The 144,179-nt window shown below is 41.7% G+C and overlaps 2 protein-coding genes across 4 annotated transcripts; one reads left to right on the top strand and one right to left on the bottom strand.

Moving 5' to 3' along the window:
* Window positions 1-35,945: 35,945 nt before the first annotated feature.
* slc12a5a (solute carrier family 12 member 5a) lies at window positions 35,946-124,958 on the top strand (the record flags this gene model as incomplete). The annotated part of the gene is made up of 26 exons (XM_079217841.1): window positions 35,946-36,000; window positions 83,095-83,195; window positions 83,646-83,783; window positions 99,450-99,596; window positions 108,088-108,142; window positions 109,372-109,502; window positions 112,816-113,063; window positions 113,767-113,978; window positions 115,017-115,184; window positions 115,292-115,390; window positions 116,677-116,734; window positions 116,871-117,045; window positions 117,170-117,288; window positions 117,811-117,909; window positions 118,007-118,126; window positions 119,037-119,141; window positions 119,464-119,632; window positions 119,895-120,090; window positions 120,502-120,671; window positions 121,061-121,192; window positions 121,544-121,651; window positions 122,107-122,232; window positions 122,880-123,073; window positions 123,300-123,314; window positions 123,526-123,659; window positions 124,867-124,958. The coding sequence occupies 26 exons, from the start codon at window positions 35,946-35,948 to the stop codon at window positions 124,956-124,958; spliced, it is 3,366 nt and encodes a 1,121-aa protein (XP_079073967.1).
* Window positions 124,959-130,797: 5,839 nt separating this feature from the next.
* On the bottom strand, window positions 130,798-137,985 carry ncoa5 (nuclear receptor coactivator 5). Of its 3 annotated transcripts, none has more exons than XM_079218115.1 (10): window positions 137,557-137,985; window positions 137,239-137,346; window positions 135,966-136,029; window positions 134,406-134,678; window positions 134,181-134,320; window positions 133,657-133,813; window positions 133,271-133,473; window positions 132,975-133,179; window positions 132,718-132,809; window positions 130,798-132,063 (listed from the first exon to the last, which is right to left on the bottom strand). In XM_079218115.1, exons 1-10 carry the CDS (start codon window positions 137,723-137,725, stop codon window positions 131,504-131,506), a joined length of 1,971 nt encoding a protein of 656 aa, XP_079074241.1. In that variant the 5' UTR covers window positions 137,726-137,985; the 3' UTR covers window positions 130,798-131,503. The 3 variants fall into 3 exon arrangements, with proteins under 3 accessions (XP_079074241.1, XP_079074242.1, XP_079074243.1); XM_079218116.1 differs by having other exon boundaries at window positions 133,271-133,470; XM_079218117.1 differs by having other exon boundaries at window positions 134,181-134,317.
* Window positions 137,986-144,179: the final 6,194 nt, after the last annotated feature.

Raw genomic sequence — 144,179 nt, 5'->3', positions numbered from 1 at the left:
CTCTCTCTCTCACACACACTCACACACACATACACACTTTCTACTTTCTATTCTCTTGTTTTAGCCCCAATTTCCCATTTCTTTCACTTTCGTATACTCTCTCAAGGCTTATCGAGAGCGAGAGACAAAGCCTGGAGAATGAGCGGAACAGTAACCTCAACCATTTCCATATCAAAAAGCTGCACAAGATTTGAAATAAAAGCCACAAACCCAATCCTTTGCCCTCATTCTTGCGAGGGAAAGACTTGCAGATTTCTATATGCACACACCACAGCCTTCAGAAGCCCCGTGCTTCTCAAACAGTTGCAAGGCAACCACCTCTTCAGTTTTCACATAATGGATTGCTCTGTTCTAGGGAATAAAGACACTTCTTAGATCTTGAGCGGACAAAGACTTTGTAAGATTCTCTGTTTGTGTCATCTATCACACCTGAATAGACTACTAGGCGAGGGGCACCGCACTGTAGGAGGTGACTGTCAAAGCATCAATCATATCGTTCCCGATCCGCCAGCACTGATTAAACATACATTTGATGAGGGATTCTTCTCTTCTTCATGTATCCTCAGCTGGATATACCAACAAACTCACAAAAGGATTCCAATATCACACTCGCAGTATAATAATCTCACATCTTTCAACGCCTCTGTGTTATTTCATATGTTTCTACTAAGGCGTCAGTGAAAGAAAAAGAAAGAAGAAAATCAGTAAAAACACCTTCAGATGATGCTGCAACAGGTCTTCATGTGTCTTTTCTTTACCAGCCGTGACAGCAACTCCGGTATTGTTTTCACCTTGGGAGTCTGTGTGCGAGTCTTCATGCCAAGATGTGGTCCTGGAGACACCTACTGCTGCGGGAGCTACCGCAGAGGCGGTTTTCAGTATTTTGCCAGGGGTTTCTGTCTGCGGACGCGATAGTGTTGCAACCGTGCAAGATACAGTAATTACACTTTTCAGATGTGCAGTTGAGATCTAAATGAAGGTTGAGTTTGAAGATGGCCATAGTGTGAAAACCACATGTGTGCAAATATGTGCTTGTGTTACTTATTTGTAAGTGACTTCTGTTGTTTAAAATAATTTGTTTTGATTGAATTATCTGCTTCCCAATTAAGTCCTGTCTTTTTCATGTTGTGTCTTTGAAACGCAAAGTTATATCACTATATCAGGTAAAACACGTTTTCACTGTAAAGCAAACATTTTGTATTTTTCCTCCTATGTGGAAGCTCAAAACAGAGAAACATAGATTTTCCTTGCACATCATTTTCTTGATGGGAGGTTTCCAAAATAACCAAATAGTTTAAAGGTGAGAATATAATCTAGTGATTTCTTCGACATATTGTAGTTTATGATATGAAGAAATTTGGTTTTCTGTTTTCCACCAAGTTTGTGTCACTGAAGCACTAAATAGTGCCCTCCTACTGGACTGCCACACTTTTCTATTAACAAATCCTTTTTAGTCCCAGTTTGTATATAGGGATGATGACTGTGAAGAAAGAGATACTTATTATTTGATGCAAACCTAACTTTCAGATCCCTTTAACTTCATCTTATTTCTTTAACAAAATAAACTTGCAACCAAGATTTGAACGTGGCATGTGCAAGTCTACTGATCAAGACGAGCAGTGAATGTATAATATATTACAGACGCATGATGCTGGATAGTAGTAATTATTCAGTACACTACTGTATCGTTGTTGTCATGTACTGCATTTTGGTGTAAGCATTTCCTGTATTAATTAGACTTTTAAAGTCTTTACAAACCACACCGGAAGAAATGTAAATTCAGGAAACTGTCAAAGTCAAACAGGAGTGAATCGTGTATTTGTTGAGGATTATTTTCAGCCGCGGATTAATACACATTTGGTGCTCTGGTGATTATTTACAGCAGCAGGACGGTGTATTTGGGATCAGCTGAGAATGAACTACAGGGGTTGTGTTCATTCATCACAATGAACGGACACGCCAGACGGCGGTGTAGCTCACTGACATAATGGAGGTCTATTACACAGAGGAATAAGTTATATTGGGCTCTGGCTTCACAAGCACTACATTTTGGCAGGATCAAGCCATTGTTGGTTTCAATCTATATATAAATATAACATACTGCCAGCCCTACCCTATAAAGGTGCAGTGTGTACAATTTGGCGACATCCAGTGGCGAGGATGCACATTGAAACCAACTGAAACTTGCCAAGCGTGTGAAGGAACGACGACGTGAAAATGCGAAGGGTCCGATCTGGAGCTGGTGTTTGGTTTGTCTCTTCTGGGCTACTGTAGAAAATGGCGGCTGGCTCCATGAAGACGATCCCCTATAAACGATACACACCGCACCTTTTAAGAACAGACGAGAAACAGGCTCATGATGTTTTTTCTGATCTGGAATCACTTCATCAGTCACGTTCTTAAGGCAGTTAGCGCCACATTTGCCCATCTCTGCCACACAGGCGTGCAGGACTGGATGGGGCAAACCCTGTGAAGCATCCCTCGTTATAATCCGAGCTATTTAAGGATATCACTCCCACTTGTGAAAACCCAAAGCCGAGCTTGTGATTTAGAATTCCATGCATGCGTTATGTAATGCTTTTGTCTTTCATGCTTGAACTCCTCTCCAGGCACAGGCATAGTTTATTAATGAAAGGGATTGCATGATTGGGGGGTTGGTTGTCTGTGTGTTCGTGTATTTGCATCAGCGAACAATAGTTTGTCGTATCTGCGTGTGCATGCCTGTGTGGGCAGCAAGTGTACTGTATGCGTCTGCTCACGTGTGTGAGAGAGTGTGTGTGTGTGAGTGGGAGGAGATTGTGGGGATTCCTGTGCACTTGACATGAGAAGCATGACAACATGGCCACCCACGGCGATGATAGGTCAGGGTTTGTCCTCCCTGAAGACCGTATAATGGCCTGTCACAGTTTGCACGGATTACCCACTTATGCCAGTTGACGTATGTGACATGTTGCGTGCGCGGACTGAAAAGCTCACAAACCAAGTTAAGACTAATAACAAAGAGTTGTTGCTCACTGTTGTAGATGACAGAGTAGAACTGTGCTGCTGTACACTAAGTGTTGTTGTCCTGTTTCTTCTCGTGAATTATTCAGACATCCTGTCTTGTTGAAGCCGTCTTCTGGGTTACACTTGGTATCTTTTTAGCCAGTCGCCAAGCAGGATACAGATATAGTTTTTCCTCAGACCCGGAAAAATGTGGGGTTACTCAAGTTTGACAAATGCCATGTATGTGTAGACACACATGGCCAATAAAGCTGATTCTGATCCGATTCTGAAAATGATCACGAAAAAAACAGGACATTTGCTTGTCTTTTGTCGGAAAGAGGTGAAACTGTACCTTCCCCCAGTGATTACATCTCTTCTAAAGATCTCATCAAGCTACCCACTCTTGCTCGTCTTGTTGCCTCTATGGACTCTGTGTGCATTCACTGACTTGGGTCAAAACCAATGAAAAATGACGTAATTAAAAGAAAGAAAAAAAAAGACAGACCTCAAAAGGGCAGCCATGAGGAAATGGATTATGTAAGCTTTGATCAATGGCTCGTCGAAGCTTTTACGCCGTGGAGCAGGTCCAAGTGCTCATCACGCTTCCAACTCCTCGGTCAAATTAATACATGCCCCGCGCGCTCGTCAGCAGCTCATGTTGAAGCTGTCGCGATCTCCGCCCGTCTCTCAGCCCCGAAGTGGAGGGCCTGTCTTGGCAGGGGTTGGGTTTTAATTGAAATTGATTTTGGCTCAAGCGAAGGAAGCTGATGTAATAGATAGGCAATGTCTCGTAGCTGCCTGAAAATCTCCCATTGGGCCTTAATGGGTTTTGAAGGCTCATAAGTCTAGAATTGTACAAAACAAAGCCTCCCTTGTTAACCTGCTCTTATGACAGAAGCCTCGGCAGAAAAATACACACAGATGCATGTTAGAGCGCCAAATACATCCTTCAGGAAGCGACGACTGTTGCATTTTATGTTCATTGCCACTCATTTATGGCAATTTGTCTGCCTCACTTGCTGTGTAAACATCTAATGAAGCCATTATTTCAGCTTTAGCTGTTCCCTTCAATGCTCTCGTTTTATTACCTTTCTCGCCTGTCTCTCCATATCCCTCGCTCTCTCTTTATAGTGTGACTATTCACCGTCTGTGTAGGTGTGTATCAGTGGAAAATTGCTTCTTCTTTTTCTCTCTCTTCAAGTGGGAAAGTAGTGACGAGGCGTTGAAGTGCGTGGAGGCTTGTCCTTCGGCATTATACTCAGATTGGCCGAGTGCAATTGTCCGGGCTCTTTGTGTACACCTCTAATTGAATTGAATCAGACCAATTGAACCCCCAATCTGCTTTCTATTGAGTCAGATGCGGAGGTGAGTGTATTCATCACTTTTCCCGCCGCGCTGAAAGGAAAAGCTACTTGCTCTTCCTCATACCAGGTGTTCGCCAGGTCAACGGAGAATCGGTACCACGGGTTCTGCCGCTTCGAGCTTTGTCGTGATTGATGGCTTTACACCCCCCGACACCTCAGCGGGCTCAACACAAAACCTCTCTTTCTTCACGGCTAAAGGTCTTGTCCGTCCTAATCTACGACACAGCCCCGTGTTCTGGATTGGACAGTTGAATCCCAATAGTGGTCAAACATTTTGTTTCCTCGTTCCTGTGAGAGAGAAAAGAATTCCCTGTAACGAGATGTTCACATTTTCTGCCTCTCTGCTTTTCTCACCCATTATTCAGAGAAGGAAAACCAGCGTCAACGTCACAGTGTGCTATAAATGGATGTGCCTAGGATGCCGTGTAGTCAAGGAAACCATTTAAAATAGATGTTTATTTCTTTTTCTTTTGACAGAGGAACACTACGGTGTGCTCGAAGCGGGGCTGAGCTGAGCGATGCATGTAAAAGATTAATCTAATAAACGGTGTTCTCTTGGTATTTAAAACGGTCGTATAAACAAAAATGACTTCACGAGGTCTCCCGAAGATTTCATTAGCGCCCAATTCAGTGGAGTTCCTCTTGCCTCTGACTTTTGCTGGTCTGATTTGGCTTCTCCGTGGCAACGCATGCGGTGTGGGAGATTTACAGAGTGATTCATCTCACTACTGTGGTATTTGGCTCAGTCATCGAACAGCAGTACACAAACTAGCCTACTCTCATCCTGTGTGTAGGATCCCGGCTCCAACGTCACTCGGAGAGCTGCGTCTTCAGAACTAATCCGATATATTTAGTTCTTCTGTCTGTGTAAAGCTAGTGGAGTAATAATGTCAAGCGTTTGCAGTGGAAAACTAAAACGGGCACATTTAAAACATTTTTTTTAATGTCTTTGGAGGTTGCAACTTTATATCAGATAATATTTTATTTTTATTTTTTTATTGATATTAAAGATGCTGTTTATCCATCAAAAAAAAGTTTTTTTGCCAGTCCTCATTATCTTTTCCCTACTGCCTACTAATTCTCTGCCCTCAGCTGCTGCTCAAGATTATTGCATGTTGCAATTAGTACTCGTTTTTTGGTGCCCCACTGTACACACTCAGTACAGTAGATTTCATGCCTCAGACCTTCCACCAGCCCCCTTCTTTAGGCTGTGTTTATCACCCCCGAACAAACGCACGTTAATTAATGAAAGAATAATTAGCCGCGCTAATTAGTGAGCTGTTAAAATCTCTGAAAGTGCAACCGTCTGAATCGGACACTAGTCCTCACACCTTCAAAATCATTTGGTTTCTGCTTCCCCCTTGTGAATGTATAAGCGGCTTATGCATTTGCCAAACATTGATTTGATCTTCTCCGCTGACACGTGCACACTGTGATGGTCATGCTTGTAATCCTGTTGGCTAAATATGCTTAGCTGTGAAAGCAGATTAAGACATGGCTCTGTTTTCTTGGCCAGATATTCCCAGTGGCCCGGGTGATCTAAGCAGGAGCTCTGAAACATCTGTCCGGTGTTGTTGTGTTTAAGCATGACCTAAGGCTGATGTTCGATCAAGTGGAGTATAAAAGAATATAAGCATTGCCCATGTTACTGCTATTATTCATATTCATTTCAGGGGAAAATGCATTCCTTTATAACTTTAGATATTGACTCGGTATATTTTATTCGGTATCAAAGTAATCCATCTGATATTGTTTGTCCATGGTTACAATGCAAAGGCAGTGCATGCATATGATTGACGTGTGTGCTGAGTGCGTAGGAAAGAGGCCATTACAAGCAGATGACATGTACAATTATACCTTTTTAGAAATCAAAGAGTGCACCTATTTTAAATATGCTCACTTTTCCAACTACACTTTTTTTTCTCCATTTTACAAGTATTTTTCATTTAGGTTTTTGTGCCATCAATAGTTGTTGTTGTTGAGAACAGCTATGACTCAGATTTAAGCATGAGAAGGAACACTGCGTGCCGTGCAGGATGTCTTTCACCCTCGAGTCCGAGACGTTCCGCAAAGGTAAATGAACCTGTCTCGGGTTACTGCGTTTCTGTAAACATGACGTGCTTCGCAGCTAATTAAAAATCGTTTTGCAGTCGTACTGTAGTCGGGGAAGGCCTGCACATAAATCAGCTGAAAGTTAACCAAGTTGTTGTTCAAATCGTTTCAGCTCTATAGCATGATGCATCTGTAGCAGACTGATAGGTATACGACTTTTACAACGAGCTAGTGTTGCACCATATATACCAATACTAGAGGTATCGCAGTACCCTGCTGGGGTTTCTGTATCAGCAGCTGTTTTACCAAAAGTGTTTGACATTGGATTACTGCATAACATGCACATTTTATTAATTCATACATTTTTAATTATTAGACGTTTCGTGACGTTTTAGAATATTGCCATGGTATCATTTCAGTATCCGTACCGAGATATTTATTGTACCAAAGTCACATTTTTGCTACTGTGACAGCCAACAAAGACTAACAGGTGCCTCTATCTTTTCCACTCGGCTATATCCGACCTTTTCTTGTGAGCAGCTTTCTCATAGAGTAGACTGCCAGAGGCCTGACTGTCAGCCGGGCAAGGTGAGAGCAGCATGCCTGGTGAAGGCTGCATACGGCTGAGGAGGGGTAGCGGAATGGAAGAGGGCAAAGCTCTGGCAGTGGGCACCAAAGTCGGCAGCCCGGCACATGAGCAGCCAAGTGGAAAAGGGCAGTCTGGTGAATCGGGTACTGGACAGTGATGTATAGTGGAAGGCACCAACACAAATGGTGAATATCATGTAACAAAGGAGGATTTCAGGATTCTGAAGAGAAACGTCTCCTTTCCTTCTGTGTGTAAATAGATAAAGCAGTTGGATCGTATTTGGTCAATGATCCCTAAACATTTTTCTAAAATCACCAGTGACTATTTTATACCAAAAAGCGTAAGTGAAGCTGAACCCGCGTTGCCCCCCAGAATAAAAGGGGATCATACTTTGGTGTAAAGGACTGTGAATAGATATCCGATTACTCACAAATCTAGTCTCGCAAATTAGGATTGAAAGTCAAATGCGAACGTTTCATCTTGTCGGATCACATCAAACATGATCGCTGGTGTCTGAAAAGAAAAATCCCTCACCCCCTACTTAAAGACACGGACCATAAATAAAGGCTATCAGCATGAGGGCAATCGTACAACACACACACACACACACACACACACACACACACACACACACACACACACACACACAAAAAAAGCCAACATTGCAGCAAATCCATGCTGTGGTATTTACACGAAGATAAAACGGTGAGAAAGATGAGACGGCGAGAGAAACGAAAAAAAGAAGGAAGGAGCGATACAGAGAGAGAGAGAGAGAGAGAGTGAGGGAGAGAGAATGGCAGACCCACTGCTTGCTATATTGGACAGGAGTGCCGTTGCCATGGCAACCGGCAGCCCTGGATTGGTATTTGGAGCAGCGAGGGGAATTACTGCAGAGGATTTGATGTTCAGTACACATCTGGGGTCAGCTAATGTGGCGCTACAATCAGCTACTCCTTTGCTCGCCCTGCACCTCGCTCGCAATCCATCGTTTGGGACCCGGCGGCTGGCACCCGAAGCCACCGGCGTCAAAAATGCCAGATTATCCGACGGTCGTCTTCATCCTGACAGATGTTTGTGCTGCCAAGTACAATGTCGGATTGGCAGATGTAAACAGAGCATGTGTTAGTTTCAGGGTAGCACTCATGATTGGCTCTGTGAAAATGAACATAAAGTCTTTTCTTTTTCTTCATTTTTTTAAAGCTGCAGAGTTCAAGGTCAGACTGTATATGAATGATAAGAAACGGCAGAAATACAGTTGGATGTTACATAATTATCGATGTACGGCTTTCACTGTCATGAGACCTTGGGTTTATGCTGTTTTATCGTCAGCTTTGAGAGACGCCGTTGCCTCTTGTTTAGTGTTTCAGTAATAAAATATGCCACAGAGGGACATTCTGAGACAAGATGAGGTGCAGGGAAGCTTGCCCTTCAATTCTACAACAGGAAAACAGAGGAACTTATGTGTAGATGTTGCAGCGTTGAATAGAACAAGTTTTATCACAATCCATTTAAGGGCAAGAAAAGAAATGTAGTTTGTGTCTTTCTGGTTAAAAACTGTTTTTATGTGTGTGTGTGTGTACCTGGGCTGCCGTGCGAGTGAAAGAAGAGATGTTTACTTCGACAATGAACAGATGGAGGAGAGACGCCATCGCTACATGTTGTGATTGGATGTATTCACCAGAGTGATTCCAGATGCAGAAGCCGAAGCCCTCTGAGCTGTAGAAGCTCTGTTTCTGAAGCTTCTTGATGCTTGGGTTGGAGAGTCTTCACCTGAAAGTTCACTCTCCAAATACAATGCCTCGAATAGCTTAAATTTAGGGACGCTGATTCTAATCACTTAAATGTCATTAGAATTGGCTCGTCCACTATTGATCACAGATTGACTTCTGCTCTTTCACATTATCCATCCATTATCTGTTGTCCTCAGAGGGTCGCGCCGTGGCTGATGGCGATTCCAGATGACATTCTGCGGGAGACGGTGGAGGGAACTCCGGTCAGCAGTTAATCATAGGGCTGACACATTGATGCTCACATTTACGCTTTCGGGCAATTTAGAGTCGCCAATTAACCCAACACGCATGTTTCCTTGGACCGTGGGAGGAAGACGGAGAAAACCCAAACAGACGGGGGGGGGGGGGGGGGGGGGGGGGGGGAGAGAACGTGCAAACATGCTAACCTCTGCACCACATGCTACATGCATGATGTGGCACATTAAACCCTGCAAAATCTTTGCTACATGAATGTAGCGCTGTACTAGGCAACCCTGCAAAGTAGAGGATAAGGCTGGTGATAGTCCATGTTTCTCTTTTTTTTTATCAATTAATAACTAAATCCAATAATTTTCCTCTGTGCCTCTGGGCCACACTGATGCTGGGTAACATGCTCCTTCATTACCATGAACATGGGCACTGTGGTTTATTCAGTGTGACTTGCACAGTATACATACAGTACACCACGAATACTCTGTTTTAATCGTATTAATCCACAGTTGAAAATAGTCCCCAGAAAAGACGCCATGTACTCCTGTTTGGTTACGTGGTGAAAACTATATGGTGCCCAGCTGTTTTAGGAAATTTCGTTGTGTATTTAATAAACTGTCAGTAGATTGACTCAGGACCGAATGGCACATACAGGACAGGGTATCAAAGTGTTAACGGACTGACCCATTATTGTGTTTGGTCTCTCTCTTTTTCAAATGAGAAAAATATAATTTAGTAACACCAGTCTTATGCTTTACTATAGTGCAAGATATTGACAATATCGTTTTTATTTTGTTGCACCCAACTGAATGGGCTGCCTTCTGCCATCTGTTCTCCCTCCTCCACGCGCCTCTCTGAGTGATTACAAAGCAGACAGAAAAATCAGATTGAAAACAGATATTTCATGGTTAGGGTACGTCACGTAGGTTTTCGTTAAGTCACAAATAAACCCAAACACACATTTAGAAAAGGAAAGAAAAGAAAAGTATTTTGAAACCACTTCCCGCTGTGCCCACAAAAGCAACTGCAGAGCTTTTCGGCATCGTCTTGTCGCCTTTGCGATTTGATAAACAAGCTTCATATATTTGTGTAATGATGTTTTTCTGTGCATGGCATGCTCCGCTAAACATAACTTCAAATAAATAGCTTTTTAAATTTCAAAGCAAATACTCTTCTATCTCTCTCTCGCCCCCCTTTATTCATGGGTTTCAACTTTTCACTTCGGATCCTGTCATTTTTTCTACTTGAGTTGATAAATCTGCTAAAAGGGTTCAATGTCACACCAGCATTGTCATTTAAATATTTGAATGTCGGTATTACTTCCAGCGGGAAAAGAGGATGGCGAGCACTTTGAGTCCATTTTTAGCCTCTGGTTGTAGATCAGCACCACTTTCACATCCTTCACCACACACTTTTCTTTCCCCCTTACTCACGTGTGTATACTGTACACTAGGGCGCACACACACATACCCAGACTCTCACACATGCAGCCACACACAGACACACAGACACACACACATGTTTATACTATAGACCTGCAGAAAATATTTTATCCAAGTCTTTGAAGTCTATAAGCCACAAAATGTTCCTGAACATAATTAGGAATAAGGAAGAAGAAGAAGAATATGATGATTTAGCAACAACCGGGTGCGGATTAAAGCAGCCAAAGTAACCATAAATAGATTCAGTCAAGACGCTGTATTCAAAGACCCATTCACTCAAAAGCACCACAAGAGAGCCACATACAAAGACAATCGTTTTATTTAAAACATTACGATTACCGTGTGCCATTTTCATGGATATGTACCGATGCTTTGTGGTTGTTAAAGCTATATTGACAATTAGCAAGGAATTATGGTCAATTTGTGAGATTGTCAAACAACGGGCAGCATGATTTCTCTACCTTTTTTCACTGAGACAAACCCATCATTGTTTTGTTGTCTTTATCAAGAGACAGGGTGATTAGTTTAGAACTGAGTGGCTGCAACATCTCCCCCATCATTTTTTGTAAACTGAGCAGGGTAAACAAACTCATTCAGCAACATAATGCTCGTGGCAATCAATTTTCCACAAGTAAAACTCAAACAATGCGCCGCTGCTGCTAGCATTCAATAAAGAACTCTGGCTTGAAACACACTGTCATTGTTGAAATTGACATGGATTAGGTTTCCCATTTTTTTTTCCGGAGTGATACTTTCTGCTGTGCGGTGAAGTGAGTGGAGTGTGACCAGACACACTCATTCACTGAGCAAAGGTTGTCGGAAGTCTAACCCTGGGCCGGAGTTTTATGGAGGAAATGATTGAAACGAAAAGGGGGTTCTACATCAAACACAAGTGCCCGCCAGAAAAGTAGTTTGGCCCGGTGGCGAGTATCTGTTGTTAGGGGCCCAGCGGCAGACTGACGGCAGCATTAAGGGAGGGCCCCACAGTACCTGTGATAACAGAACCTTGGACAGAATTGTGGAAATTGAAGCTTTGCTAAGCCCCGCCCCCACTGGTACTGGAATCATTCATAAGCAGAAGAAGCATGTGTACACATTCAGTAGCTTGTGTAGCATAGAAGTGCAAACGATAGTTAATAATGTGCTAATGCACTCTGGCAATGTTGGCTCCACTGGTTATTACATAGAAACAAAATGTTTTAGAAACTATATCTCCTTCCAACCTCTGAGTATCACTATTATTTGTGCCCCAAGAACAATGTATGACCTTACCTAGTTGGAAATCCACAAAAAACAAAAATATGAAACAATTGAATGTGAGTCAATAAAGAATGGAGAGCTAGCCGATGCAACGCTATGATTGGCCAGTCTGTGTTTGAGGGGTGTGACTTAATGTAGGGCCAATCAAGACTTTTAAAAGCTATAGACCATTTCACAGTTGAAAAAACATTCCAAATGTGTACCAGTTTATTCCCTGTTGCAGATTATATGAATGACATGAGCTGACAGGAAGTAAACATGGACCCAAGCTGTTGCCTCACCCTGCAATTCTGTTGAAACGGTAAAACTACAACACAGATACCTTAAGGTGTGTCAGATACTGTCAGTTTGGTTCGCTCTCTCAGCTTGTTTGCGGTGGGGTAAAGAACATTGATTTGTAGATTATAAAATCATGATCATGGCAGCTCCGAAAAAGTGAAGCCTTTCTCCTGATCGCCCCCTGGTGGCTGGCTGTTGTATAGGTCATAAAGCTCACCCCATCCACAATAGTGGACGGGACAAGGGCCAGACTACAAAAAAAAAGTCAAATACATTTTTCCCAAAGAGTGTTCCTGTCATTTTAAGTCATTCTCATCTTGCTGTGATGTGTGTTCAACTGCAGATTGTTTGGATCAGTTGGGTTAAGAAAAACATTCACTTATAAATAATAATTCATTCAAATCTTCCCCGATGCTTTGACCCTGCGGGCGGTCAACTTGGGCCCGGCGGGTCGCCAGGCTTCCAATACTCTGGCGAAAACCCTGCAGTGTTATGTTTGTTCATCTAACTCCGGACCAGAAATCGTGTTTTGTTCATGGCTGTGTAGCTAACAGATTGACGCTTTATTTGTTGATATTTTCTTGTCTGGAGCATCCTGTCTGTATTCTGACCGCTTGGTAATGTTGGGTGATGCACACAGAGCCGCTGAAAGCTTTTCATTGACCGGAAAACTAAATTAATGCGGTTGCCCCCTGTTGAACTTATAGAACCAAATGTACCTGTATTGATGCACAGTACAAAGTGTCTCAGACGGATCTGTGGGGATCTGTGTTATACAATGCATTTCTCCCCTGTGTAAATATTTGATAGAGAGAAAGAGCTTACTGCAAACCCTGTGTCTCTGTGGATATAGTGGGGATAAAAGCCCCACGTTTCTCCTCTCCCTCCTCTTAAGACCCAAATGGTTTTGTAATGCTCTCTGTTCTCTGGTCTCAAAAGAGTTATGGCATGTTTTGGACTCATCCTCAACCTTCAGATATTGACTTTTTAGTCATTTTATAGTCAGTTTATATTTAAAAAAAAAAAGACTAGATCGGAAATGAGAAAGCAGAATTCCTGTAATTAATTAAATGATTATCTAAGTGGACCAGAACCCCTTCCCCTCTACACCCCACTCCTCCTATGTGTATTATTCATCATAGAGGACTCCTTCCCTGCTTCCCCGGGCTATTTTTACCCGGCATGTCCGTCACATTAACTGAGAGCCCCAATCCCCTGCTGCTCCCAGCAGCAAGCCTCCCTCCATCTGGATCATGGATTACATCCCTCATTTTCTACCCTTTCTCCTATGCTCTTGGTACCTCTGAGTTCACCCCCTCCTTCTGTCTCTTAACATCCCTCCATCTCTCGTTTCATCCCCACTCTTGTTTCTTCAGCACTCCACTAACCCTCCCGCTCTGCTTTCCTCTTACTTATGTCTTTCAATCATTCATATTAGTGTTCCCAGCCCCCTGGGGATACTCACTACACATCTCTTCAGAGCGCAGTCATCGCCTGATGAGCTACTGTAACGGCATGGCTGACATACCCGGCCAAAGGACGCACATCAGTCACACAGCTTCATTTTTTACAGTGACATCAGGTTTAAAATGACTTCAAGCCATGACTTGATCGCAATAGTATGAAAATAGAACTTTGGAAACTTATATTGAGTTTTTAGTTGTGAGCTCAATATGTAGATAACATAGATATGTAGATGTCTGAATTCATTGAAGTTGTTCATCCCCCATCAAAGAGGAGAGTTGTAGAAGGCGCATGGCTGTGTTGGCTCAGATATGATGGGAAAGTTTAGTTACGTTTATTCTGCACTATAATAAACCAACGCATTGACCCATGAATGACAATATACTAAAGACAAGGAAATGAAGAGGTGGAAATGCATCTCTTAATAAAAGGTAGTTTTCCATTTCTGTAACGGCAATAGCGCCTCTCTCTCTCTCCCAAACATGCTGCGCACCCAAGCAGGAGTTGAAGTCGAGCTTTCGGCTTCACTGACTATTTTTTTTCTTTCTTTCGTTTTAAAAGAACAATAACCAGGTTTCCGACAGGGAATTGCGGAGGCACAAACTGTCAAAAACAAATGGTCCTTGTTCGGCTCTCTCCTTGTGAGTCGTGCACAGGCTACAAAACCAAAGTGAACTCAGCCAGTTTGTGAAATATGTTTATTTGCTATATTCACAGTCCGATTAGAACATTAATATCACTTTCATTGGTCTGGGATGTGTTTGACTCGCTTGGCTTTAGAGACTTGCAGCTCGGGAAACAAAATGGGGCCTCAAAATATTAATAATTCATGATAATATTTTCATTTTTTGAGGTGGCTCCTTCAAACGAGGGCATGCATGTCCTCACGCCTCCTCCTCTGCCTCCTCTTGTTTACTCGGTGACTAATGAACACACCGTACTTCATTTGTTTACAATTCGAGTTCAGAGAGTCCCTTGTTTTGGTACAGGATGCTGCATGTCTGCATAAAGGTCTGCATAAAGGCTATTTACCGTCAAGCAAACGACACAGATTGTCCAAGTTCACTGCGGTTAGATTGGATCAAAGTTATTTGATACATGCAAATGTACACACTAGTACTGCAAAATACCCAATTTTATTTCGTAATATTTATTTAGAATATTATTATTAATATTTAGTTCAAACAATCTGAGGAAACGGAGGGACATTCCTGAAATACAGTTATGCAGCCCGAGTAATAGAGCTTCAGGACATTTTTACATAAAAGCAATCCTAGAGCACGATGTCATTTCATTTCCAATGAGTTCCCTCTATCCAGATCCCTCATCAAATAAACAGGGCCAGTGCCTGCTCATTACTGGTTATGCTTCAGCCTCAGAAAACACTTTCTGTCTGCAGAGTTCCAGGCTATAGTAACGCTTTTCTTTATTTCCCATTTAAGTCCATTTCCCCTCAAGGTAGCAACGTTAATATTTGATGAGACCCACGAGCTGACATCATCTAGAGGTTGTGCACCTCCATAAGAGCTCGAAACAATCTCTGCTATTTCGGAGCCTCTGCAGAACACAACCTGTTGTCATCTTGTTTTTCTCTACTTTGTGAATGTGTTCAGTTAGATGCCAGGTGCACTCCAGCACTAAAGACTCACGGAGGTATGATGTCGTGCACACTGAGCTGCTTAAAAGCTGGTTTTGTAAAACAGAGAAAGAGGAAGCATCTTGCAAATTTAAGACTAAGACTGATAGAACGTGCAGAATTGTCACCGTAGTCTTTGTCGGCCTTGAATTACAACATATATTCTCGAGACGCGAAAGAATACATGTTGAATATATGTCTCTAGAGTCTCGAGAACAAGTACCACCCTAAAAACTGACCCTTGATCCATTGTGCTTCCAACCAAATAACATTGATTGACAAAAACGTCCACCGAATTCCCCACCTGCAAACTAGTTTGCGCTATTTTCTCTTTTATATGGTTCCTTACACTTCTGGATATGACAACATATCCATACTAGAATTATAGTTTCAGAAAAAGTAATTGCTTTGGGGAGGAGAGATGTGCGCAAAGCATCAGAAACTCTCAGAACAAATATCTGCTCTGCAAATCATAAATCCTTTGTAAGCCACTGGGAAAAAATGGGACAACAAAAAATATGAATTTTATGTTTAATATTTTCTTATTTTGATGCCACCTAAGTTTGTAACCTAACACCCTCATAGCTCTGCCAGATCGTTGCTCCAGGATCCATCCATCTTTCCTATGGTTGCACAGCGTACATATTTAAACCATGTTAAATAATCTGCTGGTCATCCAGAATTCATAGAACTGCAGTTGTTTCGTCATTCTTGTTTTAATGTCTTCTGCGGGCACATAATGGACTGCATTTCATTTGCATGACCTGCAGCGTCTCCCGGAGCGTCTCGCCTCCAGGGATGGCCGAGATGGTGGTTCATAACCAGACTGGTTGGAACGTCTATCGAGGGAGGCAGCTCCAGCCGAGGCAATGGAGAGCAACTAATATGACGTAAAATGAGTCTCAAAACGGTCACAAATGTGTGTAACATGTTCTACAAACTAAACAGGATGATTTGTGCCTATGGGTACTCACAAATGTGTTCTACAAACTGCACACAAATACCAAGCAATTGAGTGTAAAACTGTTTCACAAATGCACACATCAAAATCTTAATAAGAATGAATATTTTACGTACATATTTCTAACTTCAGCTAGAAAAAAATGACATTATTTTGTACTTAGTGACAGATTGTTAAATGTGTGCGCTTGGATTGCCTGATGAAGACGGATCCGGTAACATTTTAAGACTATTTCAATGTCTCCAGCTCCACACAGATCCACATGCTTCGTTTAAGTGCTGCTTGAAATTATATGCAATATTTCTCGAAAGCGCAGCTGTCCCAGTTTTCAAAGCGGGAAAGACTTTTATTTCCAAACAGACTCATCACTCCTCAATTCAAACACATAACACTCCCTGAAATATAGAGATGGGAATGTGTCCCATACCCTGTTGAGTGTATATATACTCACTATAGTTTAATACTGTAAACCACTGCCGCATTTCCACTGCATGGAACCGCTAGACTCTCCTGGAACCGTTGTCTTTTGGTTTTCCATTTGCAAAAGGTGAGAATAGTAGCTGGCAGCCTCGACTGATTGGTCACGACACTTCATTTTAAATCAAGCTATTATCAGTAGCAGCCGCAATTTTTGTGATGTTAGCTGTTAGCCTGTCGACGCTTAAGGAACTGCAGAGGTCCGGTAAGCTCACTGCTTTCTGACTTCACGCCTCCACATTTTCCCATTTGAAGTTTTCAGCCCCAAACAACACTGACTCAAGTGACATCACTTGAGTACATTTATCTGACTTCACAGCTGTCTGTTGTGTCACAAATCGCTTTATACAACTTTTTCACATATGCAGTAGTATTGCCCAAGACCTATAAACAGACTTTGATGTGTAAAATGAATACTGATCTTACCTTTTGGACATTGAAATAGATCAAGATCAAACTTATGCTTGTACTATCTGTGGATGCATGTAGAAGATACAACAATGAGATGCATGAGAAGAGTCTAACTTAATATTTAAATTCTTAGCTGTTTTTGTGATGTCAGCTGGTGTAAATTAGAAAGTGAAGACACAATCCAAGTACATTTTGATAAGTGCCAGCTTTGAACTTCCTGTTTCACTTGGGGAACGAACGCTTTTTGTTGGACCCATTTATGCTTTGTGGGTGGAGACGACGATTTTCTTTTGCAGATTTCTTCTGCTTTACTAGCTAAAATTACAATGAATGCTATAAACTGGGACCAGAATTAGAAGTGACGGTACATGTATGTATTGTTTTATGTTCCATCAAAAAACGGGGATTCACTGTTAACGGTAGGAGTGAGGAAGAAGCTTAGGATCCGGGTCTGCAAAGGAGGCAGGATCAGTGCACGGTGCACAGAGAAGGAGGTCTGCCCAGGAGGCTCAACTCGCCGACAAAGATACCCCTGAGCTTAATTTGGACTTACATTTTTAATTACATCACACCTTTGCATGGTTCTTAGTACGAACACCTTCCTATATGTGACAGACACAACAAGGTAAAGGCTCTCGGGGCTGATGATTTCCTATTAACGCTTACTTGATTACGTCATCCTCTTTTCCTCGATGCTCTTTTTCTGTCTTCTTCCCCTGCCCTCTCAGCCTCTGTTATCCTATCCTGTCCGCTTGACATTAACGTCACTGGTAACACTTTATTTTAAGGGGAGTGCATAGGACTGACATGGCACCTGTCATGAACATGAAGGAGTCTTTATGAATGTTCATGACTGCTGCACTGCACGCCAAAACAGCGAGACAGCCCTTCAAACAAAGTGTTACCACTTCTCTTTAGCATCCGTCATTGAGCTGCTCCATCCACTCCTCTGTCTGGCCCCCGCTCTCCTTCTTCCTTCCTCCCCAGTGCCCTTTCTACCAAACACACATCACATTAACTTACCTTCTCTTCGTTTGGCTCAGTCACTCTTGCTGTCGCCTCTGCCCGCTCCGTCGAAACCTCGCTGCTGAGTCAGCAGCTGGTTTCTGAGGTTGTACCAGTTTGTGTGTGTGTGCGTGTGTCAGGTGGGAACAGGTGACGCCGCAGGGTGCAGGCTGACCTCACTGTGTCACTTTCACTCCAACTCACTTCAAGTTTGGTTGAGATGCCGCCCTCTGTCCTTGAGGCTTCCTCAAGCTTGTTCGGGCTGCATGGGACTGAGGGGAAAAGATGGCTTGAGGCAGGAAATGCTGGCACTCACTGTAAGACTTACTGTATATCAGTTTTCTTCAATTCATGTGTAATCCTTAGGTAGTATAATCCTCAGATTATACCGGCGCTTTTATAGTCCACCGTTTAGTATCTCAAGAACATTATTGTCTTATAGCAAATAAGACTACAAATGTGACGTGTCTTCCTGGGCTGCAGTGGCTAGCACTGTCACCTCGGGGGCCCCTGGTTTGATCCCCCCCTCCCGGGCGGTCCTTCTGTGTGGAGTTTGCACGTTCTCCCCGTGGGTTCCCTCCGGGTTCTCCGGCTTCCTCCCACAGTCCAAGGACATGCGACGTAGGTTAATTGGAGTCTCTAAAATGCCCCGTAGGTGTGAATGTGAGCATGAATGGTTTTCAGTCTCTATGTGTGCCCTGCGATAAACGGGCTACATGTCCAGAGTGAACCCTGCCTTCACCCAATGTCAGCTGGGATTGGCTCCAGCGCCCCCGCGACCCTTAATAGGATAAGCGGTTTGGATAATGGAGTGGAATGGGTATTCCTGTTGTACACTCTGTTATCAAAAGCAACAGCGATTTAGACAAAAAACGGTCCAGCAGCGTTATTAACAACTTCTCTCAATGAGAGGATTTGGAATTTATAAACTAATAGAAGCTGGAGAAGAGTATTTTTGCTCTTTCTGTCTGCCTTGTCTTGACCTCTCCCTTTTATCTGCCGAACCCTTTGAAATGTAGCAGCTATTCACAGTGCTATTTGGACAAATAGCAAGAATACTCACACACACACACACACACACACACACACACACACACACACACACACACACACGTAGATAATGCAGTGTGACAGAGTAAGTGCTAACAAGCAAAGCGAGGCAGGGAGTGTTCAATCTTCCCCGAGTATCAGAGTCAAATGTAAAACAGAATGCCATAACATTCACATTAGCATTACATTATATTCACCTGCTCTCATGAAACTTTCAGCCTCTTTAAATATTGCATATGTTGTGAGATTTTGTTGATACATCAACCTCCTAGGATAACTGAGCAGGGATCAATTATTCATGTTATCAGACAGCAGCCAAGAAAGCCAAAAGCTGTGTTTATAATTAAACATTGTGAAAAAGTTTTAATCTGTATCTGACCCTAATACGCACAGTGATAAACAATACTGGGATTCATGTGCCAGGTTTTTCTTTAATCTATTATTTAAGTAATTGCAATAGAAAATGGCAAACAAATTTAGAGGAAAATGTAATTGTCTCGCAATTTTAAGAAAACAAATCCTCAATCTGCACCATGGTTTTTTTTTAGTCTTTTTTCTTGGCACAAGGCCTTAAAGCTTTAAACAAAATGTCACTGAAATGTATAATATTTTAATGTGTAATTACAGATGGACAAGCTGGTCTGATAGATGGACAAGCTGTAAAATGAATACTGATCTTACCTTTTGGACATTGAAATAGATCAAGATCAAACTTGTGTTTGTACTATCAGTGGATGCATGTGGAAGATACAACAATGAAATGCATGAGAAGAGTCTAACTTCCCTCCATATTTTAATTCTTAGCTGTTCTTGTGATGTCAGCTGGTGTAAATTAGAAAGTGAAGACACAATCCAAGTACATTTTAAGTAAGTGCCAGCTTTGAACACGGCCAGTTAAGTTGTCAAGCCAGCCAGTTAAACAATCTTTTCAGGCAGATGATAGCTTCCCAAGATCACTGTCTTTCTTTTCTTTTTTTATATCTTGTAATCTTCACTCTAAATTACAAAGTCAGAGGAGTAGAACCAGAGAAAGTCCTTAGTTCTGGATGTCCAATATGTGTGTGTGTGTGTGTGTGTGTGTGTGTGTGTGTGTGTGTGTGTGTGTGTGTGTGTGTGTGTGTGTGTGTGTGTGTGTGTGTGTGTGTGTGCCAGTGAGGCTCTTCCAAAGATGCCAGAGCCAATCACCACAAGGGAATTTAGTGCCTCTCTGCTTCCCGCACCAGTGGGCAGATAAGATTATAGCATTTAGATTCAGAAGACATTCTATCACTTCAAGCTGACTAGATCCTCACTTCACCCGTTAAAACCTGAGCAGCACTATATCAACAATGTCCTGCTGCCTTTTTTCTTTTATTTGTGATTTCTTCATTGTCGGCTTGTAGTTCCACCTCAGTGTGTGTGTGCGTGTGTGTGTGTGTGTGTGTGTGTGTGTGTGTGTGTGTGTGTGTGTGTGTGTGTGTGTGTGTGTTACTATAGTTGCTGCTTACGTAGCAACTGTATTGACTGAGCTTCTTTGGCTACAGAACATTTAACAAAAACCCAATTGTGCATGTCCAGCCCAATGGAAAAATTCTGGTGCTGAAAAATGAAGTTAACAGAGAAGTGCCAAATCTGCAGTTCCTCAAATGGCCACTTGAGACTGGCAAAGGAAAAAAAGGAAGTCAATCCCTATATGTTAAAATATCCAACTTTACAGGAGAAATGAACATGTTTACAGCCTGGTACGCTCATGTTCTCTATAGAACAAGACACACGCTGTGGGGAGAGGCGAGGACGCAGGGTGTTAACTTTCTTTTTATTTCATAACGTAAATTAGTCCAAAACTGGGATTCTATCTTAAAATTGGCCTTTTATGATTAGGGCTATTTTAAAACAGTTGATGTGGTTTTGAGCCATTTTCAGCCTGTTTCATCCCAATACACTTGTAGTTCATATCATAAAAAAAAAACATGTTTTAGTGTGCAGTTACTCTTTGATGAAAAACGTTAAATGATATTAACACAATATCACGATCCAGGATACATGTCCGTTACTGACATGGTAAGGCGACGCACTGTCAATGTGTGACTCAAGATTGAAATGATCTACCTCCCTGATATAGTCTTAATTCTATCAGCCACGCGCCGAGCTGTAATCTTATTATCTGTTGTTAACAGAGTTGGGGTTGGGTGGGGGCTCGGCAGCGATGGGGATCTCCACAGGGCAGATTACCTCTGCATTATCCACTCAGAATAGGACATTATCACCTATCACAAGCCAGAGGTGTCAATTGATCCAATCAGATTGTCCCTCCAGTGATGCGGGCCACTCCCATCGCCAGTTAATTATAGAGAAGATGAGACAATTGACCTCCGTGGGACGAGCTAGTGCCGCCTGCTGGTCTGTGGCTGTACTGCACGTTGATCCACAGCTCAACAACATGCTTCATGTCTGACCCCTCTGAAGGTTGAGTCATTTTACTTTTGTGCCCAGTGACTTTCAGATGTAGGCAGCAGCTGCTACTCAGATACTGCAACTAGCAGGGAATCCACAAGTGTATTTATTAATAGATTATAAAGCTCAGCCTTGTTCCAAAGTCTTTCAGTGTTTTACTTGAACAGATAAAAAGGAAATGGCTTCTCCTCATTTAAAATATTGGACTGGGCCATGAGATACTGAACCTCTGTGATCTTATATAATATGTTCCTTTTGCAAAAGCCTTAAAGAGCCATTTCAGCGTTTTTCAACCTGGGTCTTATTTTTGTATTATCATGGCCCTTCTGACTAATAGATCATGCACTAAGTATATCCCTGTACATTTAACAACAATAGCAAATTTGAATGGAATAATGTAAAATAATAGTTTTTCTGGGGGGCTCATGTTGGTTTCCAGGATATTTGTTGTTTTGTCAAAGTCACATTTTTGAATCGTCACAACAGAGGGGGCCAGTCACATGACCCAAAATCAAAATGGCCACAATTATGAACATTGACATGAAGTTGCTACGGTAAAAACAGTTGCTTATTTACACATCCAGCAGTTATAGAGCTGCATTACCATTCATTTTGTTTGTTTAGGTCCAACATCCACTCTTTTACTTCTGTTTTGGTCTCAACTAACTCTTGTGGCTCTTAAGCAGCTAAATGCTCCGCTATGTTCACCAGCCAGTGGTTGACTGAGTCTGTCTGCTGTTTAGTGCTGAGCAAGTAGTGTACAGTGGGGGGTTCTATTAAAACAGCTGCCTGCTGTGGCAGTGAAAGTGACCCAAAACAGTTAAGTTGCTCCTGAACAACTAATCGATGATCTGGATCTATATGAAGTGCAGTAAAGCTGAGGAAGAACTTCAGATTCAAGTGACCATCTTTTATATTGACAAATTGTTTTCACAATGTCATTTGATACATTGTAATTAAATATTGAGCCACTGTAAGGGTTGGGTGTGATGGAAGGACAAATGATGAAGGAATCCCACAAGATATTGTGGTGAGCTTTAAATAGTGTGCATTATCCTTTCCTTATTGATCAGTCATCTCTTGCCAATTGGCTTTGTTTGGTTTTGACCACAACAAATCACTATTGATGCTGGTTTTGCCAACAGAAAGAATAAAGGACAAAACATCCACGTGCAAAACAAGAGCATTTGCTTTCCTGCATACTGAGATATTGTCCAAGTGGAAGACAAAGAAACCTGAAAACAAAATGTGCAGACGCACTCTTTGTTTCTGCAACTGTTGCTCAGGGGGTTTAAATGCTTTGGCTGCTTTTCTTTTGCAGCAGCCAACATATCCACAAACAAACCAGCCGTTAGCCGGCACTCCCTTTATCTTGGAGGGGATCTTTTCATTATGTAATCATTTTCCCTTCCATCATGGTGTAAAAATAAGAAATACATTAAGCAAAGTAGCCCAAAAATAATAGGAAAAGGGGGATATAACTGTGATATGAAAGGGAAGAAAGCTTACTGAATGTCACCTGCTCTGAGTGGCCATCTTCAATAATACTTGTTAACTTGCTCTGTACTTGAATCCACACTGAGAAAGATATGAATGCTGGATAAAAGTACCACAATTCAAAGGGATATTTCAGTCTCGCATTGAAGTGCTTATTTTGGGAACACACAGACACAACACAGTGTTGGCCTGACTATTTCTTTTTCTTTGTCAGCCTCACCTCATACCGTGAATAAGGGTCGTTGGGGGGGGGGTTAAATAGTTGCTGTCCGTCAATGCTGCAGCGGTGTTAAGCCATTCAGCAGCCATTCAGCCGCAGATGATTTAATGGAAGCAGCCTGAACAGTTGCCGAGTACCAGTGGAGCAATCAGCATCATGTGGGGACGTGGTCTGGTGGGGAAATAGCCTGTGTGATCGTAACGGACTGAAATGCATAACATGGTGTACTCTACTAACTACCCCATCGATGCCCGAGTGCCCCTCCCCAACCCAGTGAGTGCAGTGCGTAGTATTTTTGGTGGAAATGTCAGCTTAGTGAGGGCTCGCCTATAGGTACACTGTTGCAGAGCGGACAGAAATAGAAACAAAGGTCAATGTGGCATAAAATTAAATCGGATCGCTTAATGTGAGAGCAGTAATGAGGTGACCTTTCATGATGATCACATACCTTGTGATCTTATAGAACAAAACACACATGGATGAAGGAAGGGGTTCTCAGATAGGTAAAATACTAATAAGTTAGACCTTTTTAAGGTCACACAAGTGAGGCGTTATTTCATCTATCATTTTTAAGAATTATTACATGTTTCAGTTTTGCTCACAATAAAAGAGGTTGAATAGTATTTTTGATCTGTAGTGTGTTGCTTCTGCCACTTTTCTGTAGTTCTGGTCACAAAACATTTCCTCTCGTAATCGCGGACCCGTCCATGCCTCGTACGTTTGTACAGCTGCGCAGGAGCAGAGCAGATAAATGATTGCCTTTTCTTTCTTTTTCTTTTTTTAAAGCACACCAGGTCTGGACCTCATATCCTGTGGCCCTTTTATGAGAAATAGTGCGTTGCAAAGCAGGCAGAGATCACACTTGGCTGCTAAATATGTATGGTTGGATACCCTCGCAGTTATATATTCCGTTTGTAGCACTTTTTGATGTTGTGTTCGCCAACATATAAATGCTCTGATACTAAAACAACTCCCATGAAGAAAATATGTCTTTTATTCATGGTGGATTCACCCATCATTTTGTTTAGATTATTATTACCAAATAAAAACTAAAACAACCTGGGCAAGTAGCGTGAACATCAGGGCTGCGCAATTCAGATAAGGACTTTGAATCAAACAAAACAAACACTGCTGTTGTTGGCCAGATGGGAATATTTCTTTCGATATGACTCCGATATGTTACATAAAAATAATTGTGTGTGTGTGTGTGTGTGTGTGTGTGAGTGGCATTATTTTCTCCCGTCTTCCGCGCCCGAAGAACACAAAACGAGTCTTTCGCCATGTTTTACATTTTACATTTTCAAAAAACCATTGGATTTGTTGTCTGCATCTGCCAGTAGGCATAATTATATGGTAATTCCACCACAGTGGAATTACCACTATAATATTCCACGGTGGAAAAAGATATGAGAGTGTATCGGCATTGGCATCGGCAATCGGCCAAAATGAGTTGGAAAAATATCAGCAAGAATCCAATATTGTGCTTCCCTGGTACAGCCATTTTTAGAGCCTTATTGCTGGAAAGGCTGACTACAGGATTCATGAGAGCAGCTCAGACTAAAGACTTGTACAACTAAAAGAAGAAAAAAGCTGCAGAATTGGGTGTTAATTCACGATACTTTTTGCATAATTAGTAGCTTCATATGACAGTAATTTTAATTTTAATCAATATTAATATCAATATATTGATTCTAGTTCCCACCATTTTTTTAAAAACTGGAGTTAAAAATAAACTTAATTTCAGACTAGTCTTAATTTATGAAAAATGGTGTCAAAAATATGTTTCTCATTTAGTTATAAATATGTATTGCCTATTAATGCAGAGATATCATCTTCTTCCTTGTCAAAACCCGTCGCCTACCTTACCCACAATGCAGCTGTACCAACGATTGTTGGGTCAGAGATTCAGTCTTACCACAGACAAATTAAGCTGTTCTTTAGAAACTCACCTAAATTGCTAATTTTCGTTGCAGATGTTTGACTTGTTTAAGATGTAAAAACAGGTGTAACCCAACATCGAGGCCTCTGGCTTCATTCCATGTAGGTGTGCCAGTAAGCCAGCATGCACTTTAGCAGGGACCTGGCCCTGGCACATCTAAATGGAACACAGGTATTATTAAGTTACACTTGTTTGACTATCTCTGCCAAAGTACATTGGAAGTAATTAATCTTTTATGAATAGACATTTAACATTGTTGCCAATGTTTACCAAATGAAGACGGACCACTTGGTGACTACTGCATTAAAGCGAAAAGGAGTAAATATTCAAGAGAATAACTGGACTCTCCTTGTTTTTTTTAGACTATGGCATGCCTGTCCTGTCTTAGTCTGGACATATCAAAATACGAAGCATCAGGACCATAACATTAGAACATTAAAGCAGTGTTAATCCCAAACACAGCCAAAAAATGGCCTTCTGCTCAGGAGAGGTTTCGTGTTTGTAGGTGTGTGTACAAAATTAGCGTCAGCAACCGCAGAAAGTCTATAAAAATCTTCCAGCCCACACATTTTTACAATAACCTCATACAACCTTCTCGCTTTAGTACTGCAGGCAGAATATTGTTAAATGTTATACAACAGAACCAAATTCAAACAAACAGAAAAAATAAACTTTGTTATTTTTTGAACACAACATCCACTGCATTTCATTTCAACAAAATTGACCAAATATGGCTGCCAGCTCCTTCCTAAGATAATCCCTCTGATCATGTTTCTATGAAGCCTGAACCAAACATTGATTTGTGTTACACTGGATAAATCGCCCCCTTTCCATCTCAGTCAAGTGTCTCCTTTCTGACGTAAACAGATGTTCTGTGCTCTAAAGCAGCTTACATGAGCAGCCTACAAAAACCTTCAGTATGTTGCTCCAAGGAAGGAACTGCCTACAGTACTTTGGTGTTCTTCACACCGTGTACCAGCTCATTGATGCACTGTTTGAGGGATGTCGGAGTGCTTCTTATTATAAAACCATCATGAGGCCATTTCATTAGGCTTCTGTATACATGTATGCTCTTGTATGATTAGGTCTACGAAGTGGGATTTCTATGAGATCCCTGAGCTCCACGGAAATGAATGATAACGAAATCTTCACAATGGCCAGAATTGGAGAATTTGAAGTTTAGTTACAGTCTGTAGTGATTTTCCATAAATTTACAAACCTCAACGTTCTTCTGCTATTTTTTTGTGTTTTCAGAAATGTTGTTCAATAATTAGAATTATTAACACTTTTTGTTTCTAATGGCGTGCTCTGAGCAAAATGCGTCGCATCTCCATAGAAAACAAGGCGCAAAGGCCTCAGTAAATCTTGCCCCTATGGTCTTGTGTGCACACAGTTTTCAGAGGAGATTGCCTTGATATTGTTCTGTTTGACCAAAGCGGGGTGATGATCATTGCGAGTGAGCCAAAAGATGTAGGTCCATGTATGGAAATGAGCCCTCATTACTTTCTGTTCTCATTCAGGGCGATGCTCCCCGCTCCTCTTCTTCTCTCACTTCATTTTCTCTCTCTCTGTTGCTCCGTCTGTTTTCTTTGGAGGAAATAAAACTGGGTCATATCTTCCCTCCTTCCTCCTCTCAGTGGCTTAAATGGAAAACAGAAAAAAAAAACGGGAGAATTAATGCAATGCTGGGGGATGGAGATGTTTGGATGGGAAGCAGTATAGGAATGGCCATACACACACACACACACACACACACACACACCTGCTGTACACACACACAGACTCACACATTGCAACACTCGATCCAAAAGTACTTGAAACATATCTCTCCCCTCTCAGTGCATCTTATCCACCAGTGTGAGTCTTCTCTCTCATACTAGGTGCATCACGCTGGTGCTTTTCTTCCTGCTACGTCTTTATCTAACATTTCTGGGGTTTGAGCGTGGACTGCCTGCCGCCACAGCTCAATAGTTCTGTCAGGTTCACCTTTTTAATGTGGGAAGATGTCAGAGTCTCCCTCCCCTTACACACACACACACACACACACACACACACACACACACACACACACACACACACACACACACACACACACACTCCGATAAGGTGCACACATATGCTACTACAGGATCAAGGAAGATAACCAACAATACAATACCACACGATCCCGATACTGTATGTGCTGCACATGATGACAATGATGGTACAATACATTATAGTCCAACTAATACTGGATTTGTTTGGCGCATACTGATATTGATATATCATCACCAGACTTTATACACTCTTAAATTACATATAGTAACCATAACATATAATACAGACATTTTTGATGATAAATTCTTTGCTTCTTTTTTTAATTGTGACTAAAATACTAAGCGGGACACTGCACCTGAAAAATCAAATCTCTCCGGTGAACAAACAATATAACGGTTTCTGTTTCTAAAGCAGTCACATACTGCAATTTGGCATTTCTGTAGCACAATGTATTATTGCTTATGGGCCAACGTTTTCAGCATTCAATATGTATTTTCAAAAATCAGCGCCGTTGATTTGTCTTTCTTCATAGTACTACACAACAGTTCTCCAATGCATGCAGTTTTGTGAAATGCATTATATTTCAAATACAGCATCTGTGACACTCTTTTACTAATTTAAGTTTGTCAAAAGAATCAGCATAACACATTACTACCAAGTATTGAAAGCTAAAAAAAGATATATGTATATTTTAACTTACATTTGTAACTTTTTTTTTTTTACTTTTTGTATGTAATCTAATGGTGGATTTGTAATTTTTTTTTAAAGATTGTTCCAGTATTGAGGGCTGCAAAGTAGTACCTCACTGCCAATGTAATAGACTGGGTCCAATTGTTATTATAAGTCTCTGACAACATTATGCAAAGGACCTAACAGAGAGATTGAATGTTTTTCTTACCTTTTACTTGAAGTCTGTTTTTGTGTCTCACTAAAGTAGAAGTCTCGTCCTGAAATGTTTTACGAGAGGTGATTTGTTGCTGGAAAACAACGGTGGAGACGTGATAAGTTAGAGAGAGGAGTGCCATAAATAGTTTGTTGTGTTGGAGTACAGAAAACTAGCTTAATGTTATCTAAAAGATTTTCAATGTCATGACTAGATATTTAGCTCATTTTGACAATGGAGATGTCCCCTTTAGTCATCACGGGTACAAAAACATGTTGAGAATTGTCAAAGTGTCCGTTTAATATAGCATATAATGAATTTCGACAAATGTAATGATTTTACATTTGTAATTAAAGTCTCTTATGCATAAGGATACTAGAGTGATTGAATAATCCACTTTGGAAATGAAAAAAAAACCTCAACGAGCCAAAATTAAAGTTAAAGGAGAGTCGTGGACATTTCTTGAACTCAAGTCTACGCTCTGCGCTTCAGGTTGATTGATTTGTCTGCGGCTGCAAAATTTTATGTCTCGATGATCATAATATTGACTTTGATTTAGAAGGTCATTTCACCAAATTATCGTCAGGAATGTATTGTGTGACATTCAAATGACAGGACAAGGATAAACATGATATGGGAATACTGTAGAAATGTAGCAGTGTTTTCTCTGAATACATCAGATGATTGATTAAACACAAATACTATAAAGTAGCAATACCTAAAACAATCCATCACTAGCAAAGCACTGTAGCCCACTCTGTCCCTTGAATAGCAAGTTTAGCTTTGTGCTGCTTTGACTTCTTTGGGATTACATGCAACTGTCCTCGGCATACACATGAAAACATCTGTCTGTGCTCACAGTCTACATACACAGTACACTACTTTTTACACACTCAGCATGTAGTGAGAGTAGATGACCTCAGTATTCATCTGGGTTTTTGTTTCTTTCTGAGAGGCAGCGGCTGCTGTGGAAAGATTAGGCGATTAGGAAGACAACACTCTGAGATTGGCCAGCAGGCCTCATCAGATAAAACATGTTTAGAGCAAACAAAAGCCCGGTTCTGCTGTGTCGGAACAGGGCCAGACCACTTTGAAGATGCGAGGCAGATTCTTGAAGCCTCTGCAGCAAGGAGCGAGGAGATCAGATGCCTGTCTCGCAATCAAAGCCCCGTCAGTCGAGGGGGGCTCGTTTCTCTGGACTGCCCCGGCTATTCTCAGATTAATTACTCAACAACTCCTCTGAGGGCCAAGCGGTTCTGCCAGCCGTGCAGGTTTTTATCACTTAACACATCTCTGACACCACACACGTAGCAGACGTTCTGCTCTGGTGAACAACATATGATGTTGCTGTATCGGTATCCCATCAGCCCGGACTAACCGGGTCTGAGGACAGATTTTGCGCTTTCAAGCAAGAAGTTTAACACCATTGTGCTGAACTGATTTCTACCCGTCTCTTTCCCTTCGTCCCTCCGCCACGTTTCCCACTCACGTGTGTTAATAATGTACAGTTAACGTTCTTTCATATTGCAAAATCAGCCTCTCCCAACGGACAAAGGCTGCGTGATTAGATTTGTTTTCTGAAGGATACATTTTGAGAAAAACGGGTCGATTCAATAAAGAGAATTTACACACTGGGTGTAAACTTGTTATTTATTTAGCAGCGTCGGGCTCACTGATGGACAGCGGTAGATGGAATCCACTCGGCCTCTCCTGAATGACATCCATTATCGTCCACAGCCTACTGTAAATTACCCCTCAGGGAGACCAGGGCTACATTCATACATGTAGTTGCCATGTCATTTTCTTGAGCCCAGCCCAACACAATTTCGTGTTCGTCCTCAGACTTGCCGTAGGAGGATATTAGGCAGATCTTCGAGCAGAGCCAGATCAGATGTACAGTTGAGAGAACGAGAGAATAAGACACATGGGAAATACAATCGAGCTGGACTGCTCGGGTATCGTGCTAACAAACTGCATCTTCAAATTGTTTCACTATGGCTCTGCAATAACACTCCCTTGCACATCAACCTCGCTTTATGTTTATGGAAGTCATTTTCATGTTTGCATATTTCATTCTCGAAATGGCTGAGACAGGAAACCAAAATGCATTATTTATCACAATGCAGCTTCAATTAGATTCATCGCAGCCGAATAAAGATTTGACTTACGAGGGATATTTTGAGCAGATTAACTATATGAAATATACACGTATAGCATGATTGTTTGAATGTCTAAGTCAACCCGGTGCTGTGTTTGTGTGAAGCGAACACAAACCTGTTGTGAGCGTCGTCGTTTTTGGGATCAAATTTGTGGCTTAGATGTGTCTTATGCTGACTGAGCCTTTTCTGGCTGTGATTATTTTTTCTCTCTTTTTTGACAGATCAAGAAAGCCGGTGTGTTGCATTATTTAAGTGTAAGTCAAAAATATTTTTGGATTTCAAACACTGAGGGAATTCACACAGAATATTACAGATGCCGTTTCATTTACAAAACTTTGCGACGCTCCTTTTGCCGTACACTCGGAGATGAGTCGCAATTAACCACCTTTTTTTAAACTTCCTGAGAGTTTTTGTTTGATTTTTTTGTTCGTCTTTGCATCGTTTGTGTGGCTGCTGGATGCTGTAAAAATGCTGCATGCCCTTGTCAACGTTTGGAGGTGCTCAGACAGACCATAATGATCTGGCGACAGTCCAAAACACCGCAACACATGAGGAGACGTACTGTAGGTTGGAAGGGGTTGTCCTCTTCATCTATCTCATCCTATAACAGCCCAGGCTCCTTTAGCCGCTCACTGTTGCGCAGTGAGAAAATGTGTATCAATATCACCTCTATATGTCCTACACAGTCGAGTCCTGGAGAAAACCTGGACCTGGTCCAAAATTGATAAGATCTGGGGATTTATTAAGAGACAGTTTTTTAATAACCATGAAGCGAAGTTTGGACCTATGCGTTTCCACTTACATCCTGTCAGCATAGATAATTTACAGTTTTTGCTGAAAATCCTACGTGAGTTCTGTCATCTTTTCTTTTTTTTTTATGACTGAGCTCACATTCAATTCAATGTATTTTGTACAGCCCACAATCACAAATTACAAATGTGCCTCAGAGGGCTTTACAATTTGTACACATATGACATCCTCTGTCCCGGGACCCTCATATGGGGATATCAGGAAAAACTCCCAACAAAAAAAAAAATACTTTAACACGGAGAAAAAGGAGAGCAACAGAGGAGGATCCCTCTGTCAGGATGGACAGAATATCCATTTCTCTTGAAGGTCAGCACCCCTGCGTCATCTCTCTCCCACGCCCTGCTCCTTTGATGACGCAAGGTCACAAGAGGTCAGCAAGCCCTGCTCAGGCCCATAATGAAATCTTTTTTGTTAACCATGGCCTGTCATCATTAAAAGTATTTGGAGTGCTTGAGTTTCCATACTTCATTAGTAGTCTCCTGAGGAGAGTGGACCAGGTCAGTATGACCTTAGCATGGTTCCATTTAGTAAAACACAGTTCACAACATTTTAAATGAGCCCGCAATCGAACCCCTTCGAAAATGTAAATGTAGCCTTTCTGTTTCGGGAAAAATGTAATCATGCACAGATTTTACAACTTCAGATAACATCTGCATTTAGTCATAATATTCTCTTATTTGTAAATACCCACCTCCACTTCTGTCTCTCTGACAGGCTCTCTTTCTGTCTGTGCCTCCTTATCTTATCGCGCACACAATGCCAAACCCATAACCTTGTAGCATTTTTTTCTTTCCTTTTGACAACGCTCCTAGGCTCAAATGCATGTATTTTTACACTTTCTCCCAAACACACAGGCAGTCAGAAGAAAGGTCCCAATTTGAGTATCCTTATAAAAATGACATGCATCTACTATGCTTGTAGTTTTCACTGCCTCAACCTTGCATCCTGTGGAAGAGTTGCTTTTGGCAGCGTGTGAGTGTTGTAAGGGTTTGTGCTAATCCAATAACGGGGCCCTGTTTGGAGACAAGACACTGTTAAGTTGTCAGCAAGCCGTGCTGCTTCGGAAATAAGAAAGCCTTCAGATGCCTGAGTGAGTCACAAGTACATGCACAGAATAATGCTTTCATAAACATTTGAATGGCATTCATTAAACTCTCTGGTGCTTTGAATTGAACCAAATAAGGAAAAAACTAAAATGAACATTAGTATTTTAATTTGTCTTTGTATATGACTTGTGAGTGAAACAGACTCTCACAGCCCTATACAGCACGATAACATCGTCGTGGACCTCTGACCAATGAATTTCCTTCTTTAGATAATAAAGTTAAACAGGATTTTATTTGAAGCACTGTTTAAGCTATAGCCACCTCACTGCTAGTTGATTAACTATGTTTCTATTTGTACATCCAAGATGGAAAACATTTTGAATCGCATTGTGTAACGGGGTTTTAGCTACTGTAGCTCGAAGTAACTTTTTGATAACTTTCTCTAACATCATATTTAAGAAATGCATTCTAACATCGACTTGTATAAGTGTTATTACTCCGTCCAGTCTTATCAATGCATTTCCTTTGATTTCTGTTTGTTCTGACTCTTTCTGATGAAAAACAGCTGCTGTGCCAACAGGTCCCTCTGCTCCAATGCACTCGATGCTCGTAACGTTCCTCCTTGTCACTGCCTTGAAGCTCAATATATTCTCGTTACCCAACATATGAAGACATGAATGGCGCAAAGACAAAGCTATTTCGATGTCAAATCATCCCATTTTGGTTCCAAACCGCTGCTCCGTTTCATTTAACGTGCAGATGCCATTATGTATTCTGTTGCAGTTTTGTATTGGGTGTTTCTGAAAATCCAGCGAACAGGTGTAAAGGCTGGCAGATGAATGCAATACACCATTTTCTCGAAATGGTTAGCAGACATTGTGTGAATTGAATGCGTGTCGTTGCCACCATCTGCCTGATAGGTACATGTTCTCACCTGTCCCTTGTTCTATTTAGGTGATACATCGACCACCTTGTCCTTGTCCTTCTCCCTTCTTCTTCTTCTCCTCCTCCATAAAGCTCAGCTTAGGGACCATTTCAACAACTGATCACACGAAAGATCGTTTTATACAATGCTCATAAGTGAATCAGCAGAGCAAGTATTTAGTTACATGAGTGTTATGCATCAGCCTCTCAAGTATTATTGATTCAGAAAATCCTAATTCACACACTACGTTATAAACGGAGTCCTATTTCAAGGTCAGTGTTGTCAAACAAAACATTACATTCCTCAACAATGTAAAACAAGAATTACTCCAATTTGCAGTTGGCTTTTTGCCGGCCCCATTAATAAAAAATATTGCAGAGATTTGGCAGTGCGTTGGCTAACGTCGGCTGGTTCGCATGTGAGAAAAAATAAGTTTTCATTTCATTCAGCCGCCTCACATGGAACAGCCATACCAACATGTGAGTTCAGAGTCTGCACAGTTGATGTTTGGTGTCCAGGCTGTGACATTTCAGCTAAACCCGCTCAGAGAGGGAGAGATTGGTTGTGATGCTAACCTCGCTACACCACTCTTTGGGGGACGTTTGAGTCAGAGGCGGACCAGTGGAGTGACCTGTGCATCGAAAAGCTTGAATACATCACCTGCTTTTAAAAAGGGTGTGTTGGATATGTGTAGCACACGAGTGTATCGCCGGTACTTGAGTCGTTTTTTGTTGTCAGATTAAATTGCCTTTTCATTGTTTGCTCATCGAGTTTAACACAGACGATGAGTGGCGCTGGGAATTGTACAGCTATCTGGAACATGGAAGACATGAACTGGGCTGCACAGGCCCACACGTTTACTAAAAGAAATATAGAACAATTCACGGTACATTCATTTCAAGAGGGTTAATGTCAATAAACCTCTTGGGCATAAACCTGTTTCAAGACCTAAATATTGTCCCTGACAACATTAGCCAACCATGTTACCAATTAAAAGTGGGACTGCCAGCTCCAAATGTAATTTTAGGGAAACATGATGTTGAAAATCTACTTCGCCCAAACGTATTTTATGTTTATTTTTTATACAGCATTGACCAACATACCACAACATTCATCCCCAAAGCTAGTTTGCAATGCTCATTACCTGGATCGTGGGTCCATTACCATGGGAGCTCAGTGTGTGAGGCACATTCACATTCATGTGGTACACCCACATCAGCAAAGTACATAATGCACTTGTGTTGTTGTTAATGATACACATCTTAAACCAGGAGGCTTTACCAGCATGATTTCATGTTATGCTCGTGCACATTTAACAAATCAGATTGCTTAATTGAAACTGTCCTTCGTATAATGCACATAGAGCAGCGTTAAGCAGGCGATTCAGGACACCAACTGAATGTAAAGGCTCGCCCCTCGTGGATGATTTAATTTGTGCTTGTGTGTTGTTGTTGTTACAAACCAACTGCTGGCTCTGATGTGAGTACTAATGAACAAAGAGAGAGAAACGCATCTGTACACACAGCTCAGTGGAGAAATATATCGCCATGCTTCAAGGTATTGGTTCTTCTCTGTCAAGGCAATTGTACCTTGACAAAACCAGTTTTGTTTGAGACATCGGTAATACATTTATTCACCGGAGCCGAGCGTGCACTTATATTTTTCCTCCTTCCCTTTTTGTTGAAATCTATTCTGTGCATCAGCGCTACCATGACTAAAACCAAGATTAATTGCTTTCATATCTCTGGTGTGGGATCACAACCGCCGGGACACACATAGAAACACACGCACGCAGAGTGTCTTCATACCAAACACGTTTCTTTGCACACGGTACACCGTGTACCAGATCAAAATGAATCTGCGTGCATCAAAATGAGAACGGCCTAATTGACAGCGAGGCTTCAATGCTGTGCCGACGCTGTACAGCATCTCGGTTGGAGCCGACCATCTCCACACTCTATAGGGCGGATTCAAAGGGGAATGTAAGAAGAAAAAGAGGAAGAACCGTGCTCTTGTTTTGCATTTTGCATTTGTGCATATACAAAACCAATCTGATGGCTGTATTGCTGATACAGTGTGTCTTTCACAAGTGTGTCTGAGTACATGGCTCTCCATGTTTATCATAACTGCATACAGATGATGTCGATAGTGCTTGTTCACCCCTTGAAGGGAACAGAGGCTCCGTTTGCATCTGACATTAAAGTAGGGAGTGAGCGCGGCGGCTTATTACAAAGCTGACAGGAGAAAAAGCCGATGCATAATGCACCTGTGTGGACAGAAGGCATCAGAGCGGCGAGGCTAACGCCTGCTCTCTCATTTAACAGCATCAATTCCACTTCCCCAATCACCTCTGTCTCTGACAGCCGCGATGAAGAGAGGGAGCGAGGCAGGGAGGGGAGGGCAGAAATAGATATAGAAGTAATCACACTACTGCTTGAATGTGCAATCACTTTGGCAGCTACAGTGACTGAGCAACATTATCTGACCAGGGGAGAGTGAGTGTGTTTTTTGTGTGTGTGTATGAGTGGGAGAGATCGAGATCAGGAGTGAAAAATAAAAAAAGAGACATAGAGAAGGAAAAGAGGGAAGGAGGGAGAGAGCAAGTGTGCAGCTTTGAGGCGTTCCATCATCACCAAACTCCTGCAGCTTCCCTCTTCCCTCCTCCTCCTCCTCCTCTTCCTCCTCCTCCTCCTCCTCCTCCTCCTCATGTAGAGAGACAGAGCAACAGAGAAAGAGAGAGGGGGGGGGGCAGCAACAGAGAGAGAGAGAGAGAGTCACGCTTACAAGCCAGCGGAGAAGAGACGTCAAGAGGAGGATCTACAGAGGGAGGAAAAAAAAAATCCTTCTCTCTCTTCTGCTGCCTCTCTTCGTGCATCCTACGGGCAGCGCGGAGCGAGGAGGATCCGGCTGGCATATTTTCTACGCTGCTTCCCCGCGATTTCTGCGGCTCTATCACAGTGGGTGGAGCGCAGGGAGAGCCGCCGAGAGCTCGATCGGTGACACCGCTCCGCAGCAGAAGAAGAGTACCGGAGAGGAGTCGGGATGCTTAACAACCTGACCGACACAGAGGAGGGAGATGGGGGAGCGCAAAGCCAGGGTGAGTGATGGGATGTGTCCCGCAGTCACATGCACGCAAAGAGCAGATCTGCAGAAAGGGGGGGTGGGGGGGGGGGGGGGGGGAGCATTCATATGGCAACGTAGGACACATAGATGCTGTACATCTACCCACGCAGACGCATAGAGGGAGAATAAATAAATGTAGCACATGAAATGCCTCGTAAAGCACACAACATGCACAATTTCGGTTTACACTGATGAGAGTGAGCAGTCATTGGAGGAGGAAGTGTGTGTGTGTGTGTGTGTGTGTGTGTGTGTGTGTGTGTGAGTGTGTGTGTGTGTGCGTGTTACAGCACTGTACTGTGGTCCGCCTGCTTGCTTCCTCTGCTGCTCTTACTGCAAGGCTGTTGTGACAGGAATAGTAATGGGCTCACTCCATACGGTGGATGGTTCGTGTAAAGGCATTACAGCGTTGCCCAGCACACACACACACACACTAATACATGCACACTAATACACGCACACACATACAGAGACAATCAAACATGCATACGTGCGTGCAGAACACGGAACGTTTTTCGCCACAGCCGTCCGATGGTTCATTCCTTCTTCATGGCAAAATGTAAATGCTCCCACCACATATGGCACTCGGTGGACAGGCAGTATGGGCATGTACACACACACACACACACACACACACACACACACACACACACACATACATACAGCCACTCAGAATTACAGATACCGAACCACCATTGCTGCTAATCCCATCGCCCCCAGCTGTCAAAATCAGCCCTCCATCCAATCCCCATCGCTCAACCCAGTCCTGAGTCTCTGCACGCTTTATGGGGAAAACCTGTGGGTTGCTGGTTTGTGCAGAGCTGTGTTGGGAGTGATCTTACAGTATGCCGGCTGTTCACCAAAGAGCGCATACCTTCTTGGGCCAAGATGGAAATTCTCAGTGCAAGTGATAGGCTCTGCACATTTTGGAACAGAATTAAGTCAATGAATGCTGTTAAAGTCCCAGATAAGTTTGGTTTGGCAACCTTTCTAAAAACCCATCCGCTCCTTTGAACTGAGGATAATTCTTCAGGAGCTGCACACCAGCAGTATTTTGTTTTCCTCTCTGCGATATGTTGAGGATTGTTTTTTTCTCTTCACACTTATCTCTCTCTTTCTCTTTCTCTCTCTCTCTCTCTCTCTCTCTCTCTCTCGCTCTCTCGCTCTCTCAAGGCCCAGCTCTCTCCTTCACTGCCCTCATTTTCTTCTCTTTGCTCTTTACATTCGTCTCAGCTTTTCTCTCACTCTTTCATGTCTCCCGTTCTGCGCTATGGTACAAATCTCCCAGTTGTTGTCAGGACTCTCAGGGATGCACTGGAGAGACAGGTTGCGGATGAGAGAACAGTCACTATGCTGCTTCTCCTACCTGTGAGGGCTTAATGATAAAAATAGACCAGCGCTGGGAACATGAATATTTAACTTAATGCGGGCATCTCTTTTTTTTGTGTGTGTGTGGTTGTGTGTATGTGTGTGTGGGGGGGATTACAATGGTGCGCAAAGAGCACGGGCAGCGGTTGTAAGAGGTCGGCGACATGGTTGAAGCATGACCCATAGGTGCGACGAATCGAAACCATCAAGGGCAGAGTATCGAGCTCGACACAAAGCCACACAACGGAGCGTGCAGAAATGTTACGCTAACAAGATTACCTGAGCGTTGCTCTCTCTGTATGTGCTTCTACCTTTCAGCTCTGTCGAAATGTACCCTTTCATTTGCATACACATGCACCTGTGTGTGCGTTAGAATGGAGTTTTAAAGTCAGCACGCAGGCACATATGGAGACACGGTCGCTGTCGTGTGTGAGAAGTGTCCCTTTTGATCTTTTCCAGGGTAATGCATAGATGTAACCTTTGCATGTAGCGTGCATCGAGCCGTGTTGGGACCCTCAGAGGGACGGATAAGTGCACACCACCACCACCACCTCCTCCCACTTCCAACACGTCTCTCTGTTCCTGTTGTCACTGTGTTCCTATCTCTCTCTTTTTGTCACTCTGCAGTAGCAGCATCTCCCAGGATAGGACCTCATTCTCTCTCTCACATACACACACACACACTCACACACACACACACACACACACACACACACACACACACACACACACACACACACACACACACACCCTCATCCCTTTCATCTGAATCAACGGCCTGCTAAGCTAGCTGTGCAACAACCTGAATAACTCTGTTTAGTCATCAGTACTATGCAGGGCAGCTGCAGATAGGCAGAGCTTTCCGTCTCTTTACAGTTGGAATGTCAGAGGCTGTCGCTGTCCGCTCTCCCCCGGTGCTGAAAGTGCCCCCCGCTTCTCTCCCCTCTTCTGACTCCAGTAGTATGTACATTCAGGAGCTCAGGGCTGCCTAGCGCTGTCCGAGGTGCTGATTTATAGCCTTCATTACACGGCTGGGTCACAGCCCGGGAGAGGAAAGCAGAAAGTTACACACAGCATTAGGATGTTTGTGTGTTTGTGGTGGTGTGTGTTTTCGCACTGCGCATCTTTAAAAAAAATATATATATATATATATATATATATATATATATATATAAAAAAAAAAATGTTATGAGCATGAAAAGTATAATTGTCAGATAAAAAAAAAATACAAAAAGGTTGTAAGGGAAGAAGTGGATGCATGTTGAGTCAAGGCCAGATTTGCATATCGCTTTCCCACTATATTGTTAATTATCTGCAGATTTGTCAGCGGAGCAAGGAGGTGGGTTGCAATCACGAGTTGAAGGGAAGGCAAAGTTTTAGTGAGCCATTTTCTGCACAGACGGGGTTTGAAGCCAGAGCATGTCTGTTTTTTTTTAAGCACAAGCCGGGAAGCTGTTACTGTCTGAAAGGTGTTGTGATGCAGGATGATTGACACCTAAAGTGAAGTGTTGTTTCCTTGACAGGTCTAGCATGTTGGATGTTGTGGTTCTTTTTCTTTTTAGGTCACATTGAGATGAGAGAGTCAAATTGTCTCTAATTTTTTTGGTGTTTAAATGTGGCGAGTGCCATTTGACATTTTTCCATATTTTACCAAATTGGCTACATCTTCTGAATCATGTAAAGTTCTGATCCTGTCGTCGTTACAGCAATAAGCGACGATGTAAACAATGTTTGCTCGGACAATCTCATTCATTATGGTGCAGCATTAAGAGGAGCCGTTCTGGGTTCTTGTTAGCAAGCTGAAGTGATTTCATGCTACTTCTCCAAATGTTTGTGATTTTTCATTTATGTATTCAGTTGCTTATTAACGTGTCAATTCAGTTTATTCGCTCCAGTTTAGTGAGTGAGTAGTTTTCCTAACGTGTGCATAATTGAATATTGCTCATGAGTTCTGCCTGCACAGCCTTCAGCTCAGCAGGTCAGCTGACTGCTGAGATAGCCGACTCACTCCACATAGATCACAGTCTGGAGTCGTATTTAGAAAACATTTCAGAGATTATTGCCTCTGTTAGATTAGATAGACGTTTTATTGGTCCCATGCAGAGAAAGTGAAGTGTCACAGTAGTATAAGTACAAGAACAAAAGTACAGTTAAGTAACTTTTTTTTTAAATCACTAAATTACTTTAGTTAAGTTAATAGTTAATATTTATGTTAACTAGCACTCACTATTACACATTCGATGTCGCCAAATAAACCAGGAATAACATTTTACATATTTTTCTTTGCAACTTCAATGGCTCCTCACTTGCAGTATATATGTATTTTAGTTTTAGTCTATTTTAGTATATATAAGGTCAGTGGGAGTAAAATACTAAAATTAAACTACTAAAAAGCAGACTAAAATTCAATGCAACTTCAATGGCTCCTCACTTGCAATATATAAGTATTTTAGTCCCACTGCCCTTTTTATACTAAAATATGTATATACTGCAAGTGAGGAGACGTTGAAGTTGCAGTGAAAAGTAAAAGTTGTAATTTGTAAAATGTTATTCCTGGTTTATTTGGGGACACGGAATGTTACTGTGGTCATAGCGAGTGCTAGTTATCAGTACAGCGAGCAAACCTTGAGCAGCTACGACGTGTCAAAGATACGATGCATAAGCAACTGCAGTGCAGCCAAACAAACAAACGTACGTGGTTTAGCTAAAAAAAGTCGGTCAATAAGAAGCGCTGCCGCAATTTAATTCCATGCTTCACCTGGAACGAGTAGTTTTCTAACAGAGAAGGAGCTGCAGGTGGACGGTGCTCTTTGCTAATGGCTCACTGTGGCTGCTGGCTAGAATATTCCAAACTGAGAAAAAAAATGAAAATGAAAGATCACATTAAATGTTGGAAAAAGAATACATTGTGTTTCCTGTGATTGCTTCACAATAAAAAAGGCACCTGTGTTTTCCAGTTGAGCACTTTTAATGTGAAGCAGCAAAATATCTGCTCTGCATTAGCAGTTAGTTTACACAGCTCTGATCCGGCCTTAGAAGAGTGAACAGTAAACACTGAGGCCGACATCAGTGAGATGAAATTACAAGCGGTAAATCTGGATTACATACACGCCTAATTTCCTGTGAATCCCTTGTGTGTTTGAAAGCAATTTGAATACGGCACGGGAATGGCGGACTCAGCCACCAACAAGGTTAATACATGGAATGGCGACTGACAAGATGGCAACCATAAATAGTTATAACATTTTTTTCTTTTTTCATGACATTATTACCATAAATACAAAAGACTTGACTGGTTGGGATTTAATGTGTTTCCTGTGCTCCTGTTTGATATCTTTCACTTTGCTTGCTGTCAGATTTGTGTGTAATCAGTGTCTACCCATTGGGAGCTTTACGTTGCACGTGTATGTATTTATTCATGGATAGATCTCGTACCAGAGCAAACAACATGAAGGCAATTCTAGCGGTCATTTTTCAATGATTTCAGACATTTTATAGACCAATTGATTTACAGAATAAATTGAGAAAATAGACAGCAGATTATTTGATAATGAAAATATGCATTAGTCACAGCTCTCTATCCATCAATTCTTCCATCCATCCATCAATCCATCCATCCATCGCTTTATCCATCCATTCACTCATCTATCCATCAGCTCATCCATCCCTACATCCACTCATCCCTCCATCCATCCACTTCTCCATTCACTCATCCATCCATCTGTCTATCTACCCGTCTATCCATCCATCCATCCACTCATCCATCTATCCATCTATCTGTCTCCATCCGTCTATCCATCCATCCATCCGTCCATCCATTCACTAATCCATCTATCCATCCACTCATCCATCTAACAATCTATCCACTCAGCCATCCATCCATCTATCCATCTACTCATCTATTCATCCATCTATTCATCCACTCATCCATCCATCCGTCCATCAACTTCTCCATCCATCCATCCATCCATCTATCTGTCTATCCATCTGTCCATCCATATATCCACCCACTCATCCATCCATCTATCCGTCTATCCATCCATCCATCCATCTATCTGTCTATCCATCCGTCCATCCATCTAGACACCCACTCATCCATCCATCTATCCACCCACTCATCCATCCATCTATCCGTCTATCCATCCATCCTTCCACTCCTCCATCCGTCCATCCACTCCTCTATCTATCCATCCGCTCTCTCCAGCCAGTCTGTACTCCTGGTCAAGGCTGTGAATAGGGTTGTAATGATATTTTAGTTAGGGCTGACTGCATAATACTGCAAAATGCTCCCCAGGGCCCTCTCCTAGGGAGGCAGTTGTTGTGCATGCTCAACGTCATTATTCTCTGTCTACCCGCTCTGCAACCTATCCACTGTGAATGGGGGAGAGAGAGCAGAAATGCACTGTAAGTGAGAGAGATTGCTGGCTAATACAGAACCACAGGCACTTGTTACTTGGGAAGGTAGCTCTCTGGCTGCACACAAAATGCATTTTCAGTAGTTTAGCGCTAAAGTGTATCATCTCCACATGAGTAGCCAGACACAGAGGCCTGTTGTCGTCTGCGGTACAGCACTGTGTCGGTCAAATTCAATAAATGTATTGCTGTGTCAATCAAGTTAATTGTCTGAACCAGTGTGTAATAATGTGTACATGTTTAATTGTAATTTATTTGATGTTTTAATTTTTTTGGGTTATTTGTTTTGCTATAATTTACTCACAGGTATGCCCATCTGATTCATGTTTTAGCATTTTTATTATTGTTAGGAAATAATAAAATGTCATTATCAAAATCAACCCAAGTTAATCGTGTAGCAGGACAATGCGTTGTTGGGTACTAAAAGCGCTATATAAGATTGAAGTATTATTATTATTGTTATTATTATTATAATGATGTCCACTGCATTTCTCATTAGAAAAGGAGAAACTCATGTAAATACAGCAAGAGACCGTTTTTTTCCTTTATTAGATATTCTAGCTACATTTTCTTTGCTCTATTTCCAGCCCAATACTATCCCCACAAAAATCACCTGCTTAATAGTCAGAGCTATTTTTCATCCGTGTACCAAGCGTCAGCGTACAAATGACAAATGTAGATTCTAATTACGTATATCTAATTGAATTTAATAAAGGCAGGTATAAATGAAACATGGATACAATGGCTTACGTAACGATGGGGCAGATGAATTGGTTTTCTTGCTAATTAGAGTACGGTTGCCATCAGAAGTGGGTGTCCATATATAATGGCGTGATTTTGTCAATTAAAATGCAGGAGAGTGTATAATCAGCAGTGAAGGGCTCTGCTTCCCCAAAGCTTGACTCATACTGTTCTGATAAAAAAAGCTCACACAGAAGCATTTGCCAACAGGGGGACTCATGCAAGCACAAACACACACATGTTTAAGAGACCACCATTTGTCATATGCTTTCTGCGTTAATACATGTTTGAATTTTCCTTTTTAAAGTATTTTACGCTCAATGTCATGGATAAAAATGTAGCTTATTGGCTTTTGGTTGGATTTTAGACTCGGAGAGAAAAGCTGAATAATTGAATTTGAACTTGTAAACACATTGATTACATTTGTTCTGTGCACAGCTAGAAAAAACTGTGGTGGGAACAAATGAGCGCCAAAGGGTTTCTGAGGTAAAAGATTTTAAATGGATGGATGATCTCAGGGAGAAATAGATGGCTGGTTTTATGGAGGGGAAGAGGAGGTCAGTGGAAGTGAAGGAAAGAGATGAATCATGCCAGAAGAAGCTCAACCGAGCTGAACGCAGGAACCAACGTCATCTCTCTCACCACTTTCATAACAATGTACTGGAACTTCTCTGTGGTTGTTTCTGCCTTATTATCACTGTTTGAGACAACTACACAGGTCCAAATGTAGGTTATTTATTTTTCAAAAATAATGTATAAAAGACCTTTAATAAAAGATGAAAATATTGATAAAGAATATATTAATTAATAATAGAAAAAACATGTATGTAATATCCTTTCACAGTGAGAAAGACAAAAATAGGAATAATAGTAAAAAAAGATGAGGAAAAAGTGTCATATCATCAAAATATATGATCAAGTCCTTTTTAGTCCTTTTTTTCAAGTGCCCATGAAGTATCCATGAAAGAGGAGGCAGGAATATAATCGTCAACATGTAGATCAAAACCGCAAAAATAGATAATAACATCAAAACACAACTTAGAATGCATTACATACGTTACAGCATTACAAACTGATAATTTAACACAGGAAGAATTTTCCTTTAATGGTCTTGAAGATGTGAGCTTTCCCCGAATGTTTGCAGTTTCTTATCAAGAGGAATCCATTCGGTTCAGGTGCAACTCCGTGTGTGAATCTGTACACGGCAGATAAAGTAAATCAAAATGAGTCCAGTGGAGCTGACGGCTCGCGCTCCCCACCGGTGACACATCCTCGCTTTCCTGCGGCTCGTTATTAAACAGACCGAAGTCCTTGATGAGTCTTCCAATTTCCCCGTATCTGACATTACTGTGAACCCACCTGTACCAGGAGATGGAACCATAATGAAAAGCCAGGTATTGATTTGCTCTCACTCATATACCTATTTGCTGTGATTTAGCTGGAGTGTGGTTGAGACCGCCCTCGGAACCATGATACCCGCTTGGCCCTGTAACGCAACACTCAGTCGCATCAACTCCGTACAAAGACTTCATGGTCTGTCACTTGAGAGCAAATAAAAATAAATCGTGTGTGTATGTATATATATATATGTATATATATATATATATATATATACATATATATATATATATATATATATATATATATATATATATATATATATATATATATATATATATATCTGTGTGTGTGTCAGAGTGTCAGAGCCTGGTTACATCCCATTATATCAAGCTGTTTTCCATTGGCTCAGGAGAGACAAATAACACAGTAGTTAATGTGGATTACTATGGTTACAGTCTGGTCTCTTGGAAATGTTCCATATATTTGCTAAATATGAACACCTTCTACTGAGGTTAAACATGACAAACCATATACAGCAGTGCTGCTTCTCTTCTGCCATGTGATAGATTTACTTTCATCGGATATATATATATATATATACGGTATTTAAATTGGGGGCTTTCCCTGGTGGATAAATCCTTTGCATTTCACAAAGTGAAAAGAGAAGTCACGTTGCTTTCTTTCAAGCGCACGCGTTACCTCGGCACTCTCTCCGTCTCTGTCGAAGGCTAAACAATCCTCTCGGCTCCATCTTTAATTGCCTAGGTAACCACCAGCCAACTGAAATTCTAATTTTTTTTCTTTCATCTTAATGGTGGTTGTTATGCAGTATGCGCTTTGCCGTCATGTGTGTACTTGGCCCTGAGCATGTGTGTGTATACTATGACTCTCGTGCATACGCGTGTGATCTCTTTTCATGTATATGCATGCTAATATTGGCACAACAAATAAAAGCAGCTGGACTTGCAGAAGGAAACTGCTGGTGTTCAAGTCAGCCAGCAGCAGTGGAGAAACTCGTTATTTAGTGTGTGTGCGTGTGCGTGGGGCGATGTGGAACGTACAGCTTCAGCTGGTGAAACCCCAGTGCGTGCGTGCGTGTGTATGTGTGTGTGTGTGTGTGTGTGTGTGTGTGTGTGTGTGGGAGGATCCTCTGTTGTACAGCGTGGCATTGTAGGATTGCTGTGTCTTTAGTCTAGAATGTGGCTTAATTGGAGGGCATGAGTGGGCAGAGGGACTGCAAGGCGACTGTGAGGCCAGCGGTGGAGGTTTCTGTAGAACCGAATAACGACGCCTGGCCGCCTTGGACAAAAATCAAACACACATTCTTGTAATTGGGCAGGGGAGGGAGGGGCACAGAGGGGGATCAATCCCTCACAGTCTGCTTCATCTTCAGGACACTAATTCTGGCCAGCAGGGGAATCGCTATATATATATGTGTATATATATATATATATATATATATATATACACACACACATAATGTTTGGGATGGACTGGAATTGCTAATGAGGCAGATGGGCACGGTACCAACATCATGCTTTTGCATAAGAACTTCAGTGCACAGATTGAAGTTCACATGCAAGCGATGCAGCTTAGACGATGAGAAAGTTCCCCCTGATAAATTACTGACGCAGTGTCGTGAACAAGTAAAAGTAATGAGGCATCTCTTAAAAGCAGCGGGAACACACGGACACGTTGGAGGAGGAAGAAATAACAGCAAATTCAAATGATTTTCTCCTTCCTTCGTCTTAGATTCAGACATTGAAACTAGTTTTTCTTCATCAGTGACCGCTGGTCGCATCCACACTGAAATATTATTTTTAGGTGGACAGAGTTAACAGAGTTTTAATTCTAAGCTAGGGGTGGGAGGTTCCACATATGGGCTGCAACATGCGATGATCTTTTAATTAATACAAAATAAGAGTGGTTAATCAATTAAGACAATGCAATACAAACCTTTTATTTTTTTAAATGACCGTCACAGGGTCTGAAAGTCCCACAACATCTTAGAATATTTTATTTTGGCCGACCAACAGTACAAAACTCAATATAATAAAAATTATACAAAAATAGAAAAAAAACATTATATCACTAAATTCAACAATAAACTGATAATTTACATTTTTGCAAATTTATTTTCTTTCAACAAAAGAAAAGTTCTTAATTTTTTTCAAAAAATGGATTGTAGCATGATAAATATAATTATTGGGATATTATATTACAAATATAGGGTGAGAGTCAGCTGTACCTGTTACTGTGAAGCAGTGACAGCTTCGTGTTGGAGTAACATCAATATGGATTAGATGAAAAGGTCTGAGGAATAAAAAATGCAGTATAATGACAAAATTGAGCTGGTCCTAAAGTTTAGCAGGTTCCTTTATAGAGGCTATGATTTATCTGTTTTTGCATGTTAACAACAGTATTCAAAACTGATAGGGATGTTTCCACTGATTTGTTTAAGACTCTCATTGGTTCATTGTCACAACCAGATGCCAGCGTCCCATAACGGCCGACACCGAGTATAAATCTCCTTATTTGCATGATTGACTCTATTAAAAGTCAATGGTCCGTTTGAAATTTTGTCTTTAAAGATGAAATGGCCAGAGCTGGTGATGAAGTTTTAGCTTTTCCTGTCTTTCCAGTTTTCCTGTTAGTTCCTGGCCATTAGGATACCCTGAGTGTCATTAGAGGATATTAAGGTTTTTTAGTGGAAATGGTTTTGGCATAATGAAATGCCTCTACCCAAGGCTGATAATGGGGAGCCTCGGTTTGTTTTTAACTTCATTTTAAACATCCACGGGGTGATTTGAGGCCGGCTTTTTCAAGAGGAACCAATTATAATGCCAAAATAATGAAATTATAGATTCATAAATGTAACAAAACAGGTGAACCCCAGTGTTCATATACATATGTAGTCACATACTATTGTATTAGTAGGGAACATACCCCTTTGTCCTGCCTACATTGCTTGAAGTGGCGGACATTACTGGATTCGGGCCATTATGACGAGAACACAAAGAGCAACACTATAATTGAACATTTTCAATGATGGGGCTATCAGTTGAGCTGTTTGGGAAAATAGTCATTCATTCTAGAAAGGGGACACTTTAGTCCCTCGTTTGCCAAAACAAACTGTCAACAGCTAAGATAAAGCATGGCATCTCTTTTGTTTGTGTATATATGTACACATACAAAACGAATATATGTATATATGTTTGTCCTTTGCATATTTCAAAAAAACATTCATCTGAACTACGTCACACTCGGCAGGTGTATCGCTGGAGACCCAAGGGAGTGTCATGGTGCATTTGTTGCAATTTGGACAATATTAATAGACTTTGAATAAACAAGCCCACAGTGCACCTGATGGAGGGGGAATCGGCCTTGGAGACGGAGACGGAGAGCGGAATTGAAAATGAAGATATAAGAGGAATTGAAAATAAAAGAAAGAGGAATTGTAACTCAGGTGACAGCTCATCAAAAGGACCCTGGGTCCCCCACTGACTGACTCTGACACCCCTAAACAATGTCCTACCGGTCACTCCCCTGCACATCCCTCCATACCTCATATTTAAATACACTTGCCACTTTCACATCACACTTACATTCCACCTTAAAGTACTGTTATCTGTTTTGTCTGTGCACTTTATCTTCCTTTTATATTCTATTGTAGATTTAATTGCGTATGCTCCCATTTCTTGCACTCTGTTTATTGTTTAATGTTATGCACCTCCCGCCAGGACAAATTCTTTGTATGTGAAAACATACATGGCAATAAATGGTTCTGATTCTGATTCTAGCCACTAAATTAGAAAAGAGGAGAGATTGTGTTGGGATGAGAGTTTTTGACAAAAACAAGAGCCACACATGATTGGAAATGTATATTCTAGGGGAAATTTGGAGCTGTACAGTCAGTCAGATTACAATAAATGGGATTTGAGATAGACGTTTCAGAGAGATAGAGCCCAGGAGGTTTGCGATACAGAGATTACAGCAGTTTGACTTGCTTCCCTCTCAGATCAGGTAAGGAAGAAGGGAGTGGTTGTCTAAGTGGCGTGCCGCTGTCAGTAAAAGCCGAGTGATTTTGTGATATTGTAGGTGTTTGTAGGCCACGGACACTGACAAGATTTCGAGAAGGGGAGAAGGAGGACAGTAATTTGGTGTGTTTGACTTTTGAAGGGGAAATTGCCGGAAATTACCAGGGCGAGGTCATACGAGAGGCCTCCTCTCCAATGTTTCTGCTGTCAGGAATATGGACATGCCGCAGTATGTAGAGTCAGACGATGTGGGAGACAAGGGAAGGTCAATTGCTGTGTGGAGGAGAGCAAAGAAGAATAGCAATTGGGTCGGGGTCATACAATGGACAATCTCTTGAATGGGATCAATTTGGATGGACGCTGTAAGTACAACTTTACAAAAGAAGAAGAACTTCCGAGTTATAAGCCAGCTGAAAGCATAATTCAACCAGTACGACTGTATTTCCCCAAAAACACCTCTATGTTCTATGTTCTAATTTATAACTGTGGACGTTTTGTCAAAACAAGCGACTAATATGCATATTTGGAATTTACCTTCAGTATAAGTGTATTTCAATGATCTCTCTTGCTGCAAGGTGTAGTTTTTCAACTTTAATTAAATAGAATATCTGGATATTTTAATGAATACTAATGCATATACTTTTGTTGTTATCTGTTGAGAGCGAAAATATTCATAATGAATCACCTCTGGCCAGATCCTCCTTCAATTGAATCAATATCAATAACCCAAGCACCGCTTTTGTCGTTTAGTTAGTTGATTTAATACCTATTCTATTTCACTGTATCTACTTATATTTCACTGTATGTACATATATTTCACTGTATATACTTATATTTCACTGTATATACACTGTATATACTTTGCATTTTTGCATTTTCTTTATTATTGAATTTTTTTTAATTGAATATGTTCTGCTCTGCTATTTTATTGTATTGGATATATTTAGTATTTGTCATACTTAATACTTTCATGTTTACTTTGCTTGCTGCTACAAACAAATGTCCCCCTGGAGATGAATACAATATATATATATGAAATCTAGCATAACCAGTAAGATGTTTTCCTCTGAAGTAAAAGTACACAGTAAGTAGTATACAGTTTAGTTGCATATGTTTTATGTGCTGCAGGGACCTCTTGGAAGTTATTTTGAAGTACAATCAGTTGGAATAGTAACATAATTCATTATTTTTCTTATCTAAACATCAACAAATAAATAGATAGCTTCTTTGGGCCCTTATAGTTGAGAGAGGCCCCGGGCCTTAGCCAGCCTTGCCAAACGGTAAAGTCTGTGTTTCTTGTCCTGCGTAAACCACAGAGTATTTAATATTGTTTATGACCATGAGTGTGAGATGCAACTATGTCCTGGCGAGTGTATTGCTCAGGCCCTAAAGAAGTGCAGCATTGAGAGGGAAGTTGACCCGTTCTTAAGAAAGCAGCCAGCAGCCACAACACTGTGAACAGGCACGTTTTCAACGGCCATGACACTTATCAACTCAATGGTCCAGTTTGCTTTACAGACTATGGTTTCTATAGAGCTGTTTGATGTCTTTGCAGCTGTGGTCTTTTTTATGTCATCGTGCCATTTGATGACAATGTCTTTTGTTTGGGATCAAACAGACATGACAGAGAAGATAGAAGAGACGTGCAGAGGTAGACAGGCTGGGATTGATACTGCTTTTATCATAGCCTCTGTGATTATTGCCGGAACACACACACACACACACACACACACACACACACACACACACACACACACTCACACACACACACACACACACACACGTTGCTTTATGTCTTGTCATAGGAGCAGTAGCCCATATGCACCAACACAAATGTTTCAGTGTGATTTCAGCTCATTACGATACTTATAACCACTTACATTCATATTTCAGGTGCATCTCTAAACATTTGATATAATTCGTCTCTCTCGCAGGAAGCAATCAAATGCCACTCGCACACCCCACAGCAGCCTCTCTTTATGTGATTGAATCATTGCCTTTCAGCCCGCCACTTAAACACAGTCCAGCGAAGTGGACATATAGATGTAAAGTATAATCTCACAATCAAATATTTATGTCTATAGGTATGAATTTCATGCACTGTTCCCCTGAGTATAGTGTGCCCTTTGGCTCACCATCTCTCTCTCTCCCTCTCCCTGTCTATCCGTCTCTCTTTCTCTCTGACGACAGCTCAGTTGACATGTCTGCATTACTCAGTCATCCAAGTGTCTGGGGCTGATATGCCTGTATGAATAGTATTTCCCATTTCACCGCGGCCCAGAGAGCCTATCAGCATCCTCAGCAAATGGAAATAAACCATCTGTCAGCCGGGCCGCTCCACAGGCGGCGCAGAGCCGTGCCACTTGCCCCGTGTCCCATCTCGGCCCTCAATAGGAACCCATTTAGCTATTGTCACACAGGAAATGGAGCAACTTAACTGGAGAGCCCCGGGATTGGGGTGGTGTGTGCCACAGCGTAAATACAGAAGATTTCTCAGGGCGCTCTCAACGTTTGATGTTTTATGTTCAGCAAACAGCATTAGAGGATGTTCTGTCTCTATTGATTCCCTATTTTGAGAACTTACATTTTAGCTCCTTGACGAGCCATAATTTGACTTTGTAACATTTGTGCCTCTGATTTACTTCAACAATTGACATTTCAGGCTGTCAGTTGATGTTTTTTTGATGTAATAGCCTAATCAATGTGTTATATTAAAGGGACAGCGTGTAGAATTTAGGGGGATCTATTAGCAGATATGGAATATACTTGGGTTTTTATCAGTGTATAATAGCCTTGTGCTTTTGTTAGCTTAGAATGAGCCATTGATATCTACACATACAGAGCATGGACAAACCAAACACTGGCTCTATTGAGAGCCATTCACATTACTTCATAACCTGAAGGCCACCATAGATCTCCGACACACTTCTGAAACTGTGGTAACGTGAACCGCAGAGTGCAAAACCACTGCACCGCCAGACACGATCGGACTTCTGTTTCTCTAAAAATAAATGGTTATTATGGTATTATTAAGCGATGGCCTCTGAGCCGGGCACACGCCGTTACCATGGTTTTGCACTCGCTGGCTCACGTTACCGCAGTCTTGGAAAGGGAGGAGTGAGCGGAGGGGTATTCGGTTGGTTCCATCTGTAACTACGCTGCTAGATGCCACCAAATCCTAAGGATGGGTCAAATGACTGTGTATGCGTAATGTAGAGGGGCTTACTCATACTGCGGCGGTGAGCCTCGAGAGATTTGTCACCTGACTGACGTGTCCCTTAGCTCCACGTAGCATTTTATCATCCTTCAGTTCATTGTTCTGGTTTAACAGCCCACTACTGTACTGTTCAGGGTCCCTCTCATGGCTCTCATCAACCTGGTTTTCAGCTGTTAAAAGCTCTTAAAGCTTTCTCGAGACCACCTGCCCAGCATCAAAACAGCAGTCAGACAAAGTTGGCAACTAGCTGGTGGACACAGTGGAGCTTTTGGCAGCTAGAGAGCCAAATGTTTACCTCGGTGGACATAAAAAATAATAAAAAACAAGAAAATATTCTTATCTTGGACCAGGTGGACATCTCACAATGAATGCCCGTTTCTGCTGGACGTGTAAATTGGCAGCTGTTTGCAGCTAACATGTTTGGCATAACAACTTTACAGGATGATTATAAAATGCCAATGTTGTGTTTGCAGCGTGTTCTAATGCCCCCAAGCCACCACAGAAAATCCATTATGGTTGCTTTTAATATAATGTTTTTTGACACTCACATGACCCTGAAAAGCCCCAAGAACTTCTTGTACTGTAGCTGAAATGTTGATGAAAATGCATGTAGAAACGGGTTTCATCCAAACAAACTTCACTCAGCAGTGCATTAGTTTCATTTTGATAGTCACTGGCGATGTCACACGCAGTCTGAACCATCGACACCATCATCACAACGATCTGAAGATGGTTATCGAGTCATTCTTCTGGCTTGATTTAGAGTTCCAGCTATATTCTCATCTGTTCGCCGAGACTGATTTGAACAGATGCTGTCTTTTCTCATACGCGTTCATTCTGCTCCCATTCAAATGATGGTAGTGACACTTTCCACCTCTGTGACTCCCCTAATGAATGCATTTATTCTGTTCTTATGGTCTTTATGATTCAATAATGCATCTTTAGACTTCTGCTAAGGGACATAAAAGCCCCCAGCTTCTTAAAATAGAAGCCCTTATGTTCTCTTATTTTGCCTTATAATTCATGATCTTTCAAGCCTCATATATTCTATGAATGCTTAAAACAGAAATCCATCACCAGTGGCGCTTCACGTTTTATAATATTTTCATTTTTCAAAGGGCTGTCAAGTGAAGTCTTTGCCCTCAGTTCTCGGTCCATTTGTTCCGTGTCCGTCTCTCAGACAGCGATTTCTACATGTATGCTCCCGTCTGCTTGAGCGAGAGCTTTCCGTGACCTCCATCCAGTAATCCTCGGACCTCTACTTACACTCTGCTCATCCCTCCTCAGTTGCTATCTATCGTCTTCTTCCTTTCCCACCCTGTCATCTTCGTCCAGGATGTCTAGATTATTAAACCCAACACATCCTAATCCTCTCATCCTCCTACTACGCAGCTGCGTCCCCAGATTGGTCATCAGACCGCTACTTTTTTTAGCTTAGCGCAGTCCAGGACCTCGGCTCAGCAGCTCTTTATCACAGCTGGGATTTGCATCAAGATCCCTCTGCTGCCCAGTCAACTAACAATAATGGTAGTTTTAGATCTTTTGAGTTGCTAATGATTGTGCTGAGTTAACAAATTAAAAAAACGTCTTCATCCTCGTGAGATTGGTGTGTGCTCATCTCACTGAATAAACTCAATGAACAAACTCTTCTTCTTCTTCCCTTTTTCACCACTCGCTCTCGCCGTCTCCCCTCATCCTCTAACCTTCTCGTCCCCGTGTCCCGAGCATTGTTCGGACTCCTCTAGGATGCGACCGCTGCAGCTCGTCTCACATTCAGTTAATTTCATTATTGTTGATGGTGCTGCGGGAGGGAGCGAAGGAGCCTTTGATATTTGGGAGGCACAATGTGCAGGAAGAAAGAAACAGAGGGGCTCGTGGGATGGGGCACATCAAAGGATTCCTCAGCAGATGTCTCTAAACAAGATGGCTGCCAGGTCAGCTTAGTCCATTACCTCAGTAATAAGAACAGGTTGCCGTTAACACGGCACGCTCTGGTCCGTGGACGGCTTCGGGTTTTTTTCACAGCGGGCAGCTGTTTTATCCCGATCTTTGAACTTGCTCTGAGCTTTTTTTCAAATTAGAGTGATTTTATTTGAATCGATTAAATTATCTTTTGATCACATGGAGAGAAGTGAAGGGTATTCGTTGTGAGGGGCCGATGAGTTATGTGACGTTCCACTGCATTCACTCCCCAGACAGAGAACAAGAAAAAGAGTGAAAGAAAACCACATGCCCATGGCTTTTTTTTTAGCCTCTTTGGCAGCTGTCATCCTCTGTTTCTGAGGAGGAAGCAACAGGGAATAATCATCTGTGCTTGGTATGGTTTGGGTCTAAATGCCTGACAGGCCTAATGGTACATGGGTGGCCAAACCATGTCTGACTGAATGAGGCCATTATATTCATATTAAGGGTTTTGGTGCAGGAGGCTATAGATTAACACATTCATGCTGAGGTGACAGTCAGCTAAGTGTCGAGTCTGTGAACATATACTTGTTCATTAAGAGGCCCACAGCCTCGGTCATTACTGCAGCCTCACTGCTTATGCGGCTGCTTCTCTTTCAACTCATGAATATGGACACAGATGGCATCAAACAAAATGTTACGCAAACATTTCTGCAGCCTCCAGGGTTACTAAATCTAAATGTTTGACTTGTGGAAGGCCCCAAAATATCTCAAGGCTCAAATCGAATCAAAGAACTCTCTTCCCTGTTTTATCCGAAGAACAAACGATTATTATTAGTAGCAGCGTTAGTATCAACTAGCGTAAAATATGACACGGTACATAATGACGCAGTGAAAATATTTTTCTGAGCTCCACTGCTGCTGTAGCAACCAGCAGTCTTCCTGGCTCCATTATTCAACAATGCAGGCACTTGCCTCTAGAAATGATATAGGCTGCAACACTGTCTCATGCATACAAATGGGAAGGTTAGCATGTGATCCATCCTGGATTGGATTGCACTCTCTGGCTTTGGCAACAGGCAAAAAAAAAAAAAATTGTGGCGAGATTAAAGTGCTCCCCCACCCCTCAGGAGTAAATGTGAAATGACACAGTCAGATGGACAGTATACTTGACGTGTTATCTGTTTAGCGAGAGCATACGGAAGCTGCTCAGATGGTCAAGCAGAGAGAACAAGAGAGAGAGAGAGAGAGAGAGAATGCAACTCCAGCCTTTATCCTCGGCTGAATGGCTAGTTGCTATAGCAACATGACTTCGCATTCCTTTTCACCTGCCGTTTTTGATCAATTCTCACTCTTGCCGCTCCCTTGCCAACCTTCCTTTCTCCTGAAATGCCTCACCACTACGACTTCACTTGGCTCCACTGTTTCATGGAGGGCTACTGCCACGTTTGCTCTCATACCTGTAGTATCAGCTTCCCTCATCCTCATCCTCATCCATACCAGTGCCAGCTAAGGAGCAGCCCATTTAGTGTGTCCCAACTATGAGATGGTGAAATAGAAGCCACATTGGGCTGCACCATTAATACAGCCCCACTAATGCTGACTAGAATGTGCGTGTGTGTGTGTGTGTGTGTGTGTGGTGTGGCAACAACACTCCTACAGAGCCAATCACGCCTACAAGCTAATGATTCATCAGGAGTCGCTGGAGTCGTCCCTGGACCTCCTGAGCTACAGCACAGTCCATCATGGCTTTATAGACACATTACAGAGGTGTAACCTTAGAGTCAGAGGGCTTCTTTTCCTCTCAACAAGTAAGTAAGTGAGGTTAGATGCGACCATTTATATGCCACATTCACCCTTTTATTATGTATTTGAACTATCGTATGTGTCACTGCTTCCATCATTTGAACCCTGTTTTTCCAGAGAGGTATTGTTCTAATTAGCCTGTTTTTAATCAGGCAAGTGAAAACAAGAGCTCTGCGCAGGGTCCTGCGTAATGGGTATATAGATGCATAGTGACAGTCAGTCCTGCAGGAGGAAACCATGCATGTCAGGAGTAAAGCCGGAGCTGGAGGCACTGAGGCGTGACTACTTGGCTCTCACGTAAAAGTGCATTTCTACTCAGTGAGATCTGCTTATAGCTCTGTTCATGTATAGTAAATAGCGACACCCATTGACTCGTGTTTATGTACATCCACAGGCACCTATAGCGGGAGAGAACAGTAGCAAATCCATATTGATTTATCTGATAACAACATGCACAAGAACATATCAATTCTCATCTTTCTCACATGCACTTGCACGGAAACATTCATGCAGATTTGTGAAATTAAATGCACTCATTCCCATCCTCCTCCTCCTCCTCCTCCTCCTCCTCCTCCACCCAGCGCAATGTAATCATGCAAGTGCCTTCTACTTATCTAATGCACATGTGAATGTCCGCAGAACGGAAGATTATTAAAACGCGGCATAATGGAGGAACGATCTGTGCCCGACTTCATGCAACGTCTCTGATGACTTGGCGACGTCGACTTATAATTGGATCGTCTTACATATTGTTCTCTTCGACTAAATTGCATATACACACACACACACACACACACACAGGACTGTGCGTAGAAGTGTGCATTTAAAGCGGGAGGGAATGCAGAAATGAAAGAAATTATGTGTTAATGTGATTTTCAAAAATGAAGAAACGGGCGAGAGAGATGAGCTTAGATGTGTGGTTGCAGGGAGGAAACAAACAAAAAAAAGACGTTTGTCCCTTGAATTAATGTACATAATATGACAAGGTGGCACTAATCTCCAAGCTCATTACCACAACATCTGGAATAGGTTGCACAATCCTGCCAGAAAGCAAACAGAGGAAATTGCGGGAAGATGCACCCTCGCTTATCACACGGGAGCTGTATTTGTCCCCACATACATAAGCAGTCTTACACAATCTCTCTGCAGTTTGCTCTGGCTCTCCATTGAAACAGATGGAATAATGTCTCGATTGTTGATACCCGTTCAACTGTGAACTGTGACTGAGAAGTGTACAGTGCAGCCCTGAGGAAACACAGCTCAACATATCTCCTGTGTCATTCATATACAGCACCTGGGTTCCCCAGAATGACTTAAATCTTGCAGTGTGTTTATGCTAGAGCATTATTCATTAATCCCCCTGTGGGTTCAACAGGTGTTTTTTTTGTTTATTTTAAAGGCAGTATGTTTATCTGTCTGGAGAGATAAAGGAGATAAATTCTACTGGAAGAAAAGTTGGTAGTAATTTTTTTTCTATTCCGATTAACCCTCACTTCCTGGTGCTGTGGGTTGTGCGGACTGAGAGAAACTAACAGGCAAGGGTCATAAATTGGGAAGATAGTTTTTGCTTCAAAACAGTTGCCAAACAGTGTGTTCCAGAAAGTTACGAGAGAGTTTTTCAAAATAAGAATGAATGGATAGTGGGACACTGTAATTATAAACTTGCACAAATCTGACTGCACTGTCATCATTGATCCGGTTCTTCAAACAGGCCAGAGAAAACCATAAGAAAGTTAAAGATGAGCCTGTCCACATCCTCAGTTTGTTAAGCAAGTTCGATGGTTGGTGAGCTTTGTAATTAGCTACCGATCTATGTTCAGGAAAAATAACAACAATAGTGAGGAGCATGGACAAGATCTTCAGAGCTGTAAAAGTTTATTCAGTACATTCTCACATTATTAAAGCTTTTACATTTTCTGATCCAAGCACCCAGTTTCAAATAAACCTGACAGTTTGTCAGCACCAAGGCTTCGTTTGTGATAAATAAAGGGCATTTGCAGTTAGCATTAGCAGTGATAGCCAGGCTGATTGAACAGACAATGACAATTGCTGCCTACAGATGAATGTACAAATGGGTCTAGCAGATTGCCATTTTCAGTCCAAAGAACCTAACAATATGTGAAGCTAAATAAAACGATCTAATTTGAGTAAATGACTTACCTTATTAGGAAACCGGGGGACATTTTACGAGTCTTGAATTACGGCGGAAAACATCTCCCAAATCAGAGTCAAATTCATCTGCAATGAAGTATCATAGGCATTTCAGACTATTATGCAATAGTTTATTTGATATTAACATCAAGAATGGATGATGTGCAATGTCCTAACCATAGCCAGGTCAGGAGACAGACAGATGCAGGGTGAGCGGTTGGACGACTATTTATTTTTCTGTGTCTCTTGGTGCTTGGAGAGTTTCTGTTGGCAGTGCCCATCACGGGAGCCTCTCTGGTACCTACATCACTATGCAAACTCTCAACCATGCCAGTCAGCAGCAGCAGCAGCAGCAGCACAGCTAAGTAGGTCACACTGCAGTCACACTGGCTCCACAGCTAGTGAAGGAGGAGAGAGAAAGACAGGGAGAGGGAGAGAATGAAGACAGATACAAAAGAGAGATGGAGAGGGAGGCAAAAAGAGAAGGAGAGAGGAGGATACAGAGGATAAAGGGATGAGGAAGAGCAGGGAGGAGCCAGAAAATCAGGAGAAGGAACCGATAGGAGAGGCTGAGGAGGGAAGGCAGCAAAGTGGAAGAGAGGCAGAGGAGTCATGAAAGGAGAGAAGCTGATTTCTAGATGTGGATCTTTTTAAAAACGCAACGATGATTCAGTATTGCAGCACAGAGGGAACGAAGGTTGAGAGTTGATGAGGCGCACAGTGAACATAGTAGATGGTGATGGCGAAGCGGATGAAAGGAAATCTCGCGTACGTACACTGCACCGACGCGACAGTCGCATCATGCAGAGGCTCTCGTCCCCAAAAAGGCAATCTTAGAGAGTTCCTTTTGTGCAAGTGAGCCGCTGACTGAGAGACACGGTGGTGCAGTCATTTCTGCAATCTTCATTTCCAAAATATTATTTGCAGGATTTCATATTAATGTGTGAGAGTAACATTATGTTTATTCACAAACTTGTTTAAAGTCTTTTAAGTGTTTACATTTTTTCTGTCATTACTTCAAGTTTCAGGGCTTAATTTTTGTGATAATGCATTGTGCATTAATTTCTGCTGAGAGCTCACAGATTGTTTATTTCAGGCTGCATGCAATTTTGGAGACATGGATTACCGTGATTTCCCTTGCCAGCTCAGACTGCGTCAAAAGCACACAGCACTAATTCTAACTTTGGCTTTACCAAGCAATGCACATGTAAAATAGATCCACAATCTGTCACTAAAACCTGTGCACACATTTAAGTAGAACCTTTAAACTATTTAACCTTAATAAAGTTAAGTCTTGGCAGAGCTTTAATCCCTGTATTTGAAATTTGAGCTGGTTGAAAACAACAAAAGGCACACAGTTTGGAGTGGGTTTTTTTAATTGCTTCATTGTGTTTAGGCCTGAGACTAGCAGTTTTTTTTAAATTATGGATTCATCTGCAGATTATCTTCTCAATAATCTATTTCTTGTTTGGTCTATGGAACCATTGTTTTGGTTTATGAAAATAAACAATAATGACAGTGATCTTCAGTTAATACATTTAATAGAAACATTTGAGAGGGCAGACAAATAATCGTTTGCCAATTTTCCTCAAAAGTGGTACATGATTAACCTTACCAAGCACCCGTTTTATCACAAAGTCAGACTTTAAGTGTCACTGAAACTAAATTACAGAGGCGCAAACTTGTTAAAAATATGTTTTTATTGTTTATTTTTCACGTTACTGTTCTGTTTTCATTCACCTCTGTTCCAACCTTTGTGTTTCCAAACAATGCATAGTTTGTCGAGGTTGAGTGAGCGTTCGATCGGATGCTTTCCAAAGAAGGTAACAAACAACCCTTTTGGTCCATATTCTATAATAATATATTATATATAACTATATAATTGATCATCAAAGTTCTTGCAGACTGCTTTTCATTTGATCAACAAATCGTTTTGCCGTAAAAATGCAGATAACCAACAAATGTGAATATAACATCCAGTGAAATGTCCCGATGCTGTGAATAAAATCAGGTGTCTCCACATCAGTGGCATATTAAAAATGTCATGGATTTCAACTTTAAAACTAATATTGACATTTATTTCGATGTAAAGATGTGTGATAGTGATACTCCCGGCTCTCGGACACTGTAACAGTGACCGTACTGCAGCTCAACCAGCAGCTGTGAGGTCTGATAAGAAGAGAGACATTTTTCTTTTCGTGTCAACACCCTCTCCCTCTGATCTATCGACACTAAAAAACACCAGATCTCTCCTTTACTTCTGTATTTCCTGCACCATATCTGTTCGGGGCATCTTCACCGAGTCTTGCACAGGACAGAGCTCTTGTGAGCGAGCACACACACACACACACACACACACACACACACACCTCGTGTTAACCAAGCACACTGTGACAGTCTAACACCCTCATTATGTTATTAATACCTGTGGCCGTGTCAATAGCCTCTAAAGCCAGTTTCAACGCCCTTTAATAGAATCACTCACATCAGTGCTGCGTCTCACCTCCTCCCTCTCCTTCAACTGTTTGCCATGCAGAGGGTGTTCAGTCCTCTGGCCCTCCCGCTCCGCCAACGGCGGGATGAGGATGAGGAGAGAACTACGAGGGCAGGAAGAGCAGAAAAGACCAAGAGGAAAAAAGAGCTCTGACACATTCCGAAGACGTAGTAGATATTGGAAAGGTTACCCCGCAATGGTGACTAAGGTTTGGTCGTGACAGGTGTGCGGCTGCCTTTCCCGTTTTAATTTTTAAAACTCCTCTTTATTACCACCATTTTGGTGATGTCGCTTGTCTTCTTCATGCCCTCTGCAAGTACTCCTGCATCAGAATTTTCCAAAAGGTATATACAGTGCTGTATCACAAAACTTAAATTAGTAATCTATCAATGAATTGAAAATGTCATGGCAACAGCTGCTCCGTCTTCCTCGCTTCCCTTTTCCTATGTCTTTAGTTCATCTGATTAATCTCTGGCCTTGAGCCCGTTGAATCTCCGCCAACGAACCACGACGAACCTCCGTACCACAGCCGTGGAACACCTTTTTTCTCTCTCCGAAGCTTATTACCACAGTGATACCGTTCAACGAGAAGGCGGACAACAAAGCCCGTAAAGATACCACGAATAGCCTCCCATGAGTCACCCGTAGATCAGGATTCTGTCATGGCCCTAACCATCTGGATTGACAGCCGCCTGAGCGCTCATTAATAAGAGAAAGGGGCCAAACTGTCCCGGCAGTACCGGCACACACACCTTCATGTCTCACGTACAGTAACTTCAGCACCTTGGCTGCACCTCGCGAGGCTTTTTACTTTACTCTGTTCCTTTTTAAGTGGCCGTCCAAGACGAACCAAGCCTTCACGGCCGTTTACCTGCAGCCCTCCATTCTGATTCAGCCCACCAGTTCCTTGTTGAAGCTGGCACTTCTGATTTAGGGGAAGCAGCTGTCTTGTCTCAAAGCTCGGCCCAAGAACTGAAAACAAAAAAGTATCTCTGGAGGCTAGATGGGGCTGCGCAGCAGTTTTTGGCTGTGGACCAACCATAAGAATCTGGAATATTTAATCTAGAGTAGACCAAGTAGGCTCTATTCTTCAGCTGAGTTCTCTCAACAAAAGTTGTGGACAGGTGGGAAAGGATGAACCAGCAGTCGATGCCAGCCCGGTTCCACTCTGCTGGTCTTTCGACCTTCCAAAGTGGCCAAACATTTCAACCGTCACTGCGTCCATAAGGAGGATGGCAGTTTTCCGTCTGTGCGAGCCTTCATCCAGTGATGCAGAGGTAGACAAAGATGCAGACGAAGACACTTGCCAATCTTCTTTGTAATTGGATCCCTCTAGGTTAAACATGCTGTATCCTTCATTCTCTTTCGTCCTTTTCCACAGCCACTATGGTCTAACCACATTAACTTGGATATAGTTTCATGGTGACCTGTTGCATGTTTCCTCCTCTGGGAGTAGTTTGCCTCGTCTTGGTCAGATGCAGCAGAGTGTAAAGGGGCCTTGTAGTAAAATATAAATAAAATACTCAGACGTCCTTAATGTAGCAGGCCTCCTGTATTGCCAAGCTTCTGCAGTTACCCAGCAAACAACTTCCAGTTTGAAAAGTAGAAATGACATGTTGATTCGTTTCTTTTTAATTAGAGAGTGGTCTTTTGACACAGGTATCTAAAAAATGTAAGATGATGAAATATTCATTCAGACCTCTGTTGAGGACAGAGCCTGTCTGCTGGCTGGGACGAAGCTCGCAGATGAAACGAGAAATGATGTCTCGTTCACTTATTGCTTCAGTCACAGACTGCAAACCGGGACAGCCAAAAATAGCACAGTCACGTCTTTTCTACCACACTTACAAGTTTAACTTGTGTCTTTTTTTTTTGTCACGACGTGTCCTTTCGGCAGGGGTGTGTGTGTCTTTGTGGATTTCCTAAATGGTTACAGACAGTAAACTGTCAGTAGAAGCAAACTGGTGCAATTATTTTCCGGCACTGATCGATGACATGGCGCGCTGCATCTAATGATGAGTCCCCTACTACACGCCCCTTATGCTATGTAGTCAACACACACACACACACACACACCCACACACATGCACATTTTGTCAAGAGAAGGGAAAATGCATCCAGCAGTAACTTGTTGGAACTGAGCATTCAAGGGTGATACATCAAAATCCCCCTCAAATGCAAACACTTGCAAATTCGACATGTTTCATAAATCACCTGAGGAGGCAGAGAGTGTGTGTGTGTTTGTGTTGCTTGTGTTGTCCTCCTCCTCTGTTATCCTTCTTCAGCAAGTGACCTCTATTTACCTGTCATACACCGTTACCTCCCCAACACACACACACACACACACACACACACACACACACACACACACACACACACACACACACACAGTCACTGCAGTACAATGCAGCATCAATTCATTGCTATTTATTCCAGTTGTGCACACGACGCCAGCTCAAAACCAGAGAGAAACAACAACTAAGACGACACTACACTCTAGGAAGAGATTGGGGAGGGAGAAGAAGAAAACAAACTTTTATAATCAAAATCTTCACTTCCAAAAATCCTGCTGGATGTTTTCTTATCGATGTGTTAAGAGATACTGCTTTGAAAAAGGGACACCATGTACAGACAGTGACTCTGCAGCATCATGGTGACTAGAGTGTCTTCCAATACACAGCCACAGGACAAGAGTGCCTCATTTTACTATGCTTACGAATGCATACACACACACACATACCCACACACTCTGGAGGCGGTGGGTTGTGCAACACATGCGGTGAAAGGAGTAGAAAGGGTGTCTCCGCTGAGGCATCAGCCTTCGGTAGTCGAAGAGCTTCGGAGCGGAACAGATTCAACCCGGCGCTTTGAGGTTCGACTGCACCCAGCCCAGCCTTTGAACTGTGCACGCGTCCGTCCTCGTGGCCCGGGGTAATTAGCATTTCACCGGCATCCATCTTCAAAGCAAGCGGAGAAAGCGAGGAGCATCGCGCACACATGTTCATATCAAAAGGGGGCTCCTGTCCTCCGCGGAGAGGTCTAATGTCACAGTTTAAAAAGCTGCTGCGGTTAAATGTTCCGAGCGCTCGGGTCATCCAGCAAAAGAGATTCTGCACTATGATTACTGTATGCACGTGTATTAATATAGTTTATTGAGAGGTGATGCATTTCATAGATAAGTAAATCAATGGAAAGGTTGCCACTTATTAAGATTATATTTTATTCTTTTAGTTTTTTAGAGGATGTGTTTGTTTTTAAAGATTAAGATGTTCTGCAATGGACAGGGAGGGGAAGTTGGAAAGTATTAAGAGATGCAGAAAGACATTGTTTTTTTATATTTATAATTTGTTGGCAGTGAGACACATAGAGAATACTGCAATACCAGGTATATCCTTAAAAGGTTCTTAAATCCAACTAAAATAAAAATCCTCAACAATGTAAGAACAATATATTTCATGTTGCCCATTGTCTTTTTGATTCAAGCTTGACAGCTTGGTTAATGCACGCAACCTATTCTGACCAGTCTGATCTGGTGTCAGTGCCCTGACAGTAATCGCTTGGCCCGGTCAACCTGCACTTTCAAGGCTTCAGATGTCAGACGTGTACTTAAGTGAAGCCGGAGTGTACTTACGAGGAGTGTACTTAACACCAGCAGCACATCTGCCAAGGCTCAGGCAGAACCAGTGCCTCATCAGTGGGAATCCACCAACATAGAGGCCAACAGCTGTTTTTGAGAACCAGAAAGTTGGTCAGGGTCATGATGAGACTGACAAGAGGAACGTGAGATCGGAAAATAGGCTCGGGGTGAGTACTCAGGGAGGCGGGAGGAGAATTCAAGAAGAGGACCATGTCAGAGCGAACAGAGGAGATTAGACTCAGAAACATATTGGAGAGATGATGCTGTCTCATGGATGTGACAAGGTTAAGCCGAACGAGGATGAGAGACGGAACATTGCGTTCCACACGTTAGTCATAAATTACTCAGCTTTGCGTGATGTTTACCTCCGACGGACAAGATTGTCTATGTCTAATAAAGGGTTTACATATTTATTTGTTTGGCTGCGTGTGGTTGCGGAAAGAATTTAATTAAATGAGCCTTGATGTTCGTAAACTTATGTACACTTCCTTTCGCAGTCTGCCTTATTAGATGCACAAACTCATAATTAGTTTCACTTTGAGCATTTATATTCTGGTATCTATATTCAGAGTATTGTTAGAGAAAGAAAACTAAGCAAATTGTCACATTAAAAGCTGAGTTGTCGCCTTTTTCTTCTTCTGTTGAGCACAAACTCATGAATGATAAATATGTCAATGTAAACTTATGATGCCGATGTTCTTGTCTCACGCACATGCACAACTGTCTCCTCATCCGGCGGAGGCTTGTGTCTGCTGACAGCGTGTCTGAATTCATGTTTTATTCAGCTGGAGTGTGTCGCCCTCCCGTCACTCAGACAGGCTAAGAAGATGTGCCGTGGATAGCCAAGCATGGACGTTTCATCAGTCACCACCTAACTTAATCCACACGCAAGCACTCGCATGCACGCAGAATCCAACTCAAGGACACACATAGAGGCAGAGACTCTGCTCTCAACACACACGCGTGAATATCAAAATAGTTTGTGAAACACTCAGTATTTAAAATATAACCCCAGACGCGTGTGCACACACACACACACACACTTGGATGCTCAGTATTCATAAGGCACACAGAAGAAAGATGCGAAAGAACTCAGTTACGACAAATCACTGACAAGCAAAATTCATCACACGACCCCACCGCCTCACAGATGGGAGAGAATGTGGCAAAATGGAGACATGACTGACGACCACAACACGATAATCGCAGCCACGGTTACCTCATTAAGCATTCCGATCGTTAAGAACAGAACCGACTCGTTTCCAGCTCACTCGCAGCTATTCTGTATTTTTAGGGCACTTACTGAGCATGCCGTCAACCTCAACAACAGTCCCAACAAAGTACTAAGGAACTGACTGAACAAAAGACTTATTCCAGTCATGAACGTTTATGTTTACCAGGAAAATCCCTCCCCCCAACCCACCAGTAATTTGGTTACAAAAAGCTGGGTTGATAACATCTAGAAAGCTTCCTTTTCCTGTCTGGTATCAGCTTCAGTCAAACTGTGTCATAATTGTCCATTTAAAAACATTGATTGCTGGTAGAGTAACTGACCTGTAAGCGATTCCCAGAAACGGCAAGGAGTATCCAAAATGGCGGCCTGCTTAACTGCCTCTTGGTTGGAGTCCATTCAGTCTCTCTGAGGAAGAAGCTCACAGGCGACTTTGCCAGTCCTGTGGCTGGAGGCTGCAGGGTGGAGGCTTGGAGGCTTGGAGGCTGGCAGAGCTGGCATGTCAAACCGTAGACAATACACACATCCAGGGAGGACAGGGAGAGATTAGCAGCCCGCTGGCTGGTTCATGTTGAATGCTGCTGCTGCAGCCGCGGGAACATCAGTCACACTGGCAGCCAAGAAGAAACGACTTTGAGCGTGATTGTTTGTCTTTTTCTTGTTTGGGCCTTTTTGTATCTTGACAATTCAATCTCACATCAACAGCAATGCCACCTGCAGATCAAACTGTACAGGATGACATTGTTTAGTCTTTTTATTGCCTGCAATTAGTCGTATGAAGATCTTTATGTGCTTTGATGTACAGGGACTTTCTGCTCTGTTCAGTTGTGCACTGGTTGTGTGTGTGAAGGCTGTGGGGCAGAACACATTTTCCAAGTTAAAACATGGTCTTTAACTATTGCAGTACAATTGTTCTTGTATTTAACTGGAAGTAGACACATTTGATTTGATTTAGCTATTTTTAGTTTAATAATGAACAGCACTGTGTGATGCTGCTGAACGGCTGCTGTGTTGTTTTGATATGTAGGGACACACAGTAGGGAAATTAAAACCTGCAATAACTGATTTCTTGGCCACTTGGATGCTGCGGAAACTAGTTGTGAACACAACACCGACATATCAAGTTGATATAATGAGCTTTTTATTATTTACACATACAGCAGTTGTGGAGCCACATTATTATTCATTTGGAGTCCAATATTCACTCTCTTTTAGCTGTACCAACTCCTGAGAGAAGAAAATCTGTCTCTTCATCCGGTAAATGTTCCACCGTGTTCACCAGCGAGTTGCTCACTGTGTCTCTCTTTTCCTTTTTGGTGCTTTTAGACATTTTCTCTGAAAACGATGCTTTGAGAGCAATAAGAGGGAACCAAAACCAGGCGAATCCTCCAGGTCAGAGAATTGAAGGCAATGCGGAAGTACCTTAAACTAGGATTCTTTCTAGTGGCCACCAGGGGGCGACTCCTCTGACTGCAAATGGAAATCCGATTGTATAAAAGTCTATAATTGACAGGTCGCCACCAGAGCTGTGTACAGAATCTCTACCACAGCAGTCCAAATAAGGTCAGTTCCGTTCACTGTTTGCAAAAATTCAAGATGGCGGTGGCCGAAATGCCGAACTTGAGGCTTCAAAACTGCAGACCACAAACCAATCGGTGACATCACGACGAATACGTCCATTTCTCACATACGGTCCATGACCAAAACAGTAAAGAGAGGTCGGGTCGACCAGTTTGGCAATGAGCTGAAACTCGCTATGAAGCTCCGTAAAGCCGAGGGAAGCTGCACAATCAGGTCATCATTCTTTTAAGTTCACCACTACGAGTGAACCCTTTCACGCTATCAAATTGTTTTCACATTAGTATTATTATTTTAAGCAACTGGAAAGCTTACCCTTTATTAAAATTAACCGGAGGTCAAGTAGCCTCTTCAGAAGCTTTCAGCAACCTGAACGAATTCCTGCTGCTGATAAAGACTTTTAAATCCAGTTGAGAGCTCTGGAAAAAACTAGTGACTGGACTTTCAGGATATGCTGCATCGTTACACCTGGAGATGTATAGGGGCTTTGTCCCTGGAGGATCCAAAAATGGACAAGAGGACTCTGTGGTGATGTTATGAGAAAGTAAACAGCAAAGACATACCCAGCACAGGAACCCACACACACACACATCACATGAAGCTGGCAGGTGTGTTGAGGCAAGCTGTGCAGTTTTTAACCTTAATGATAAAAGACGGTGTAACTAGTTTAGTTATAATATAACTAAACCTTCTGTTTTTGTTATATTGTGAGTGCGAAACTATCAGGTTTTTTTTCTCCAAATACTGTAGATACAGATGGTCTGTTCCTGCATGCTTGAAAAGGTTCAAATACATCACAAATAGAGTTTTTAAGTTATGTAACCCTCACAGGATTAAACTTTTCTTGTTGTCGCTTTACTCGCCAAATGGTTTCTGTAACCGTTCAGAGCAGCATTTTTTATGGGAAACTCAGCAGGAAAGTTGTGTTCACCGAGCTCACTGAATCGCTTCTGCCTCAGTGCTTATGGTCACCACATATGTGGCCCTGCTTGTGCTTCGTCTATTTCAGCCAGTGTGTTTGTAAATGCTAGGGAATTGTGTATTACATAGGTTTTCTTGTGTGTATTGTTACTGCTGTCATATGGTAAATTGAGCTCAAAGACCAATTTGATCGCGCTAAAAGTAAAAAGTCTCCAGGAAATGGTTTAAATCCCGGTTTATTTTGCAATATGTGCAGAAATTGTACTGAAAAAGTTCCAAGTTGCTTATCTTACCTTGTTCTCTTTCCTGTTGAGACCGGAAAATGTGAGCCATGGGAGATGGTGAGAGCAGGCACAGGTGCAAGGAGGATGTTCCAACCCATAACAGAGTAACATTGTGTGTGTCGTGCCCCTGTTGAGCTGCTGGGATGCCTCGCGGCTCTATATCTTAAAGACTGTATCTTTTATTCAGTGTCAATGTGGTGTGGGCTGAAGAGACTGGTGCATTGCATCTGAGATGGATGGATCCAGATAGCAGCACACTGTCAGTGGGAAAACCAATGGATTGCCTTTTGTTGATCTCTTCCTCAATTTCCACCTCTGTTCTGGCTTCCCTCCCACTCAAGCTTGAATCCGTCTTCCACAACTGTAACCTTTTGCTCTCTTTTTATTTCTTTATCCCCAATAATCCTTGTTCCCCCATCTCTCCCCACTGAATATCCCTCCATAGGCACAGATATACTGTAGAAAAGGAAGCCAGGGAGTCAGATTACAGTGAGGAAAAAAAGAGTGAAAAAAACACAGATGGCTGAATGAATCACCTGCTATCTTGTCAGTAAGACGCATGATGCTTCAGCTACAGTGTAAACCGCTGCATATTTCAAAACACCCAGTTGCTCCATTTGTCTATATGCACAGCACACACAGTCTTGAGGGATTTCCTTGGCCCTGAGTGTGGGATGGTTCCAGACTCTCCCTAATTTCCTGTTCAGCAGAGAAGGACTCCTGTGGGCCTGAGAGAGGCGATATGAGACAGGCACAATGGATGTATGTGGTGCGATAACTGTTTTTATTCAGCACACGTTTGCTTCTTAAAATGTTGTGCCGCAGTGTTGCACTCTATTTAAAGTTGGACGTTTTTACCTGGGCGGTCGTAATTCCAACTGATGAGGTCTAGGAGAAACCCATGAATGAAAGACGATCTCTGGGACTCACTTGTTGTCTGTGCTCTCCCCTTAGAACAGCTACTAATGGCAATTAGTAGCGCTCTTCAGTGTGTGACACGCGGAGGTTTTAATTAATGGTTTTCCTACGGTGCTGATAGAGCGTAGAGGAGGATTGTGTTCTGCATGGTGATGAAATAACGCATTCTTTCAGTACACCGAGAGGTCAGAGTCAATGTCAGCTACCGTTTGCAAACATAACTGACTTTTTAAAGGTGCTAAACGAAGGACTTGAGAGCATATTCCATTTAATTCAGTTTATTTTGTATAGCCCAAAGTCACAAATTTGCCTCGGAGGACTTTACAATCTGTACACATACGACATCCCTGTCCCAGGACCTCACATCGGATCAGGAAAAACTCCCCCCGAAAATAGAAAAAACCCTTTCAAAGGCAAAAAAGGAAGAAACCTTCATATCTACAGCCTCTCAATGTGGCGACGGCTGAGCAGGCGGCTCGTAGCTAACTGTGGTCGTAGCTAACGGTGCTCGTAGCTAACGGTGCTCGTAGCTTTAACAGTGCAAACAATGGCAGCAGTGCTGGCAGAGCTAACGGTGTTAACCTGAAGGGGAACCGGAGGGGGGGTGGCTTCGTCAACGCCAACTCAGCGGTTATCGGCGTGCGGAGCGGCGGCCGTGAGTTATGCACTAATATGCAATAAAAGGCCCATATGGTCGGCTAAGTAAACAAAGCACAGCAACAGAGGTCAACAACTCTCACTATCACGGATGGATAAAACCTTAATTGAGTGCTTTGTTTTGGTTTGCAGTGGTTTTATCAAGCAGCTCAATTTGCTGACAGCTCACCGAGATTATGTCCGACCACAGGATCTGTAGACTTAATGGTCCATGTCTGTATATCAATATCCCCTCTCTCTTTAAAAGTCTGAAATTTAAACAATGTAAGCGTGCTAAACCGTCTCAAATGTCCGTGTAAGGTAATATACCACAGACTCACGCTTCACTGTGCTTGATTTGATTAAAGTAGTACAGCTTTTGTGACCTTCACAGTGTTCAGAAGTTCGCCTCAGCTCTCTGACGGCCAATGAGAGATGAGCGTGTAAAGAGGAGACAAGGACAAATATCAGTCACACTAACTGAGTTTCCATGTGTGTAACAATGTGTTAGTGTGCGTCTGCGTGAGTGTGCATGCTTATGTGTGTGTGTGGGCTTGTGAGGGAGAGAGTCTGAGAAGGACGACGCAGTATCAGTCACTGTCACTGAACACTGCAGTCTCTGGCTCGGTTCCACACACACAGACACACACACTCAAAGACACACATGGACACACAAACGGAGAGGTGCAGGATGCATAATTCATAGGAGTAATCAAAGGCAGACAAAAGCCAGAGTCTTTGAGTCCGTGGGCCCACCAGGACACACACACACACACGCACACACACACACACACACACTCTCTATTCTAATACTAAGTGAACAGTGCTTCCTACCAGCCAGGCAGTAGTCTACAGAGGGTAACCAAGAGAGAAAAGGAGGTGAAGAAGAGGAAAAGCAGATGATTTTTCCAACAGCCCCTTCACTTCCCTCCTCTGCCTTGAGGCTTGCTCTTACAACTTCCTCTCCCTTTTTTTTAAACTTAAAAAATAGTTCTGTCTAGACCAAAAGAGACAGCAGAGTGGAAATAAACTCCCCGAGCTCACTGGATATAACTTCCTGTTTCATTTGCCCCCTCTCTTTCCTCTGTACATTTTCTCCAGAGTACATCCAAAGAGAGGGATTTTTTTTTTTTTAAGTATTCTTTTGGCTGCATACTGCATTAATATTTTATAAAATGCAGATGACTAGCACACATGAGAATACAAAAGAAAGAAGAAGCCATATTTAGCATCGACATAATACCGTGCAGTGTTCAAGGTGTGCACTTTAAAGAGGCAGCCTTCTGGGTCGATGGGACCTGGGTGGGCATGTGCGTGTGTGCGCTAATGTATGTTCGCATGGTGCCATGTTTTCTCTCTCTCACCCTCACTCTCTCTCTCTTTCTCTCTCAGGGCGCAGCTGTGAAAAGCTCAGCTCTGAAAGCTTCCATCTCTGTCTAAATCCAAACCAGTGTTCCATTATTTATTTATCTGGCAGAGACCAGAAATATCCGCTAAGATCTGCCGGGCTTTGACAAGATGAGCCTCGGCCTCGCGGTGGGTTTCTGGGCAGAGCGGTCACACGCACACACACACACACAAACACGCTCGCAAATAAATGGGCAAACGAGCACACGGGTGTTAGAAAGTGAGATTCGCTCACACACACACACACACACACACACACACACACACACACACACACACACACACACACACTAAGGCAAGTATACTGTACAATATCAGTAAATGACCGGGACTGCACTCAGCCGTCCAGGTAATGCACCTGTACGGAGGCACCTGATAAATCCCTGAATGCTGGAGTCTTATCAGCCCAGGCCAGATTGAAGAACAAGGCTCTAATCTTTTTGTGCGCGCCTCCGTCTGTCCGCCCGTCTGTCTGTTTGTGTCTCTCTGCCCGCTTTGCTGCAGTGCTTCAGTCTGCAGACTTGTCTTTCCGGACTCCATTACTTTTCCCGTTGAAGTTGATAGGCTATAAACTCTCCTCATTATGGGCGCTCCCTCGCTCCCCTCCTGCTCCCTTGCTTCCCCCCTGGCTTTTTATTTCCTTTAAAATGTCAAGTCTTTGGTGCTGATGCAGCCTCGCACGTTGTAGCTGAGCATAAAGCTGCAGCACTATAATCCATATTTTTTAGATTAACAATGGGCGTAATATGAAAGGCGTCACATGTAGTGAGAGGCCCACAGGGAATTATCACTCGATTCTGTAGTTCTCTTTCGCAATTTTGCAATGTTTTGGTTTACTGATCCAGGACCTTCACACTACAAACAGATGGATTAAATCATGAAAACATTACAGGAAAAATATTGATGATCGGCGATCTTCTTGGCAACTTAATATAGATAAAGTAGAAAAATATCTGTCAGCCACAAATAAATGTGATGCATACTGTGGTGGTCCTGGTTGAAACTGTTCTTCATCCCACGCCTGAACAGACCTGAGATGAAGTCGTTTGTGGGGGTTTGATGAACCACTGATGCTCGCTGATGTTGTTGCCTTGCAAATCATCTGAATTTATGCTGTTAGTTGCTTTGCAAATTAGTGTGATGTAGATGTCTCCCCCTCAGCCTCTCGCCCCACCATGCCAGTCTGCTTCGACTTTCAGAGATGATGGTGATATGTTTCACTGAAGTTATTTTTGGCCGTGTTGCATAATAACTCTCTCTTTCATGTCTCTTCACATGAAGTGGTATGATGCTGCACACTTGGCAGACAGATCAGGACCGAAGTAGATATTTAAGGATGTTTTAGCTCCACAGCAGCTGCCGGTCAAGTATATTACAAAACTATTATAAAGAACTACTGTGAGAGACGTCTACGGTACAATAACTGTGTGCCTGAGTGCTGTTTGCTTTCATTTCATTTGGGCAGTTGGAAAGGCTTTTCCCAGGCCAGTGGAGGCAGACAAACCATCTGGTCTTGTGGAAGTTTTCCCAGTAGGCGAGTCGACCTGTGAACCAGAAGTAGGTCCAGTAAACACATAAAAAATCTCATGCTGTTCGGTCGGATTTGCATTAGATTAATCAGCCAGCTCCATGATTATGTTCTGCATAAACAAACAGCGCAGACCTGACACATTAACATTATGCTGCTCTTAAAGGTGCAGTGTACAGGATTCAGAACATTGATGAAGCAGCAACTGTTTGCTCTGTAGATATATAGTGGAGTAATATCTACCTGAGTAGAGGATGAAGTTGCTTGTCCTCTTTGTGTGTGGGTTGTTGTCCGAACTTCTCCTTGCCCTGTTTACAAGTTTTACAAGTTTACAAGTTTGTGTGCATGTGAGCGAGCCTCACTGGCTCCCTCACAGCCGCTGCTCTGCTCTGCTCTCATACGGCGGTTGAAGAACGCCTTCCTGACCAACCCACCCTCCGGTTCTCCCTCAGGTAAACCCTGTTAGCATTGTTGGGACTGTTAGCTGTGCGCTCCCGGCTCAGCCATCACCACGGTGAGAGCCATTTGGAGGCTATCAAAATGTTCCTAAACTAAATATATATATATATATATACTGTATAAATTGGTTAAGACAATGGGAGAACGGGAAAAAATGGCTGTTTTATCTCAAATCCACTAGCTATAAAATAACAAAAAAATACAGGTTTACTTTAATTTGATCTTGTTTTAGTTGTTGTCATTTAACATATGAGTTGATTTCTTTCAATCGCTTAGTTGAACAACGCTTCAACACAGTGTGTTCGATTGGTTTCCTGTGTCCACGGCCCTAGCTCCCTAACTCCCTGACTGCTTGCCAGACTGCCTGACATTGTTATTTTTCTGGAGGAGAAAGGACTCGAGGGGTGAAAATAAGTGCAGAGAGGAAAGAAGTGGGAAGGAGAAAGAGGAGAGACGCGTGTGTGTGGGAGACCACAGACCACAGGGATGTGGTATCACACCTTAAGAGGAGGAGACGTGAGAATTAACTGAATGAGGAGAGGTTTTGAGTGAGGAGAGGAAGACTGTTGTCCTCTGGGCTTCGGCTAGATTGCTTTCTCTCTGACTTGGAAGTCGAGGTGGGGCAGGCTGGAGAACAGGGCCACAGGCTGGGGGGGGAAGTGGGGTCGGTCAGCGGAGAAGACACTCGAGTGTTAATTTGCACCTCGATTCACACCTCCAGCATTCCGTCAGAGCCAGAAAGCTGCAGACCTGGCGAGATGATAGCCCCGTCACCTTCGATCAGACCTAGCGATCGCATAAACCCTCCCTGCCATCTATACGACGTTGCTGCAGGCGAATGGATCCCCCATCATCCCCTCTCTCTCTCTCTCTCTCTCTCTCTCTCTCTCAAACCCTGACCCAGCCAAGATGCCTCTCTCGTCGTCCAGTCACAGACTGCTGAGCCCTCTTGCAGGAGGCCCCTTGTCCAAAAATGTGCCAAATGTAATAAAAGCGTGATAGCGCTTGGCTCCTCGTCCGGACCTGGCACCAGAGCGCCGCGAAGGAAATTATGTTTCCGAGTTAAATTGGTTTTCTGGCATGTGATAAATTGGGGTAAATTTTCTAATCCATGACCTCATGAAAATATGTCAATCCCCCAGCTGCTATCGTTTCTCCCATCCCGTCACCTCGCTCCCTCTCCCTGTTCCCACCTGCTTCTTGCCCATGTGTCTTTTTTTTCTGGCTACGCTGTTCTTAAAAAAGCAAAAAAGATAGCAGGTGTGGGACACCTTTGCTCCTCTCCCAATTACCTCACCAGTGTATAATCCTACCCAACCTCACCTCTCTTCCCACTCGATCCTTTTCCCTCCCCACCGCTCTCACTCCCTCACCTCCACCCACGCGATTCTTTATTTTGTGTTTTTCATCTCCTCCCTTCATCCCTCCAGCTCTGTTAGGCTCCATGGCTCACCAATTACAGCAGCAGTAGGCAGCGAGCTACACTCGCTCCCTCAGGCAGTCTCCATGCATGCAGGAGGCATGCAGCTGACTGACATGACACAGGGTGTTCTCCCATAGCCGGCCCACCACCTGAGGGAGGCTGATAGCCAGGCTCCACCGCGGCTCAGTGCTACTGGCTTTACATGGCTAGCCATTCGCTGCAGCTCACACCAGGCGGCCTCCTTCCTGCCTGACACTTTTTTTCTTTCCCAGTAAAACTGCTGAAAGACTTTTGGACAGACGAACTTGCCTGTCTCTGCGAAGACTTGAAGGGTTTTGGTTTCAACAGTTTAAACAATGATGTGCCAGCGTGTAAGTACATCCGAGTGTGAAATGGAGAAATGGGAGCTTTAAAAGGAGAGTGCTTACGTCTGTTCTTTAGTTGTTTTCCATGAATGCAGCACGAGAGCTTGGTTGGTTTCAGAAGCTCTGTAAGGTAGAGCTGAATCGATTAGGCGGTGGAAACTATTTTGGTCATCAATGTATTATTAAAAAAAAAAAGTACAGCTTTTACAATGTGGGGATTTAGCTGCTTTTCTATGTTTTATGTAATTGTCAGCTGAATGTTCTTTGGTTTGGGACTTGTAAAACAAGATATTTGAAGATATCATTTGGCTTTGACAACTCATCAATTAATTGGCAGAACAATCAATAATGAAAACATTTGTTAGCTGTGGCCCTCCTGTAAATTGCTGAATTATTAATGTAAGCATCTATAACTTTTTTGATCAATTTTCGCAAAATATAAAAAAAACTTTTTCCAAAGTCTACAATAAAACGTAATAAACAATGTTACATGTCCATATTAACGAAAAAGACCAATGACTATTATCCTTGAGTGATGATTAGATCTAGCATTTTTTTAAGGAGAATTATCTCTAATTAAAAACTAATTCCATAATAAAGGCCTCTCAGATGACCATATTAACATTTAGAGCAACAAGAAAAGATGCAAAAGAAAGATGTTCGGAAATAATTTAGAGAAACAAACAAACTGTAAAGTAAATGTATGATTCTGAAAAGTGGAAACTACGCCCTTGGTGCAGCAGATAAAAGTTTATCTTTAAGGGCAGTTCTATTATCTAAAATGTTTTTTTACAGTCTAGCAGAGACTGTCTCTATGCCTGCAAGCTCTTTATTCCTTCTTATCTGATGTATAGAAATTCAAGACGCTTTAACAAGGCCACTAATATGTTTTGTAATCTGCGTTTTTGTGTCAAATGGAAAAAGATTCGTATCTATCAAATATTAGCACTAGAGATTATTGGACGGTATTCTATGATAATGTGAAAACAGAAGCAGAGGAATAAATTGAATTGTGTCGTAGAACGATAAGAATTCATGAAAGAAAGGGTCCTTATGATATACGGTGAATAACATTCTCAATCTGCCTTTTCTCTGCATTTTTTCGTCGTCTGGCAGTTGTCGCCGCCCAGCAACATCTGCGTTCACCATATTCCTCCGGTCAGTCGGTTGACAAACAGATAAACAAATAAAGAGGGGAGGGATGGCTTAGTTTTATTAGCCTGTCAGTCTCCTCCTGTGTACAATTACCTTCCACGCCTGATTTCAGATAGAGAGGGGTGCTGCTGGGAAAGCGTAGCAGGGGCCTGCCATTAAACCAAAATTAATCCTGACACGCACAGCCAGAGGCGAGGCAGCGGCAGCGAGGGGAAATTGGTCCGAACCTACACATTCATCATCGAGCGTGACATGTATGGAGGCCCGGTCAACATGCTAAGAGCTGCTATACACTCATGTGCATGCACGGGCATCCTCCTGCCTCCCTCTGCTCTCAGCCAATGCGCTGCTGCCAGCTCAGGAGCCAATCAGGCGCGAGGATCTCTGCTGGAGATTTTGAGGGGCTGAAGAGAAGGGACTGTGTCAAAGTCATACACTGTGAAGCAAGGATGCATTAAAATTCATATTGTGCCGAAGCACCAGCTTGAATACTGATCAGGGCACCAGTCCTGTCCTGCAGCAAAAAGAAAAAGGGCTTTTTTTTTTACGTACGGCTCTACACTCTCGTGTCCCCCACATAAATATAACCGTGAAAATACATCATATGAGAGCAGCAGAGGCAGAGAAGAAGAATAAAGAGAGTCAGATTGGGTAGAGTGGGAGAAGGAGAGAGAAAACACAGAGCATGAGATCCCGTTATACAAGGCTGTTGTGTCTCTGATGTGGTGCTGGAGCCATGATAGGAAGGACGAGAGTGAGAGAATATCTATTTATGACAGTGTGCGGGGGCAGATGTGGGCATGTAACCATATGCTGTTGCTATATTTCCCTCTCCACATTATGTGTGTGTGCTTTTGAAAGTGCGTAAATCACTTGTAAATGCAGTATTTTTAAAAGCAGGTTTCTCACTTCTCCGAGCCTCCGTACCTTGTTATAAATAGGTGTCTGCAGCTGATGGAGAGTATTAATGCTTGTGGTATAAACCTGGCAACTTGCAAATATTTGTTTGTCATGACTTTAATCCATTTTTTTTACTTTGAAGATGGAGGCAGTATATTTGGTTTCGATCAATTGGAAAGGTTAGAGCAATTTAGAGGTCTATGGCTGGGCCATATAATTTAATCATTTTTATTATCATTTCTCATTTTTGACCTTTTATTGAACCGTAACGTTATGATCTTGTCATCATTTTACAATTGGTTTGTAGTCCAGAAAGAAATCGGAGCAAATTGTATACTAACTAACTTGTTTAACCAATTTCCCCTTGGGGATGAATACAGTACACATCTATCTATCTATCTATCTATCTATCTATCTATCTATCTATCTATCTATCTATCTATCTATCTATCTATACATCACCAACTCTTTTGATTATCAATTATTTAAGTATTTCAGTCACTTACCAAACAAAAAAGCACATCAATCTCTTCTCTCTTACCCATTTCTTTTTGTATCATTTGAAATTTTATATTTTTGAAAATCTGACTCTTGGTCGGACAAAACTAAAGATTTGAAGGTGTCATCTTGGGCTTCTGGAATATCTGAATAGCCTGTTTGACCCGTTTTGTGAAAATGTATTGAACAATAATTGAATAGTTCACAAAAAGCTGCAGACTTCAACTGTTTCATAAAAGATAAGATGTTAAACCACATCAGCAGAAATACATAAACAGATGCGTAGTAACTTTAAAACGTGGATACATACATTGTGAACATCTACTACATATGAATGTAGCATGAAGACTGAATACATTTTTAATATTAAAGAGCTGTGAGACCAAGTCACAAATAAAATGAGGACAGGAAGTTGATTTATCAGTTTTAATTTGGTCAATCTTCTTATTGGATTTTAAGCATATCGCCCAGCCCACATATTTACGTCAGACATTTATATTTATAATATTAAACTGTCTTGTAACTGAAAGCTGTTACATGTAGGTCAAATTTAGGCAAACATTTTTTTCCAGAATTGCACATGGATATATTTGGGTCCATGTTAAATCACCGTCAATCCTGATTTGTCTGGAATTTAGATTAAAGTGACCTTAATCCTTCACCTGACTCCACCCATCATCCCCACGCTATGTCTGCAGAGAGAGAGAGAGAGGGAGAGAAAGAGGGAGAGAGACCTCTGCTATTGATTGCCAGACATGAATTAATGTATTACTGTGGTGACGTTCGGAGGAGACGAGAGAATCAGTGAGTAAACTCGTGACCTGCTCGGATTAGGCGATGCACCAAGGAACAATGGCGGGGAACGCAGCCAGAAAATTCAACTCTGTCTTGTCTTAATTGTTTGTTTCCAACCCACCAATTCCATTTAAATTCCTCACTCTTCCACCAGATAAAGCATTTCTCTCTGGATACAAATTGTACTCACTGTTTACTCCGCAGTGAGTCTGACTAACAGCCAAAAGGATCGTCTTTATTTATTTTCATACATGAAGTAGCTGTGAATACATTTTGGATTGGTATAAAACATCTGAAATCCAGCCATCTCTGCCCAAACTAAGACTAATTGGCCACATTTGTTTTTCTGCTGCGGTAACAACACCTTCAGCAAGGTCTGGGCCAAGCATATGCACCATCACATGTATGAACACACACACACGCCAAGTCCACAAGTGGTCCCTGAGCCTCTGTTGAGTCACCTCCTCAAGAAGCAACATCTAGTGCTTTGGCTTTTCCCCTTGAAGTCGGTCCGCTGAGGGAAAGAGCAGCATGGCAGCGTGGCACAGAGGACAACAGACTGAGTGTAAAGAGAAAGGGAGAGAGTGAGAGAGCAATAACTGTGACTGTCGCCACCCAACCATCGCACAAGCAGGATCAATAAAACAAAGTCATAGAGTTCTCCTCTGTTGCTCTGTTCAAAGATCTGCTGGAAAACTGTGAATTGTCCAAGTGGGAGGAGTGAACCAGACCTCCACTCATTTGTTGTAAAAGTGATATTTACTCTCAGACACTGGAGGAGTCGAGACTCCTGGTCGTAGCTCACACTCACAGATAATAGAAAGCAGATCATTCATGTGGATTACAGAACACGAGAGCAATAAACTCGTGGGATAGCACGTCAAACACAATATAGGACCGCACTTAAGTATTTTATAAAATATACTTCTTGCAAATGTTTTCACACCAAATGACTAAATACATGAAATGTCATATTGTGCATGGCAACACAAATCATTAAATACTGCAAATACACCTGACTGGGCTATTGATTGTACCGGAAGGTAATCAATAGCAACATAATTGTTTTAATATATTCATCACATTTATATATTTCATTTTGTTTTCCAATCTTCCCTCTGAAATCACTCTGAAGACATAATTAAGGGAATTAAAAGACATCATAACCTGTTTTAGTGTTGATTAATGTATTTATTAGATCTGAAACAATTAATTGACAGAAAATGTATCTGCAAATTATCATATAATAATTGATAATTGATAATAATCAAAGTATGTTGTTTAGTTTGTGAATTATCCAACCACTCACTTTGTCTCATGTGATGTTAAATGACTGTTGGCTGCCAGATAGAACAAGCTATTTGAAGATACCACCTTCCACTGTTTTCACACATTTTATTAACCAAACGATTGATCATGAAGAAAATCAATAGGTTAATCCATAATTACGCAGGCCTCATATTGGCTGTTAGGCGAGTAATCAATTAAACATTCAGTCAATACAATGTCATCATGGTGAGAGATGCCAAATTGCCCATCAATATTGTCCATGTCCAAGGTCAAATCTATGGATTGCAATGCAACTCCTCCAATTCAAGAAGCTTGGACCACAACACGTTTTGCTTTTTTTTCTCTTGGAAGAATTATAAATTGATTATCAAAAGTGTTCAAATGAATTTAATAGAATAACTATCTCAGCTCCACTGTCCTGCGTGCTGCTGTAGCTCGTGCGACCGCGTGATGACATTGAAAATAATGATCGACATGCATTTTCCCTCCCACGCTACAAACAAGGCGTCTTTGCAATTCATTTTAAGTATGAAATCCAATATGCACAGGTAGCGCTATAAATAAAGCCGTGGAGTAACACACATCCTTTCATTTGATCAACTAGATTACAAAGGGCATCAAGTATGAGTTTCAGCATATTCACAATGAACTGTAAAAAGTCTGGGACTAAGGATTGAGAGAAGTGTGTAGATTCAGTGTTTTTCTTTTGCCGAGGATTTGGAAGACGATCGGATGCTCAGTGAGCAGTAAAGCTCTGGATTTTGACCATAGATAGGGAGAGGCTTTGATAGCGTGAGCCATTGTTGGACGGATCCCATCAGATTGAAGGGGGATAAGCTGCTTGGGCGATGCGGTCAGAGAAAAACTCTTTTCGGCACTGTCATTTTTCCAAAACGGGGGTATCTATCATTCGTTTGATGGTGGGGTTTTAATTATTAGACGGTGAGGAGAAATGGCCCGTGGAGGGATAAGTGATGGGATGGAAAAGTTGTCTCTGGGCATTAGCCCTTCAGATATACTACAGTGTCTGTGTGATCCTTGAAACACTATTCACTCTGAGTGTTGTTTTACAAATCTGACTAATATGTTAAACAAGTGGAGCATAGTTGAAGTTCAAGCAAAGCACTTTGCACAGTGTGTGTGTGTGTGTGTGTGTGTGTGTGTGTGTGTGTGTGTGTGTGTGTGTGTGTGTGTGTGTGTGTGTGTGTGTGTGTGTGTGTCAGCTGCTTCATTAATGCTTCAACACATCCATCAGCTGACTAGTGACGTCCAATCAGATCAATGCAGGTGTCACATTTTGCTGTTAGTCGGCTGATTCATGCCGACATATTTTGCAGTCACAGCTCCCTCCACCACCCCAAATTTAATTATATAATCATTTGATGTAAATTAAAAAGGTATCTGTATTTGTTGCATTGTTAGTTAGCTACTTAGTTATAGTTCAACTGTATTTGTTCCAAGAGTCTCATTGAGATCCCTTTTGCTAGAAGATAAGACACGTCGGTCACGTGAAACAATCACCACACACAACTTCACTTATTTTCAACAAAAGAATATCAGTCAGTGGAATTTTTGTTCCCCAAAGAGGCAATTAGTGTGTCTAACTTCAATCGTGTTTTGTAGTGTATTCCATTCGTACATTGCATAGTAACAGAAACCGGTTGTCTCCAGATCAGATTTGGTAAGAGCAACATTCAAAGCTCATTTATGCTGTGAACCAGTGCCATGATGGCTCATTTGAACTGGCTGAATAAACAATATTCCCATTATGGATTCATCTGTGAATTACTTGATAAATGCATTAATTTAGCATTTAATCTTTTAAAACGTTGAAAACCAACTGTCCAAAACCTCCCCCAAAAAAACTATTTTGCAATGATCAAAAATAGAAAATCTGCCCATTGGAAGAGCCAGATGTACCATATGTGAACCCCCCTTATCTCCTGTTGATCAATATTCCAAGTTCTCGACGTACTGCATCACATTACATTTATGTAAATTTGATGTAGTGCTTGAAGTAGGACGAGGGGATAAATATAGCAGCAAAGCAGCATCTAGCCAGTGGTTTCAGAGTTGTGTGTATGTTAAAGCATACATTCTCGCACACTGTACGTCTCCCTCTGTGCTCATGGATGTTTATCTCCTCTGCCCTGCACAACAAGCCCGGTACTAATTTCCACTTATGCATGTACTATAGCACTCTGCTATATCGAGGCAGCATATGATCCTCGCATGGTCTGAAGAGGTAAAAACAGTTTTAAACAACCAACTAAATAATACACGTGTGCTGAAAACCCTCTGCAGGAGCTTCCCTTTTACCGCCTGTGTATGTTTTAACCAGCAGGTCAAAGTGAGCTCAACCTTAAGTGCTGCAGAAGCTTTTACATTTTACAGCCGGAGACACAAGTGTGTCTCTCTCTTCCCTCTCTCCCTCTGCGGGTTCCCATTTCAGACCTGGCCGCCTCGTCTTTGTCTGTCTGAGTCCATATCTCTCTCTCCTTGTCACTATTCGCTCTCACCCCATCTATCTGCGTCTCTTTCCATTGTCTCATCCGCAGCCTCATTCTCTTGCTCTCCATCTCTTTGTATCAGCCTCTCCTCTGCCAGTTATGTGCTCTTTTCGTAGGTCCCCCCCCCTCCCCTTCTCTCGGTGTCCCCGTCTGAGTGGCCCTATTGCTCTGTCTCTGTAGAGCAGCGGGCCCGGCTGTTCGCGGTGCCCCGACGTCATGGCACATGGCTGCAGCATCCCGGCTATAAATAACTCGATCTTGTGGCGCTCTCGGTCCAAGACGGGACGGAGAGCCAGAGGGAGAGCAATCTGCTGTCTCCCTGAAGAGACGCTCGAAGGGGAAGGCGCAAATAACACGGTTTACTCTGCGCAGCCTTTTGCCACCAAGACCTTCGTTGTACTTGGCGAACAAAGTGGTTCTGAATTCAATTATTTTGTCGAGACAAGTTGAGCAAACGTCTGGTCGGGGAGCAGTTCAAGTACAAAGACTTGTCAAAGCCTAATGCGCAAAACTGTGAGGTGTAGCACAGCAGACACTCACGGTCCACGTGAGGCTGTGGCGGTACCCAACTCAGGTCACGTTGAACCATTGTTCTCCATCTCTGTCATGGTGCATCGTTGCATCAGAAAAGGACAAATCGGTGTCTCCCAATTCACAATAGGCCTCGTCTATAAATTATGTTTTTGTTTTTATGAGTTTTCTGACCATTTTTACTGCCATTATCATCTTATTTAATCTTGAACAGGTAAACCAGCCATTTAACAAGACACATACGTCTGATAAATTACAACTTAGTTTTATGCTCGCGTTGTTGAGAACATTTACATGAGTTAAATACGTAATGAATAAGATCATATAAAATGCATTCAGGCAGAGTTAGCAGGCTATCTCACTCTTTTCATGCGGTCTCATCAATAAAACAAACAATGTACGCTAGTCTTGCATATTAGATTAAATGGTGTAAGTAGGTCACAATTATCAGAACAATACGAACATTGAGGGTCCCTCCTGTGGCTTAATGGTGTACTGCAAATATACATGTTAAATTGATAATCAAGTGAGGATTTGTTTCATTTTAACTAACTCATATATTATAGTATCTTCAGGTTTTGAACTGCTGCTTGGACAAAACTAAACACTGAAGACCTGCCCCATGTTGTCTCAACAATAATCAAATGTACCCGCTGACGATCCAGCTTCCCTTTAACCCCATGACACTGTGGCGGTGGCTCTCTTATTAGTGCTCACATTCTATTGGTGTTGGATCAGAAGGCAGCACAGTTTTATGCTCCATATCTCTGATTGGTTATTTTATCGATCGACATTTGTTCCACCAATCATTTGCAGCCAAGGTGACGCCAATCTTCCAACATCTATTAACCCAAAGTAATAAAGCTCGGACTACTTGTGAATTCCTGTCTGGCTCCTTCACAATAAACAAGTGTATTTGCCGGAGGGCTCCTTTTAGTAAACGTTATAGTGGAGCAGTCACCCCGTGAGACGTTTATGGTTAATTTTCAAACCTCAGTCGGAAAAATCGATGACCGTGTCAATGATCTAGGAGTCGGCCGCTGCCCTTCCCATCTGGTTTGTTTTGAAGATTCGCCACATGCCTTATTATGTGAACATGTGGACGGATGCTTCTGGATGGAGTCATGGAGCCCGCAGCAAGCGGTCATCAAAATAACATCACGCTGTTTCCGCTGTTCTGTGTTTTGAGGGCGAAAAAAACATTTCTGATCATTTCTCTGCGTTAGTGTTCAAACTTGTGATCTCCTTACTCGTCAGTGTGGCGAAGAACTGATTGAGATGTTCCAGTTTGGGTTCTTCCTCCGGCCATATGGAATATATAGCGCTGCACATATTGTGAACGCACACTCCATTAGTTATGGTTCTGTTCCTCTGCTTCTCTGACTGTGGTCGCTTCATGGAGACAAAACCTCCTCCAGTTTGAGCTTGACAATAAATTAAAAGTGTTATTTGGACACGAAGAAGCTCATTTCTGGTCGTCTTTATTTCAGTCCAATCTAACAGTGGTGTGTGTGTGTGTGTCTTTCTGCTTCCAGGTGACGGTAATCCCAAGGAGAGCAGCCCCTTCATCAACAGCAGTGATGCTGCCGCAGAGAAGAGCCAGCAGTACGATGGCAAGAACATGGCCTTGTTTGAGGTACAGGCACACGTTTGATTTGTTAACGCACACAATCAGACGCACATGATCATAAGAAGCAGGTTACACTCTCAGCCTCATGATTCACTAATTGAATAGGGGCTCTGACATCTATTAATGAGGGTAATTACTGTGTGAAGGGTATGTGGGAATCTCAGGTTAAAGCAAGCAAATATCACACTGCTACAGGAAAGAACTTTGCCACAGCTCTGCACAAATGTATTTACATTGTGCTCTCTGTGGGATTTTTAGTTCAAACAGGAAAAAAGTAATTTAAATCGGAAGGTAAACAATTTATCGTGTGAATTTGCGGTGTAGCACAGTTAAGAACCCTAGATAATAATAACACAGGTAAGAATGAATAAATGTTGGCTGAAATGATTGCATTGCCTTCAAAAGCCTGATGAAAACACTAAGTGTGTGTGTGTGTGTGTGTGTGTGTGTCTGCAGGAGGAGATGGACACCAGCCCCATGGTGTCGTCTCTGCTCAGCAGCCTGGCCAACTACTCCAACCTGCCCCAAGGTAGCAAGGAGCACGAGGAGGCCGAGAACAACGAGGCTGAGTCATCGCGCAAGAAACCCGTCAAGGTATTTGAAAGAAAATCCACAAAGACATAACAATGCAGTGCATGCGACAGTACATACATGTAGGCCTGCATCCGACACAGGGCTGCCACTAACGATGACGACATCTTGCATATTTTTAGATACTAGTTTACAGGTTAAAGGCATGGTTGGCTATAATATATATGTGTTACATTCTGACCGCAAATCAATGAATCAAATGCTCAGAAATAATCCGGTACCTGTTAACTTAAGCCCATCACTGGATTCAGCCCAAATGTAATGATGGGGCTTGGTCGGTGTGCTCTGAGTGGGTAAGCAAGGTGAACAGGGTGAGCAAGGTGAGCAGAGTGGATCTACGCGTGCTGCAGCATGGAGGAAGACCTGCAAAGTTTCCTTTCAAACAAGTATTTAGTGCTATTTCTAAGGTAGCAGACTCACAACTTTTCAGCTTTATGGACATGTGTAGCTGCTCCAAGGACAAAAAACATATTTTAAAGAAAACCAGAACATGCGTCGATTTTAAATATTGATTTTGAGGCATTTTCAGCATCAGCGTCATCTATTACTCCAAATAAACTCGGCGGCACAAATCCCATGTTGTGAAAATAACAGTTTGATAGATTGAAAGGTAACTTTTTTCATCCTGAGGGAAATTTGGGTATTCAGTTGCTTAAACGACAAATACAAAACACCAATGCACACAGGAATGAAGTTATAGTCTAGCCACAAGAACTACGACAGAGAGCTATCACTGTAATAGTATGTTACATTTGGCTATAGTAATGCGTTTTAATGGTAATTGTGATTTAATAAGGAGACTTGAACAAATGTTCTATTCTGAAACATGGGGGCTTTTATGTTTTGACTTTCAAATACTTATAGAAACAATCTGGCCAAACCACTCACTTTTTTTTCACGAATATAAATGATAGACGGCATATTTGCATTATTTCCCCATTTTATCTTCTGTCTCTATCATGTAAAATATATTCGGAGCTGTGCTGACCAGAGGAGAACCAATGTTAACTGTAAACTATGCTGATCGTTGTCTTCTATAGCAGCAAACACAACACATTCCTGATGCATGAGGATGTTCAATCTGGATAAAAGTCAGGTGAAAATGGCCTGCTTCTTTTGATAAATCCTTGTTTTTCCACTAAAATCAATACAAACTGCAAGAGATTAGTTTAAATTGGGCTGCAGTAAAAAAAGAAAAGGACAAATGGGTTTTCTGAAGTCAATGTGTTTATAAAGAAAAGGTTTAGTGTTTTCTATCAGGCAATAATGTATGGAAATGCTCGTAACTGTTAAGGTTTTTTCATCGATTGTAAAAACATGCATTCGGGAAACTCCAAACAAGTTTTCTTTATTGTTTTCTTTAAGCAAAAATTACATCCATAATGCCCACTTCTTCAAGTGGTCCTACAGACACTCTAATCTTCCCTGTGGAGCTTTCCGGCTCCTTCAGGGAGGCCTTGGGTTTCTGATTAATGTCCTGCTGGCCTGGTCCGTGAGTATTTGGTCCTCTGTTTGTTCATTTTCTAACAATTAATTTAATGGTGCTCCGTTAGATCATGTGAAATTTCGATTGCACACAGGAGGACTTTATTTACTTAATGATGTGGCTTCTGAAGATAATTTTAGCATTAGATCTTATTTAGGGGCTTTCAAAGCAAGGTTTTTTCATTTCACTTTACCATTTTTGACTATTTTGTGTTGGCCCATCACATTAAATCCAATAAAGAAAATAATTTTAATTCCAGGTTGTAATGCAACAAAATAAGGACAACGCCAAGGTGTGTGAGTAATTTCGCAAAGCCCTGGACATCTCTTTGCTGTAGCTGTACATTTGCTGTAGTATTGTTTATTGTTCACCTGAGGGGTTGTTGTTGCCGGCCATTAAGAGTAACCAAACATAGATCTGTGTTTTCCGTTACATCATTAATCCCCAATAGCGAAATGTATGGTTGTTTGGGTAACACACTCACTGGAGAGAGAAAAAAATCCACCAGTTTAGAACCTGTCAATCATTCTCTGTTGATTTTATAAATCCCCTGTTCATGTTACTGGATTGCATCTTAAATGCCACTCACTAATGAGTTCCTTCCACATCATCCCCTGGTATTCTCTGCTGTTGGGTGTTGAGATGCCAGCAGGAAGGAGTTTACTTCTCCGCACTTGAATGACAGACAGGCAGCTACATTATTAATCCTGTGGGAAATGGTGGTTTTTGCAGCAACCCGAGATGTGACATTGCAATGCTGAGATGAGAAGAGATGCTGATAATGGTGACGATAATGCAAATAATGAAAGCCGTTGGCAGAAAAATGGACTGATTCGCATCTAAACCTATTTCTCGTGAAACTGTAACTACATGTGAGGTAAAGCACATGAAGTTTAGACATTGAGTGGCCACAGCAGTGACAGGTTGACAGCTTTTCTCTGACCTTCGACCCAGTCTGTCATCCTGCGTGCCCAATCAGCATGATATCTTTTTCTTCCTCTCTGATATATTTGCCTTTCTCCTCACATGTGTCGGTTAGTTTTCTTCGAGTGAGGTTTTCCTTTTCTTTTTTTTTCACCTTGGAGCAAATTACCGACGATGACCTCGCATGCCAGTGAACCGATCTGATATACTGTCTTATTTTCCCACAGTGAATCCAGATGAGTCCCGTAGATCCTCAGTGGAAACACATTTCAAACCGACAACAGAGATAAGGTTTCTAGGTACAATCGACCTCACGGCAGTATTGATTTCTGCACGTGTGTTTTTCTTTTACAAATTAGAGCGATGAAAACAGCTCAAGTCTCGAAAATAGCTGCTAAAGTGCATAGAAATGGAGAATAGGTTTTTTTTTTTACAACAGATTTTCATCCCAAGGTCTCAACCACATTTCATCAGCGAATGTTTTGCCTATTTGCAATGAGATTGTTCAGTTGTTATCACATGACCTGAGCTACTAGTTAACCGCTTTAGTCCAGACTAAAATATCTCATCAACTATTTGATGGACCAATTTGGACATTTTGTGCAGAGGATAAAGCCCCCTGACTTTCATGATCCTCCAAGTTTTTGTATAGTGCCGCCAACAGGTTGACATATGTGGTCTTATTTATTGGATTTAGAATCATAAAGTCTAATTCAACAGTTTTGATTGGCACATGTGACCCTTCATCACTTCCAACCCTTTACTTCTGGTACCCTTGGTCACTCCCACCTTCAGTCTCATCCTTCATGTTCACCTGTAAAGTTTCACGACTGCATCTTGCATGGTCGTGACGCTACTGCGTTGACAAAGTCTGTTCTCAGACAGACGTTTAAACATCTGGCAAAGTAATCAAAAGCACTCCTGCGGTGGCTCCGACTCCAGTCGGCGTCTTTAGGAACACATTTCGCCACGATGACACACACATGAGCCACACGCTGTTGCGGCTGGTAATTACATTTGAAAACGTCGTCAACCTCTCTTTCCAGGAGCATTCTCAGTTAATCAAGATAATGCACAGAACTCACTGTGATCAGTGTCCTCTGAAACTACTTTTTATATAGAAGAAACAGTCCTTGTGACAAGAGTGAGATAGGGACACTGCTTATAGTAAGACGTCATTTGGGTGACCTAACCTCTCAAGCAGGTTTTAAAACTATTATCCGTCCTGTTTGTACAAATATAGCCGGTCGCAGCTTTAGAAATCAACAGTGTCCACATGGGAGCTGCATCGGTTCAAAAAGTCTTCGCTGTTTGCCGGTATATTCCCCCCATTATCCCAGATGTAAGGTGAATTTGTCTGGTTCCCCTCAGCTCGGCTAACCCTGGGGGCAGGTCTAATCTTCCCCCTGTCACCCCAACCCCTTCAATACTTTAATTAGTCTGCACGCTACAGCAAGCTGCTGCTTCTCCAATCAGCAGCCTATTCCACGGGCAATCTCTCCATCGCCATGAGAGGCTTTTCATTAAGGCAGCCTGTGGCGTTTTATCGCTCACACAGCGACCTCTCTCCGTCTCTCTCCCTCTTCTCCGTCGCTCTCGCCTTCCCTCTCCATTTCTCGCTCCACTTCGTCTCCCTCGTCCTCGCTCTCCATCTCCTTCATCATCGGTCCCTCGAGTTAGGGAGGGAGGGAGGGCGATGGAGGCAGCGGCCTTACTTTGTCGCAGTGTGAAAGCCAAGAGTTGGACGTGTGGTTGGGCGTGTGACGGGAGGGAGCAGTCTGGAAGTCGCACAGGTTCAAATGAAAACCAGTCGCAGCTAATTTAGGTAGCAGTTTTCTCTTTTCCTCACTCTCTTCCTTTGAAATCTAACATAAGGCAAGTTTATTCGATTTGCATCTTTTAAGCACAGGAGCAATTCAAGTGTTTTACTTAATGCAAAGAAATGTGTTTGAACACCTTTTAAAGGAGCTAGAATCAATAGTATACTACAGTGTGGGTTTTTCTCATTTCATTTGATCCAGATTAGATTCCATCTTTGGTCTTTGGAGAACTTTTAGCATCTTTCAGCTCATTGATTTGATTTCTGGTCTGCAACTTCACTGTTTTGGGTCGCTGTTATCAAAAACTCTTAAAAACCCTCTACGCTTTTTCTGCAAAGCACCAAACAGAAGCCAGACAAAATTAGCGACTAGCTTGTGGACATATTGGAGCATTAAGCAGGTAAACAAGCAGATATTTCCCTCAGGACTAAATGGAGACCAAAATAGTGCTCTGTGGACTGTGAACAGGCCACATTCTTGACTCCTATTGAATGCTATTGTTGCTCTGAAGCTGCTGGATGAGCGAACACATTCTATCAGCTTCACAAGGAAATAATATGTGACAGTTTATGTCAGTTTTACAGGTTGTAGCGCTGCCTGACACCAAGTGGCCAAATCAATAAATGCAGCAGTTAAAGGAACAAAGTGAATTGAAGTTTACTTTTTTATTTTTTTATAAATAAATCAAATAAAACACAAATAGGCAAAAGAAAATAAAGAAAAAATTAAACAAAGTTGCGGGACGGTAGCTAAATGACCCCAGGTTTGCTACCTGAAGACCAGAGGGTCCTACTTATATTCTTTATTATCAGAAATGTATTTTGCTCCTGATTCGTAGAGATTTTTGAAGAGAGCAGCACTTTAAAATATGTTCCATAACTAAATGGAAGCAAGTGACGAAGCTATATAAACAAGAGGAGTACGTTCTGTTCCCTAATAAAAAGTAGAAATCTGTCCACGTCGTCCAGAATATGTTGATTTTTATGGGATGACAAGGCAAGAAGCCTTTTTCAGTCGTACATCAGGCTGGAGATGGAAATTAGCTTCTCGAAATTTTATCTGGACGCGAGACCTCTAATTCTTGCAACTTATTTTATTTTTAAAAAAAAGGCTGATTTAGTTCTCACTGTGACATTGGTGCTGAACTTTGAATTTGTATATGAAATGACAAGATTTCTTACTCCTTTTAGTATTTGCTCTATAAAGTCCTGTGTACACGATACAAATCATGAACCTAATCATGCCTACTTTTATTCAAGTACATTTCCTAGACGAGTGCTCATGCCAAGAATTACAAGGACATTATTCCATACACTCTCTCTCTTTTTTTTTTACAGTGTAATGTTCATTCACATAAATGTTGTCTCCCTTCTGTGTGTTTTATGACCCCATCTCTTATCTTTGCCCCTCTCTCTCTCTCTCTCTCTCTCTCTTTCCGTCCCTCCCTCATTAGCCCGGTGCAGCATCATATCAGTATTCACATTGTCACCCCTCTGGAAGATGTACCTTAATTTAGTGTCAGTTCATGTTACACATTACAGCAGCACACACACATTGAGTTCACAGCGGAGCTCAACGGAGATTTCACACCTTACATTTTGTCCATTTAGTTAAGACACCAGGCTAACAAGCTAAGTGCAGGTTTGTGTTCTCCGGTATAGGGATGCAGTTCATATTTTCATAATAATAATTAACAATAGTATTTTTCATAACTGAACTAAAGATATTCAATTTACAGTCTAAAGAAAAGCAACAAATCCTCTCATGAACATTTCTGGCATTTCTGCTTGAAAAGTAACTTATTGTCTTACTCTAAGACAATAAGTTAGTTATTATTATTATAAAAAATGTTGCTGGTTATTTTTCTGTCTATCAACTCACGTATAAATCTACTAACAAAGGACTATTCAAGAATATCATTCTATTTTTACTTTTTGTATTTAATTATCAAACTTGATTGAGCTGAATTAAAGAGCAAATCATTTGTGTTTAGAAACTTTTTTCCTGAATTTCTGAAGGCAAGGCAAGGCAAGTTTATTTGTATAGCACATTTCAACAACAAGTGCTTCACATAAAACCATTAAAAGCATCCAAACATAATGCAGATTTAAAAACAGTTAAGAAAACATTAAAACAGTCAAAAAGCAAAATAAAAAATAAAAGTTGGAAAAGCAAAATAAAAAATAAAAGTTGCAGTGCAGTCTGAAGTCTTTTTTATAGTTAGTTTTCGCTTTCTTTATTGTCAGATCTCTTGTCAAATTCCTCTAGATTCAACATTATTATGCTTATTTGTGGGCGAGTTTGTACAGTGTCGAGTCCATTTTCAACTCAAATATCCTGCTCTCATCCGAGCCAGGTTACTGCTGACCTGATTTTCAGTGCGTACAGAAGCACATGTGCGTTAGTGAACTTTTATCCTAGAATATGATAGTGCGGCTAAATAGAGGTTTCACTGCTGGTGAACACATGAGTCTTTTAACCTAGAATATTCTAGTAACACATGTAAACGCTATTTCATGGTGGTGAGCCTTCAGCACCACAGAGCATGTTTAGCTACAGTCAGTGTTGTCAGATGGTAATGCTTTTACACACATATGCTCACACACACACACACACACACACACACGGTTGACCGCTGAGTGACTGGTTTATACACAGCTGGTCAGGGAGGCTGATGTTCGCTGGCCTCTCCTCTTGCTGTCTATTTAATAATTCAGCACACCTGAGCAGAAACACATTTGCCCTATCAGCTCCTGTTTGGCCAGCAGAGCGTGGAGATGGCGTTACAAGCTCCCAGTCTGTCTCCCTCGCTGTCATTAGCCTCCCTCCCTCCCCCACTGCTCCACTTCATGCCTCTGTCTCTGCCTACACAGTAGCACAATTGGAAGTGTGCATGCTCTCCTGTCCCTTTTCTTCCTCCCCACCTCTTTTGTTTCCTCTCCCTCCTCTCTTCTCTTCTCCTCAACTCTACTCTACCTATCCTCTGCCTTCCTTTCCTGTTGTCTCCTCTCCTCTGTCTTTCCTCCTAGATTCCTTCACTCTCTCCTGAATTCTTACCCAATCTGACAGAAAAATCCAACACAAATGTTTAACATCTAACGAATTAACTATAATTTGCATTGATAACATATTGGTGGAATTCAATGATGTGGGACAGCATCCTCCGCTGCCCTGCATAGAAACGGGGACATACCGAAATTGGATATCGGGCCAATACTCAAATAGCTGGATTTGGTATTATGGGCCGATCGATGTATTTATATTTGATCTACTATACACATTATATACCGGAATTTGAATTCCTATTTTAAGTTGTTAGCAATTATTTGCTGCATTAAAAATAATTTACTCTTGATTTGTAATTTCTGTTAATTTTTAAGATTTTCTAAAACGAGTGGTGTGCAAATTTTTTATTTTACCAACGTTTAAGTAAAGTTCTGATGTTGCCGTACACATAACAGAATGATCCATGTCACTTCCACACATTGAGGCACACAGCGTAATAAAATCAAATCAGTACTCGGTATTGGCAGACATCCAAAGTCCAGATATCAGTATCGGAGTGGAAATATGCTGCGCCGATAAGGAAATAAACATTTGACCACAGATTTATACGGCTCGACGTGCAGCAGATTGTGCTCCTGCTGGCGAACATGAAGTAATCCTGTAACAAGTGATTTAAATTATGACGCTGGTTTTGCAGCCTAAGCAGGTTGGCAGGGTGTCCCAGAGCCCGAGGGCCTGGACTTTCCCTTTCCTCTCTCCTGCAACTCTTGTCGAATGTATGTAGTTTCCCCTCATTCCTCCCCCGACTCCTCTTCCCCCTTTCTCTTTCTCTTTCCCCTGCAGCTAGCCAAGGATGTGAAGCTGCTTTCACCTTCCCTTTTCAACTCGTGTCTTCTCCAAACTCTTAACGTCTAGAGAGAAGGTGCTGCCTTTGCTAGCCTCAGCAATTCAGGAGATGTCAATATGAGGGTTGAAACGAGGCTGGAGGAGGTGTAAAGAAGATGAAGGGATATTAATATTTTATTAATACAGTATGCACACAATAATACAGTATGAAATGTACAGTTTTTTTCTTTAAATCTAAACAACAACAAAAAGGTTGGTTGTGTTGTTCCAGAACGACTCGTATAGCGTTTTCTGATCTGCCACCTCTGTGGTTAAGTTAAGGCCACTAAAACTAATTGGTTAAGGTTAGAAAATCATTGATGGAAATGTTAAAAGAAGAGTTTTGTGTCTGGATTTTGCACCTCACAATTTATGTTCATAGCTATCATAGCAGCCTACACTTGATGTAGCGTTAGGGTCGTGGATGGTGGAGATTGGAGTGACATCCCATCACTGACCAATAACTATATTGTGTTTTTTATGAACCATAACCACCTTTCCTAGACTTAACTACATCGTGGTTTCCATGCACATATATTGTACAATCTAAGACTTTTAAAAAATATTTTAGTTTAACCTCAATGCAGTATTTGGAATTACAAAGCTATAATTATTGAATTATCTATTTTGGGTGAAATCATGTAGAGATAGGTATGGCGTAACCCCTTACTTACTTAAGCATTAATGAAGCTTTGCCCTTTATCTTATTTGCCAGAACAACAATAACCTCACTTCATATCACAGCCACATGCTTCATCGACCCAACCATCCGCCAAGACCTCACAAAAGGTTCTGCGACATTACAACAACGTCACATTTGCTACTTTAAAAGAACAGTAATTACTCCAACAACTGAAAGAGGTTGCATACCAGTTTGACGTGTTTCAATAGATAATAAGTGGTGGTGTTTTACTGATGAAGGCAGCGTCGAAACGAAGAAGCCGACGGAGCATTTATATTGAATGCAATAACACGGTGTTTGCGTTTTGCTTCAGTGAGCTTCAGAGCTCAGTGGATCGTGTGAATAAAGTGCTTGCGATGGATGCAGAGAGAGCGAGGTCCAGCCTGGTGAGAGCTAGTTGTAAGTGGTAGGGCGGCAGGAGGCAGTGAATCTGAAGTAGGTGCCCTGGCAGATGTATTGAAAGGTCCTGTTGTGCGTCTAACACACCTGAGCCATCCTTTCAGTGGGTTCACTACGCTTCCCAGGGGGTCGGTGGGCAGCTGTTCAATCCTAGTTCAGCGGTGCACACACTGGCCTACCTGTGGCTCTGCAGCAGTCAGTGTTGCCTTTGCTCACGGTGGCCCGATCTCTGGGGAAATCATCCCACTGCTTGGCTCCCAGCCCATTAAACAGACACTCATTCTGTGTGTGTGTGTGTGTGTGTGTGTGTGTGTGTGTGCTGACGCTGGTCGGGACTGCAATCCCCGTCCACAAATGAAACGCCAATTGAATGAAAATAGAAAAGAGGCACTTTCAATAAACGTCCAGCCTTTTTCTCCCAACAGTGTCATTGATTCCATGCATGCACAAGTGTCTCATCTGTTTCAGGCTATTTCTCAATAACAAGTCATTAGAAGCATCCATTAGTTCACCTGGTTTTTTTGTTTTTTTTTGTTTTGGGGGCTGTTTACCAAACCCACAGAGGTGTTCTATCATGTTCAGGTTCTCCGACTCGGTGTAAGCCCGCTCGGTATCTATTATCTGCGTCTGTACATCTTTATGTAACACCCAGGATTTCTAGCAGACACACACACTGTTTTTCAAAGCCCGCCTTTTGTTGGATGAGGATTATAATTTATCACTCAGCTGCCGCAGACTCTCATGCAACGGGGCCAATGTACAAGGTCTGCTTGATTATGGTGCTCCATTGTGTGGGAGAGCAGGCAGGGGAAATGACATTTAGCAGTCTGGAGAGGGTTATTGACTACTTTTGCTCATGCTACTCTCCTGTGGAGTGTTGTGGGACACGGACCGTTGTGTGCTAATACTGATTAGTTTTACACACCTTTTTAGGGCATATTTTAAAATATTTTTTGCAGATATGTATGAAAATGATTAGAGGACAAGAATATCTCACTTTTTTTTAACAGCACTGTAAAAGCTTTTCTGACAAACTATTCTGCCAAGATGTTATCTTTTTTTGATCCCTCAGTCTAACCTCAATGTGCGGTTTTGAGTTTACAAAGCCATACTTTTTTTTTTTCTTCTTATCTATTTCTGATAAAATCAACATTCCTGGAAGTTATTTTAGTGGCTGTGACTATCTCTGAGACATCTTTTTCTCTGTTTTGATCTGTTTGAAGTGAATACTGTGAAATAGTTTCAGAATAAAAGAGCCTGTTTGTCATCGTAGTTTTCGAGACCCTTTTGAATTCGTATCGTCCACCTTGAAAGAACTTCAGAGCCATTCGTCCTCTTCAGGGTGTCATGTCTGCCGTTGTAAATGCTCACAGGTTTTCCTCTAATAACCTACCTGTTATTACAAACTGACCTCATGCCACTTTCTGCAGCAGCAGCAGTTTCGGGTCTAACAACAAAGTGCTGATGGCAGGTTTACCTTTCTGCCTGCAACACCTGACTGCTAATGCACCTGAATGCACATTACACACCAAGTCCCAGAAGAACCTGTCAATGGAAACTCAGTTATTTTAATTACAGCTGTGCTGGAGCAAGTCATGAAAATGAAAAGAATTTAGAGGTGAAAATATGTAGCAGCGAGTTTAGAAATGATCCATGTTACCTGTATATATATATATATATATTTTTAAATAGAACCCATTCAAGGTTTTTGCTTTCAGAAAGAAAACTTTAAGACCCTCGACAAGCAGATCATGAAAAATCCTCTCCGCCCGCACTGAAGGGCACAATCACAGTGAGTCACCATCTGATTAGCATTAACTTAGACAACAGTCAAACTGTGTGAGTCATTATCATATCGTGGAGGAGGTGACAAAGATGAACGAGGTTTGCTCTCCGCTGCTCCCTCCAGCACCTGTGGAGGCCTTGATGTGGCTCTTTGATTAAAGCACAATGAGGCTGAAGGCTGAGAGATTCCCTGCTGCAAGGATTTGGTTGTATAAGAGGGCAAAGCTGTAGGTTACAGCTCTATGGGAGGAGGAACTATTCACACGTGACAAATGCAAGAAATATGTAGCTGAATGGAACATTTAAAACATATAAAACCTACAGAATGATCGCAACACAGAACAGTTGAGTAAAATGTGACGATAACAATACGGTTAACATACAATTATAAGCATTCAACTTCTGCAGAAATATAATCTGTGTCAATGTTTCTTACATTCGGCCTCAATTCTTGTTAAAGGTTCCCTGTGGGTTTTTTTACCATTAGAATCACTATGAAGGAATGTCTTTCTTCCCCGTTTTATTTGATCTTGTGCGCGCATACAGAGACTAACATGCACATCAGGTGGCACTGAATGAAAACGGAAATTGTGTTCACATAAAAAAATCCACAGGGCACCTTTAGTACCACAGTGCACTGTATTTATACAGTTTCCACTACTCGTCATTAACAATGGTCTGAATTAGTTTTAAAAAAAAGATTTTTAAAAAAGCAGATTTTATTTACATACATGTAATGCTATTGTTTGCAAAGGTGGAAAGTAGCTAAATACCTTTTAAGTACAAGCACTATATGTTGAGTACAGTTGAGGTATTTCAACCGAGTACCGTATTTCCATTTTCTGCTGCTTTATACATACTCCACTACATTATACTACACATATTTTCTGAGAGAAATATGGTTCTTTTTACTCATTACATGTAATTGCTGAATGTAGAAACAAGTTACTTTACAAATTCAGATTATTAATACAAAATACTATCAACAAATTGTGATAATATATACATTATTCTGAAGGAGCCATTCTGCATAATTAGTACATTTTACTTTTGGTACTTAAAGTATATTTTTATGCCAATACCTTTGGACTTTTACTTGCCACAGAGTATTTTTACACTGTAGTATTGCTACTTTTACTTCAATAAATGAAGTACTTGACGACATGTCACATTGTGTTAATGTCATGTCACATATGAGGTGATACAATTATGTGATGAAGAATACGTGCACATAACACATGTGATATGAGATATTATGATCTTATCGGACACATGACGTGACACATGATAGGATAGGATTCAACATGTTTATAAGCCATTTGCATCTCTTCACATCCAGATCAAGGGGTTCCAGCGTGATTAGCCAGCTAATTACAGTTCTGAGTGTGAGTTCTTGCTCCGCTGTTTATCTGAAGGAAATTAGAAGTTAATTATATTTGCAAGACCTGAGTGGACTTGCTCTCGCTCTGCCTCTCTCTCGTGCTCTTACTCTTGTTCTCTCTTCTCCTCTCTGCAAGAAGTCCATTATTAATGCTGGGAAGCGAGCCTCTCCAAACAAATCACATACTGTGTAGCATCAGACACAATATTATTCATTTGATGTCAGCCACTTGTCAGGATGATTTGATTAAAAGTCTGGATTATGCATTCGCATCTGCTGTCTCCTTCTAGTGCATGATTGTTGTTTTTTAAAATCCCACATCTTCTATAGTGTCCATCTTATTACAACAAAATAACCACTTTTAAAGAAATATTTTAGTGACCATCACTGACAGCCAATTGGTGTTCAATGTATTTTCCAAAGGACATTATTATTTCATGATGCGTTTTGGAATTACAGCCCGACCAATAATGGACTTTGAAGTTGATGTTGACAGATATTTGAAATATGGATCTTTTTTTCTCATAAAGAACTTAAGAAAAAAGACCCCTTAAATTTGTTTAAAGAATTGCCAACTTAAGCATAATTAGTTGCCAAGATAAAGCCATCAAATAAAGTTTCTTTTGCAAAAACCTTGACAGCTTTTCCTGTGATTGTGGTTATCATTATCCTCACTTCACTCTCTCAGAACAACACATACTATTTTGTCTTGTACTCATTTGCATTTGTCGGGTAATTTGATTGAGGGATAGTGCTCTAGAAACCCATGTTTCTGAATAGTATGTCTACTGTTAAAGGCACAACTAAAACTATCTTAACTATCTTAATTATGATCTTACATTTTTTTTATTTGGAAGACAGAATAAGAACAAACTCACAAACAACTCTAGTAAATAGAACAGATTTGGTAAACTCTCAAGTGTTTGTGGTTGAATAGAGCTCGTAATCCACATTTTGCTGGTACTACACTTAATTTTGCTTCCCATCTGAGGAATATGCACATATTTTGTGACAAATTATAGAGTAATAAAAACCTCTTTACTGACATAAACCACAGCTATCCATCCCTCTATTCATTCTGTTTGTCTGTATTTAAGCGTAGAGATGCAGCAGAAAAGGTTTGTCCATGCTATCCGCGATGTAATGATGTGACAGTTAAGGTCTGCACTCTCACTTGGTAAAATGGGTCATGGCTGGATATCGCTATAATTACCCTTCATTGGCCTTTCTGTCCTTGAGCAGGAAATGAATATTTTTCTATTATGTACAGGGTCATCTGATGTGTCCTTCAGATTTAATACATGCCATTACGTTGGTGCACGCGCACACACACAATCACACACACAGGACACATTCATACACAAACAAATGGCTTAATACAAACACACACACACACACTTCAAGAACAACCCCAAAACCCTCAGGGAAAGAAACCTCTCATTAATCAATCTGACGTGCAACAAAATACATGTTCAGTCTCCATGTGTCCGTAATTGCCTTCAATGGAGCAGCCTTGAAAGTGATTCTTGTGCTGTATAAGGACATACTGTACAGAGCAGCTCTCTCTTTGTCCACTGATCCACATTAGGGACAGCACTGCAGCAAAAGCAACCAGAACAAATCCACTGCAATAAAGGAGCCTTGTAAAGAAATAAAAAGAATAATCCGTCCATCCATTGAACAGGTTGGTCCCCTGGCTGCCTCGTGATCTCAAAGTTTTCTTTGTTTCCTGCACTCAAAGTAAATATTGTTCTGAAAATCCACAAAGGATTTACTGAAAGCATTGGGGGAAATCCTTACATTCAAATATGGCCACTGAAATGTGAAAGCTTTGAAATACTTAAATAACTAGCAAACAGTCAAATGTAAAATGCATGTTAAGCTGCAACAGTAACATAAAAGAGTAAAAGAAATGGTGTATGCAATAAATATAAATAAACTAACGTGAGACTAATGACTTAAGAACTTATGACTAATGTGGCAACAGCAGCTATTTTAATTCCAAGCACCTGTTAGACCTTTTTACCGCTGACGTCAAGATTATATCACAGTGTTAGCTGGAGGCAAAACAAAAGGAAAGACTGCAGGCGAACACGAATCACCTCGAATCACCACGAATCAGGTCAAATGTCATCCAAGATGTCATCTTGCTGTGTTGTTCCGTGCTAGAATCGATATTGGATTCCTTTGAGATGATACACTGTGATCCAAGGCTCTAGCGAGCTACAATATTGACAAAGCGCTTCAGAGTCGGAGAGAAAATGTTGCTAAGAGGCTATACTGTTAGAGGTTGAGAGATGGAGCACTCTTGGGCTCTTCCTCTGCGACCTCTCTGCCTCACTCCTCACCGCTAGGAGACGACCTCGCCAGGAGGAGGGCAGGCCGGAGACGGAAACTAGCGAGTCAATTTGCCAGCTCTGGAGACGGAAAAGCTAGCCAACTAACTAACTAGTTAGTTAGCTAGTTAGCTAGCTAACGGCTGTCCTCTAGAAAGCTTCCGTCTGCTTTTCCCAAAGCAAAGCAGTCTATCAGCGGCATACGGCGTCGGCTAATATAGTCCCGTTGGTTCACGTTAACAACCAGGAACACTCGCAGTCCTGGAGTGTGAGTGACTGAAACATTTTGAGATAAACTCCATTATGAAAAAACAAGCCAACAAAACTCGCTCGCCATTGTGTTCAGATAAATATTTGCCTCCATATACGACCACAAACATATGTCACCATGTTTACGAACAGCCTATCACGATCACAAATTGGGTCTTTGGAAGCAATCTGTGAATTCCTACACGATAAATGTCTGTTTTGCTTTAATGGCAGTATGACCATCTGTACTGTGTTTTCTTTGCATGTGACCTTTGGAGAAAAAATAAAAATAAAGACATGGTAACGATAGGAAATGTGCACACTGTGATTCCCAGCGTGCACGGCTGGTGTGTTGACTTTCATTGATTCTTACTGACACCCAAAGTGAAGCAGGAGTCATTCGGTGAGTCCTGCAAATCTGGTGTTTCAGGCTTTTAGCAAATAAGCGAGAGACACTTCACTAAACATTTCAATAATCATCTTCTGCAGTCTGAGATTCCAAATTGTATCACACGCTACAAATGAATTGTTACTGGAATTTAATCTTTGATCTAATCAAACTCACCAAAATGACATAAAGAACTGTGACACTGCAGGCCAACTGATGAGTCGTGTCTGGGAAATGATCACTGATCAATCGTGTTGCAAATAATAATTATAAACTAACCTTATATGGACTTTTATAAACGATAACTTCTGCCCTCGTCCTCCTTCAGGCCCCCCAACTCGGCACTCTGATGGGTGTCTACATGCCGTGCATCCAGAACATCTTCGGAGTCATCCTCTTCCTCAGGATGACCTGGTTGGTGGGAATCGGAGGCGTCGTCGGGACCTTCGTCATCGTCTTCATGTGCTGTACCACAGTGAGTGTTTTATTTTAGCCCTCTGTTGCGGCACATAAAAGTCTCATTACCAAGTGACCTTAAACTGAGGAGCAGCAGATAGTGTACAGGTATCTAATGAGCTGTGCAGTACTAAAAGATACCAGATGTTCACTATTATACCTTCAGATAATATATATTTGTCTCTCATGGGAAATTTTGTTTACATAAAGCGGCTATCACTTTGATACCGTATCTGTGGCTGGTTTAGGCCAATGCAGCCTTTTTATATGACTTGTAAATGACCTTCATGTGTCAGGTATTCTCTGGATTAGCCAAAAACATCTGGTTATTTTATCCATAAATGCTCCCTCAGCTCAGGAAAATGTGCTATATCAATACATGTGGTCAATATCAGGGCCATAATTCTCTTCTCTCCCATCCCGAAGCACTAAGTTTGCAGCACTAATTAGTTTGTCCAGCATCTTTCTGTCTGAAGCTGAGATTAAATGGCCCCACAGACAACTGCAGGGAGTGATGGATTCTCTTTCAGACTCCCTGAATAATGTTTGTCTCCTCAGTAGGTAAAGTCAATTTGGGCTCTGCAAAGCATTTCTTAGATTAGTTAGAATGTATATGCACCTTTACATTCCCACTCTCACTGAAGATATACATCTAGAAGAATTGTATTCTCTTCTTCTTTTGTTTTTTAATGAAAAGGCTGAGTAATTTCCTTAAAACACCTGGGCATTGTAGCTTTTGGCAAATGCTACTCAACAGGAGTAAATGGTGCATTCTTGAGACTATATCCAGCTGCTAGTGAGTATTTACAGCAGCAGAATGGTGGATGTGGGATCGACGATAAACTTCAGAGCCCGTTTTCATGGCAATGAAGGAACACATCAATCAGTAAAACATGTTGGCTCAGTAATGTTTTTTTTATTGTTTTCGGAGGTTTATGCCAATACTGACCTTACCGGTTAGTGGGATCAAGTTATAAACCTCAAACTCACACACAATAACATAACTCCAGGTTAAGAGTTGAAGAATTATATTGCCTTTGGGAAAAAATAACTATCTTTACTTGCTAAAGTGGAAATATTGATCCTGCTTCAAACCCCACAAGTCCTTATGTAGGCAGCGTTTTATGGGAGGAAGTTTTATCTTATTTTATCTAGTTTGATCACACTGCCCATTGGGGGAGTTTAATGTTGCTGGAACTGCAGTCACAGTGGCTATGAAGACTTTTTTAAATTGTGTTGTACTTAAACAAGGTATGCAGAAAGAAGGAAGCTGCCCCCTGTGTGTCGCTTCGGTTGTAAAAACGCTGCACATTCGATCTGGTAAAAGAACAAAATGGACGATGACACACTGTGATGTTCCCTAGTTCCCATTAATGTCAGAGGCTGTCATGTGTCAGAGCGACTTTGGTGTTGGACAGACACCCAGTTGTGGCCTTGAGACTCGAATTACAAAACACACTGTCCCACAGGATCGACAGGGCCGCTGTCAGTGATCTGAGTGGCTGTTACACTCTGATTGTGTTTGACTTGTTTCATGCCTTTGATTGTCAGGGAACATATAATGTGCCTCCTCACTGAATGCCCAACATGTTATCGATTCAAGAGAAAGGAACGTGAATGCATCTCACCACATCCCCTATCAGCTATTAAATATCTACACGCAACAAAACCTTTCTTATGTTCTCGTACACGGCAGTTTAATCAAACTGTGCCGTGTATCAGCTGTCAGCGCGGTGTGTCGTTCTGTTTGCAGCGTGCTTTGTGGCAGAACTGTATGTTGGCATGTCTGTGTGTTTGTGCAGCCTAGATTCTCCTCCAGCACGGAGTGTATTTATAGAACAACCCCCTCAAATCCAAACCATAGCAAAGTTGCCTGCACAGACACACAGGCAATATGCTTCCCAATCATGTTTCTCTGTGACAGTGTAGAGAGGGCTTTGAAACGGCGTACTGAGGGAAAGCAGTATCTTTTTTTATTTTATTTTACTAGTCTTATTTAATTGTTGTGCTCATTTGAAAACTGATCCATTTTTTTTTCAGGGATGATATGTTCATCCTTTCCATGGATATTAAAAACTGTAAAATGACTGCTAATTAATTGCAATAACGGATTTTTGAATGTATATTGTATCATTTCTAATACTGTGTTTCATTGGTGAATGTGAAATCACAAATTGTATCCCAGTGTAATTGTCGATATACCTATTTTCTATAACAGGAAAAGATATTTCGTGGATTATTTTCTGTTTTGTGCAAAAAACAGCTTCAAAGTGTGCAGTAAAAGCACAAATAAGTCAAATATAAACTATAAATGAAGCTGGTTCAGACAGAAATTAGTGCAAACACAGATTCTATGCAAAATGTCTCATGCTCGCACACACACAGACATTTCTTTACATGTCACATACAGAGGGATATTTAATCCATTAAACATATAGTCGGTTCCCCTGTTCATTTTTTTCTTACCATTTCTTTCCTTCACACAAACACACACACACACACACACACACACACACACACACACACACACACACACACACACACACACACACACACACTTTTTCTTATCAGTCACACCGAGCTCATTGCAGAGCCCTGGGGGCGATAAGCCTGAGCGTGAACGGTGTGTGTGAGAAACCCCCACCTCTCTTCTCCTGAGCTCCTTACATAACACATAACCACCCAGCCCTCCAGGGGTTGCCACACCGCAGGAGTGTGTGTGTGTGTGTGTGTGTGTGTGTGTGTGTGTGTACATACATGTACGCAGCAATCCCCACTTTTTGTGAAATCCACAAGACTTGAAGTGGGAAGGGATAACGCACGCTGCAAAGCTCAATACAATACAGCCCATGTTTTATTCACATTTACGCATGATGGGATATCACTGACGCAGCACTTTTCATTAGATGCTCAATCACAGCGGCACGTATCTGCAACTGTCGAACACTTACGCCGTTATCTTTCCATCACGCAACATTTTGACAGGACACTAACGAGCCTGCTCACATTCTGGGAGTCGTTATTCTATGAGGAATGTAACAGCTCTGACACATTATATACCATTAACGGTGAAATTATACACACAATCATTTTAAAAGTCAGTGAATGAGCGTGGACGGCATTCTCCAAGCTGATATATTCCAACGTAGCACTGCACGTGTTTATTTTTAGCCCCGATAATGAATGCAGGCTTGTCACCGAGATTAAATGAGGTTTAATATTCTAGATGGAAAGTCATCTGTTGTTTGGCCTTCCTCATTACTTCCAGGTCTTGAATCCAAATGCTGCAAGGGGAAGGGTGGTCTGCCCTCTGTCGTGACTCATTTAAATGCTAAGGATGCTTTTCTTCCTTCATCCCTTTCATTTTTTCCTCTCATCTCAATTTCTCTACCCCTTTTTTTTATTTTACTGTCTCATTATTTCCGCTCCTCCTCCTCCCGTCTGCTTCCTCTCCCTCTCTTTTCACCTACCGTCCAATTTTGATGCTGCTTTGCCACCTCTCTCCTCCGCCTCGCTCAAGCAGCTGCATCTCGTCCTCTTGTGCTCGGTCTCCATCCCCCAATGTCGGGCTGAAAGTAAAAAAACACCTCCATCTCCTTCACCTGACACTTTTGCCTTCTGCAGGATACCATCCACAGGGACTTCAAGTGATGAACAGCACACTGGAAATAAACTTCTACTGTACCTTTTTTGTATGTGATTTGATGAAGTTGTACTCGACAAAACTTCTGCATTTGTATAGCGAAGCATGTTAATGAAGCACGCTCTCAGGGCAGTGTGGAAACTCCATTCCTGTCAAAACCAATTTCCACTCAAATCCGAGGTCGACTAAAGGCCAAATCAGAGTTTGACTGTAGCTCTGGGAAGAAACAGACTTTAAGTGTCCTTTGCTGTCAGCGTCACGGGTATATCAGCAGACTTTTCTTAAAAAAATGAAAATGAGTTACTTCGCCAAATGCATTCCTCAGGCTCAGACGTAATCATGGCAGCTTAGCAATTATTCAACTTTCACCAGCATTCACACTGCCTTGGAAGGAAATCACCCTTTTTGTCAGATATGTAACCTCACATGAACAAGACAGATGGAGAGGCGGCATAATCTGACGTCGTCTACGGGCACGCTTTGAGGCCAGAGGGCGTGTGGGTGCATGGTGAGTTTAGAGGTGTAGGCGCTGACTCCAAGCTTCCTAGAGAAAGATGGTTTTAGCAAACCAGACCAGTACGGTGTATGCTCTATCAGAGAAAATCTCAAACACAGTTTTAGGTTGTCTGCACTGCAACGATAAGGATGCTGCACTACCTGCCCACTCCAGCAGAACACTGCTGCCTCCAGAGCAGTCCGCCAATCTGGTGGTGATTCAGACATGAGGTCATCGGGTAGTTGGGCTCTTTGCCCATCAATCATGTGACCAGGGGAAATAAATTATACAAAAAGAGGTAAAATGTTAGTGTTAAATTTGAGATAGTTAATCTACATGTCAAGTTCTTTTACACTTACACACGACAGCAAATCAAAGTGTGACCTTCTGAGATCAGTGCGAACGGTGCAGGACGGTCAGAGTGATGTTCTGTTTGTGACAGCAGGTGATTGATATCATGTGTTAATAACCCTGTCTGCAGGGACGCCCAGAGGAGTTGTGTGGAATAAAAGTAGGGCACATCTAAAAGAAATAGAAAGTTGGCGAAATAGGATTTCATAAATATAAAAATAAATAAAAAACTAATCTGCTAGACGCATGTCAAGAAAATGACCGACCATCAGTAATTAACCCGAGGATAGAAATGAAATAACCAATCTCTCTCCCTGCCTGCAGAGACTAAATGCTTGAGTGAGTTTGTGCATCCTATCTGTAGCTTGTTATGTCTGGACCGTATAACTGTCTTGCGGACTGTTAACATTTGCAAACAAAAATGTCTCACACAAGTATTTGTTTGTTCAGACCTTCATCAGGCAAATGATTTGTAACAATGAATAGCTATTTTAAATACTGAGTGGCTGTCAGAACGCATCCACACATTTCAGACCTCATGCTCAATAGAAAGGCATGAATGCCAAACACCAATTTACTTTATGGCAAGAACCAATTTCAAATAATGAGCTCCACAAATGTGCCCCAAAATGCTTACAATATATGAGTCGATTCCAATTAATCTAATGTTTAAAAGACCCAAAGGCTAAAAAGGCCATTATTTTTCCAGAATATTGTAATTTGAAAGGCTATATGTAGTAGGCAAAGGAAAAAAAAACATAAATAAATAGAAACCTCTGACTGTTTATGGAAGTAAACAAGTTAGTAGGACATGCTAATGTTTCCAGTTTACGTTTGAGAGAAGAAACACACTTTTTAATCCATTCTTCCACTTTTTTGATGTTTTAAAAGGTTAACAAAATGAAATCACCCTCCAGACTCACAATGGCCGGTCATGGATTTTAATTATAATGATACATGCTTTTTTTGTACTTTTCTGAAAAGGAATGTATGACTCCTTTCTATTGCCTTTTACCCTGACCATTACCTAAATATATGTAATCCCGTGCGAGCATCAGGCATGCTAGACTGTACTAGTTCATCTAAACCATGTTATTCCATTGGTGGCTGCTCCGTACAGTCGTGTGGTGATTCAGTGACTCGGTATGCGACGGACTGCCTCTGCGTCGGCTGCTGCCCGCATCAGATAAAACACTTAAACAATTACTGTCTTATCTGCTGTGGTGGGAGAAGAGCTTGTGGCCTCATTATGACCAGATTAGAGCCAGAAACAGAGCCCAGTCCCACTCATTCTTCACTCCTCTTCGTCAGTCCACCGGGCCCTCAGGTGACACTGACCACATTACAGTCTTCACAGAGACGGACGTAATGATAGTATAACATAACCGGCTGGGACTCGCCAGACCTTTCTTCCATTATAAGTCCCACTTTTTTATTGCTGGCTCAAATTACCAATGTTGTGTCTTCATCTTCAGGGATTGCAGTGCAAGAAAACAACAATGACAATTAACATCTATTGTATATGGCATGTATAAAATCGAAAGTTATAAACAGTCAACTTAACTAGAAATGAAATCTGTAATAAAAAAAACACTTTAAACAACATTCATAACAAAAATGTATTAGAGTTGAGCATACAAAAAGAAGCCCCAAATAAATGGAAATACAGTTCTTTACAACTAAACAAGCCCAAATTGAGCTGGAGCTGTGACCGCATCATGCATGCACGCATTGGCACATAAGCAGTTACACCCCCTTTTGTTACAGTCCTCTCGCTGCCACACAACCTTGTTCTGTAAATGAACACAAACACAAACACACACCTAAACACTAAACTCCGTGCCAAATCTCAGCCTCTTGGGGCGAAAACTGTAGCCGCCAAAGGATGGGGAAACTGAGCCGTAGAGCTGCTGGTCACAGCTAAAATGTTTTAATACACTTAAAAGTCCCCCATCGTCCTCTCAAGTTGGTATGTTTCTCTGTGATCACTCTAAATGTCAGTTGATGACATTTGACTATGAGTATGATTTTGTAACATCACAACTAGTCTGGAAGTCAATCATTGGTCCAATATGCATCTTAAACAAGTGTTTTGGAAACTTGAAACCTCCAGATCACAAACACTGAGAGTAAAGTGCAGAAGGAGACGACTTGTGTCCACGAGTTTACCTTCTATCCTTGCATATCCGTAGTCTCGGATATAATTTAAAGAATTTTGAACAGGGTACTTATCATGTAGACATAAAGTTTTTTTCTTGTGTTTTATTATTTGTCTGGAGGGGATCTTTAACAATAATAAACATTCAAACTCTATCTGCGATTGCACGTTACTTATCAGCTGACGCATACACCGAACTATATTCTGTGATTAGTTCAAATCATTTGATGCATCTGTCAGGCTCGTATTCATAATCCATGAATTCAAAAGTAGTTTGGTCAATTGTTCCCTATTTTGCAGTCAGTTTCTGCAGATAACAGAGTAGATGGCTCATGGCTGTCATTGTTGATATTTTAATTACCCAGTTTGTTTTATGTACCACTGATGTGCTGCTGTAAAATATGTAATATATATTTTATATATATATATATAACCCATCTCATACTGAATACGTACATCACATTTCTCTTCGCAAATGTGAAAGCTTTCATAAACTGAATCAGTAACAGCTGTATGAAGATATTGTGGGCTATTAAAAAAGCACATTTTAGAACATTGAAACTGTGACTAAAACAATAATTGCAATAGCAAGCAATGGCACAATAAAAATGGAAAAGATATTACAGCAGCGAGAAGAGAAAAAGAGAAAGTATAATAGGAGATGGAACTGATTCCAGCTGCCTGCCCTCACATCTCCTCGCGCTTCTCTTAATGTCTCCGTCCCTCCCTTTCATGTGCAGAAAATGTAAAAAGACACTCAGGAATTCAACAATAGCGTTTGAAAGAATGATGAAATCTTAACGCTGTCTTTGTTATGTCACACACACACACACACACACACACACACACACACACACAATACCCCTCTCGCATTCTCTATTTCTCACTTTGTCATTTGTTATTTTTCTGGCCAATTCTTCCATTCTCTGTCTGCATTTCTTTCTCTCTCTCTGTCTCTCTCTGTCTCTCTCTGTGTGTCTCTCTCTCTCTCTCTCTCTCTCTCTCTCTCTCTCTCTCTCTCTCTCTCCCTCTATCTCTGCAGGGCAGGGGAAGCTGTGTGTGTTGCATGCATCTACTGAACTCCATCAGAGCATGCCCTTACTTTTCTGCCGGCGTTTTTTTTTCTCCTTTCCTCTCTCAGCACCGGAGTTACATTAGAGCTGTGGTTGGCGCTCAGAATGTGCTCTGACAGTTGTTGACAGGCCTGGTGGCATTATTGTTTATCTAATCAACAACCAGCCGGCTTCTGCATTGCTGTAAATTGGTGTTGTCCTCACGCAATCTCACAGGTTATGTTGATGTTGTTTACCACAGGCCTGACGCTGATATAATGGGCATCACTGGGAGGAAATGAAAATATGAATTCACTTCCAAAAGTGTCTGACAGAAAAGCGGACGGGATTTACACTAAATGAGGGGATGATTTTTCAGCTCGGCACAACGACTGAAATATCTCAACAACTATTGGATAGATTGTTGTTGATCTGGACTTTTCCTTTCGCACCACCAGCAGGCACAAGGATTGACAGATAAATAAGATATTTTACCTCATTTAACAACGTCAACTGCTTTTTAGTTGGAAATTTATTTTAGGACATTTAGAAAATAAAATGATGAACCCGCTCCATTCATTTATTTTGCTGTTATTTAAAATCCCAAGAATTAATTTTCATTGTGAATTTAAAAAAAGTTTGTTGAACTATATTATTATCCACAGATGAAAACCAATTATTTGTCATGCAGTGCATTTTGGTTTAATGAGATGAGAAACTCTTCGTATCCACAGACTATGCAGAATTTTCTAAATATGATTTAACGTTCTTCTTTCTGCTCCTCTGTCACCCCCCTCCCTTTCTGTGCAGACCATGCTGACTGCCATCTCGATGAGTGCCATCGCTACCAATGGAGTAGTGCCAGGTGGGTGAGCAGACGCTGGCACCACACAGTCATCACTGTTTGAGTCTGTCCGCTTCTAAAATTCTCTTTTCACTGATTGCTTTTGGCACATTACGCCCAGCGCAGCTTGATATCCCCAGAAACATTAAAAGCTTTAGTCTGGGGTCTTGTGCACTTTAACTTGTCGCCACGAAACGAAATTTACACAAAATAAAACGTCAGCCAAAAGCTTGAAACGTAAAACTGAATGTATGTATTTGTATCTGCATGCAGACACATTATGCAGGACAACTTTATTTTATAATGCGAGTTTACATAGTAATGACGGCCTGCGTCTTACCAGTCGGGTGCATACAGCAGGGGTCAGAGCAAATTACAGGCTTGTGGGAAAAGTGTGGAACTGTTCACCAATTATAACTGTCTCTGTTATAACTGGTACCAACCTTTATGCTGCTGCAAAGTGCTGATTACTGTCTATTTATTCATGCTTGGTAATTTATTTGCACACTGTTCGGAAATAGAAGCACTGTGTTAAAAACGCAATAATAAAAAAGATTAGTCACTGAAATGGCATAACCAGAATTACGACTATTTGAAAGCAATATGATTTAAGCAAAGCTTTATAATCACACAAAAACTAAGTCTTCAAAAATATAACCAATTCCTGGTGTGACAATCAATTAATAACAAATCAAAATTGCAAACATTAACTTGTTATAGCTTCGCAAACTTGGCAATTTCCTACTTTTTTGTTCTTATAAATGTAATACTTTGGGTTGAATACTGGCCGGGACACTGCTGGAGGCCCAAGTCGTATTACTGGAGGAAAGGGAGGCACAAGAAAATTAGAACCAGTACTGAGCGGAGCAGACGGTCAGTCCCCACTGCAATAAAGTTAGAGGTTTTCTTCTAACGGGGGACTAAGGGACTCTGGTGCTCGGGTTCACTACCACTTTTGTTCACAGGGACTGCCAAAATCAACACATAATTAAAGTGTCTTGTAGTAGCTTTCGACATTGATTTCTTGACTTGAAAATGAACAAATATATACATCAATGAAAATGTTGTGAATTGTTGTTTATTGAAATAGTGGCCTATTGTCACCGATACTCGATGCAGCTAGTTCAGTCACAATCAAACCAATATCCAATATCAGTATCGGTGCATCTCTATTCATTGCATTTCATTTATTTACAAACATACCTACATAAAAAAAACATGTATGTTAACATTGTTGTGTATTTGTGCAGCTGGAGGCGCCTACTACATGATATCCCGTTCGCTGGGCCCTGAGTTTGGGGGAGCGGTGGGGATCTGTTTCTATCTGGGGACCACCTTTGCTGGAGCCATGTACATCCTGGGGGCCATTGAGCTCCTCCTGGTGAGAAACATCCTCTCTCTTATTCTGTTACATCAACAGGGCGTCTGCTTTATCATTTCAATTGTTTAAGGGTTACATTTTTGTTCCCGCCACAATATTTACAGCGTGAGCCCACCAGGGGGCTCGGTGGTTTTGTAGGTGAGAGGTGAGTGACAACAGTTGAGATGTCACTTGAAAGAGTGTGTTGGAATAGTACCTTCTTCTTCAAATAAGGCATTGTAGATAAAAGGTGGTTTCAAGTTTCTTGCTCTTTATTGTCATATGCACAACAGCTACAGAGAAACTGTCGTTGGCAAAGAGAATCTTGGATCTCTGGCTCTGTTCAACAAATCACCCCAAAAAGTATAAAATCAATAAAAAAAAGGAGAAATAAAATAGTGTTAAAAGTTCAAGTTCAAGGCTAAAGTGTAAACCTAAATCAAATATAAATCAAAGTAATATAAAAGTAGACAGTGTCGCAAACCTTCGATTTATTCTGGATTCTGGTTAATAATTTCAAGAACAGCTGCCATGTTTTCTCAGACCAGAATTTAGAAGTAAAGACCACCAACGGCCCAGTGAGTGGGTTCATGTTGACGTGAGTAAAGGAGGACCTCTCTTTTGTGCATCCTATTTGAAACAACATCCATTTTAAGTCAATTCATGCACAGTTTAGCCAGAGCGCAATTAATGAAAGGGAAAATAATGGGATAGCTTTGCGAGGTTAGTGCAGGATGACCCCCTCAAATCACAGCTTTTCCCTCCCAGCAGTAAACTCTATAACATCCTATTTTGTCATGGTGATACACTCACCAAAGCCACTCTCAAGAGGAAGGTGATGTCATTGAGCATCAAGTTCAGAAGTGCCATGATCGAATATGAACCCTTAGATTCAATTATGTTGCTAATACATTAAAACGATTTGGTTCCATGTTGCTCCAGCCCAAAACCGGTGCCAATATTGGAAATGGTTCAATTATATGAGGCAAGGAGCCAAACACAACCAGCAGCAAAGAGGCATTCAAAAAACAATCACTGATGTCTACTGAGAATATGGGCACGCTTTCTTTCTCCTTTCTAAAAAAAAAAGTATCATTGATATGTTTCCTTTTTTCAAAGGAGGTAAGGCCTTTTCAGACAATCAGACTGAATGACCATTTTCGTTTTTCGTTCTACTTTTCAATTTGGCATTGTGCTCATGTTGGCCGGCGTCTGACTGATATGTCGGTTTCGATGGTGTCGTTTTGCAGTCAGACATCCACTTTCTTGCCAAGTTAGATGAGAAGATTAAGACCAATCTCATGTCCGTACGTTCAATATGAAGCTACTAACAGCCCGCCGCTAGTTAGTCGCTTAAAAAATCAGTAAAATAAATATATTACGTGGTAATTAATGAGCTTTAGACATCTGTTTCTTCCTGTTTCCAGTCTTTATGCTAAGATAAGCTAACCAGTATGACTTGATATTAAAGCAAATAAGTGAATTTAACAAAATGTCAAGCTTTTCCTTCACAATTGGTCACGACAATCAAATAAATATATATTTAAGATATGTAGAACAAACACTTATAATAATTGTTTTTACGTATATTTAAAAACAACAACTATATTCAAACAACTGACACAAAGACAGGATTAGAACTTGGAAAATATTTTTTATTTTTTTTTGCTTCACTGTGTATTTAAACGGTTTTCATCAAAGTCTAAATAAATGAGTAGAATTGAATCCAGGAAGAGTTTTTGATATCACTGTACCCTTGACAGCAGCATGCAGTGCAGCGTGATTGCTGTGGACAGGTGACACATCAGTGCATTGCAAAATAATGAAGAATTGGCAAAAATAATTCTCTCTATAAAACCCCTAATAAAAATAACACCCAGCACTGCATCACTGTGTGCCACATGCCTTTGAGAACATAGAGCTCTCCTTCAGTTTATTTTCCTCCTCAAAGCGCTTTGAAGCTATTTTCTTCTCAAGCTGAGTGTTCTTCAACGTGAATTTTGATCAGTTGACGAAATGCAGGGATCTTTCATCTCGATCTTCATTCCTCCTCCTCCTCTGCCTTTTATTCAGCACTCCTTCCACTGCAGTCCCCCTCTGTTGGGTAATTATGCAAATACTGCATTAGCGAGCGATCAAGACACTGGCGGAGTAACAAGACAATTCCTTGAAACAGCTCTCATCACTTTGGTCCACTGTTATCAACCTACCAGAGTGTGTTTTTTATTTTTGTATTCTTCCATTATTCTGCTTCTCGATGCCTCTAATGGATATGCAGAGTTTGATCATGCCCGGAGGTTAATTCTGTCTTCTGGGTCAAAGCTGGCTTAGTTTCCATTGTAAAATAACAATCCCTGCAGAATTGTAAGGAGCGGATCTGGAGAGGGCTGATTTGAATACGTTTCATCCTTCCACCCAAGCCAAGAACACAAACTGATGCTGCTATTTTAGGAAGCATGAACAGTTCACAGCGAAGCAGGAGATGTGTTTGCCTAGTGATAATGCTGTTCTTAGCACCAGATCACTTTCTTCAGCCAAATGACCAAAATGAACCACGACTCCCTGCTTGTTCTTCTCGATTTGATTTCCTCTTTATGGTGATTCAACTGTTTTGGGTGGAAACCAAATGATTACTTGGAAAAAAAGAGAAAAAAAAGAGACATTCCCATGGTTATGTAACGGCTTCGGCATGAATCATCTAAAGCTGATGACAGATACTGACGGGCTAATTAGGGGTTTACTGTTTTTATATATGATGGGACTATTCTTGGATTAACCCGTAGTAAAAGTGTAATAAAAGGCAGTTCATTTTGAATATTAATACCACGCTTGAGTTCTTTAATTAAGCTGAATTAAAATAGCAGAGTAGTTTTATGCTTCAAGCTCCAGTGGTGGGCTGTTAATGTGAGCGTCACGTGTTTTCACACTTCACAGAGTTGTCCTCCTCACTCACCTCACGCTTTTCTCACCTCTCTTTTAATATGTTTCGTCTATCTTATTTATTTATTTATTTTTACCCAGGGTGAAATTTATTAAATTCTGCAGTAAACAGTGAACTAGAGGAGCAGGCTTGTGACCTGATATCTGCGAGTTTAAATCCCCAGACAGGCTGGTAGAAAAGTGAGGAGGGAAAGTGGATGAGTAACACTCCCTGAGCAGCAACCACCATGATGCCCTTGAGCAACAATGAGATTGTACGAAACATTTATGAGAAGATTGCAGGTGTGATATCTCTGGATATATATATATATATATATATATATATATATATATATATATATATATATATATATATACAGGGGGGAAACAATAACATCCTTACCTTCTGCTTCAGATCTACATATGTCCCAAGGCGGCCATCTTTCCCCTCGAGGGCCTGGAGGGCCCAGAGGCAGAGGCCGCCCTGCTAAACAACATGCGCGTGTACGGGACCCTCCTCTTGACCTCCATGGCCACCGTGGTGTTTGTCGGCGTGAAGTACGTCAACAAGCTGGCCCTGGTGTTTCTGGCCTGCGTCATTCTCTCCATCCTGGCCGTCTACGCCGGCGTCATCATGACCGGAATCGATGCTCCGGATTTCCCGTAAGCAGCAACGACCAAGACAGTCCAACAGAATAAAAGCGTAGCCTCAAAAAACACAACTATAGTATAACCCCCACAGCCAGGCGCAGAAACACACCTGATGTATAAACAGAAGCGCACAACAGGCCACTACCTTGACAAATACTCAACTTGCTTTGACACATTTCCAGACTTGTTTCCCCCATGTGCCAATAACACTACAGTTGGTGCTGACCAGGTCTAATACTTTTAGACTTGTAGGTTAAGTTGGAGCTGAACCTGCTACACACTGATGTATAGTTGTTAAGAAGCTGATCAATCAACAGTTCCATGTAACCTAGACGTCTACCTTTCAACCCACTTTAACACATTTTAGCTCGAACGTCTGCACGTGGTTTAACCTGCAAAAAAACAAATTACATTCTTTGACTTCTTACTTAAACTTAGATTTTTTGCTATCTAAATTACTTTAGTTACTTGTTACAGAAGTGAGCAAATTAATCAAATTGAATGAAATCCGATTAAATGTGGCATTTTGTAATTTAAAGTATTATTATTGTTATTATAATTCTTATAACAATAATTATTATTATAATAAGTATTGTCTTTATTGTTTTAATTATTGCTGAGTTTTTTTGTTGTTGAGTTTTATTATTATTATTCCTATGATTGTTTGTATTATACAAGACGTCATCAACTCATTTTGTGCTTCTCCTCTCTCCAGTGTGTGTCTCTTGGGCAACCGCACTTTGGTTTGGAAGTCCTTCGACGTGTGTGCCAAGACCATTGAGTCGGCCAACGGGACAGTCACCACCCAGCTGTGGAACATGTTCTGTGACTCACCTTTCCTCAACGCTACCTGCGACAAGTACTTCTCAGCCAACAACGTGACCCAGATCCAGGGCATCCCGGGGATCACCAGTGGAATCCTAGCAGGTTAGTTTATCCAGTTTGGATCTGGTTGTGTGTCATTTTCATACAGTGAGCACACAGATACACACATCCATGTGCAGCACACAGGAAGTCTGTCTGTCTTTTGTCTTGGTATGTTGCTGAGTTACAACTAATGAACTAGCATGTTTGCATTTCCAGGAAAAAGGTTTTGTTAAAACTGAATTATTGTGCAACAGATGTATTAAAGCAGGTTATAGCTGTGTGTTTTGTATGGCTGGCTAATTTTCTGTTGTACAAACATCTGTAGTCAAATAGGGCATTAAGAGTAAATAAGGAATAAGGAAATGATTAAGGAAGCCTATCACTGATAAATAATAGATTTACTCAACATGCTAAATTGAATTAGAATAGTTTTTTTTCAATGTCTGTTATATAGAAAGAAGATATATAACTATCAGAGGGTCTGAAAGTCTTTCCAGGGAATGTGTTAAATGATAAAGTAAAGGGACCCTGACTGCAGCAGCACTTACATTCCTCAGCCCTGGGCGACCGGAAACCCCAGGCTACGAAAAGCCCAGAGCTAGCTTAACCTCGTTTCTGGCTATTAGTTATCACAGGGCTAACAGTAAGCCCCGTGTTAAGGATTCACGTTTGAAAACCAGAGCCCTATTAATATGTCTATAAAAAGATGGACGTTTTAATGTTATAACAAAAAGCCTTTGATGTCAGTTAGTCCGAGACTTCTACAACCAACTCGCTTCGCCAGTCACCTAGTAAAGGGGGTGAATACCTGTTTTATGACTGCAATGTATGGCCTGGCTCTTAAATGTCACAGTTCAAGCACTACAGTAGGTTCAGGTGGGAGGCGGCATATTTGAACTTGAATTTAAGCCTTTTGGAGCCTAGTGTTGCTTAAATTTACTCTGAAAATAACCCCCTGGAATGCATTTTGTTTTTGTAAAAACAAATATAGAGCACCAAAGTAATGATGTAAAAGTAGAAATAACTGAGAACTGCAAAGTTTAAGTAATCTAGGTCGTCTTAGATTCTCTCGACTCAATTCTTCTCTCGCCCATCCAGAGAACATGTTCGGGACCTACTATGAGAAAGGGGATCTGATTGTCAGAACTAACATGGACTCAGTGGAGGACCCGGACGACCCTCTGACCAACGCAAACAACTATGTGTTGGCCGACATCGCCAGCTTCTTTACGTTGCTGGTCGGCATCTACTTCCCTTCTGTGACAGGTGAAAATCTGGATTATTGATATTCTGCTGATATTCTTGTCCATGTTTGTATGTGTGTGAATCTCTTTGACCGTGTACGTGTTTGAATCTCCATTATCTGCTCTCAGGGATCATGGCTGGCTCCAACCGCTCTGGAGATCTGCGTGATGCCCAGAAGTCCATCCCCATTGGAACCATTGCAGCCATCACCACCACCTCCTTTGTCTGTATCCTCTCACTACTGCCCTCTGCAGGATAATAAGGGACACTGCACAGAGCAATTTTATAAAATATTTTTGTTTTCCACACAATTTTTATATTTAAGATTATGCTATTTATCAAATATATTATGCCAGAGAGGATGTTATATAAGTCAAATATGCTCTATACTAAGTATGACCTTGTTTATATTATATTCAACTGCATTGTCATTAGTGTACAAATACTGAAATTCAGTTTAGCACCTAAAAGCATTAAAGTGTAGACGTATGTATAGAATATGTACAAAATGCAGAATAAATAGAATTTGGAATAAACCGAAATAAATATAAATATACTATATCCAGTATGGGCAATGTGAAACATGTGCCACAGTTACAGTAGGAATACCAGACATCTAAAAGTACGAGAGGTATTCCAGCCAGATAGTCACTCAAATTGTGTTTTAAGCTCAGCGATGATGCGTCAGACACCACTGGTCCGATGTTGACAGGACTTGAAGCGACGGCGCTCTGTGGTTGCTTTGCTCTGCCGCAACACAAACACACTGATTGGCCTGCAGGGAGAACCATAATTAAAGGTCAACATTTTTAACTGTGAAAGGTCATCACTGCTACAATACCAGTCTGATTTTGACTGGGGGTATTGCATCGGTATGCCAGTATCGTTCATGGGAGAGGACGTTGACTCTCTTTTTCTAAAATGATGGTGGCATTACCAACATGAGCTAGTTTGTTTTTCACTCAAATACATACGAGTTCTCCAACATGTTCATGTTTTATTGAATATTAAATCTCATCTGCTCTAAAGGTATTACCGGTAAGCGGATGTAAAAGATGCTAGCACAGAAATGTAAAACTAAAGATTACTGAACATAAAAAAGAGGTGTATGAAACATAATTTGGCTGCACTTCAACAAACAGGCCTCTAACTCTGAAGCAGCCATCTTGAATGTCTTCCATGTATCTCGGAGTAATCAGCTTGGAGTCTAAACTAATTTGATTAGAGCGTCTAATCGCATCAGTGGGCTGCCTATGCAATCACAAGTTAATAAAGCAGAAGGCTATTAGTTATAATGTCAGTGATCTCTGAGATATTATCCTAAACAAAATCGATTGATGCCCTTTTTCAGCAAACACAGTTTATTGCTTTATCAGATTATTAAGTGCATCTTCAAATGGGAAGGTTGATGATGTAATCAAATCCCATCCATCACTAAACCAGTCTCATCTAAAGAACATTGACGACACCTGTCTATGAAATACTTTTACTTTCCTGATCCATAACTGCTTAGATATGTCCAGTGTGATTCTGTTTGGTGCCTGCATCGAGGGCGTGGTCCTCAGGGACAAGTAAGTCAATCCTTTGTTAGCCGAGTTAAACAACCCCGATTATTCTTTCCACAATATGCTTGCTATGAATAATGCAAAAAAACAAACATTGTGTGTGTGTGTTTTAAAATGGCAAACAACCTTTCCCCATCTTAAGGTTTGGAGAGGGAGTCCACGGGAATTTGGTGATTGGCACATTAGCTTGGCCGTCACCATGGGTGATCGTGATTGGCTCCTTCTTCTCCACCTGCGGGGCGGGGCTGCAGAGTCTGACGGGAGCTCCTCGTCTCATGCAGGCCATCGCCAAGGACGGCATCGTGCCCGCCCTGCGGGTCAGTCCGTCTCCTCGTTCACACCGTCTCCATTTTCCTCACCGTTCTAATGATTTTTTTTTTACACTCTGGGACAAACGGCACTCCGAGCAGACAATGAATGTGTCTTGTGTTGTCCCTGCAGATCTTCGGACATGCAAAGGCCAACGGAGAACCCACATGGTCCCTCCTGCTGACAGCTTGTATCTGTGAGATCGGCATCCTCATAGCTTCCCTGGATGCAGTAGCTCCCATCCTCTCCATGTGAGAACTGAGCCCTCTAATTAACTGACGTTTCTGAAGAGCCAACCGTGGGAGATCTCAGCGCAGCAAGTCTGCTGCTATCCCTTAAACCATTGGTTCTCAAATGGTACCCCTGGGGGTACTTGAAGGCACCCCAGGGGGTACATTTTTTAAAATTAGCATAAATTCAAAAAACCTTAGTTATTTAATACATATTCAATAATATAAGTGTAAGTTCTTAAACTGAATTGTATATATTCTATATTAAATCAGACACTGATGGTACAGCGCTGTGTATTACATAGTTTTTTCAACCAAAAATGCTTTGCGCTGGTTAGGTGGTACTTTAGGTGGTAAATGTTGAAAACCACTGCCTTAAACGATGCAAATGCCGAGCTCAGTATTTAGCTCATCACACAAAGGGCAGAATGCTGTTCTGCTTTATTAATGCATATAAATACCAGTGAATGTGACAGATATTAACACAATACACAGGACATGTGCTGTGTTTTTAAACTGAGTTTGTGTGTGTGTGTCCTGCAGGTTTTTCCTGATGTGCTACATGTTTGTGAACTTGGCCTGTGCCCTGCAGACGCTGCTGAGGACTCCAAACTGGAGACCCCGCTTCAAGTTCTACCACTGGTCCGTTCAGCGGCTACTGAGATGAATAGCGGCTGAATTATTGTATTTTAAGTACATTTTTAAATATGTCTATCTTACCGTGTGTGTCTGTCAACAGGGCTCTGTCCTTCCTGGGGATGAGCTTGTGTCTCACTCTCATGTTCATCTGCTCCTGGTACTATGCCATCGTCGCCATGGTAATTGCCGGCTCTATCTACAAGTATATCGAGTTTGCAGGGTGAGTGGAGCGCAACCCCGAGAGAGATTGGATTCACTGGCTGCCTTTTGGTTTAGCTTGTGTGTGTGTGCTGTATTTTAAGAGTTTTCTGCTTCTAAATCCACACTATCAATATGTTTTGTTTAAGGGTTTAAAGAGAAATTGGTGTTTTGGGTTTTAGTACTTCTGTTTGTTTTGTCTCCTGTCCCTCATCTGAGAGTGCCGATGTCCTCGCAAAACAAGTATTATACTGTAGGAAACATGTAGATACTATGTGTTATAATTATGGATGGATTATGAGACAACTGGACAACCCTCCCACATAAGAGCGAAACCCCCAGACTCAAAGAGATGCAAAGTAACTACAAACGAGTGAGGTTTTGCAGGTTCAAAAACTATACAGCAGGTGTGTCGTCTGTAATTACTCTGCATCTCTGTGTAGTTGTTTTCTGTCTATTTCCATGATGAAGCAGACCTGTCAGGTGCTGCTGTTTCAGTATTTAGTTCACACTGGAGATGGAGTGGCTGTCGGACTCGTGTCTAAAGCTTCCTGCCACAGTACACTGCACCATATATTATACTAAACACAAGTGCACGAAGGAAACCAGCAAAGAAAGCTAAAGATTAAAACAGTGGCCTGTGCCCGCTCAGTAATCCATCCATGCTTATGATGGAGTAGTAACGAGCAATTGCACACTGTGTTTTTAAGCGTTGTGATTCCCTGTGGTGAGTAACATCATGTTAACTTGACATTTACCAGTGATGCCTAATCCTTAATCACACTGCAGTATGTCAAACTGTCGTTTAAAAGTCGATTTGTTTCTGTGTGCTCGGCCGTATCACTGTCACTTAATATATTTAGAACGAAGCTGCTAAACTTGTATTCATGTTTTGATCGGGGAGTATTGATTGCCGCTTGTCTGTGTCACAGCGCGGAGAAAGAGTGGGGAGATGGGATACGAGGCCTGTCTCTGAGCGCCGCACGCTACGCTCTCATGCGGCTGGAAGAAGGTCCGCCGCACACCAAGAACTGGAGGTATGACGCACAGAGTCACATATTTTAGTGTTTTATCGTGGTTCTAATTAACATATAAATGAACAACCAGTCTCTCCATTAATGTGATTCTCCTCATCCAAGCTGTCAAACATTAATAAGTGTTCGTGAACTCATATTAACGCGTCATCCTTTCACGCTGTTTTTCTCCGTCTCTCCTTCCCGACTAGGACTTGTGCTTGTCCCACCCTGCCATTTCTTTCCTCACGCATCTATTTGATTCTTAGTTGCTCTCCCTTTTCTGCTTTTCTTTCCCTCGACTTTTTTCTGCCTGGTGTTTTCACTTTCTCTCCCCTCTCTCCAGGCCCCAGTTGTTGACGCTAGTTAGTACAGACGCCGAGCAAAACGTGGAGCAGCCTCGTCTGCTCTCTCTCACCAACCAGCTGAAGGCAGGCAAAGGTCTGACCATTGTTGGAACAGCTCTGCAGGGAACCTTCCTGGCGAACCACGAACAGAGCCAGCGTGCAGAACAGGTGGGGAGCCTTAAAATTCATTCAAATAAAAAAAGTTATGTATATATATAAATATACATATGAAAATGCAGTAAATCCCTAAATAGTTATGTGAGTGTTCAAAGTCAAAAGTGCAAAAGGCAGGCGTCTTGAAATACTTGGTTCTCGCTTCATTGGTTTCTCAGGCAAAACAACCCTGTGAGCCTGCGGCTAACGCTAAGCTAGCCTTTCACCTGTTCTCTGACTCTTGGTGACATTTATTCTCCGTCTTGTCCTTTTCTAGGCGCTGCGTAAACTGATGGAGACCGAGAAGGTGAAGGGCTTCTGTCAAGTGACCATATCCTCGAACCTGCGCGACGCCACCTCCCACCTCCTCCAGGCCAGTGGGCTGGGAGGCCTGAAACACAACGCCGTGCTGGTGTCCTGGCCACGCAACTGGAGGCAGGGAGACGAGCACCAGACCTGGAGGAACTTTGTTGGTGGGTCACTGGGAAAGCAAATAAACCAATCAACCCATCCAAAAGCTGTGGCTCTGCTAATGCAGTGTGTTGGAGTGGCACACTTCTTTTATTATGTCCAGCATCTGTGCTGCTGAAGCATCTCAGCGAGACAAAATCCTTACCAGCTCCAGCTTTTGAGCAGCTCATCCAGCTATTAGCCTCTCTGCTTGAGGGTGACAGATGAAATGAAAATCTGTTTAATAAAAAGAATAGTTGATCAATGTCAAAGCTTCCCATTGAAGGTCAAGCAGAGCTTAGCAATTAGCTACATCAACAAAAAAGCCACGCAAAACAAAATCCAAAACACTTGAAAAATGCGAATGATCATCATAACAATAACTGAAGTAGTATCGCTCACGCTTTTCCTCTCTGTATGTGTCCGTTCTGCAGAGTTAGTCAGAGAAACCACCGCCGCGGACCTGGCTCTGCTCGTCCCGAAGAACATCGCCGCCTTCCCGTCCAACGGAGAGCGCTTCACCGAGGGTCACATTGACGTCTGGTGGATCGTCCACGATGGAGGCATGCTGATGCTGCTGCCCTTCCTTCTCCGACAGCACAAGGTACACAAGCATCAGTTAGCTCTGCAACAAAAAGACTAAACAAGTAAATATTTCAAGTATAGTACAAACAGGTAAGGGTCTAAAAGTCTAAATAAACACTTAATTAAAAAGGTTTAATCCCGATATCTGTCATATCCCATCATCCTGTCATTATATTTTCTGTACTGTCCTTTTAAGAAGTTCAGTTTGCAGTTTTAATACTCTGAGATGCAGCTCAGAAATAGATTATATAGTATTTTGTGGTGAGGTTTCATGTTCTAAACAGGGAGGCAAGATTTGCCAACTCGAATCCTATAAAACAAGATTTACTAATGATTAAAAAAACGACATAACAGAGTCACAGAACAATTCTGTAAGGGTGTGTCAAAAGGGTTGTTTTTGCTGATCAGGTTTGGAGGAAGTGCAAGATGCGCATCTTCACCGTGGCCCAATTGGACGACAACAGCATCCAGATGAAGAAAGACCTGACCACATTCCTCTATCATCTCCGTATCGACGCCATGGTGGAAGTTGTAGAAATGGTGAGTTTTGTGAAGACTAAACTGACTTTGTTAAATGTATGTAACCACTAATGTCAGACAAATAAGCACATATATAAATGCTTTAATCTCAGCGGAGCTCAGCTGGTTACGTAATCAAAGAACTTAGCAACGCTACAAAGATGAGCTTTTCACCCAATAATAACAGATATAAAGAAATCCGCTTTGAGACGCAGTCGGTCGACACGTCAGTTGGTTTAGTTGATGCTTGTGTTTTAAAAGCACATCACATCCAGGATACAGGGACAGAGACAACTACTGGCAAATGACTATGAAAAGCACACAAAAAAACAAGTGAAAGAAGAAATGAAACCTCCTTTTCTTTCCTCTCAGCATGACAGTGACATCTCAGCCTACACCTACGAGAAGACCCTGGTGATGGAACAACGGTCGCAGATGCTGAAACAGATCAACCTTTCCAAGACTGAGCGCGAGAGAGAGGTAGGAAGATTTTTTTTGTTTTGAAGTGCTCTCGAAGATGCCCACATGACCTTGACGAGACTTGACGGGGCCGACTTGGCATTTCCGGCGTGATTTTGACTTGTTGCGACACGTAAACCCCTCTGGACAAAAGCATATCTAAATCAGAGCAGTGGGACACCATATTTCCCCTCTCCATCAGCGTTGACTAGAGCAGCGACGGCTTGGCTTTTGTGAATCACAGCATGTCGGCGTCTTGACACGTGGAAAAATAAAAGATATTGATCTCAGTGTTCAACTATTATTAGCTCCTCCGAGTTCTTTGTTGAGCTTTTTTTGTCTGTCATTGCGGAGATATAAAGTAAATACATGTAAAGGCACATTCCTGATCTGCCTTGCTGTCTCATAAATATTAGAAAGACGTGCATTTAAAAGAATCTCCTCTCCTATATCTCTCTCCATCTGTGTCTTCACAGATCCAGAGTATCACCGATTCCTCCCGCGGGTCGATCCGCCGCAAGAACCCGGCCGCTGTGACCACCCAGCTGAGCGTGACCGAGGACCCGCCAGCAGCCAGCAACGAGGAGAAGCCCGAGGAAGAGGTAGAGCGCGGCTGGCCTCCGTTTGAAGTGGAAAGTGTGTGCTCACGTGTCGGGGATTTAACGCAGAACGAGCAAGCAGGGAACAAAGTGGAGGATTTAAAGCGACGAGATAAAACCAGGCGCCCGGGGGATTTCATGACAAACAACATAGAAGAACAAATCACAAAGTCAAGGAAGACTATGAATAGAAGTTTGGTGTCATATACGACAACTTTATATGATTTAAAGGAATAGTTAGACATGCTGAGAGATGAACTGAAGGGGCGATACTAGAATAGTAGAAGGTACATTCAGGCGTGATTGTTGACTGCGTCTTCTATTCGACCTGCAGGTTCATTTACAGGTAATGTGAGATAGATTCACTTTTGTCTCGCGTCAATCAGCCCATGTTACTACAAAAAGAAACGTCATAAAATGCTGACTGAGCAATGTACGGCTCCTTAATCTCACTTCTCTTCCTCTCCCTCTCTCAAACACTTGTGGCTCTCTGTGACTTTGATGTGCATTCCTACATTTCCACCTCAACCGTGACTCTTTCAACCTTTCCCCTCCCCCGTAATGTACGTGTGAATCCAACGTCCGTCCTCTCTCTCCCTCTCGTCTCATAGTCAAAGTCGGCCTCTTCCCCTGTTTCCCCTCCTGCGCAGGTCCAGCTCATCCACGACAACACCACCCCAGCCAGCCCCGAAACCCCGGCCACCCCGCTGACCCCCGCTGAGGGCGTCCAGAGCCCCGGGGAGCAGGTCCAGATGTCCTGGACCGAGAAGTGTGACGGCGAGCCGCCTAAGCCGCCCGGTGCAGCCACACCGGAGGGCATCAAAGACTTATTCAACATGAAGCCGTGAGTGCTTTTGAAACGCTCATTTGAACCTTTTACCTGTTGTACAAGTGAATTACCTTCTTGTTCCTGACAAAAAAAGGTTTCTCTTTTTGTTTCTGTACAATGTAACACCAAAGAGGTCCACCCAAGTGCTGTGATAGGATTATTTTGGAATAGGAACACTAAAAAAAAAACATTCACAGCTTGGTAGTGATAATTGTGTGTTTTTCTTCCTGCCATGCTGCAGCGAGTGGGAGAACCTGTAAGTACAGAAGTCCTTATGAACCTCATTCAGCCCATTCGCATCTCATACGGACCGAGTTGGCCACATGAGCAGATGTGGATGGAATACTTGCGTGTGAATGAGCATCTGTCACCTCGACCAGCTTATTGACCCCAAAAAAAAGCTTCGGAACATGCTTTGAAATATCACTGAATAAACCGCTTGACCTCGCTGCCTTGTCTTCACTCAGGAACCAGTCCAATGTGCGGCGTATGCACACAGCGCTCCGGCTGAATGAAGTCATCATCAAAAAGTCCTCAGAGGCCAAGCTGGTCCTCCTCAACATGCCCGGGCCGCCCAAGAACCGGACAGGTGACGAGAACTGTATCCTTCACCGGGACAGAAGTAGGTTTACTGAGAGGGGTTCTTAACGCGGCTACGTTAGAGACCCAATGCACTCCTTTCTTAACACAAGTGGTAAGCTTCAACTCTGTGGAGTCACTCGCCTCCTGACTGTTGTTTGTGTCCCATTTTCATCGCAGGTACGATCGATTTGTACGTGTCCAATCCGCTTCCGCGTTACTTTTGTTTATGTTGTCGTGACAGCGTTGGAAACGGGTTTGTTAGCATGTTGACATTCAGGTGGTGTGAAAAACACAAACTTGAAGTGGCTCTCTACAGATACGACATCTGTTTAAGCCTCAAGCTACTTTCCTACTCCAGGAATATAATGATATTTTGTATTTTTGAGCAATAAATAGGAAGTTAATTGACTTGGCACTGGGATTTGTTATCACAAAATATGTGCGAGATGGCAAAGAGGCAAATAAATAATTGGGATTTATAAGCAGAAGGTGCCATTGCAAGCAGGAGATGGAACCTTTGAGTAATATTTGCAGGTAATATTTTTGTTTGATTCTTTTTAATTACTCTTTTAGCCCACGGCATAGTTGTTTTGTCAGTCTAGAAAATGTTTTCCTCCACATTTTGAAGCACTCTTTAAACTCTTTATATCTTCTCCTGTCAGTGGGAGAATATATTAAGAGTTAATCTAGTATTTTTAGCAGTTTACAGCTGGGATAATCAATGTTTAATCATCTTCTACAGCTAAACGCAAACAGAACGTCTTAATAGTTTGACTTTTTTCACAAAACGCTATCTTGCCAACAGATGAGAGGATTCATAGAATGCACATCTGTCCCATCAATAGAAGGCTGCAGCCAGAGAGACCTGAGGAGGAGGGCCAGGAAATAGTTCTGACACTTTAGTTTCAGTACGGATTAAACACACGAGGGTTAACGTGATAATAGTGAGCTTTAGGATTTGGTTACTTTTGGTCAAAGAGTCTGTTTCCCTGTTGACAGTCTTCATGCTAAGCTAAGCTAACTGTCTCCTGGCTCTAACGTCCTAGTTATCGTACAGTCATGACGTCTTCTCATCTGACTCTCACGCAAGAAAGCAAATTCGGGTTTTCGCCAAAATGCCAAACTATTGATTTAAGTTTTGGGTTTTGTTGACCCAGTGTCAGTTCATGCAGTTTCTGTTTATGTTTTACGTGCTTCTTCTAGTTTCTTTAACACTTCTCTCCAAGACATGGAGTTCCTTGAGGTCCTCACTGACGGCCTTAACCGGGTCCTCCTGGTCCGCGGAGGCGGCCGCGAGGTCATCACGATCTACTCCTGAAAAAGCAGGCCCCTCCCCCGCTAACTCCCTCCTCCCACCCCTCCCTCAGCCCCGTTCCGGCGTCACCTTTGCTCCCACTCTCATCAACACCGCTTCGTTATGTCGCTCGTGCCGTTTATTTCTGTAAGATAGTCCTCTCACGCCCAACCACTAGCTCAGCTTCAGCACCTCTCCCTCCGCTCCATCCCCAGCAGACCGATGAGCAGAGTCACGATGCTCGGCTACTAACGCACTTCACGCCGGTCCAGTAAACTACGATAACTCTAGACTCATTTAGATGCTATCTAGATTCCTTCCTAAAGATCCTTTTTTTCTTTTCTTTTTTTGGTCTTTTTTTCGCTAGTCTGTAATCTGCTGTAGTAACTGGCGTTGAGTCGGAGTCGCTCGGTCAGGAGGAGGTGGTGGTGTTGGGCGTGAGGCGTGAGCGCACATGCATGTCTGTGTCTGTCTTTGTTTAAATCTCTGCCGATTCTTTTTTTTTTTTTTATACGAGTGTGGCCTAGCAGCGGTTCCCGCCAGCTGGAAGGAGCTGGCTGTAGGAAATGTCTGTTTAGTTCCCTCGTGGTGATCGGACACCTCCCACAGCGCTGCAGCCTGTTGTCTTTCCATGTGATTAATCTTTCAAGGCAAAAAAAAAAGACACTGCGACCCACGTTCAGGACCACCAGCTGGAAGGAGAGTAGTCGCGAAGCATGAACTGTGAAAATTCACATCGGTATTCAAAGAAGACTGAAAAAGGCACGTGGATCCAAAACCTGCAGCGCCATCTTTAACCCGACCAACTCCTTCGCATGGCGTCCTTATAACTGTGTGTGTTTCTACTCGTTCCGTTTCCGCCATCACTGTCTTTCTACCCGCCCTCCTCTCGACTCATTTCTTAGTGGCTGTTCATCCCCGTGGCCACTGTTAGTGCCAAAAAAAAAAGAAGAAGAAGAAATACAACAAGGCTAGCTTAGTTTGTAGAGATTGAGAAGTAATTAAAACTGTGAATAGTGCGTTTCCTACCAGGCAGCTGGTGTGACAAGCGGAGTGGGGCGACAGTACAAGCACCCCGAGGAGATTATCATTGCCAGCACCCTCGACCCCTCGTGTGGATCACTGTAAATAATGTACAAGCTCTGACGCGTTGTTCAGTATGAGTGTAGTATTTTTGTGACATACTAAAAAGCTTCTAGTGGAGAGAAAACGCTCCTTCGCTGAGAGGGACAGCTCAAAAACGCTGTTTTAAAAATGTATGTATCTATTTATTTATTGGATGGCATAGGCTCCTGTCACTATGGTAACTGTCATTGTAACCTCGACAAGCACTGCACCTGCACTGTCCGCCACTGTGCAACAAGTGACATTTTAATGAATTCATTCAATTTAAAAAAATTCTAAAAATAAATGTTATTTTTTCATCTAGAGAACAAATATGTATTTACGTTTATAGACGAGAGTTAACACATATCGATGAAATAGTTATATGTCGTTTTGATTGTCACTCAAAGATATATTGTTGTTTTTGCCTAATTTAGATACATTAATTGTGCCATATCAAAGTATTTTTCAAAGAGAAATAGTGAAAACAAATTCTATTGATTGAATTAGAGAGAACAAAGTGTGAAAATGAAAAACGGAGGCGTCTCCATTAATGACACTGTAGACGGAAAATCACCCGACAGATGATAAAAGCACGGATGTTCAGACGCTCCGATTGGAAGTATATCAGCTTTTACAGAGGTGAGATCTTAAACATCTAGCGATTGATTATTTATTGGGTCAAGTCTAAATATATAGAGAGGACGATGGCTTCTGTAGCTAGGAACCCCACGTTGTCCACGAGACTGAACTCTATGCAGTAGACTCTCCAGTGAGATTTTATATCCTCTAGATTGGCTAAGATTTGAGCCACACATGTTCTTGACTGAATGACTTGTGAGCAAATCATATTTAGGTTTAAAAAAAAAAAGTGCATCTTGGAAGGAATGTGCAATAGTTGAAATCCGGACTCATGTGATCATGTTATTTATTTTTTTACACATATATTTTGTATATGTAGATTTCGTAAGTCTGAAAAAAAAAAAGGAAATTCCAGATTCATCTCACTTTGACCAAGGACAGCTGTCACTTTACTTTATTTCAGTTTCTTTTCATGAAGAAACTGTTTTTGGTCATTTGCACTTGTAGTAGAAATATGAATATAAATAAATACGTATATATATAAACAGTATATACAATATATGGAAGCAAAACAAATTAGTTTCTAGAAGTATTTACAAACAGTATTAAATGTTTTTAGTGTTGCCTGAATGTCGGACCATATGTTGTGAATGCTGCTAGTATCAATAGATTTATTTGTACTGTAAATAGAGATGACTAAAGCAACATTAAAGATCAAGTGAAAAAGGGTATAGAAATACATATCAGTGGTACCTGTAAACATTTGGCCTGAGATCTCTGGACAGGGTTAGCTTTCTGTTTTATTAGAAAACTATACTGAATACCTTGATGCAATATTACAACTGAGGGTAAATCCTCCACCTTTATATTCTCTTTTAAAAAGAAATGCTCTCTTGATTATTATCATCTTTAATCCCATAAGTAAAGTGAACCAATTTGAATGTAACCGATTATTAATTTACTCCAAGAAATTTACAGGAATCACCAAAAAATATGTTAAAGATGATGAATATTTATCTGCAAAATTTTTAACACATCTCTCTACCTTTGACACCTGTGATACTTAAGAAGCAGCCACTCCTAGTTTTCAAAGGTTTTAGGGTGCCAAGTCATGAAGATTTTTCTTTAATAATACGCTTGCCACACTTATTAACTCTGACAACGGGGTCGTTTATTAACACTCAAATCAGTTTTTGAAGAACACGGCTGTTTTGGGAGTGTCTCCACAACATCGCCTGCATCAACTGAGCCTTTTAAATTGATTCAAAAGAAAAGATATCTGATGTTTATTGGAGAAGTTTATTGGAAATGAATTTATTTATGGAATTATAAATGTTTTATGATTGCTGTTTGCATGGTACTATGTGGCAATATTTGTTTTAGTGGTTTCTATAGTGATGACTTACATGTTTAAGGGCCAGAGTGGGGTAAAAGGTTGTCAAACGTTCTCATCAAGTTACAGATGTTGAGAACTCTGGAGTGTTTGCGACACGGCTAGACCTTGAAAACAAGTCTTTTGCAAAAAAATAAATAAAGTATGAGTTCACTATATTGTTACTTGTTATATTTCAATCTTGCTCAAATAGTCTTAATAGATTTTGAGTTTGCGAATGGATGGGCCTTAGAACTGGTCATTTCACCTTTGTAAATATATATCACTTAAGTCAGAGACACTGTAACCAACTAGTGTTGTCTTTCGTTGTACACTGTTCTATCACTGTGGACAAAGTCTTAGAGTTTTGTAAGATTATGTGCAATATCGTTCTCACACTGGTCATTTTTTTTCTTCTTTCTTTTCGTCACAGTTATTTATTTTCTATAAACAACTGGAGGTGTCACTTATTTCATCAGAATGTTTGTCACCAGATCTTACAGACGATAAAGATCGACAGTGTTCATTCCAAATGTGGCTGAGACAGCAAAGCACTTTACACTGAGGGGGTTCTGTGTGGCAGGATCAGTCTGCAGGAGCGGGGCGTCCAACAAGAGCCAGCCTGCTCTGGGCAGACTATCCCAAGTGACCTCTGGTGGCACATGAGTGTATTACAGCCAGCCGTGGAGGTCTGACAGCTCAGACTAAAAAAAAGTGAATAAGATTAGCTCCCATCATCTTGCAGCAGTTTTGAAACGACAATGTCGAAACCTACCTGCTGATTATGTTTACATCTTAGCGTTTCAGAATTTTCTTGGACATTTTAGCATGCATCACATTCTTTCCTTTCTCTTGCCAAAAAAAAAAAGAATAATATTAACTGTTAAATTTATAGTGCTTGTCACTCAAATCTGTGAGGTGAGCCTTCCCAGAACCCCTCCCCTACCCCATCTTCCCCAAATTACCCAGCCTCCCCCATCCCAGCCACTAAATCCACCCCAGCTCTGTATTTTAAATGTGATTGCAGTATAATTCAGAAAAATGATCAAAGAATATAAAACTCGCGCTTCCAATTTCTGGCACTGGCTCTGTTTGGACGACACGAGACGGTCTACTTAGAAACCAGCACGCCCCCTCTCCCCACAGCTGATCCATGATTTAGATCAGATCCTTCGCCTGCACAACTGTAGCATGAGACAAACTCGCCGGTGATCATTACTCAGTCTCCATCCTTAAATGGATATTAAGGGCTCTGAAACACATCTGTTACCGGGTTGAGGAGGCTGTCCTGTTAAGAAACCGACAGAGAAAATACAAAACCAGCCCCAGATTATGGCAGAGAGAGCTGCACACAAACACACAAGTCTGTAGCTGAGATGAGGTGGCGCCCCTCGGTATATTCTCACAGGAGGCGTCAGACAGACGCGCCTGATGTTGGAGGGAGAGCTGCGCTTCCATTTCAGACAGTCAGCCTCTCTGGGAGTTTAAGAGAAGAACTCAAGTGGCTGTCCACGCAGTGCAAGCAGAGCCAGGTCCCAGACATGTTGTGTAACTCAGTGCATGCATGCAATTACCCTGAAGAAGGTGTATTGAAAATATATTGGGTGTTTGTGGTATAAAAGTATTTTTTGTTTATATCAGTTAGAAAACATTTATTTCTAGTCGTATGATTTTTTTTTTTCTTCCTCCCTTTCCTTAGGACTGGCCAATCATTGTATTCAAGATGAATATTATTGTTATTATAGTACAAGATTCTATTTTTTATGGTAATTTGTTGACAAGATCTTCTCATTGTGTCAAATATTATCTGCAGATAAACTGATAACCAAAGTATATATTTCAGTTAACTACATACATGATGGTGTGCTAAAGTGTGCTCCAGTGAATTAGATGCCGTAAAAGCTTTTCTTTCCCACTAAATTGTTTTTACAATTTTCAGTTAACAGATTATTTATATTGGGTAAGATTATGAAAGTGCCAAAGTAGTAGAGGAGATGCCTGCAAAACCACTATTTGGTGGAAGCTGTATGAAAAGGCAGCCTGTCCAAAACTACATTTACCTACTTTTTTTTAAGTAAATAACTGGTTATATTCAGTGTATATTGAAGTATAATAAAAGTATAATAATTACCAATCAGAAAAAAACTGGTCTGGTTAGTCGATATTCAGACAACCTTGAAAGACAGTTTAACATTTTGGGGAATACATTTATTAGACGAGTTATTACAAAGAGCGAAAACAATCAGCCTTTTAAAAAAAAAAAGAATAATGTCCATCAATCAGCATCTCTAATGCTCATTAATTAGCATTTTGTTTATTTGGACAAAAAAAAAATGCTTTTGCCAGGTCACAATGACTTTGACCCCCACATTCTAATGAGTTCAACCTGGAGTACAAATTTGTGCCAAATTTGAGTAGTTTTATATTTAACCGACAGGCTCGTTATCGATCTTCTCATTTAACTCTCGTGAATAAACGCATTCCCCGCTTGCAGTACTTCCTTTACGGAGTACTTCCCTCCAGAGAAACCCCGTCACTGTCTAGGTTTTTAATTTTAATTCACTGGAGTTGTGGGAAACATTTTGTATGGATGCCTGACAATGTAATGGATGTAGATATATATTATATATACAGCATACACACAAAGACACACCTGTATCAAATTTCAGTAATATGAAAATGCTTTTTTCATTCCAAACTGTTAATTACTCTTCCTTGATACTGTACCTAGTCTTATGGTAAAGCCGTAGTGTGTTCCTTTAAGTTTTGTGGGAGTGTGTATGTGTGTACATGTGCACTTGTAACTGCTGGGGGCGGGGTGGGAGGGGCTACATGTAAATAAATCAAATACAGTTAGTGTGGAGGTGTTTTTTTTGTGTCAGTGTAAGTTAAATATTATAAAATTTAAAAAAAGAACGTATTATTCTCTATTGTGTTTCATGGTACATTAAAAAAAGAAAAAGTAGTTTTATCTTACATTTCAAATGCTTATATCTATGGCTTCTGGCGATACCCGTTCCATTTTATAGATTTGTCAGCACAAAATGCAATAAACCAATACCATTTTATTACAGCAATTGTGTCTGGAGTTTTTAATCTTGTCTTGTTTTGATAATGAAAGTGTTACAAAGTAAAAAGACAGTGCAAAACTATGAAACAATCACGGTTGGAAAAGAACAAAGGAGTCCATCATAAACCAAAATATATAATGTACTTTACACATGAAACTTTTCCTCAGTTCAAGTCACATGTAGAATGAATGAATAATTATCTTCTAACTAATAACAATTGAAAACACAGACTGTTAGGAAGTCTGGACAAGTCATCCAACAAAATTTCATAACCGTAATCAAACTTAAACACAATACTCAGAATAAAAATAAAAAAAAGATTAAAAGCTTTTACAAAACATCCAACCTACCTATATTACACAGCTGGTAAATTCACTGCACAGAGGATTGATGTGGCGTCTACGTGTCACAGGGAGAGGTGCGCTCGCATTAGGAGAACATCAGTAATGTCGGGGGTACATGGACATGGGCGGGACCTGGCCCATGCTGGGGGGCGGCTGCTGGGCGGCGGCCGGGCTCACCAGGTGGTTCAGAGACGGTCCGCTCTGAATGAGGGTGTCCAGCGCTTTCTTTACACTCGGGTTGTCAAAATTGATACCTGAAGCAGACGAGGGGAGTCTTTGACCACCCGGTGGGACTTGCATGCGTCCCGGTGGGGCGCCGTAACCCTGGGTCACACCCGCGGAGGGGCCCGTCATGGCTGGGCGCGGTGCGATTTGGGTAGGGGACGGGCCAAGGGAGCCGTAGGCCTTGGGCTGGGAGACGGAGGGCGGGACTCCGACGCCCGCTGGGACCCCGCTGCCGCTGTTGAACAGGCTGAGGATCTTGGCTTGCAGCTCCTGCTGGTGGCTGGGGTTAGCCGAGGCGCTCGAAGCAGCCGAGAGGCCGAGGTGGCTGGACTGTGGCGCCGCGAGAGCAGAGTGGGATGGAGGAGGGAGTCCTGTGACGGAGGCCGAGACGTCCCGGTGCACTGCTGCAGGAGCTGCAGCGTGGACTCCAGCTGTGAGGGAAAGGTTCAGTTACAATTTGCAGTTCTGCAAACTATAATATTAACAGACAAAGTAATTAAAAAATAATTCAATTTGAATTGTACCATAAGAGAACATTAAAAAAAAATGTAAGGCTGTTAACAGAACACTCACATTCACAGTGAATATGGTTTTGGTTGATGTAATTATTCCTCCTCTACATATGGCAGAGATAACCAAAAAAAACTAACAATGCCAATGTAGAGATGGGGGACAAAATCGAGTCTTCATTCTGTACAAAACTAGTGTGAAAAATTTTGAAATTTAGCTGAAGTTAATGAGGTTTCACCTATCAGATTGAGTGGTTTAAAATATTTTGCAACACTTTCCAGACTGAAATGTCTTCTTTGTGTCACTAGTTTTCTGAAGCAGCTCAGCAAGGAAACAAAATAAAAACACCAACTTCTACCCGACTACCACTTTGTGTCTTACTGATGCCTGATATGAATTACAGCTGAACTTGGGGCTGTTTTTGCATTGAACCGTGAAATGCTTTTTCCCACTTCAGGGCCCGTATGTAAAGAAAGAATGATGATCGGATATTACTCTTTTCAATGCCATGCGGGGAAAAAAACAAAAACAGACAAAAGACATGAACCAATCCTTTAAAATTATTTTCCTCATACCTGAGAGCGGTTCTGCAGCACTTCGTAGCAGTCGAGCTCTTTTGTCCTTCAGGTATGCAATGAGTGTATCCATTTCATCGGGGGTTACAAATCTACCCAGCAACCACAAAGGGAAAAACACGATAAGAAGTGTTGAGAAGTCAAAGGCCGACAAACTGAAATTCAAATTTTGAACACATGGAAATATAATTGAGGCATCACAGAAACTGTAAAAATTCTCCACAGCGGCAATTTTAAATTGTTCATCAACCGGATACCTGTTTTCAGACAGCAGTGTGATGGAGGTGAGCACAGAAACGGGGTGGCTCTCCCTGTCGGGTTCCCTGAGTAGCACGTCGTCCGCCATCTTGGCAGCCTTTCGGGCGATCTCCTCGCGTTCCTTTTCACGGTTTTCAACTTTGTAGGTGTCATAATTGTGGGAAACCAGCATCATGGCGTCCTGCATTGGCATGTTCCGATGCTCTACGTGTAAAAACAACAAAAGACGTTTGAAATACTGCGGGGTTTTTTTTGGTCAAAGGGGTCAAATCATTCCCTCCTCGCCTTGCGCTACCTTGCGGTGTGCCGAACAAGATGTTGACGGTGCAGGACCGGTGGACCTGGTGCTGCTGGGTAATGATGATGGCAAACGGAGTGCGGGCTCGGCCGACATCCTCCAGCGCCTGGGTTAGTGACACTTCAGTGTTGAGGAAGATCAGATCCACCACCATGCCCAAATCGCGGATTGTCCGTCCCACCGTCTCAGCATACTCCCTACAGTTGTTTGTGAAGCACGAGTACACACAGGTAGACGCACACAAACAAACACAAAACGCGCACACACACACACACGCACACACAAACACAGGAGCGATATGAAATAAAAACATGCCATGTGCCGGTCGAACGTTTACAGTGACGTTTGGTGGCCGCTCCCCGTGAAGAAGAAAGCGGACATACTTTTGCGCCTTGTTGACGACGATCACCGAGCAGTCGACGGGGCGGTCCGTGTCGTAGCGCCGCTGGAGTTCCTCGTAGTACTGCCGATACAATTCGTTGCGGCGCCGCTCTTCTGGTCGAGCGCGATCATCTACTGCTGAAGAGAGGCTGGCGGCGCCTGGACAGGGGAATAAATGTCAGTCACATTTTCAGAAGTTGAAGACTATTCTAAAAAAAACGACTTTAAAACCTCAGCCAGGTGCAACTCTGACATTTATTCTCATTACTTATTAAAAAATACCGTCGTTGTGAGCTGATGCTAGTGAGCTAAATGCAGCAAAAATTATATCCAGAGCTACGAGAAACCACTTGTGGGATGTCGGATAAAGAAACGGGTCGCGTTTTTATATTGCATACAAATCCAACCTAAAAGGAAGAACTACATTTCACAATTAAAACACAATCTTGCTCTGGAGGTGGCTACGTACTCACGTCAACCAAGAGTATTTTAACAAGACATTTGCTATGTACACTGTGGTACACACCCTCTGGCTCACGGCGTCCGTTCCAGGGATCTCTGTAAGGCTCCCTGGGGTCCCTGGGGTCCCTGTAGGGCTCATCCTTCCTCCGGTAAAACTCTTCTGCACTGCTGCCACTGCGGTACAATCGGTCGTACTCGTCTCTGCTGTATAGAAACATTTCAGGTTTAGACAACAAAAACTGCAACCACTTAAATGCTGAACTTGCCGACTTCTGAGCCGAGTATCCACCTGTACGCAGGATCCCTGGCGTCTTTGTCTCTGGCCTCGGCGCTCCGGTACCGGTAGTCGTGGTCACGAGAGTGGCCGGCCGGCCTCGAATCTCTGCCCGAGTCCCTCGCGTCGCGGCCGTCCCGCGTTTCACGGCCGTCGCGGCCGTCCCGGCTGTCCCGGCTGTCGCGAGACTCGCGGCCGTCCCGGCTGTCGCGAGACTCGCGGTTGTAAACGGGCGAGCGCGAGCGAGGCTCCTTGCCGTCGCCGTAACTGCCATACGTGGTGGCGGCCCTGAGAGAAAAGTCATCGGTTAGTCCAAGGACAGTTAGAGTTTAGGCTGCCTATGAAACACTGTAACGGGCAACTTCTGTCCAAGACCCGTGAGGACAGGACTACAGTTTGTGTTGAACATATCAGTCAATATTTATTCAATATGAAAAGATGGAACATATTTATTCGCACAACCGAAGCAGAGAAACACAAAGCAGCGCTCGTGTTCGCAGAGGGAACTAAAGCAAATTCAATCCAGGAGGCGATTCGAGACGCAACGACGACGTTTTGAAAATGTCCAGCGATTCGTGTTCGCAACGTCGGCTTGTCGACCATTTGAGTTTCCCCGACCATGAATCCAGCGCTTAAAATGCACACATGCCATGGCTGTGTCATCTTTAGGAACAAGGCGGTTTATTTTGCGCATTTAGCGCATTTAGCTTGCAATGATTTGCATTTTGTTCTCCAGTCAGACACATGTCCATGCTGAAAATGTCAGGTGATATAAAAAATAAAGAACATTTGGTTGAAATTCTCAAAATAAAAATAAATAGAACTAATAGATCAGTTGAAATATTTTGTAATCCAATACTTTTCTAGAAGGAACATGTTCTGAATTGCGTAGAAAATTCTTCCATTTCTACAAATCAAGCCGCCTAAAGACATTTCTAGAGATCCTAAATACGCAGAGTGACCGAGTTGTGTTAAGTGCCATTTGAACCCTTCATGTTTAGAAATGGTGGACGTTTGCTCACTCTTCAGTCACCTTTAGGGTTAGATGGACACAGCCATATTTGTCTAAATGGTCTTCACTTCTTCCAACATTTATATGAGAGGTCCAATAATGTCAATGACACTCGACTCAAAAGTGAGGCACACAAGTGTTTAAAATTGAAAGTAAGAAAAAGGAACAAACCAATCAATTACTTTTACTACATATTCATTGCAAGTTCTGTGCATCACAACAGTTTTCAATATGCAACTGGATCCTATTAGAATAACAATCAAATTACAGTTCCTCCTTATATTGCACAGTCTACCTATAAAAGATGAAATGCAGTGCAGAACCACACTGAAGAACAAAGACACTTTAAATTACATTCATATGCCTATTGTCTTTATTTCAACATATCTGGAAAATATAATTTTGGGTGTAATATTTGTCCCACGAACCATCGCACGCACATCTTCCATTAAGCGGACTTCCCCACTGGTGGAAATGACAGTTGAGGAAAATGTTATACGCTTTTGTTTACCGGCACCTCGGAGGCGATTGTAGTTCTTCACACCAATTCCGCGTTACTTTACCTTCGTGGAGGGCTCTGCTGGGATTGAGGTTTAGCTTGCCGTCGCTCCACTGCCATATTTACATCTGAAAATAAATCAATCCAAACGTTGAACATAACAGTGACATGTCAATCAGTTTCTCTTTTTCACGCAGGACGAAGTGGCCGCGTAAATACTTCCACGATCCAAATGAAATTGAGCTCCAAAATCCGAGCTTGAAAATCTGGACGAGGGTCAAAATGCAGAAAGTCGAAATTCCGAATCGGTCGAATTGAGTTCAAGATGAAGAAATGAAGGAGTTCTTTTGTGCACTTAAAGTCGGCTTCACACTTGCAAAGCTTGAACGTGTAAATTAAGACTTTCAACTTGAAATTTTGCCATTCAAGTACATTCAAATCTTTTTCGAAAATCGACCGTTTTGCAAATAAAACAAGAGATTCAGGCGTTGCCAGGATTTAATAATGCACTTGTTTATTTGCTTTGAATGCCAATAATGTAACATGTTTACAGTAAGAATGATTGTAGGTAGAAATAAAACATGGCTAAATAATTGGCTTTTTTTTATATTGAGCTGAAGATCAAATCAGATATCTCGGGTTGGTCCGATCGATGGCCGGCCGCTGATCATTATCTGCCAATATTCGCTCGAAATAAATGTGGAAGCCGATCAGAAGACTCCAAACTTGCAGGACAATTTCTCTACGCGAGAGGTAGTCACAGGACCGCATCGACACGTTTGTGTTACAAGTCAAGCTGGAGAGCTTTGTAAAGCCACAACTCGGCCATTATGGAGGACTCGTTAAAAGAGGGTAAATAAACGTTGTGATCCGCATCAGCCAATACTGCCAAATTCGGCCCCAAAAGTCTGCACTAAAAACTACTTGGTGAGGTTAGTGATGGGAAAGTATATATCATCATCAGTTATTGGCATTTTGTTTACTGGATGCAACATTTAGCATCACTACAATGGCCTTAAAAAAAACATTTTAGCCTATCGATATTAAAGTTATAGCTAGCTTACATGTATAACTTTTTAAATACAGCATGTCAAAGTGAAATGTGTTCATCTTTAATTGCTACTTTGCTGCCGTTTTCTAAATCACCAAATCCACAAAAAATAAATCATGATCAGCTTCAGGACAAACACTTGAAACACCATGCCAAATCATTGAAGGTTTTCACACACACACACACACACTTAACCCTTCATTCACTAGTGTTGTTGTTCTCTGAACACTAACATAAGCCTTTCCTCTGTATCCAGACAATCACACCCACTGCAGGTAAGGCTTACCTATTTTATAACCTTTAAATATTCGACCCTTTTGGGCGGACTTTGCAGCTTCCGCTTCCTCAACACGTTCAAATTGTACAAATCCGAACCCACGAAACATGGACACGCCTGGAAGAGGAACATTTAAAGTGGTACAGTCTTAGGATGATTTTTGAAGAACATTTTGGATACCTACCCACTTTAAAAAGCTATCATCAGTGAGGACATCCTTCTGAATTTCACATGCTTGCATTTCATGAAAAAACACGACGCTTGATGCTACGAGACATAAAATGATGCCATGAAATTGATTTATTGCTTGTATTGTGTTTTACTGACCGATTATCTTCCCATACGGGCCGAACAGCTCTTCCAAATCCTTCTTTTTCATGTCGGAGGTTGGCAAATTCCCCACAAAAATCCGCCTCTCCAAATCTCTAGGATCGCTACTGCTGCAGGAGCGGGAGGATTCCCCTGGTGACGGGCTGTGGCTTCGTCGGCGAGACATGACTCAAATGGGTTTACCGCTTTCTTTCTTCGTGCGTCTCAAATGCTTGAAAAAAAGTTTGGTTTGTTCGCTAATCAGCGCCTTTAAATTGCCGTTCGAAATCCTGAAACATGTCAGTGAGTTAAGAGAAGAGATCAAATTTCTTGGGAAGGGATGAAAAGTTTCAGCATTGCAAACGTTGCAAATCAAAATCACATCAAAAGTTCAGACAATGGAAATGTTGAGGCAAATTCATTTTCAAATGCAGCAAAATTAAGACAGATCGTGCTGGTTGAGTCGCAAATTCTTCCAAAACCTTAAAACAAAAAAAAGTATTAGATTTAACGTTTCACTGTACGTTTACATACAAGAGAGAGCGAGAGAGAGAGAGAGAGAGAGATCGCCTTGAAATATGGCGATCTCTCTCGAATGAGTCGCTCCTACACCTGATCTGATAAATGTGCAGTTGCTGAGCTTTCAACGTGCTTTGCCCTTTTCTCTGGGCTCCCAGACTGAAATATTGCCTTGAAAATTATTCAATTTCAAACCTTTAGAGCATAATATGTTCGATCGATCAGAGTCTTGACATTAATTTGCCATCCAACAATGATGTCAAGCTGTTTAAATAACCACAGATGAAGTCTCTGCATACAGCTGCAGGGCAAGTCAGTTAAATATTGTTTTCGAAAATTAAGTACTTTATTTTAAGTCATGAGATTTTTAAATCTAGCCCATATTTTACATGAAATAAGAATATTTGTTTGTTATTACAGTATGAATCATCTCGTGCTATTTGAAATTCACTATTATTAAGATATTGTTCAATTGAACTTTCTATATATGATTTGACAGTCAGTTTTTGACTACATACAGACGTTAATACAACTGGTAAGCTACACACACACACACACACTAATATATATATATATATATATATATAGACACACACACACACACACACACACATATATACACACACACACACACTAAATCATAGAGCTAGTGAGACTTTATTGTGATGTTCCGGCCGTTTGAATGAGGAAATTATCCCTAAATGGACTTTGTTGAATTGTAATTGAATAACCCTGTAAATATAGCCTACAACTAACAATGACGTTATATCAAATGCACCATGACTCTTTAAATGTTAAATCAGAGAGTATACACTTCCCTTTTGTGCTAAAATAAGCCACGTAAAGACACTGAGCGTGTCGAAACAGTTAATGGCTTCAAGACGATGGTGAAAACACTTTTCACGGTATGCAACGCAAAGTGGCCAAAATTTCACGTAAAACCTGCGCCGTTAAAACTGCAGCTGTGATAGGAAAGTGGCGCAAACGGCACAGACACCCGGTGTCGACTGTACGGTGTGATGAACTCAGCCTCCGCTACTTTAGAATGGACTCTTGGCAATAGATTGTTACGCCAATTTGAAGTCATGATAAAAAAGCCCTTCCTCTCCTGCTCAATGAGGGTCACGGCACTGGCCGGCAGCAAAATCCAACACAAGTCACTTTCGGGTTGAACGAGCTTGTGGCTCCACTTGGTGTTAGGCCTTGCTTTATTTGTGTCGTTTCCCACCATTTTCATAGCTTCCTCTGGAAGTGCGTTGACGATCGACAGTTGACCCCCAGAAATGCGCCCGAACACAACAAAAGGAAAAGACAAGGAGAGAATACGGGCAGGAGGCCGGCTCTCTGCAGATACAGACACCGCCACACTCTACTAGTGGGTCGTAAGTGATGATTGCGGGGGATCATTTTTGTGCAAGTCTATACATTGCTTTTTAGGAAAAAAAAAAACATTGTTCTGCCTTTATGTTTTGGGTAACATTGCTCATCCCAACCTTGTCCAAAATGGTTAGGCCAACAGTGTGGCTGATAGTTTCATGTAATTTAAGTGCAGGCAAGAAAAACGTGCCCCATTAGGTTTGTAGGGTTTAACTAATTAACAGTGCAGATACGCCTCAAATGGTGTTTCCTACCAACCGAAATACATTTGTTTAAATTGTCCTCTTCTCTTGAAATGGTAAAAACATCTTGAGGAAAATTGCATTGATGATCACATTGATGAAATGAAATCGTGGACTCGCGATCACTTTGAAAATGCCAAAGTACAAATGTTTTTTGCTTCAAATGATTTGAAATGTCTTCAGGATAAGTTGACATCTTTAAGCGGCAAACATGCCAGAGAATAAAATAATTGAGTCCCAACATACATTAACAAAATAAAGTGAAAACATTTATGTTACATTACATTCATGGATGGAAATAATTTACATAATGTTTTTTTAAGGGAGCAACCCTTCACATACCTTAATTTGAACCTTGATGACCTGGATTCTGTGTCCACATAGTTTTAAAAAAAAGAAGAAAAAAAAAAGTGTCTGAAAGGGAGAAAAAAGAAGAAAAGAAAAATCATTAACAATTTAACAGATTAGGAAATAAATCACATCAAATTCTCCTATTAGAATCGGTTTATTGCCAAATATGTTACACATACAATGAATTTGGCTTGGTGATTAGTGTGTGATAATAAACCTTACAGTGCAACTGTAAAAGACTATTTAAAAATAGAAAATGTACAATAACAAACAACGAGTATGTAAAAACAAGGTTATTAAACTTGTGTATCAAGATGTCTGTAGTAGCTTGATAGTACATTGTTTTACTTTCTCCCAAAGCAACATCTGACAGGAAGAAGCGCGATAGACAGAAAGGTGCGAGTTATGCTCATTTCAGTCATGAATAAGGTCAGAACGTTTTTAACCTTAAATTAGATAACAAAACTTCAAACAATAACCTTCTTTTCTAATTAAAAAAACAAGAACACACATTCATGAACAGAGCAATTGTATTCTTTCTGAATTTCTGCAAGTATCCTAAATGAATGGAGAACTGTTTAGAGTTGTATTGTGTCCAAACCAGTAAAATCATAGGAATCAAATGCAGTTATCAGTTCGTATTTTTGGAGTGAATTTGATCATGTAGCGCTCAGCTGGTTTGGTAAAGAGCCGGTAACTAAATAAACATCTCCGCCGAAACCGTGATCTTAATTCTTGCTGATCTGTAAATCATAAGTTTTATCGACGCGTTTGCTCGATAGTACTTTGGCCACATTTCAAACAGGGTCGTCCCTCGGAGATCGTCTCAAGGTGTGCGGGTTATTAAAGCCTTCGCGGTCGTGTTCCCACGAGGGGATGCTGTTCTCAATGCAAATGGCGTTCAAAGCGCTCCGGCACCGGCTAGTGACAACAGATCAACAAGGGTCTCGACCTCGGTTGTTTTGTTAAAGAAAACGACAACGATTAAAACATCGCTACGCGTCCACACACCGCCATACCTCGGGTGTGTGAACAGTGGGTTACTCGACGGTCAGCGGCGGCTGTTGGCTGAGCTAAGTCGCGTTAGCATCGCTCTCTGAGGTCTTAAAAGCAAACGGCTCGCGTTGTAGTTTCATAACCAACTACACGTAGGTTAAGTACGTCGTTGTGTTGCAGACAGCAGAGCTACTCTGTACCCACCTTCAGTGTGAATCTCTGTTTACAGACTATCGAGGCTACGCGATGTCGCTAGCTTCTCACAAAGCAGCTCTTCTTTTTCCTTCTTCTTCTTCTTCTTCTTCTCCTTCTATTTTACGGTAGCTCTCTTCTTCTTCTTCTTCTTCTGCGGCCACGGATACTATTGTAGTTTGAACTTGCCCCCTACTGGTTATTTGTAAAATATACAGCCTGTGTGGACACTATTTCCCTGTTTTCCATTTGCTCCACATCTAAGAACGTAATTTACAATGGACGTATCTCTTCCACACTTAGTTAGTATGCAGTATTGGACCTCCTATACTTTTTACTGAGTGAAAATTAACGTTATATTGGAAAACAAAAAAACTGGAGATAAAAAAACTAGCACTACGACCACGCGGAAACATCGCCCGCTCAAGCGCCTTGTCCCCTTCCCTACTCTCCCTCCCATTGGAGGGATGCATGTCCACACTCAGAGCAGAAGGTGGTGGTAATGCACCAATAAGCTGGATGCCAACCGCAATAAAACAAGACGAAGAAGAACCTGCTCTCTTTACCATATTTCAGGGATTTGCAGTACAGAAAAATAATAACAACAGTTGTGTCTGGCTAGATATACATATATGGACAAACTAATTACATAAATTAAATAAAGTGTTCAATGAAACTCCCACTGTGTTTCTAAATGTAATATAAATAATGTATGGTAAAATGGCCAATCATACATATCCTGAGTATTGGCAATAAGAGGGAAGAAAAATAAATGATCCGTTGTTTCTATTTCATCAAAGAATTCACAGCTATTCTGATCAATGTTGAACCTTTGTCGGAGTTCTCCTGAAGGATATATTAATGACCTTGAAACTAATTTATTTAGCTTTACGAGATAAGTTCAAGAAGTGAATGCATAATTTCTTTAACGTATAGTATAGCTGAATTTCTACTGAGTTGAATAGGAAATAAAACATTTGTAAAGAGACCACATCACTTTGCTTGGCAACAACATCAGTGAAGGCAGATGAGAGGGGGCAGCGTTGTTTGCCATCAAACTCAAAAGAGTTGGATGATTGGGCATTAACGATTATATTGACGATTGGGCATTCACTTTCAAGAACTGTTTCAAGAACGTGTTGCCAGATTCTAATACAGGGGTAACATATCTTTCTTTGTTTACCACCCAATCACTGAAAAATAAACACCTAATTTTTATATTGCATTTACAGACTCTCCCAAAAATTGTCACTACCGAAACATAGTAATACACTATAGAAAACAAGTATTATTGTGTTTCCTTTGCATCTCTCAAGAGTATTTTTACAAATATTTCTTGAAGGTTTTCACAATTAAATCAATAAAAATGACATTTGTACCAAATTTCTAAGTTCAATTTATACAATTCATCAAAATCTAAATGCAATATCTTTGTAAAATGCATAATACTGATCATATTGATTCCAGAGTTGATGATTGATCAAATTGAACATACATTAAACCAATCAATAGACTTTATTTTTTACAGCCAGTGTTTCGTTGGGTTGTTGTGACCACAGTATTTGGTTTGCAATGTTGTATCATATTTCCTCAACTTTATTGCTTAATCTTAACTCATAACATGGCCTGGTTTGGGAATATTACAAACACAAATGTTTCGAGGTCAATAGAATACTTTTATTTTTGAAGACATAACAATTGTTCATCCAGAACCATTCCAAGTACAAACATTACTTATCAATAGAAAATGAAGATGTACAAACCACCTTCTTCTATGTCTTCAATGATTCCAGGATATGGGTCATTGTCATATGTGATGACACACCACTTTCCAACAAGGTTTTCAGTGATGTCATCAACTGGACAGAGAGTCCCTTCACACCCAGCCTGAGATATAATGGCTTCCATCTTCTGTGGCTGTTGGTTCAGATGTTCTTACATCTCTTCCAGGCTGTACTTGTGGTGCAACATTGCACGATGGTGGACTATGGGTGGAAACAGGGACAGATGGCCTCTCTTGCAGAAGCAGCTGAGCACTCTATAATGGATCGTGCCAGGCGTAGTGAAGATTACTTGATGAATGCTCAATGTACTTCAGTTCTTTTGGAAGGAGTGTGCTTACTCTGTTTATCTGGTCTTCCTCCACGTAGAGGAGCTTGACTTTGGTGAGAGGAAGGAGTGTGTCATAGAGGGCTTTTGCTGTGGGTATGGTAGTGTCCCCTGGCTACCTGTGAATCAGCAGTTCTCTTCATGGTGGCTCCAACGGGAACCAGGAAACTCCAGTTTACAGAGGTAAATCCCATCTGGAAAGGAATGGTGCTCAAGAGATAGACGTTCTTCTTTCCTCTATATTGCATGGTCGGCCCATCGCTGATCAAAAAGAGCTCTTGGATCCTCGGATTGTTCTCCTTCGGGAACTGAAGAACTGGTTCAAGCTGAGCCCAAATGGCAGGAGGATCATGACAAGGCACAGAATGTCAGTGTACAATCTGTGGTGTACACAACAGCACTGTGCAGTGTACTCTGCCTGGGGACGCTCCAAAATGGACTTGCTGCACCTCATTTGCATATTTGCGCTGCCAGTGTTCTGCAGAGTCAATGTGAAGAATGGCTTTGTCTTCTGTCAGAGATCTGTGCAGGAATTGTAGCTTTGTGTACAGGTGATGGATGTTGAAGAGGTGCTTGCACACTTTGGCTTTCATTTCTCTCTCAAAGTCTTCCAAAAGGTGCTCTGGGCTGCCCTCACATCTCTGTTTAACCGTTTTCGTCACAGTGATCTTCTCTCTTTCTCCGTCCCGCTCTTTTTCAAAATCTTTTTTCGTGAGCCACTGGTGCCACCATGTGGCTTCTGTCCATGATGTACCAGTACTTCTGGCGTGTGTGAGAGACTTGTTCTTACATGAGATGTTGGATAAATCGCTAAACATTTCAACTTTCCTTCTTCCTTTCGTTTTTTATTTCTTT

The sequence above is a fragment of the Taurulus bubalis genome (assembly GCF_910589615.1).
Source record: "Taurulus bubalis genome assembly, chromosome: 5".
Classification (NCBI taxonomy): Eukaryota; Metazoa; Chordata; class Actinopteri; order Perciformes; family Cottidae; genus Taurulus; species Taurulus bubalis.
The sequence above is the reverse complement of the archived record's forward strand: the minus strand, read 5'-3'. Positions and strand labels throughout refer to the sequence as shown.

Excerpts from the sequence above, each read along its gene's own strand:
- ncoa5 (XM_079218115.1), bottom strand. The coding sequence starts at position 137,725 with ATGTCTCGCCGACGAAGCCACAGCCCGTCACCAGGGGAATCCTCCCGC. Across the intron at positions 134,679-135,965 it reads CAGCAGAGCCCTCCACGAAG|GGCCGCCACCACGTATGGCA; the intron begins GTAAAGTAACGC and ends CTTTTCTCTCAG. Across the intron at positions 132,064-132,717 it reads TGCTGCAGAACCGCTCTCAG|CTGGAGTCCACGCTGCAGCT; the intron begins GTATGAGGAAAA and ends TTTCCCTCACAG.